The following is a 122,500-nucleotide window of genomic DNA, read 5'->3' on the forward strand; positions in this document are numbered from 1 at the left end:
CTTGGCACGATGTAAATGTTTGTAAACCGAAAAGGTCGCAATTAGAGGTGTTTGTAAATCGATGTTCCACTGTTTTGCTAAAAAGTGCCCGCGTAGGTCGGCGTCGACATATATGGTAAACCGTATTTGTTGACATTAAATTTAACAGCCAAAGGGGGGATTTTAAGTTTTTAAACCCACATTATTAACTTCCTCATTATCATTGGGTCAAGTAAAATGACAACAGTGACGTAACTACTGTCTTGTTTCAAAGCATTAAAATGTGCTCACAGTGACTTCCTGTTCATTGAAAAAGTAAGCTTGATAATTAAAGCATGGTACTATTAACTTGGATTCTACTACAGCAACTAACAAGATACGGCCATTGATTTAATTTTTTGGAGGGGCCGAAAAAAAGAGTTGCACTTTAATAAAATCTTTATTGTCTTTGTAGTCTGGACAACCACTTAGGTTGATGTGAGTCGACATAAGCGGGTTCTACTGTATCAATAAAAAAATAACAACACCCAACAGGAAAATGGCAATAACCTTTTAAAATCACAGGACCTTTTAAAATGCTGGGGCCACTGGCTCGTCCCTGTTGCTATGGTTATTATTATTATTATCACAAATAAACACTCGTAACATGTAGAACTTAACTGATTTTAGGAAAACAGAAGAAAACTCAAAGCACAAGTCCTTAAATGATGCAAACGTCAAAAACTAGCAAAAGGTGCATAATTCATGAGTAATTTCCTGAAACAGTCAGTGGCCTTGTGGTTAGAGTGTCCGCCCTGAGACTGGAAGGTCGTGAGTTCAAACCCCGGCCGAGTCATACCAAAGAATATAAAAATGGGACCCATTGCCTCCCTGCTTGGCACTCACCAAATGATTCCCGAGCGTGGCCACTGCTGCTGCTCACTGCTCCCCTCACCTCTCAGGGGGTGAACATGGGAATGGGTCAAATGCAGAGGACAAATTTCACCACACACAGTGTGTGTGTGACAATCATTGGAACTTTAACTTAATGCGACAAACTTGGCCTTAGCCGTTCCAACAGTATAAGCAAACCTCTATCACTAAAACTCACTGAACACGTAGCATTTACATATCTACAATTTCACATTTACAGTAAGATGATACCAAGATCATCCATGTAGACCTTGTACATGCAGAGAAAACTTTATTTATTTTGGATATGTCTTTTTTTTTCTCAAGCATAATGGCCCAGGGTTTAAGAGATTAAACCTACTAATGCACAGCATAGTGTAAATATACTGTACCTCTTGTCTTACATACTGTCTAGCTATAGGCTGCTTCAATGTAGGTGGTTGTTGTTTTAATCTTTCTCATGTGTTCCTGTTTCACTGCTTCTCATTTCTACACACATGGATTTGTTGATGGCAGTTAATGTGATTTTTTTTTTCTTTTGAATCCAGAAAATAAGCACGGTTTCTTTGTAAGCCTTTCCATGACTCCAAACATCACAAGATCTGTAAAATGTATTTTATAGCTTTTATCAAGAGTTGTTCAAATTCAAAGATATTAGTAGTTTATTTTCTGTTCTGTTGCAGCAGTAGGTAGCAGCCTTACAAACCATATTCAGTATGTTTGATGTATGTGATATACCTATCACATGTTGCGTAAATTAACATTATTTTTATGTTTCATTTGAATTACCAATCATATCTTAACACGCTTTTTCCAGACTTATATGTGTATGTTGGGGTCTTCATTCCTGTTCATTTACAGTACGTCACAAGAGAAAAAGAGAGGGAGCATTAGCCCTATATCCCTTCAATGAAGGACCATAGCAGTTTATGACCATTATTGCTTCCTTTTAATTTATTTTCTCTCTTTTTTTGTAAATGTAATTCATGCAGCAGATGCTACTGTCTCCGAGATTGATTTGTCTGTATAAATTGTCAAATAAACGCACTTATGTCAATAGATGGATTCATTGTACTTTTTTCAAAAAGTTACTCTGAGAAGTGGGTGTCCAAAAATGTATGTTTATTAAAAATCAACACTAGGGGTTTATGTTATAAATTTGAACAAACATTTAAAGGCCTACTGAAATGTGATTTTCTTATTTAAACGGGGATAGCAGGTCCATTCTATGTGTCATACTTGATCATTTCGCGATATTGCCATATTTTTGCTGAAAGGATTTAGTAGAGAACATCGACGATAAAGTTCGCAACTTTTGGTCACTGATAAAAAAGCCTTGCCTGTACCAGAAGTAGCAGACGATATGCACGTGACGTCACAGGTTGTGGAGCTCCTCACATCTGCACATTGTTTACTATCATGGCCACCAGCAGCGAGAGCGATTCGGACCGAGAAAGCGACGATTTCCCCATTAATTTGAGCGAGGATGAAAGATTTGTGGATGAGGAAAGTGAGAGTGAAGGACTAGAGGGCAGTGGGAGCGATGTAGATAAGGAAGATGCTGTGAGAGGCGGGTGGGACCTGATATTTAGCTGGGAATGACTAAAACAGTAAATAAACACAAGACATATATATACTCTATTAGCCAAAACACAACCAGGCTTATATTTAATATGCCACAAATTAATCCCGCATAACAAACACCTCCCCCCTCCCGTCCATATAACCCGCCAATACAACTGAAACACCTGCACAACACACTCAATCCCACAGCCCAATGTACCGTTCACCTCCCCAAAGTTCATACAGCACATATAACTCCCCAAAGTTACATACATGACATGCACATAGCGGCACGTACGTACGGGCAAGCGATCAAATGTTTGGAAGCGTACTCACGGTACCGCGTCTACGCATCCAACTCAAAGTCCTCCTGGTAAGAGTCTCTGTTGTCCCAGTTCTCCATGTTGTCCGAGTTCTCCACAGGCCAATGGTAAAGCTTGACTGTCATCTTCCGGGAATGTAAACAATGAAACACCGACTGTGTTTGTGTTGTTGCCGCAGCCGGCCGCAATACACCGCTTCCCACCTACAGCTTTCTTCTTTGCTGTCTCCATTGTTCATTGAACAAATTGCAAAAGATTCACCAACACAGATGTCCAGAATACTGTGGAATTTTGCGATGAAAACAGACGACTTAATAGCTGGCCACCATGCTGTCCCAAAATGTCCTCTACAATCCGTGACGTCACGCGCTGACGTCATTATACCGAAACGTTTTCAGCAGGATATTACGCGCGAAATTTAAAATTGCACTTTAGTAAACTAACCCGGATGTATTGGCATGTGTTGCAATGTTAAGATTTCATCATTTATATATAAACTATCAGACTGCGTGGTCGGTAGTAGTGGGTTTCAGTAGGCCTTTAAGTGGAGTTTAGTACTATAAGACATGGGTGTCCAAGCTGTTACGTCCTGCAGAAAAATCCCATGGGGATCGGGATTGTGTGGAGTTTGCGTATTACTTCTTATATGTTAAAACATTTACAAAAAAACAATAGAAGTCAACATTATGAATACAATCCAAACTAATCACAAGTTTACACTTGACCCAGTTAAACATACCCGTAAGGGAGTAGGAAGAAGCTAAGCATTTAGATTGCAACTAGAACAGTGTTTCTTAACTATAGAGCTGCGTCCCATTGTTGTGCCGTGAAAAATATTTGTTTCTCAGCTGTGGTACGTATGGGCCAAAAGCGGTACACAGTTGTAATACACTTTTCCACCACTTGGGGTAGTAACGACAATATCAAACAAACGGAAGAATTCTGAAACTAAAGTCATAAAGAAGTTTTTTAAAGGGAAAGTGCACCTTTATTTTTATTTATTTTGCCTACCGTTCACAATCATGAGAGACATGAAGATGAATGTTATTTTGTTTTTTTTTTGCATTCTAAATATTAAATAAATGCGATCAAATATCTGCTTACAATTGAACCTATGGGAGCCACGCAATTGCGCCTATAAAACCATTTAAAAAAATAAATGCACCTCCGTTGAGGTTTTATATACATGATGTAAGTATATGTGAAATGTAGTAACCAGCACATTTATAGTAACATTTAATATTTACGTATTTTGATCATTTTAAGCATACGCGCCGCATTCATTTAAAAAAACGCATCACAATGTTTTAGGTTTTTTTTCTTCATCACTGATTATTACTCACTGCAGACTTCATGAGAGACAACAAACATAATAGAACATCACTTACTGTGCAATGCCTGCTGTCAATAGGATGCTGACTGCTGGAATGTACATATATTTCTATTTAGATGAAGAATATCTCATAATCCTCACGAAGAAAAGGGGTTGGGAGGGACCAAAAACTTTTCGTTTCGTCCTCAACAGCTTGTCGGAATACCTACTCAGACTTCTTCTGTCCAGGTGAGATGCATGATCTATGGTCTAGAACAGGGATGTCAAACATGCGGAACACAGGCTGTATCAGGCCCGCGAATAGGTTCAATCCGGCCCGCGAGATGAGTTTGCTAAGTGTAAAATTGCGCTACATTTTTAAATTAAAGAAACTACTGTACTAAATATGTCCACTGGATGTCGCAATAGCAATTCTGTTAGGCAAGCAAAATACCGGAGCGAGCAAGTATACCAAGCAAAAGTTGCATGTTAAAGCGGTGCTGCGACTCCTACCGCTTGACCCAACGTAAAATAAACAATTGGTTACCCCACTTATAATGCTGCATTAGACACTTCACCTTGATGTAGTTCTGTGAAAATGATTGTCTTCTGTGCAAATGTAAAGAAAACAAACAGTGTGTGATTAACTGCAATATGGTCAGTCTTTTAAGTTTTTTATTTTTGGTTTGTTGAAATTGTTCACACATTGCACAGCTTTTATTTTTCTATCAATACACAGTGCTTGAATAGTTTCTATCTCAGTTTGTATGTTTTTTTTTATTTAGCACAGGATTAATATGTGGAAATGATAAATGAGGTAGTTGATACATAAAAGAGTTTTTATCAATGCTTTATTTATTTTTTGTTCAATCCGAGATAGGCTTTGACTTAAAGTTTAATTGCTTTGTAGATACACTAAGATTAACTCTAAATTCATTGTGGTCGTCATGGGGTTTCTGAAACTGCACCAATTTACTAACTCCATTATTACGAACACTGCTGAATACTACTCACTGCAGACTTCATGAAAGCCAACAAGCATAATAAAAAAATACTTACTGCACAAGGTGTGCTCTCACTAGAATGCCCACAGATAGGATGTTGTTATATTGCAGTTTAAATGAAGAATGACTCATAATCCTTGTGATGAAAGGAGAGGGGGTGAAACCACTAAATTGGATGCCAAAGTTACCAACTTGTCGGATTACGCCCTCATCCTTCTACTATCAAGGTGAGAGGCATGATTTATGATTTAGAATTAACTTTCACGAGCACCTAGGCGAGTAAGCAGCTCACCAGCCACAGATGTCAACATAGCCACATAAGTTAGTGATCACGGCGCTGCTATAGGTAGTTTGTCTGCGTTACCACTATAATACCAATACCACTAATACTTGGTTAATATTCAAGTTGTGAAATGTAAATGGAGTATTGTGGGCGGAATAGAGGACCTCCCATTAGCTCTATTGTAAGCTGACTTTTACTTACATTTATTTACGAGTTAGACTGCAGAAAAAAAAATACATCCGTCGTCATGTCTTTCATAATGAGTGTCAACAATAGGCTAAATTCCAATAAAAAGTGCAGTTCCCCTTTAAGCGCAAAAGGTAGAACTAAAGTTTCATTTTCATTTCATTTGTATTGATAGTTTATTAAAGAAACATATATAATATTAGTATTTATTAATAATGTCTTTCTTTTAGCTCTGGATCATTTTTAGCAAGTTTATTTTTCATCAGTTTTTTATGAGTCCCTTCTTCTGCAGTATACTTGGTTAGTACTTATATTTGTTATCAGCCTAACTTAAGTTTAGGCTGATTAAACTTAAACTTAAACTTGAGAATATTCTCTATGATTAACATGTGGTTTCAAATCATTTGACATGGTTTGTCCTGTTAAACTGTAAGTAGGTTAGATATTATTATTGACTATGATTAAAATCAAGAGTTAGAATACTAATTCAGTGTTAATATTTGATTGGACCCCAGTGCCCTCTATAGTAGAAAAGTTGGGCACCAAGGTAAAAAATGTTAAGAAAGCCTGCTGTTTTTAAGGAACATCTTGCTTCACAGACCCTTTCCCATTGTTGTCTCAAACCAAGTAAATGGTATCGCCAATACTTACACAGTACTGAAGCTTTTTAGCAGAAATGTTTCAAGAACATTAAAGGATTGGTGGTTTTGCCTTAAATTTGTTGATCATAATTACTAGGGAATGACAAAAAAACATATTCTTATTAACAAACTTATATGTGGACAATTGAATAACATACAGTATAAACACAACAATAGGAAATATTGTAATAATATCAACAAAATAATAGCTACAATATTTCTATTTTATTACCTAGAATTGTTGGAGCAAAATAAATATATATATTTTTTTCTGACTTTTGCGGCGCTATTTGGTGCTTTTTTGTGAACTTTTGGCTCGGCTTGTGGGGAATCCTTTTGGCCATGGTCATTTTTGCACCGAAGACCAGCTGCTGTCTCTCTGCCTCACCAGAGTCCATGTGGAGAGACCAGGGGAGATGTGGCGGAAGAGACGGGGCTGCATAGCCAGCGTTATGCATGGGGATGGACCAGCTTCACGGAGCCGTGGTTGAATGAGCATGTATCAGACACTTTGATCTCCCTGGACGGATTCTCGCTCATCCTCGCGGGCCGGACATTGGCCGAGAGCTAGTGGGCAGCCTAGCACAGAGTCAGAGCTTTGTTGGGTCTGTTCTTGACTCTGTCCGTGCGGCCCCGGACCCCATTCCTGCAGACGATGGTGTGGAGCACTGCAGATTATGTGGATGTTGTAATGGTGTTTGTTTTACAGCCGTATGTAGAAATGGCACCACTGAAGTGGCAACAAGTTGCATCAGCTCTGTACTCTTTTAATGCCTTCATGTCCTCTGATGTTCTCTTCTTGTTTTCATGTGCATTGTATGATATTTTTTGAATAGGCACTGCAACCACATCACCCAACTCTACATGTCTCCAAAGCTGACCAACACGCCGGATTGTAGTCACCTGGAGGCTTGTCTAAATGAAATTAAACAATTTTTGCAACTCAACGCTAAGAAAACGGAAATGCTGATTATCGGTCCTGCTATACACCGACATCTATTTAATAATACCACCTTAACATTTGACAACCAAACAACTACACAAGGCAACTCGGTAACGAATCTGGGTATTATGTTCGACCCAACTCTCTCGTTTGAGTCACACATTAAAGGTGTCCATAATATTGCTAAAATTCGTTCCATTTTGTCCACTAGCGACACTGAGATCATGATTCATACATTCGTTATTTCTCGTCTCAATTACTGTAACATATTATTTTTGGGCCTCCCTACGTCTAGCATTAAAAGATTACAGTTGGTACAAAATGCGGCTGCTAGACTTTTGAAAAGAACTAGAAAGTTTGATCATATTACGCCTATACTGGCTCACATGCCTGCGATGAGGTGGCGACTTGTCCAGGGTGTACGCCGCCTACCGCCCGAATGCAGCTGAGATAGGCTCCAGCGACCCCCCGCGACCCCAAAAAGGACAAGCGGTAGAAAATTAATGGATGGATGGCTCACATGCACTGGCTTCTTGATGCAACTTTAAGGTTTTACTACTTACGTATAAAACACAAAACGGTTTAGCTCCAACCTATCTTGCTGATTGTATTGTACCATATGTCCCGGCAAGAAATCTGCGTTCAAAGAACGCCGGCTTATTAGTGATTCCCAGAGCCAAAAAAAAAGTCTGCGGGCTATAGAGCATTTTCTATTCGGGCTCCAGTACTCTGGAATGCTCTACCAGTAACAGTTAGAGATGCTACCTCCGTAGTTGCATTTAAGTCCCATCTTAAAACTAATTCGTATTCATTAGCCTTTAAATAAACCCCCCTTTTAGACCAGTTGATCTGCCGTCTCTTTTCTGCTCTGCCCCCCTCTCCTGCGTGGAGAGGTTATTAGGTGACCACAGATGAAGCGCCAGCTGTTCAAAGTTGGAACCCAGGGTGGACCAATCATCTCTGCATCAGTTGTCCCCTCCAAGGTTTGTCATTGTATCCCATTGGGTTGTGTATTTTCTTGCCCTGATGTGGGATCTGAGCCGAGGATGTCGTTGTGGCTTGTGCAGCCCTTTGAGACACTAGTGATTTAGGGCTATATAAATAAACTTTGATTGATTGATTGATTGATTGATTGATTGATTGATTGATTGATTGATTGATTGATATCTGCTTTGTGGAATAAATAAAATCCATCCAATAAGATCGACATTCCTAAAATTAACAAACAAGAGACAAATCTATAAAAAAAATTTTTATTGCAAAAAAATATTTAAACCACCTTTCACTATTATTAAAACAAACCAAAAACAACCAATAATTTACCATGTTACTATGGACATATCACTACCCAACTTCACTCAGTATGTCAGCTGCCACACCAGAGGAAATAAGATCCTGGACCTGCTGTACGCAAACATCAAGGATGCGTATAGCTCCATACCACTACCAGAGCTGGGCCGGTCAGACCACAACCTTGTTTACCTCAACCCCTGTTATGTGCCTCTGGTCAAAAGACAGCCTGTGACCAAAAAAACAGTGAGAAGGTGGTCAGAAGGGGTACAAGAGACACTACAGGGCTGTTTTGAGGTAACTGGCTGGCAGGTGCTCATGGAGCCTCATGGAGAGGACATTGACGGGCTCACAGAGTGCATCACAGACTATAACAACTTCTGTGTTGACTCAAATGTCCCATCAAGGACGGTCACCTGCTACCCAAACAACAAGCCGTGGGTGACCAAGGACATCAAAGCCCTACTGAATGAGAAGAAGAGGGCATTCAATGCTGGTAACAGGGAGGAGGTGAAAAGAGTTCAGGGGCTGCTGAAGACCAAACTCAGGGAGGCCAAGGAGAACTACAGGAGGAAGCTGGAAGGGAAGCTGAAGGACAACAACATGAAGGCGGTTTGGAGAGGTATGCAGACCATCACCGGCCTCAAACTGTTGGGGGATAGGGGGGTGGACGGAGACAAAGAGAGGGCCAATGAGCTAAACCAGTTCTTTAACAGGTTTGACACAGTGGCTCCGACAAGCTCCTGCCCCCCCAAGCCGGCCCCCTGACAACTTCAGCGTACCAATCCATTCCCCCCCTCCCCTCCTCACAGCCCCCCAACTCCAATGACTACCTCCACCCACTTAACACCTCACCCTCAGCTTGATGACCCCCCCCCCCCCTCCCAACAACCTGAGAACCCCCCAGTGTGTCTGTCTGCAGAACAGGTGAATGCACAGCTAAATAAGTTACAAACAGGCAAGGCCGCGGGTCCTGACGGTGTGAGCCCCAGGGTGCTCAAAGCCTGCACCCCACAGCTGTGTGGTGTGCTCCAGCACATCTTCAACATGAGCCTTAGGCTGCAGAAAGTCCCCACACTGTGGAAAATCTCATGCGTGGTCCCCATCCTCAAGTGCACGCGACCCAGCACGTCGAAGGACTACAGGCCGGTGGCTCTAACCTCCCATATCATGAAGACCATGGAGAGGTTGGTCCTGGAACAACTCCGCCCTACAGTCAAGCCCCACCTGGACCCACTCCAATTCGCCTACCAGCACCGATTGGGAGTGGAGGACGCAGTCATCTACCTGCTGAACCGAGCCCACACCCACCTAGACAAGCCTGCGAGCAGTGTGAGGGTCATGTTTTTTGACTTCTCCAGTGCTTTCGATACCATACGGCCTGGGCTACTGGGTGTGAAGTTGGAGACGATGCAGGTGGAGGCCCCCTTGGTGTCCTGGGTTGTTGATTACCTGACTGACAGACCACAGTACGTGCGACTGCAAGACTGTGTGTCTGACAGGCTGGTCAGCAACACCGGGGCCCCTCTTCATTATCTACACCACCGATTTCCACTATCACTCAGAGTCCTGCCACCTTCAGAAGTTTTCTGATGACTTTGCGATAGTGGGTTGTATTGAGGATGGTGATGATGAGGAATACAGAGCATTGGTGGAGGACTTTGTCACATGGTGTGGAAAGAACCACCTCCAGCTCAATGTGACGAAGACCAAGGAGCTGGGTGTGGACCTGGGAAGGAGGAGGAGTACTCCGGCGACCCCTGTTTCCATCAGGGGGGTCGATGTGGACATGGTTGAGGATTATAAATACCTCGGTGTACACATCGACAACAAGCTGAATGGGTCAAAACACGCTGAGGCACTCTACAAGAAGGGACAGAGCCGCTTCTACTTCCTCAGGAGGCTAGGAACCTTCAACATATGTACAAAGATGTTGAAGATGTTCTACGAGTCAGTGGTGGCGGACGCCTTCTTGTACGCCGTGGCCTGCTGGGGCAGCGGGCTGAGAGCGAGGGACGCAAACAGACTGGACAAGCTGGTAAAGAAGGCCAGTAACGTGGTGGGAGTGGAGCTAGACTCTCTGGCGGTGGTGTCAGAGAGGAGAAGTCCAGAAAAACTCCTGGCCATTATGGACAACACCTCCCACCCACTACACTCGGACCTTGCGGTGAGAATGAGCACGTTCAGTGGAAGGCACAGACTCCCAAAATGCAAAACGGAACGACACAGGAGGTCCTTCATACCGACAGCCATCAGACTGTATAATGCATATGTTCCTTCTTGACTGCACTTAAATGTAGAATATATTTATATTATTCATATATTTTATATTATATATATAATATATATTATATTACTTATTATTATTATTATTGTCTATTGTGAGCGAACTGTGGTGCTGAATTTCCCCCAGGGATCAATAAAGTACTTTCTATTCTATTCTATTCTAAGCATACAATGCATTAGTAATTATTAAATCAATCTAAACTAGAAAAGGCAATTCCTGAAGGAATTGCGTGTGAATGCGCCAATGCTGAAGTTGAACTGAAAGGCTGACAGAATATAGTATGAATGTAAGAACAGTTTGAATGTTGGAATGGTTTGAATGTTGAAGAGTTTGAATTTCCAGGAAAACCGTAATTTGGTTTGGAACTTAGAAAAATGCCCCATTCATTTCAATGGGAATTTCATGGAAATGTGGGAATTTTGGGAAAAGAGGGATTTTTTTTTTAAAATGCTAAAAAATGTGAATTTATTAGTTGAAATGATTGCTGTTGGAATTTTTCAAATCGATTGAGAAATGTTGAAGAGTGACATGTTGAATTGAGAAATGGTATTACGGAATTCCTGGAATTTGGGGAAAACCGGGAATTTTTCCATTTCAAAAAACAACTTTGTTTTTTGTCTTAATTAAGAGGAATGTTTTTACTGTGGAACGGTTGAAATGCGATGAAAAATGTGGACGGAGTAGTCGCCAGAAAAAAGGTGGAAATAGGGCTTTGGAAAACCAGGAATTATGGGAAATCCTGGAATTGTTTTGAACTTGGAAAAAAAAGTAGTTTGAATTTCCAGAATGGTGGAATGTGTGATGGTTTGAATAGGTTGAAAAATAGGGAAATGGTGGAAGTTTGAAAAATGGCCAATTCATTTTGAATGGGAAAAATGTCCCGGAAAACCAGGAATTCTGGGAAATCTCTGAATTTTTGGAATTTGTCAAGGAAAAGCCCGCGATTTCCGAATAGGCTGAACAGTTTGAAGTTGGAACGGTTTGAATCGGGTGAAAATGTGGAAGGTATAGAGCGCCAAAATCTAAAAGTACTTTACTTTTAAATCTGGAGAATTTGATTGATTGATTGAAACTTTTATTAGTAGATTGCACAGTAGAGTACATATTCCGTAAATTGACCACTAAATGATAACACCCGAATACATGGTGTTTACGTGACGTCACACATCCGGGTTATCCCGGGTCATCCGCCATCTTGGGAGGCAAACAAAACACACCTGGCCTAGTTGACACGCTTCACGATTATTGACAATAGCTTCGAGCAAACACTGGTGAAAGGCGCATAATGGTTATTTCCTGTTGGGTGAATGGATGTACAAATCGACGGGATGGATCAGTGCAGCGAGGATTTTTCAGTATTCCTAAAATTAGACACAACGAAGGAGAACAGACAAGGAAAATCAGCGAGGAGAGACGACGCTTGTGGTTGGCAAGCATCAACAGGAAAGAGGAGCCATCTCAACATTCCAAAATATGTTCTGATCACTTTGTAACAGGTAGGATTACGTCTCAATCTGTTTATTAAACATTTTAGAACGATGTATTGTTTATTTTTTTGTCAATTTGCTATTCTCGAAGCCCTTTATGGGATGGACCACGAAAGCGAAAGCCCCCCCCCCCCCCTCAGGATATATAGCGCCCATCTCAGCCCAGGTTGCTTGTACACGAAATGAGTTGTAGATCTCAATGGATAAAATATTTAGGTATCAACCTTGTCATAAGTTAGATACATTAGAGATGCACTTTTGAGTCCGACGTGTCCTCGCTAAACACATGGTTTTAATGTACGTTATATATACATACCCTGCCCACTACAAGCACTTTCTCGTTTGCAGTCATGCTTTTAACGTCGCTGACCCATCCGTTAATAAACTGGTTGTACGCCTCCAGAGACTTGAATGCCCTCAATTCCTCCATTGTATAGGCACTGGTGTAATTGACGAGGTAGTTCAAAATGTCTATGTACGTTATGGCCGGGAGGCATTTGTGGTCATACGTGAAACTTTGTTTCGGCACTTCGTACGGGTCAACGCCTATGCATTGTGTCTTCTGGTTGTATCTTTCCAACGTCTGGTTGTCCAAGCCTTCTTTATACTTCTTTTTTGCTGGTTTCTCGGCCATTATGCATACGTTTGTGAACGGGTTCGTATATATGAATTTGCTGATGTTGTACCGGTGCGCTTGCCTTTCAAAATGGCGGATCGCGCGGAGCATCATGGGAAATCAGTCGGGCGTGAAAACTATGTATACCCTTTTCTACTTGTTTAAGTCGGGGTCCACGTAAATCAATTCATGGTAAGAATAAGAAGTTTAATAATAATAATAAATAGATTACTTTTGGCGTAGAAAACCATATGTGTGAATGCTTTGGAGCATTTACACAATTATACAAATATACAGAAGAAAAAAGGGAATTCCATGTCATGGCAGAGTGGTGGTTGTTGTGTTGTTGGACACTTCCTGCTTCTTCGTCTCGTAAAGTGACAGATGCGCAGCGCACTGCATTGTGGGGAAACAAATAAGAGCGCCGAAAGGCTACCTGACAGCACAAAGGAAACGCAACAGCAAAAGTGACTTTTAATATGATAAAGTGATAAGATGTAAGTGCGTGGCCAGCCTTGTCAGAGCTCCGAGTGTGCCTGGCTAACGCGGGGGATGTATGCTCGCCAGGATACGACGCTGTCTCGCCGAATAGCTTTGGCTCAGCGCAACTGTTTGCAGGCCCAGCAACTGGTAGCGACCTCGGTCTAAGAAGGTAAATATCTATCCTGTAGTTCGTGTGCCAGCGGCTGTCTTACGGTCCCTGCTTATATCCGACTACCGTGCCTGGCAGGCATTGTTGTCGGGTGTCGGTAGTCGTCGGATAGCCGGTAAAGTACCGGTAGCGTTCGGCTAATGCTAGCATCTCTCAGTCCGCTGAGGTAGTCATGGTTAAACACGGTCAAACCGGAAATTCAATCGAGACATACTTCAAAATTAAAGCTTTTGTTTTTAAATTTTATTTTAAGAAAAAGCAAGACTAAGACTAAGTCCAGGTCAAGACTATGTGTTCATTATTAAATATGGTTGATGACAATATACAACATCGTATTTGATAATAAAGCAACGTCAATATATATTATATATATATTTAAGTAATGAGCTCTCTTATTACTGTAATCACATGAGTGCATAAACAAAATGCATTACACATTATGGGAGGTATTTGAACATTTTGATGAGTCTTGCAAAAACATTATGTGATTCATAGCCAATAGTCATCAGAGTACAACATCTATATTAAGCTATATACACTCCACCAGCAGAGCAGAAAGGAGGAAATCATGTGATCAATCATCTCAACTATATATTTCACGTTGTTTTGTGTCCACAAACTATTCTTCTTCACATCTTGACTGAAAATAAACCGGAATAGCTGACCACACGATGTTTTTTATTTTGCCAGCCAAAACAGGAAAGTCTTGTGTTTAATCTCCACCTTGATTAGAACTTGACACTTAGCTGATGTTTGCTAAACTGTATTGTTGGCAATATATTCATTAATTAAGTTTATTTGGAACATGTATGTCTTCCTTGTCCTACGTTTTACATTAATTACGTTATCTTTCTGTTCACTAGTGTGAAGCAAAGAGGTGTTTTAACAATTGTGTGTGGCCATAGTTAAAACAGTGACATGGAATGAGCAGGTTGTAAACTGGACGTCGCCATTGCAAGCAATTGAGAGGTATAATGAAGACTGACTTTTGTTTTGTAATGTTGTTTCAGTGACCTGTGGTGGTTGTTGATCTAAAATGATATGTCAAGAAGCATCTACTACAGGTATACTAATGTGCTCTATTTTGTCAACAAATAGATGTGCAGATTAAAATATACTGTATGCACCACAATAGGAAAGTAGAACAGTGGTTCTTAACCTTGTTGGAGGTACCGAACCCCACCAGTTTTATATGCGCATTCACCGAACCCTACTTTTTGTCCAAATTCAAGACAAAGTTATTATATGTTTTTGGTAACACTTTAGTATGGGGAACATATTCTAAGTAACAAATACTTAATTTAGAGTTATTTGGTTAGGGTTTGAGGGTTAGGGCCAGGGTTAGAGGGTTAGGGTTATATTAAGGCCATGCAGAATAAGGCATTAATAAGTACTTAATAATGACTAGTTAGGAGCCAATATGTTACTAATTTGCATGTTAATAAGCAACTAATAAATGGTGACTATGTTCCCCATACTAAAATTTAACCATGTTTTTTTACTGGTGCATGAAATGAACCGTGCATGAACATCACCTTGTTCAAACAACAAAACCAGCACAGTGCATAAACTCACAACAAATTACACACCTGCAAATCAGTGTGACTTCTGCTGTTGCTGTTGCCGTATCCGTAATACGCCGATAGGAGAAGTTTTTATTTACACGATGAGTCGGGTGTGTTTTGACCTCTACCATGAATTGATTAACGTGGACCCCGGCTTAAACAAGTTGGAAAAACTTATTCGGGTGTTACCATTTAGTGGTCAATTGTACGGAATATGTACTGTACGGTGAGACTTTATTAGTAGATTTACTAATAAAGTCTCAATCAATCAATCAATCCGCCGAACCCCTGAGCCCGACTCACCGAACCCCTAGGGTTCGATCGAACCCAGGTTAAAGACCTACTGAAATGCGATTTTCTTATTTAAACAGGGATAGCAGGTCCATTCTATGTGTCATACTTGATCATTTCGCGATATTGCCATATTTTTGCTGAAAAGATTTAGTAGAGAACATCAACGATAAAGTTCGCAACTTTTAGTCGCTGATAAAAAAGCCTTGCCTGTACCGGAAGTAGCAGACAAGTAGCGTGACATCACAGGTTGTGGAGCTCCTCACATCCGCACATTGTTTACAATCATGGCCACCAGCAACGAGAGCGATTCGGACCGAGAAAGCGACGATTTCCCCATTAATTTGAGCGAGGATGAAAGATTTGTGGATGAGGAAAGTGAGAGTGAAGGACTAGAGGGCAGTGGGAGCGATTCAGGTAGGGAAGATGCTGTGAGAGGCAGGTGGGACCTGATATTCAGTTGGGAATGACTAAAACAGTAAATAAACACAAGACATATATATACTCTATTAGCCACAACACAACCAGGCTTATATTTAATATGCCACAAATTAATCCCGCATAACAAACACCTCCCCTCTCCCGTCCATATAACCCGCCAATATAACTCAAACACCTGCACAACACACTCAATCCCACAGCCCAAAGTACCGTTCACCTTCCCAAAGTTCATACATCACATATATTTCCCCAAAGTCCCCTGCATACGTACTCACGGTACAGTGTCTGCGTATCCAACGCAAAGTCCTCCTGGTAAGAGTCTCTGTTGTCCCAGTTCTCCACAGGCCAATGGTAAAGCTTGACTGTCATCTTTCGGGAATGTAAACAATGAAACACCGGCCGTGTTTGTGTTGCTGAAGTCGACCGCAATACACCGCTTCCCACCTACAGCTTTCTTCTTTGCTGTCTGCATTGTTCATTGAACAAATTGCAAAAGATTCACCAACACAGATGTCCAGAATATTGTGGAATTTTGCGATGAAAACAGACGACTTAATAGCTGGCCACCATGATGTCCCAAAATGTCCTCTACAATCCACGACGTCACGCGCTGACGTCATCATACCGAGACCTTTTCAGCAGGACATTTCGCGCAAAATTTAAAATTGCACTTGGCATGTGTTGCAATGTTAAGATTTCATCATTGATATATCAACTATCAGACTGTGTCGTCGGTAGTAGTGGGTTTCAGTAGGCCTTTAAAAACCACTGATCTAGAACATTGACTGAGGTTGTTTTATGCTCTTACAACTTTACCATAAACCGCACATTTAACAGCATTTCTTTCTTAATTTAAAATGATGGATTAGCACTATGATAGTATTTTCTATTCTTGTTTTCCGAGTCTATAATTCACTTTGCTTTTATTAGGCCATTGCAGTCCAGGAGTACTTTTTTTGAGTCTGTAATGCATGCTTTTCCCTGTGCGAGCCCCTTCACTCAAGGTTTTGTTTGATGGAAAATCTCATGGCTCTGAAAGTCCTCATGTCTCGCAGACAGCTGCTAAGCATCCTGTAGTTCACTGGCCTCCACATGAATCTGGCTTTCCTCACTGTACATCTGCTTTGATTGCAGTTACATAACTTGGCATTTTGTCCTCTGTGAGCCTTTCACCCTCTCCTTCTCCATTATCTTACTTTCAGTCCTTAATGTTCCTGTTTGACTGTCAACAATACACTGTTATCTCTGTGACCTTCTAAAGTTCCCACTAATTATTGCAGATTCCTTTGTAACATAATTACATCTTATTTAATTTTACAGTTTTTGTTTTTTGTTTGCGCAAACACCATTTTCACCAGTTAGTGTTTCTGATCTTATCACCTATAATCATTTCAAGTATTGTTTTAATCAACCTTTTGGTTATGTTAACATTCCTTTCTGTCATGTCAGTATAAGAAGAAGTGAACTACTGTATAATGCAACTTCAACACAACGGTTTTGAGTTCTCACCCTTAATTTTGATGACACAGGATGGCTTTGTAGCATATAAGGAGGGGCAGAGATAGGTTATTGATGGCCAGGTAACATGGGTTAGCGCAGTACTTTATCTTAGGGTATCTGGCCCTTAATTTCGATGACACAGGATGGCTTTGTAGCATATAAGGAGGGGCAGAGATAGGATTATTGATGGCCAGGTAACATGGGTTAGCGCAGTGCTTTATCTTAGGGTATCTGGGGGCGCCAACTATTGGCCTTTTGGAGGGTGAAACCTTTACATTTTGGCTCTCAAATGTGCTGTATTGACCCGCGTGTAAGAATACTTTTTCCTGAGAAAACAAACTGAAAAAATGGTTGTCCTATAATCATTGGTCTAGAGGTTTATAAATGAAAACCAGCAAGCCTACAGGACACACAATGGCTGACAGTGTGCACATGAACGGTGCATCTTGTCACACACAAACACACGCAGAAAGACAGAATTAGATTTTCAAAGACATGTTAAACATATCCATTACAAAAAGGAAATTGGTAATTAGTTCATTAAAAACAGCAAATTTAACATACTTAAAACATACATTTGCAAATCTTTCGGATACATCTCCGACCGGCGTTCGAAACATGACTGTTTGATAGAAAATGTCAAATGAAAATTTTACATTGACATTTGTTGGAATTTTTCTTTCCTCGAAATAGGGTCCCGCGGGGCCCTACACAGGGTGCGTGATCTGCGTATAGGGAGAGGCGGCCCTGCGCACCAGTCTGGGACCGTTTATAGGTACTTCCTTGATAATTCTCATATATTAGTCCCTAGCACCGAGTTACAGTTAATAAGTAATAATGCTACCTCAAAACTACAAAATGATGAAAAGGAAAACACACCGAAATCATAATGGAACTGTGGCCATGTGCGTTATGACTCCACTCACAGCACACCTCCTACAGAACAAGATGAAACAAAAAGGATCTGTGGTGCAAATTTAGCGACTTTGTTGCTATATTTAGCAAGTAAAGATATGCATTTTAAAAGTCAAAAAGAGGACTATGTCTGTTAGATCTGTCTACACAAGCCCACAGTGTGTGCATACAACTGCCATGCAAAGGCCCCAGAAGCAACCCAAGTTTTTTTACTACCATGAGTGCATAGAAATCAGCACTCAAATAGAGCTTAGAGACACGATTCTGTCATAAGTTGTCGTTTGGGGTACATTTCAGCTTTTCAAAGGGTACTTCAACACGCAAACAGTACACTATGTAATTTATTATCATCTATGTAACTCTCTTAAGGGTAATCCAATAATTTATGCAATATCAAAATATTACGTTGAATACTTTTTGGCAACCAAGAATACATTGATTTAATGAATACATCCAAACACACTATTAATATTTAATATGTGCATGAACAAATAACAGTTAATATTGTATGTAGCTTCTAAAGAAGAAATATGTTTCAGCACTTCAACATTGGATCAACAACAGTCCTTTTTAATCTCATTAGTTTTACTAACTCAGGTACTTTTGAGTCACTAACACGTAATCCCATTTAATAACACCAGCAAAAGAGGTAACAGTATTGATTCTACAATTTTGAAAACAATTTAAAAAAAAAGAACTTCACTTTGTCTTGATGAACTGCATCCTTTATTCAATTATATCCACAGTTGCAACAGTTAACGGCGTTGTATTAGTGAGTAAGTGTCACTGAATTAGGGCGGGGCGATATGGCCTTTTTTTAATATCACGATATATATCTCGATATTTTGCCTTAGTCTTGAATGAACACTTGATGCATATAATCACAGCAGTATGATGATTCTATGTGTCTACATTAAAACATTCTTGTTCATACTGCATTAATATATGCTCATTTTAAACTTTCATGCTGTTAGGGAAATCCCAACTAAGTCAATTGACCAAACTTGTGTTTATTAATTAAACAGTTATTAAGCAGTGGCACAAACATTCATGTCATTTCAAAACAGAAAGTGCAAGATTGTCAGAGACATTTTAAAACAAGCTATTAGTGCACTTTTGTGCATGATGTCACTAAGATGACAAATCAAAACTACACTAAATTAAAGTGCACGTTTTGTACAGAACGCCACTACAATAGTTTAAAACAAATAAAGTGCACTTTTGTGCATGATGTCACACAAGATATTTCAATAACTGTCAAATAAAAATGAGCTGCATAATAGGAAATCAAATAGTGTACGTCCTTCGCTATGTGGTAGGTTCCGGCGGACATTATCTCTTTATATTGTTTTTTTTTTTCATATGGTGTTTATGTGGAAATGGTTGCCTCGGCATTTTGTTGGTGTGGCACCGAACGGAGATGTTGACATGCGGAGCAGGTGACTTTTCAAATGATGCTACAAATTAACAGTAATGCTTGACAAATCTGCTTGTCTGTTGGACATATTCCCACTTGACGCCAAACCACCGCCAGACGATGGACCCCATGCTGTTTTTCTTGGGAATTAATTCTTCCTTCATTTGTTACCAGATTCGCACCTTCTTTCTCTCGTATTACCACTCGCACCACAGCTAACGTTACCCATGCTGCTACCTGTCTGCTCCGCGAGGACGTATACGTATGTGACGTATGTAAGAAGGTGCGCTTGTTTGTCTCTTTGAGAAGGAGAGACTAGAAAGAGTGAGAAGAGCCTGCAGTGTAATGCCTGCAGCTAAAAGCAACTGCGTGAGAACGTATACTCGAATATCACGATATAGTCATTTTCTATATCGCACAGAGACAAACCCGCAATATATCAATTATATCGATATATCGCCCAGCCCTACACTGAATCATCGTTCACTTTGTAGTTCTTTCACTCAGTTTCGGCAGGGCGCAGTCAAAAAATGTATACTGTACATACATTTAAAACAAATCTGTTATTAATTAGTATTAAAATTTGTTTTTAAATCATTTTGTCAAATGTTCAATTGTTGCTGCTTTTTGTACAATGTACTTGTTTTACAGACTTAATGACTTAAAACATTTTTTAAAACAACTCATAACACATCTATCATGTTCTTCTGGTGTTAATATAAAATGTACTCGACTTTAGAGACTCTACTTCTGTCCCTCAATGTCCCTGACAAAAGAGGCTAGCTGCAGCGAGCATGACATCACACTTGCTTGGCACTGTTACGCGATTCTTCTTAAAAGCCACCAATGTCCTCTTAATATTTGCACACTTTTGTAGATGGCTGTCCACGAGTATATCTGCAATATATATATAAAAATCACGTTCACATCGCAGACATGCTGACAACGCTCCAGACCATGGCGTGCATTTTATTTACATCCGGTAGCACAGTTTTTAGTGATCAAAGTCTTTTTTTCGGTACATCTCTTGTCAATAATGTGCAAATAATAGGCTATATATATATATATATATATATATATATATATATATATATATATTATTAAAAAAAAAATATATATATATATATTAAAATATATATATATATATATATTAAAATATATATATATATATACATATCTATTAGGGGTGTTACGGTACACAAAGATTTCGGTTCGGTACGTACCTCGGTTTAGAGGTCACGGTTCGGTTCATTTTCAGTACAGTAAGAAAGCAACAAAATATAATTTTTTTGGTTATTTATTTACCAAATTTGTAAACAATAGCTTTATCCTTTTAACATTGGGAATACTATAATAAGTCTGCCCACGTTAATCAACATTAAACTGCCTCAAGTTGTTTTTCAGATTAAATAAAATGACAAAACTTTTCTTCTACATATAAAAAGTGCAACATTAAACAGTTTCAAGTCAACTCATCATGCTTAATTTATTACAGCATTTGGGAAGTCTGTAGTTAATTTATTATGTAAAGTTATATTTTTATCAACATGTGTTAGCAGGGAACCTGCCATTCAAAACTAGGCTGCTGCATTACTAATGATCATACTTGCCAACCTTGAGACCTCCGATTTCGGGAGGGGGGGGGCGTGGTTGGAGGTGGGGCGGGGGCGTGGTTAAGAGGGGAGGAGTATATTTACAGCTAGAATTCACCAAGTCAAGTATTTCATATACATATATAAGAAATACTTGACTTTCAGTGAATTCTAGCAATATATATATATATATATATATATATATATATATATATATATGTATATATATATATATATATATATATATATATATATGTATATATGTATATATATATGTATATATATATATATATATATATATATATATATATATATATATATATATATATATATATGTATGTATATATATATAAATAAGAGAAATACTTGAATTTAAGTGTTCATTTATTTACCCATATACATACACATAACACTCATCTACTCATTGTTGAGTTAAGGGTTGAATTGTCCATCCTTGTTCTATTCTCTGTCACTATTTTTCTAACCATGCTGAACACCCTCTCTGATGATGCATTCTGCTTCGTCTCCTTGTTGTGTGCGCAGTTGTGCACTGCACTCTCTAAAAGCCCTAAATGTTATTGTCACATATGCATGTACAGTAGATGGCAGTATTGTCCTGTTTAAGAGTGTCACAACATTGCTGTTTACGGCAGACGAACTGCTTTACGGTAGACGAAAACGTGACTGCTGTTGTTGTGTGTTGTTGCCGCGCTGGGAGGACGTTAATGAAACTGCCTTACAATAAACCCATATAAGAAACCAAGAACTCGCCCTCGATCATTCTACAGCTATAACGTCATTGGGCAGGCACGCTGTTTATATTGTGGGAAAGCGGACGTGAAAACAGGCTGTCGACACGTCACTCAGGTCCGCCTGAATTTCGGGAGATTTTCGGGAGAAAATTTGTCCCGGGAGGTTTTCGGGCGAGGCGCTGAATTTCGGGAGTCTCCTGGAAAATCTGGGAGGGTTGGCAAGTATGCTAATGATTTATGTAACTATAGCTGAAAAAATGGTACAATAGCAATAGGAGAGACTATTCATCCCTGAACACCGTGGAGTTAATGTAGGCTTAATTATGCAGTTACTAGGGATGTCCCGATCCGATATTTGGATCGGATCGGCCGCCGATATTTGCCAAAAAATGCGCATCGGCAAGGCATAGGAAAATGCCGATACAGATCCAGTTTTAAAAAAAAATACTCCGGTCCGTGTTTTCTAACGCACCGATTTAAATAATACATTCCACTTTTCTGCTGCGCCCTCATTTCTGTTCCGCATTTTCCAGCACACCTTCAACACATCCACAGGTCTGTGGATTCTCACGCAGTTGCTTTTAGCTGCTGGCATTACACGACAGGCTCTTCTCACTCTTTCCTGTGTCTCCTTCTCACAGACAGCAAGCGCACCTTCTTACACACGTCACATACTGTCACGTCATACGTCACATACGTATACGTCCTCTCCCAGCAGAGAGGTAGCAGCATGGCTAATGTTAGCTGTGATGCTAGCGCAGCCGTGCGAGCAACGCTCCCTCTACGGTGTGCGCCTGTGCAATTGCGCACTGCTCAAGTGTCCTCTGCGCACAGCAAATCTATGCCACGCAAAAAATCAAATAAAAAAATAAGCGCATAACAATTTTCGACACACGGACACGACAGAGAAAACAGTTTTCGTCATCATTGTTCAAATATTGTAACGTCTGTCGAGACGCTTATCTCCATTCGGTGCCACACGCCCACACCATCAAAATGCAGATGCAAACTTTTCCAGATCAACACCGTATGAAAAAAATAGTGATTTTTTTTCGTTGTGATTTCCTTCTCTGCATGAACGTTTAAAAGTAGCATATATTAATGCAGAATGAAGAAGAATGTTTTAATGTAGACACATAGAATCGTCATACTGCTGTGATTATATGCATCAAGTGTTCATTCAAGGCTAAGGCAAAATATTGAGATATATATCGTGTATCGCAATATGGCCTTAAAATATCGCAATATTAAAAAAAGGCCATATCGCCCAGCCCTAGTTCAATGATGCCATTTCTGTTTGTCATGTATAATTTTGTCTATTTTGTGTTTATCCTTGAATAAACAGGTCAGTTTCTTGTTACCAACCATTGTGTATTATTCAAACTCTCCTAATTCAGCTGGCTAGTTGTTATCAAGAGTACTAAAACCCTTTTCAACATGATTCTGACAACTAAGTAGGCTAAATAACTTTAAACTTTAATACATGCTCGGATAGGCCAGTATCGGTCAGTATCGGTATCAGATCGGAAGTGCAAAAACAACATCGGTATCAGATCGGAAGTGCAAAAACCTGGATCGGGACATCCCTAGCAGTTACATTATTATATCAACTATCAGAGACAGAAACTCTTCATTTAACATAATGTCCTTTTTTTCTGCTTCAACACAGCTCAATCAACACAGAAAAAGGTAAAGAGAAATATCAGACAGACAGGGCTTTGCTGTCCGTAACACACACACACACACACACACACACACACGCGCGCACACACACCCCACAAAATGAGCTAATGATACGCTAAAAGCGAATTAGCCTTCACCTCAAGCCAGGACTGTGAGCGAGCTGAGCTGCCTTTTATATTTCTAGGAGGTCAACGGGCTCATAGTGATGTTACTAGTAGTTGACTGGGAGGTGTTTTATCATAATTTGGGGAGAGTCCGCTGCCTGATGCTTACCTGCTAAATGCTAAGCACTGACTACATGCGCTCTGAACCCGCACTACTGATCGGCTGTTACTGCTCTGAATACGCACTGCTGATTGGCTGTTACCGCTCTGTTTGTAACCAATCAGACGGTTGTGTGGGTGGGACAACTCTGGGTGTCGTGTAGAGTACTGATAGAAACAGAGGCAGAAGGAAGCGTAGGCGGCTACTTAATATGTTTGTGTGGAAACTCGTTTAGTACACCTCCGAACCGAACCGAAAGCCCCGTACCGAAACGGTTCAATACAAATACACGTACCTTTACACCCCTAATATATATATATATATATATATATATATATATATATTGGTTCATACTGTAACGACCAACTAATGTTAATGTTTTATGTTCCTGTGCTTTGGATTTGATGTCAGTTTTTCCCACGTTTGTAAACACACTGTCCATGCCTGAAAGGTGATTGGCGGAGAATGAGGAAGTGTTGTTGTTTGTCTGGGGAAGCGCGGACTCACGAGACGAAAGTGTTTGCACGGGAGGTAAACTTAATTGGAATTGTGCCGTTTGTTATCATAAGATTGGTAATAAAAGTTAAAATTAGCGTCGGACTTTGTGTGATTTCTTCTGGGGTCAACAATATATTGTATTATTTTAATTTTTTTCAAGTAAAAAAAACATTTTCAAGGTGTGGCGGCAATAAAAATGTTGTGGCGGCGCACCACATTCAATTCCATTTAAACGGAAACGCTGGTCAGTCATCATCTGTCTTTGTCTCTGTCTGTGTAGGCGAGTCCGCTCGCATACACACATGCACACAAGTTGAAGCTTGTAATGTAAACATAAGGTAGCATAGTACAAATGATCTGGATAAGCCTGCCCCCTCACCCATTGTTGCAAGTCTCGAGTTGTCCTAATATGTATATGTGCGTTGTTATGGAGTTTTTTTTCCTCCTCACTCCAGACTTGGCCCACCTCAATCGGAGCCCAGTCTGAAATCAACTTTTTTTTTTACTCATCCTCCCCCACCCACTCCCTTTTTCCAATATGTTACGGAACGCAGTAAGTGGCATCCAATCATCGTTCTTGTTTGCCTAATAATGAACGGGTTTGTGGTGAAAATGAAATGTTGTACTTGTACAATGACAATAAATAGCAAACCATATCAAAATGTAATTACCTGTTGTCCCATTTTGGACATTTCTTGAAAAGAAATGAAAATCCCCCCGTAACTTTTTGAGCTACCTGGACCGATAACACATTTTGCTTGACGATATATTGACCAATATATTAAATTATTGCCGATAAATGGTATTATTGCCAGTATTTTTATGGGTCAAAGTCGATAATACATAATGATAATACATAATGATAATACACGTATATCTTTTCAAATGCGATAAACGTTGTTGTGTATTTTAACATTGTAATTGGAATGAAAGTTAAATAAAACAAACAAATAACAATAAAATGTACTTTGTCTGTTAGCAAAATGTTGCACTTGAATAAAAATTACAACCAAAAGCAATAAAATATCTTAAGGAGGGGCTGGACAGGGGGGCTCAAATATACACAATCTTAACAATAAATACATTACATAAATAAGGTATTGACAAACAAAGATGCACTTCAATATTTAACATGCAGGCAGAGGTAGAGTTGTATATTACTTAACTGACAACCAAGTTAAGACATTTTTAAACAAAAGTGCAGAGTAACATAAACACTACAGCCAAAAGTTCTAAACCGATGTATTAACAGGTCATATGCAAAACAAAATTACGTTTGGCAGATTCCGAGTGAGGAACACCAACAGGACATGACAAGATGACAGCACTTAAAAAAAAATAAAAAATGCTAGTTTTATAACAGTATTAAATGGCATAATTTATTCAACCACACTTTCTGTGAGTGCACACCATTTTGCACTGTTTTGTGAACACTGACCTGGCTTGTTGTGGAGTGGTTGTGTTTCAAGTGGGCGTGCAGGCTTGTTGTAGTCGCGCACATTCAGCAAACTCGGTGTTGATAAGTTGATTCATCTTGTTCCAAAGGTTTTAACTAAAATATTCCCACACTGATGCGGTGGCATTTGGTTTGTGATAATTTTGTCCATGTGAGTTGCTACATGCTAACTAGTTGCACTGTGTGCTGCTAGCGTGTCAGCAGTCCCACGTCGCTGCACAAAGAGTCAAAACCACTTAATGAGGACAAGATAATTCACCCCCTTCTTTTCATTCCGCTATGGTGCTTAGCTGCTAAAAGCGGCAAAATGCGTGAATGCTCTTAAAGCATGCACATGGCGATTAATCAATGCTGGAAAACTTACCGGCTTTAATTTTCCTTTATTGTCGGTCAATTGACGTATCAAATATTGGCCCAGGCCTAACCTCAAGCGCAATGTAAGAAACAATGAAAGTGCACAAGCGTGCTTCTCTGTCTCTGCAAGGCTGCTAGCATACACACACACAAAGAAGTATAAACGCAAGTAAGCGTAGTACAAATGATCCCGATAAGACCCACAATTTAATCAGTTGTTCCATCCTTATTCAATTTGGGATATTTTTTAAAAGTTTCATAAAAATCCGCTAATACGTTTTTGAGGTAATTTGTTAACTAACTCACAAATCAACCGCAATATTTACATAACCTCCTGGCACAGGTTTAAACATTTAAAAAAAAAAAGGAATACTTTAAAATAACAATTAATAGTAAAGCGTAAATATGTCTTTAAAAGTGTTACGTCAGTGTTAATTTTTTGTAGTTTGGTCTTTTTCATGTAGTTTTTCCTATTTTTTTTGTCCGCCCATTGCCTCTCTAAATGTACAGTATTGTATTGAGCAGCCAGTCCAGCGATTTTTGGTTCTGTGGATTTTATCACACTTATCCCTTCAGTGGTGTCATCACGAACACACGCTCTCAGCATAAGGAAATAGTAAAACATGTGACATTGGTTTATTTTCATTCTGCTGCCTCGCAATATTTGCTGAGGTGTAATCATGTATGAGTGTGGCTCAACTCTAAATCCTATTTGTTGTTAAAGCAGAAGTTGTTTACTTACTTAAGTAAATATTGTTAGTTAATTCAACATCTTATGATTATGAAAAGTAGCTAAGAAAAGATAAAAACAGATAATGATGACAATTATGATCTCTCTTTATAAAAGTATGTTTTTTCCCCTTCTTTGTAGGGCACAATTTAGCCACATGGTCAGAGCCTGACTCTATCATGGGAGTCAAAACCTTCACCCATAACTCGACCTCCCACAGCCAGGAGATGCTTGAAAAGCTCAACGCTTTGCGCAACCAAGGTCACTTGTGTGATGTTACCATCAGGGTGCAAGACAAACATTTCCTGGCTCATAAAGTGGTCTTGGCTTGCTGCAGTGAATTTTTCCGTTCGAAACTGGTTGGTCGGCCAGAGGAGGAGGACAAGTTTGTGTTGGACCTTCACCATGTGACAGTGAGTGGCTTCGCTCCTCTGCTGGAATATGCCTACACGTCTACACTCTCCATTAGCACCGAGAATATTATTGATGTCCTTGCAGCTGCAAGTTATATGCAAATGTTCGCTGTGGCAAGTACGTGTTCAGAGTTCATGAAGTCCAGTATTCTGTGGAGCCCAAGTAACAATAGTAATGACACAATGGCAGCAGACAAACCCCGTGAATCAGCACCAGAGAGTGCCTCATCAAACTGTGTCCTTACGCCGCTAGACGGCAGCGTGTCACCTGTGTCGTCTGACTGTAGCATAATGGAGAGAAATGTTCCTGTTTGCCGCGAATCACGCCGGAAACGGAAAAGCTTTGTAACCATGGCGTCGCCTGAGAGTCCGCTCAAATGCGCCACACAGATGATCACAACCTCCCCCCAGGTCCCCAATCCATCCCCCTCCTTCTCAGACAACACAGCCCAGCCTGTGGAGTCCTCCCTGGCCTTCCCATGGACGTTCCCATTTGGCATTGACAGGAGATTCCACTCAGACAAATCAAAGCTCCAAGAAAGCCCACGTTGCCAAGAGCAGACAGCCGCAGTTACTTCTGAAGTGGTGGTTGGTCGTCGACTCAGTGACTTTCTAACGTGTGAAAGTTCCAAGGCGGTGTCACCACCTGTGCCAGCAGAGGAAGATGACGTGAGGGTAAAAGTGGAGCGCCTAAGTGACGAGGAGGTCCAAGATGCGTCCTCACACCCTGTCAACGCCCCACAAAGCTTGCTGAATGATCAACAGACGGTGCCAGGAAGTGACCAGGTTCAGGAAGACCTCCTCATCAGTCCACAGTCATCCTCCATAGGTTGGTTTATTTTGGCTACAAACTCAGTGGAATAGGTCAGGCTTACGTAGGCCACCCTGTTCGTCATGTCACTAAGAATTTCTGTTTATGTCGGCATACTGTACATGATCAACCACTCTAACCCAGGGATGTCCCAATTGATCTTTCACGATCAGTATCGGACAATTTTCTTGAAAAAGTACGTAACCGCAGTGGCCGATTAAAGTCTTTTAATGCAGATCACAAACGTCAATCTGACACTGGATGTATTTTCCGTTTCCCGGCTGACAAGCTGCTAGTGTTTCTATTAGGGATGTTACGATAAACGGTAATAATGATAACCACGATAAAACTCCCGACGGTTAGTAATACCTAATAAATTAAAATGATCGACAAACCGTGATTGATGATAAAATTATGTTACTTTGATAAAATTATGGGCCGAGTAGCATTAGCTTGCTAGTTTTCCTAAATGCTTACATGAAAACAGACGTTAACGTCGTTCCCCATTAAGAAACTTCATACCCCAATCTAAACTTGTAAAAAACATTACTCTCAAAACAACTAAGATGCAGTATTCATATTGAACATAAAGGCTGTGCTGTCTTAGCACAAAGTGATCGAGCTATAGTCGACGGTGTCGAAGACAACAGAAGGCGGTGTCTTCAACAGGAAGTGAACTTGCATGACATCACATAAACCGTAAGTGAAGCGAATTGATCACCCAATTTGCTTTTAATAAAAAAGACATTCTAAAATGTTTACAAATTAAAATGAATGAAGATAAACATTTACACACACAAATAAACTCAATATGGGTCCTATGAAGCCAGAACAATATTTAATGTTTCCTCTGCTAAAAAATTTAATTTTTTCTATTTATATTAGCTATTTTAAAAAAAGTACAACTTTGTTAAAAGAGTGTGTATTAGTACTTTTTAAACACATTCAACAGTACCGCAATATAAAATAAATGTGATAATTTCATTCACAATAACCATGATATGAAATGTTTATATTGTAACATGGTAAATGGTCTGTATTTATATATGATATCCAAAGCGCTTTCCATTATACATTGCATTCACACACTGATGGCGGAAGCTGCTATGCAAGGCGCTAACCATGACCCATCAGGAGTAAGGGTGAAGTGTCTTGCCCAAGGACACAGCAGCCAAGACTAGGATGGTGGAATCAAACATCCCCATACACAGTTTGGAGCCACTACCCTAATCTAATAATAATCATTTCAATTACGGCAAAATTAAATGCATTTCTTAATACCATTATCACTGGTGGATGGGGCTAAACATGCTACACACCAAGAGCAAGTCAGGAGCAGACCTGCTAACCTGTTAAGCTAGCTTTTAACAACAGCAAGAAATAAGTGTTTAGTAAACATTCAGAAATGTAGCTGGAACCGCATTGCAGCAGAAAGTAGACAACTATTAAAGGGAAATCAACAAGTAGATTAATGAAATAAAATGTCGGAATTGTCACAGCCAGTACACAACACATAAGGGAAGGGCAGATTGATCCATAAATTGGTGACGTCAGTACAAAGGTAGTATGATCGATTCCAGAGTGATTAGGTCAGTATTTGTATTTTCTCAAAATTATTGTTTTTGTTAATGTTTACAGTAGACCGAATAGTCCTAACCCTGGACACCGGAGGACTTTGGGGGAAGAAACTAAAGGATTTAAATGAGTAGCATAATGGTAGTTTCCCCATGTGTTTAGTTATTGTGTGACACGGATTTGGTTTCACTCAAACTATTGTATGTAATGAAAGCAAATAATACGAACTACTATTATTATTGTGTTGATATTTTAAAATCTCATTTGCATTTACCATAAATAAATTGACAAATGTTAAGTTAAAAGTTAAAGTACAACTAGGGGCGGCGAAATTATTCTCTGCATTTGACCCATCACCCTTGATCACCCCCTGGGAGGTGAGGGGAGCAGTGAGCAGCAGCGGTGGCCGCGCCCGGGAATCATTTTTGGTGATTTAACCCCCAATTCCATCCCTTGATGCTGAGTGCCAATGTATAGGCAATACATGTGATCGGCCGATCTCGATCACTAATATTTGGAATCTGCAGCATAAAACCCTGATCAGAGCATCCATACTCTTGTCAGCATAATTCGAGATCCAAAGGGTTCCTTTTTATGTTAATGCCGACGTGCTGTATTATCGTAAATTTAATTATTATCGCTAAGCAGTGTGAAATGACAACAGTTATGAGGACTGCGTAACACATTATTAAAACGTGTGGCTAAAAAAGTGACTTGCTGTTTGTTGCAAAGTAAGATTCAAAATAAGAACAAGGCAGTATCAGCTTTCCAGCCTGCAATCAACTACAGCAACTAACCAAACAAAGTTCACAATTTGTTTTAGTTTTATAGTTTTACATGTATGAGAGCTTTATTACAATTGTAGTCGAGACATGCAATGAAATTACCGCAACAGCTCTGTTCTTTAAGAGTATAAAATATCACATTAAACAGAAGACTCAAAATTAAAATATGACAAATGGAGGAATGCCTGGTCAAGGTTAAAAAACATTGTATTGCTCATTCTTCTATACATAATTTTTTATTCTTTCAGGATCCCTGGATGAAGGAGTGTCGGAGGGCTTGCCATCTCTGCAGGGTACATCTAATGCTGGAGGACATGCAGAGGATGATGAAAGGTATCATTTCAATTTGTTTAGACTTGCAGTAAAGGAAGTCACAAGCCGAACAGAACGTGAAACATGACGTAAAACCTGTAACTGCATGTAGAAAGCACACTCATTTCAACGTGCTGCTGAATTTGCAACAGCATGATTTATAGCAGTGGACCAAGGCAAGATCTACCTACTGATGCATTAAAAAAATATAATAATAATGCAATGATTATTGTTTAAATTTATTTCGAACATGCATACAATTACAACATGATACATCACAATTTCCAGTTTCTAATTTCAACATGTTTGAAAAGGAGTAGGAAGAAGCAGAGCGTATTTAATCTTACATTACATTGCAATTGCTAAAGCTTTTGTTCACTTCCTGTTCTCAATTTATTCACAATATACTCCATGAATTATAACATAAATAAATAGTATATAGTGAAGTAAATTGGATTTCATATAGTGAGATGAATAAGATTATCAGTAAGTTAAGAATGTTTATCTTGGTTCTTCTTTTTTGCACTTTGTTAACCGGAGTTTCAATAGTTTCTTAAATTGGATCATAGTAGTACATTGTTTGATTTCTTTTCTAATCCATTCCATAATTTAACTCCACATACTGATATACTAAATGTTTTAAGTGGTGTACATGCATACACATGTTGTATCTCTTTTAAAGACTTAACACAGTATGCAAAAAATCCTAACAAATTTCTAGAATATATTTTTTGATTTGGTTCTGGCTTGGTGGGCTGATCCAAGGGGGGTCTAGCTAATGGGGGTCCCTGGGCAGGTGTTGGGGTGTGGGTGGGGCTGGGGCAGCCTCCGTGGGGTCGGTGGTGGGCTCTCCCTCTGGCGTCGGGTCTCCTTGGGCTTCCTCCTTTCCCTGGGGCTGGGGGTTATTCTATTTTTTTTATTTGTCTATTCATTCATTTTGTTTTTTTAAATTTTTTATTGTATGTATATGCTTGTTTGGATGTACTGGAATGTGTGTATTAAGGTTTGGTCGGTAATACGATATCAATATATAATCGCGATAGACAATTGATATCAATATAAAATGCGTTCGATAAAATATTCGATCTATATTTGTATTTGTTTGGTCAGAAGAAACCAGAAATTATGAAGCAAAATTCCTTTCATGAAGTCAGTTTGGGAATACAGGAAACAGGAAGTGTCATTGAGCAATGGGAGGGACATGCTAACAGCCAATCACATAAGAGTATCAACTACACCTTTCGTGCTTTCAGCTTCTAGTTCAGATTATAGTCAACAAGCGCAGGGGAGACGTTCCCTCCAGGGTCGATGTTTTCATCGGTGGTAACACCCTTCACTTTACCCGACAATGGGTCTGCTCAGCTCTGCTTTCGAGTTGGAATGGCCGCCAATTCGTGGCAATTTGATCGCTTTATTCTTAATCCTGCAGGACACAACCGGACACATTTGCCAGTCGCCACTACTGCTGCACTTTTATGTTACCGCTTGCTTACTGACGTCACTCACGCAACACATTGCCATTCTTAAAGGAGCACACACACACATACGCTACTCTCATAACACTAGTGTGTTTGTGCCGTCTTTCTGTCTTGCTGTGGATTCACTGCATGGAGTGAGAATAGAAACTGTAAGATATCAACCCAATAACAGAAACTTGTCTTTAGTTTTGTTGGTTTTAATGCAGACAGTGCGACAACATCCTGACAATGTGTTGTTGGTTGAATTAGTTGCTTATCAAACTACTGTGTCGTGTTCAATAGCTTTTACACTACTGCTATCTACTGTCTCAAATCTGCAACTAACTTCAAATCTATTTTAATTGTTTTATTACCTGATCCGCGGTCGTCCTACTTGGCACCCAGACACTGTCCACTGATAAATAGCAGCCTTGGGAAGTTGGAAATTGTTTTACTGTATTTATTGGCAGGCTTGAATAAATCATAAAAAGTATTAATAATTATCGATATCGATCAATATAGAAAATGTATATTGTGATATAGTTTTCGGCCATATCGCCCAGCCCTAGTGTGCATATATGTATGTGTCTGTGCATGCGTGCGTTTATGTATGTATAGATATATGGTGAAATATGTGTGTATGTATATGTGTGTATGTATATATTCATATGTTTGTTTGTATATAATGATACATATATGTGTAAGCGTGTATTTATATATATATATATGGGTGTATATATGTATGTACCGTATTTTTCGGACCATAGGGCGCACCGGATTATAAGGCGCACAGCCAATGAGCGGGTCCATTCAGGTCTATTTTCATACAAAAGGTGCACCGGATTATAAGGCACATTAAAGGGGTCATATTATGATTTTTTCTGAATTTAAAACACTTCCTTGTGGTCTACATAACATGTAATGGTAGTTCTTTGGTCAAAGTGTTGCATAGACCTAGTGGTTAGAGTGTCCGCCCTGAGATCGATAGGTTGTGAGTTCAAACCCCGGCCGAGTCATACCAAAGACTATAAAAATGGGACCCATTACCTGCCTGCTTGGCACTCAGCATCAAGTGTTGTAATTGGGGGTTAAATCACCAAAAATGATTCCGGGGCGCGGCACCGCTGCTGCCCACTGCTCCCCTCACCTCCCAGGGGGTGAACAAGGGGATGGGTCAAATGCAGAGGACAAATTTCACCATACCTAGTGTGTGTGTGACAATCATTGGTACTTTAATAATAATTATGTTTATTATCACTTTCTGACCGTCGCTTCAGGATGTGCCGTTTTGTGGGCGGTTTTATTTAAGTTGCTCCACTTCGACAGCGTCTTCACCCCGTAATCTATAGCGTGCAAGGACGGTAGTCAAAGAAGTGTCAAAAGACGGAGCTAGTTTTTTTAATGACATTCAGACTTTACTAAATCAGTAATGGAGCAGCATCTCCTCATTCGTGGTTCACTGGTGCAACAAAAATGCATGAAATGTGTCCCTTGAAAAACTGTTCGACCGGAACTCTCTAATAACTAAAGTTCCATGGGTGCATTATGTAAACCCACTACACCGGTAGTTTTTAGCGCTTCCATAGTGAGTCTACTGACAGATATAATATGTACTTTATATTAGAAATGGCAACAGCGGAGAATGAATGCCCCCCAACAAGAAGATAGAGAAAAGGAAGAAGCTTATCGACTTCGGTGTCGGCACGGACTACAATGGCGGACTTGCGCAAATTTTCAGGACTTATGCAGATCCTAAATACACATCAGCAGGTACCAACAGGAAAGAAATGTTGGTTTTGCATAATTTTGCGAAAAATGGCAGGTAACAGCACAAACATAATTATTCTGTACATTAGGCACACCGGGGCAGTGAGTAGAATGGCTGGATGGAGTTGTTGTGTCCGGGATGGCCGCGGCTGTCATTGTTGTCACGTTTTGGGGTGTTCTTTTTTGGGTTTTTTAGTGGCTGTGGAATGAATGGGCAGTTGTTTTGGCTTTCAGTTTGAGAGCCGTCACGCAGGTTTCGCTTCCTGTTCCGGCCTCGCGCTGTGGTGTTTGTGTCGGGGGCTTGGTGCAGGCACAGCGCAGCCCTTTTGTTTGGTGTGGGTGCTGTGGCTCGGTTGTTTGGGCTGTGGTGTGTTTGTGGGTTGTACTGGGGAGTGAAGTTTTTGGTGGGTTGATGGTGTTTATGTCTCTTGTTTGCATTTGGACGGACTTGCGCTGGCTGGAGTCCATGGTCTTGTCAGCGTGTGGTTGTCAGTCGCGGTTTTTCGGTCGTTTTAATTTGATGAAGGGGTGCTGGTTGTGGGCGGTATTGCAACCGTTGTTTCTCCTGCCGTAGGTCTGTTGTGCGGGCGCCTGTGGCTGCTGGGTCTGGTGCGAGGGGGTGGCCCCTGTTGTGGGTTGTGGCAGCGCGTACGTGTGGTGATTGTCGGGGCTGGCTGACTTGCCGACATTGTTTTCAAACTTGCCGGGTTGGTTGGCTTGTCAGGTGTCGACCCAGGCCTGCCCTCGCATTCTTTCGCGATGTTTTTTGCACACTATGTCGTGCCGTCGTCTGGGTGCAGGCTTGTCGGGGGTTGTCTCTGGGACAGGGAGGCACACGGCCAAACGTCTGGGAGTGGGGGAATGGATCGGCTGTCGCTGCTTTGCTGGCTTAAATAGGGATTATTTTGTTTACCGTATTTTTCGGAGTATAAGCCGCACCGGAGTATAAGTCGCACCTGCCGAAAATGCATAATAAAGAAGGAAAAAAACATATATAAATCGCACTGTAGCCCGGCCAAACTATGAAAAAAACTGCGACTTATAGTCCGAAAAATACGGTATATAGTGTGTGTGTGTGTGTTTGTGTTTGTGTGTGTGTGTGTGTGTGTGTGTGTGTGTGTGTGTGTGTGTGTGTGTGTGTGTGTGTGTGTGTGTGTGTGTGTGTGTGTGTGTGTGTGTGAGATTATTATTATATCTGTGCGTGCGGGCAGATGTTTGGGGGTATGTTTTTTTTTTTATAAAATGTTTTTATTTTTATGGTGGCCGCTCTCGGACCCTGCTTGCCCCACAGGGTTCACCGTCTCGGGCTAGTGCAGCAAGGCAGCGTGTCTGGGGCCCCTGGGTCCTGCTGTCGACCCACTTCCTGTCTTGGTTGGGGCCTGCTTGGTCTAGTCCCTATGTTAATCGTGGGACCTCAGTGGGTTGCATGGTATTCTGCAGTGTTGCATGGCGGCCAGCTGCTGGGGTAGTGACCTTTGTGTGTCGGCGTCTCTGTGATCTCCTTTTTTTATTTTTTATTTTCCTCAGAGGGCTGATCCGCCAGGGCAGTTGCTGGGTGTTCCATCTCCATAGTTGGGGTGCCCGCAGGTGGTGCGGGTGGTTTCGGCCCTGCCGTGCTTTCGTGGGGGAGTTAGGTTCATGGGGCCCCGGTTGCTTGTGGGGCGGTGCGGTCTTTCCATCCGGCTGTGGGGAGTCTGTGGGCCCCTCGGGACAGGGCGGGGCGTCCCATCGGGACAGGGCGGGGCGTCCCATCTTTCTGCCTGCGAGGGGTATGGTCCCTCGCTTGCTTGGGGGATGGCTGGTCTCTCCCGTACCTTGTTTTCTGCTAGGCGCGTCTGTCTACGGCCTGCCGCTGGCCTGCCGGGCGGCACGGTGGGCCTAGTTCTGGGGGTCCTGTCACTGGCCGACATGACTGCGTGGGGAAAGTTGTCCCTTGTTCCCTGGGCACCACACCTGCTGTTTTTGGTTGAGCTCTCTGGGTGGCTGGGTCCGTACTTTGGCTCCCGCACATACTGGAAGACAAATATATTGTAAATACAAACGCACATACACACCATTATTCATACATATAGACATACATACGTGCATTCATTAATACATAGATACGCACATACATAGGTACATACGCTCCCACATACGTACACAAATACAGTATATACATACACACACACAGTACATACAAACCCCGTTTCCATATGAGTTGGGAAATTGTGTTAAATGTAAATATAAACGGAATACAATGATTTGCAAATCCTTTTCAACCCATATTCAATTGAATGCACTACAAAGACAAGATATATGATGTTCAAACTCATAAACTTTATTTTTTTTTGCAAATAATAATTAACTTAGAATTTCATGGCTGCAACGCGTGCCAAATTAGTAGGGAAAGGGCATGTTCACCACTGTGTTACATGGCCTTTCCTTTTAACAACACTCAGTAAACGTTTGGGAACTGAGGAGACACATTTTTTAAGCTTCTCCGGTGGAATTCTTTCCCATTCTTGCTTGATGTACAGCTTAAGTTGTTCAACAGTCCGGGGGTCTCCGTTGTGGTATTTTAGGCTTCATAATGTGCCACACATTTTCAATGGGAGACAGGTTTGGACTACAGGCAGGCCAGTCTAGTACCTGCACTCTTTTACTATGAAGCCACGTTGATGTAACACGTGGCTTGGCATTGTCTTGCTGAAATAAGCAGGGGCGTCCATGGTAGCGTTGCTTGGATGGCAACATATGTTGCTCCAAAACCTGTATGTACCTTTCAGCACTAATGGCGCCTTCACAGATGTGTAAGTTACCCATGTCTTGGGCACTAATACACCCCCATACCATCACAGATGCTGGCTTTTCAACTTTGCGCCTATAACAATCCGGATGGTTCTTTTCCTCTTTGGTCCGGAGGACACGACGTTCACAGTTTCCAAAAACAATTTGAAATGTGGACTCGTCAGACCACAGAACACTTTTCCACTTTGTATCAGTCCATCTTAGATGAGCTCAGGCCGTGATGGTACAACATTTAGCGCCCGCTACAACCAGCGTGCCGGCCCTGCCACACGTTGTATGGGGCTTCTACTTGCTCACGTAAGTGACAGCAAGGCATACTTGGTCAACAACCACACAGGTTACACTGACGGTGGCGGTATAAAAAACTTTAACACTCTTACTAATAATGCGCCACACTGTGAATCCACACCAAACAAGAATGACAAACACATTTAGGGAAAACATCTGCACCGTAACACAACATAAACACAACAGAAGAAATACCCAGCATCCCATGCAGCCCTAACTCTTCCGGGCTACATTATACACCCCTGCTACCAAACCCCGCCCACCTCAACGACACACAGAGGAGGGGGGGTTTGATGTGTGAGGGAGCAGGGTTGGGGTTGGGGCGGGGTTTGGTGGTAGCAGGGGTGTATAATGTAGCCCGGAAGAGTCAGGGCTGCATGGGATTCTGGGTATTTGTTCTGTTGTGTTAAGGTGCAGATGTTCTCCCGAAATGTGTTTGTCATTCTTGTTTGGTTTTGGTTCAAAGTGTGGCGCATTATTAGTAAGAGTGTTAAAGTTGTTTTATATGGCCACCGTCAGTGTAACCTGTGTGGCTGTTGACCAAGTATGCCTTGCTGTCACTTACGTGTGCAAGCAGAAGATGCATATAACAAGAGGCTGGGCTGGCACGCTGTTCATACAGATTGTAGAGGGTGCTAAATGCTGTACCATCATGGCACGCCCTTATTATTATTGTAAGAGTGAAAATCGGAGAATATTAATCCCGGGAGTTTTCTGCGAAAGGCACTGAAATCCGGAAGTCTCCCGAGACACTCTAACCACTAGGTCTATGCTTACATTTCATTGTGCAACATGAGGATGTTTACGGGGAACTAAATGTGATCTCTGAAAGGGGTGCAAATTATTTCCAAAGCAGGACCCCCACCCAGACATATTGTACAATACTAATCCATAGCTTATGAAAAACAAGATTTCTTTATTTTCATTACAAGTGGGCCAAATCACTAATATTACTAAATAATCTCATGAAAATGACTCCTCTCATTTGAGTGTTATTATAAAAGATTGGTTTGAGACAGGTGTGCTGCTGGTATTGCCACGTGTGATGTTGCTCACATGTGCTCCACTGAATGCTCAGGGAGTTTTTGTGTTTGCTCAGACACATGAACAATTAGAGGGAACATTGGTAGCAGCACTACTAATTTGTTCTTTCATTTAAAAAGTCACCCGCGAGAGAATGAAGAGTGCTTGAAACTCCGTAGTTAACATCTCTGGCCGGTGCCACACCCAAAAAAAACCTGCACTGACAAATGAGCCTGACGTCTTCCATTTACAGATCTACACCATATGAAAAACATAGTCACAAACACAAGGAGATAACGTTCGCAGTAACTTATTACATAGCGGAGGACATGGCCCCATAAACATCATCTATGCAACATTTTGACCAGAGAACCACCATTACATGTTATGTAGACCACAAGGAAGTGTTTTCAATTTAGAAAAATAATAATAATATGACTCCTTTAATGCGCCCTATTATATGCATCAAGTGTTCATTCAAGGCTAAGGCAAAATATCCAGATATATATCGTATATCGCGATATGGCCTAAGAATATCGAGATATTAATAAAAGCCAATATCGCCCAGCCCTAGATGGATGGATTTAATGAAGTCAAATACAAGCCAACAAGAGAAGTATCCCACACTTCTCTTTTGTAAAGTCCATCTGTACAGCAGATGCTGGCATCTACATCAACAATATCATTTGCCTGAGTGCTGGACAGGACAAAAACAAAAAAAAGTTATCAGTGCTATTTTGTTATGTTACCGGATTCATCGGTATTATGTCCTCATATCGGTCCAATAATTATCAATCTAATATCAATTAATCAAAGTGTACTTATATAGCCCTTAATCACAAATGTCTCAAAGGGCTGCACAAGCCACAATGACATCCTCGGCTCAGATCCCACATCAGGGCAAGAAAAAACTCAACCCAATGGCAACAACGAGAAACCATGGAAGGGACCGCAGATGTGGGACATGACCGGTGCAATGGATGCCGAGTGGATACGGTTAATAATGTGAGAGTCCATAGTGGGGCCAGCAGGGGATCCTCTTGTATGTAGACAAGTCGGGGTGCAGAGATGTCACTGACTAATGCATAAGGAGTGGTGCACCCCGGGGCACGACTTCATGTGAAAGTCCAGTCTATTGGGAGGCCAGCAGGAGATCATCTTGAATGGAGACAAGGCAGCGTGCGTTTATAAGTTATTAAACTATCAATCCATGCTTGATGGAAAACTTCAAGTTTAGTGGCACACCATTTGCGTTCCAGCTTTCTTCATGATAGTTTAAGAGCTCTGCTTTTTTCTGTAAACCAGGGGGTATGCCTTTTAGGTGCCTTTTTTAGCTTTAGTGCTGCTATACTATCAATGACGTTGCGCACGGCATTGTTAAAGTTGTTAGTGAGATTATTGATAGCGATCACATAATTTGGGAATGGTGCCATTGCCGAAGGCAGTAAGCCAGCAAGAGTCGTAGTTGTGGCAGCATTAAGTGGCTGCTGAAGCATTGGTTATTAGTAGATTGTTGACAATGAATCAGAACTTCAAGTTTGATAAGGTAATGATCGGACATTACTTTACTGTACGGGAGGACCATAAATTTGGAGGTTGTGACACCCCGGACAAGGACTAGGTCTATCGTATTACCGTTGCGATGCGTGGGTTAATTTATTATTTGTGTAAGACCACAGCTATCAATTAAAGTCTGGAGCGCCATGAACCGAGGTTCTGACGGGGTATTCATATAGATATTAAAATCCTTCCTTATAACTATATTATCTGCATGTGTCACTAGATCGGCGACAAACTCTGAAAATTCACTAATAAAGTCAGAATAGGGCCCAGGGGGCGATAGATAACAGCCAGATAGAGAGGTCGCGGTGTGACATACCTCATAGTAAGCACCTCAAATGATTTATATTTTTACTTAGGTCAGGGCTAAGGTTAAGGTTTTCATTGGATATTAGTGCGACTCGTCCACCCCTTTTAGGGGACGGGAAATATGTGCACTCGTATAGTTAAGAGGAGATGCCTCGTTAAGCGGGAAAATTAATCTGGTTTTAGCCAAGTTTCGCTGGGATCAATAACGTTAAAATGTTTGTCTATAATGACCTTTTTAACTAATTATGTTTTGTCATGCACCTCTATAAAACATAACTATAAAGCTTATAAACCTGCCTCATGCAAATTACTACAATTACAACTGTAAAGGAAGGAAAGAGAAAACATGATGAACTTGCATAATTAAAGTTTCAACATTTAATTGTTATCATATAAAATATTGATTAGCTGGCAGCCCTAAGCCTAGGAACGGGCAGGTGACGTGTCCCCCTTCCCGCCCCAATATTGAAGACTAACACATTAGTCCCATCCAAAAATTATATCGCAGAGGATAATTTTTTTAAATTTAAAAATATTTAACTCTTGCGCTTTTATTTTATATGTGCGTCAAGTCACTCCTTGCCCCTTTTTTTTCACCATCTCTGACAAGAGTGAGGGACAGCGTGTGATCTTTAAACTGGAGTGTTCGTAGCGTAACCATACATGTGGCTTGTTTATTACGTCTTGTCTTTAGTTTAAAATCTTATTTATTTAAACCATGTTTTTTGAGTGAAGTCATCTTGATTGTGGGCTGGTCACTCATCAATATTTAATTGATAATTTTGTCAGTGTTCCCAAATAATGTCAACACTAGCTAAAATGTTTTGCCGTCTCCTCAGCACAATACATTACCACAAAACAAATCTGAAACAGCAGCAGGACTAGGCTAACGTCAGTATGAGTAATGGTTACACAACACAAAGACAACACCTAATTTTACTCAACCATTTGTCAACATTATTGGTATTTATTATTATTTAAAAAATATATTATTGATTGTAATAGATCCGAAAAGGAGAATGTGGGGAATGATTTGTTACATTTTTAAAAATGTATTTTATTATTTCCACACTAAATCAGAATTTGGGTGCAGTTATGTTGTAGTTTTCTTTCAGGTTTCCGATGTGTCCCTACCCAATGTTAAACTCTTTCCTGCGCCGTTGCTGGAAACAACTACCGTATTTAAATAAATTAAATACAGTTCTGCCCTTATACTGGATCACTTTTTACAGTCTAAAACAAAACACTTCTCCATGAAGCTCACTCCGGCTGTGACAGAATGCTCCTTTGCTACGATTTGATTATTTTCATATGTGTAAAAGTTTTCACAGAGATAAGTCAATCCAAAGTAGGTAGTAATTTTAGTGCACTCTCTGTTTATAAATCCTCAAAAGTCACTGTGTCCTGATTTGGCTTTTAGTTCGATGTCATTTTGCACATAAATTATCTCAACGACAACACAAGTTTGTAAAGCAAGTATATGTTGGAGTTTGACTGTCAACTACAGTACATCAAATGAGCTGAAAAGTAAGACAAAGGAGGCGCTAAACTGGTGCGGTAACACTTGGTCTTTGTAAATTCTCCGAAATGCTTATGGTTGAGAAATGAACATTCAATTCATGAGCACAACAGCGCTGCGGGACATTCCTGCAGTCAGTATGTCGCCTTCCTTTACACTTGTGATATCTGTGGCAGTGCCCTGTGTGATAAAACTACATTTTATAGTAGCCCGCCTAACGCACACCTGTGCAATAGTCATGCTGTCTACTTAGCATCTTGATATGACACACCTGTTAGGTAGATGGATTATCTTGTCAAAAAAGAAGTGTTAAGTAACACAGATTATGACAGATTTTTAAACAATATTTCAGAGAAATGGGCATATTGTGTACATAGAAAAATACACTGTTTGAGCGCAACTAATTAAAAACGGGAGCTAAAACAAAGTGCCCATCCATCCTTTAACGCTTGTCCCTTTCGGGTTCGCGGGGGTGCTAAAGCCTATCCCAGCTGCACTCGGGCGGAAGGCGGGGTACATCCTGGACAAGTCACCACATCATCGCAGGGCCAACACAGATAGACAGACAACATTCACACTCACATTCACACACTAGGGCCAAATTAGTGTTGCCAATCAGCCTATTCCCAGGTGCATGTCTTTGGAGGTGGGAGGAAGCCAGAGTACCCGGAGGGAACCCATGCAGTCATGGGGAGAACATGCAAACTCCACAAAGAAAGATCGAACCCAGGACCTGCGTATTGTGAGGCACATGCTCTAACCCCTGCCCTACAACAAAGTGTTGCGCTTTTATTTTTTTCTTGAGTGGACTGGTTTTTCACACATGGTAGACCAGTGATCACCAACCTTTTCAAGCCCAAGATTCCTGGTCTCAGCCAAAATCCAAAGCAAGAACTACCAATGCGTCAAATATACATATATATATATATATGTATATTAGGGAAGTCGCATTATGAACATTTCTCATTACGGTTATTGCGACCAAAATTATCACGGTCATCGTTATTAACCCGGTATTTTTAAATGTGCTCAAAATGTTGAAAAAGTACTCGTTTAACTAAGTTTTAGTTAAAAAAACTAATAACACATTCAATATTATATACATTGTGGAAGAAACATTACTGTAGATAACTGTTAAATGTAGCTAAAGTAGAAATTAAATGTGCATATGAAAGCAACATGAGCATTATTAACAGAGTAATATTGCAAAAAACAAAATAACATACATTTTTAAAAAATAAATATCAAAATGTGCATGATGTCCATAAGATGTGCAAAACCCAAAACCAGTAAAGTTGGCACTTTGTGTAAATCGTTAATAAAAACAGAAAAAAATGATTTGCAAATCCTTTTCAACTTATATTAAATTTAATACACTGCCAAGAGCAAATATAAGCTCATTTGGAATTTAATGCCTGCAACATGTTTACAAAAAGCTGGCACAAGTGGCAAAAAAGACTGAGAAAGTTGAGGAATGCTCATCAAACACTTATTTGGAACATCCCACAGGTGAACAGTCTAGTTGGGAACAGGTGGGTGCCATGATTGGGTATAAAAACAGCTTCCATAAAAAGCTCAGTCATTCACAAACTAGAATGGGGCGAGGGTCACCACTTTGTGAACAAATGCATGAGCAAATTGTCCAACAGTTTAAGAACAGCATTTCTCAACAAGCTATTGCAAGGAATTTAGGGATTTCACCATCTACAGTCCGTAATATCAGATCCCTCAGGCGGTACTGCATCAAAAAGTGACATCAGTGTGTAAAGGATATCACCACATGGGCTCAGGAACACTTCAGAAAACCACTGTCAGTAACTACAGTTTGTCGCTACATCTGTAAGTGCAAGTTAAAACTCTACTATGTAAAGCGAAAGCCATTTATCAACAACACCCAGAAACGCCGCTGACTTCGCTGGGCCCGAGCTAATCTAAGATGGACTGATGCAAAGTGGAAAAGTGTTCTGTGGTCTGACGAGTCCACATTTCAAATTGTTTTTAGAAACGTGGGTAATTTACACATCTGTGAAGGCACCATTATTGCTGAAAGGTACATACAGGTTTTGGAGCAACATATGTTGCCATCCAAGTAATGTTATCATGGACGCCCCTGATTATTTCTGCAAGACAATGCCAAGCCACGTGTTACAACAGCATGACTTCATAGTAAAAGAGTGCAGGTACTAGACTGGCCTGCCTGTAGTCCAGACCTGTTTCCCATTGAAAATGCGTGGCGCAATATGAAGCCTAAAATACCACAACTGAGACCCCGGACTGTTGAACAACTTAAGCTGTACATCAAGCAAGAATGGGAAAGAATTCCACCTGAAAAGCTTCAAGAATTGGTCCTTTTCAGTTCACAAACGTTAACTGTGTGTGTGTGTGTGTGTGTGTGTGTGTGTGTGTGTGTGTGTGTGTGTGTGTGTGTGTGTGTGTGTGTGTGTGTGTGTGTGTGTGTGTGTGTGTGTGTGTGTGTGTGTGTGTGTGTGTGTGTGTGCATATCTATATATATACTATATTGCCAAAAGTATTTGGCCACCTGCCTTGACTCGCATATGTACTTGAAGTGCCATCCCATTCCTAACCCCTAAGGTTCAATATGATGTCTGTCCACCTTTTGCAGCTATTACAGCTTCAACTCCCTTGTAAGGCTGCCCACAAGGTTTCAGAGTGGGTTTATAGGAATTTTTGACCATTCTTCCGCACTGATGTTGGTCGAGATGGCCTGGCTCTCCGTCTCAGTTCTAATTCATCCCAAAGGTGTTCTATCGGGTTCAGGTCAGGACTCCGTGCAGGCCAGTCAAGTTCATCCACACCAGACTCTGTCATCTATGTCTTTATGGACCTTGCTTTGTGCACTGGTGCACAGTCATGTTGGAAGCGGAAAGGTCCCGCTCCAAACTGTTCCCACAAGTTTGGGCATGGAATTGTCCAAAATATTTTGGTATCCTATTCAAAGTTCCTTTCACTGGAACTAAAGGGCCAAAAACAACCCCACACCATAATTCTTCCTCCACCAAATTTCCCACTCGGCACAATGCAGTCCGAAATGTACCATTCTCCTGGCAACCTCCAAACCCAGACTTGTCACTCAGATTGCCAGATGGAAAAGTGTGATTCATCACTCCAGAGAACGCGTCTCCACTGCTCTAGAGTCCAGTGACGACGTGCTTTACACCCCTGCATTCGACGCTTTGCATTGGACTTGGTGATGTATGGCTTAGATTCAGCTGCTCGGCCATGGAAGCCCATTCCATGAAGCTCTCTGCGTACTGTACGTGGGCTAATTGGAAGGTCGCATGAAGTTTGGAGCTCTTTAGCAACTGACTTTGCAGAAAGTCGGCGACCTCTTTGCACTATGCGCTTCAGCATCCGCTGACCCCTCTCTGTCAGTTTACTTGGCCTACCACTTTGTGGCTGAGTTGCTGTTGTTCCCAAACTCTTCCATTTTCTTATAATAAAGCCAACAGTTGACTTTGGAATATTTAGGAGCGCGGAAATTTCACGACTGGATGTGTTGCACAGGTGACAGTTCCACGCTGGAAATCACTGAGCTCCTGAGAGCGGCCCATTCTTTCACAAATGTTTGTCGAAACAGTCTCCATGCCTAAGTGCTTGATTTTATACACCTGTGGCCGGGCCAAGTGATTAGAACACCTGGTGGCCAAATACTTTTGGCAATATAGTGTATGTGTGTCTTTATATGTATGTATATATATATGTATGTATATATATATATATATATATATATATATATATATATATATATATATATATACAGGTACATTAGGGCTGTCAAACGATTATAATGATAAATGATAAATGGGTTATACTTGTATAGCGCTTTTCTACCTTCAAGGTACTCAAAGCGCTTTGACAGTATTACCACATTCACCCATTCACACACTGATGGTGGGAGCTGCCATGCAAGGCGCTAACCAGCAGCCATCAGGAGCAAGGGGTGAAGTGTCTTGCCCAAGGACACAATGGACGTGACTAGGATGGTAGAAGGTGGGGATTGAACCCCAGTAACCAGCAACACTCCGATTGCTGGCACGGCCACTCTACCAACTTTGCCACGCCGTAAATTATTAAATCGCGATAATCGCAATGTTCCTAGTTAACTCAAAATTAAACGCAAATAGGTATAATTTTTCATCATTAATAAGTGTACCCGAGACAGATTTATATCCATTCATCCATTTTCTACCACTTCTACCGAAAAACCCTAAATGTGGTTAAACCGGATTTATAGCGTAGCGCTTTTATTTTTTTTTAAAAGTGTGTGATTGTTTTGAGAAAATGTGTTGACATGTTTTAATGTCGGATCGACTGTTTGCAATAAAAATAAAAGTCCCCTTTCGACATCCTGTCGACTGTCTTTCATTTCTGTTGAGCTTCTATGCCATCTTACTTACCAAATCAATCACAGTAACAATCAAATTGTTTTGTTATCACTGCACCTTAATCGTAATCTGAACACAGAAGTGAAGCACCACCCACCTCTAGAACGACACGCACAACAGGCGTTTGATGCAGGGATGTCGCGAAAAATAGTCCTTGTTGGGAGAACAACTTGCTATGGCTTTGTACCTGATATTTATAAAAGGTAAACTTTCCATTTCTGCGTGCTTGTAGCTTATCAGTTGCAAGTGAACTGCAGCCAGGTTGCCCCCGCTACGGCGCGGCCCGAGTGTCAAAAAGGAAGTGTTAAAAAAATTTGTACCGTTATTGAAATTTATCGCTTTAACTTTGACAGCCCTAACAGCGGGCGTGTTCAGAGGTTAAAATGCGTGCCTGTTTGCGGGTCTGTTATTCACTTTATGGGTGTGGGCGTCACTGATGTCATATTAATACATAAAATGTTTTCTAATATTTTCGTGAGGGTCCCAAAGATAGACTGGTTGACCACGATGGACGGGTTGGCGACCTCTGTGCTAGACTATCACAGAAATGTTCTAAAAGAAAGAATTTCATCAGGCAGCGACTTGCTGTTTTTTAAGTACCTTAACATTTACAACTTAGTTTTATTGCTATTGTGAAACTTTTGGAAACTAAATCTGTTTTTCTATTCTTTGCTCTTTCAGGCTAGAAGGCATTCAGTATCCATATCATCTTTATATCAGCCCATCAGCCCGGCCTGGAACCAATGGCCCTGACAGGCCCTTCCAGTGTCCAACCTGTGGAGTTCGATTCACACGCATTCAAAACCTGAAGCAGCACATGCTCATACACTCCGGTATGTAAACAAGTGAACACCATTTTTATAGATTCAAGAAAACGGTAGAAAGTGACATGTTATTCAGACAACGTCAAGACGAAGTGGGGTCACCTGAACTGGGCGCTTGTAAATTTGTAAAAAAAAAAAATAGTGGACATATTTACTTTGCTGCAGCAAATGTGTGCATTTTGTTAGTTGCTGTAATAGAATGCAGATTAATAGTGTCATGCTTTTATTTGAAGCTTACTTTGCACTGAACAGGAATTTACTGTGTGCGCATTTTAATGCTGTGTAACTGGACAGTAGTTATGTTGCTCTTGGCGTTTCACGCTGTTTTGTGATGATGATGATGAAGTTAATACTACAACACATGTAGGCAAATTTTGCTTAAAAATAACCCCTTTGCTTCTCAAAATTTATGTGAGCAGTGTAGCGTGTCTGTTGACCTTGACTAAAGCAGGGACTTCTTATTAGAACATGGTAGACTGATTAGCACCACCACTGTATTATACCGTATTTGGTTTTATCATTCGCTATAGTTTTAGACTTGAAAACAAATATGAATGATAGAGTATTATTGAAGTTGACAGAATATTGTATGTCCTTTCAGTGAAAATAAGATTGCAGTGTAATAGGAAGAAAAACAAATAGGCCATTATTTTGGACGTGGGAAACATTTGTTTAGAAAAACATTCAGCCATAATTCTTACAGTATCACTTTGGGCTGCACAATTAATCGAATTTGAATCACAATTATGGCTGCCACAATTAAAGGAGGGTGATTGTCTGCGATATTAACATTTAAAAAACAGGCTCCGTGCTTATCAAACCAAGCACTTCAAGAACCGCGGTGGCAGAGAAAAGCCCTGTGAAGTGCGCGCTCGTCCACACCAGAGGCCTTTGTGTATGAGCAGAAAACTCCATCACCATGCCAAATTGAAACATTAACATTATTAGCATTATTAACATTAATATTAACTAACTTTTACGGGGGTTGCTGCAGCTGATCGCTTTGTTTGACTTCAATTCACTCGCTTCACTTCCGTTGAGTCACAGCACGTTTGAGACCACACTGCTATTATATGGTGACAACCGTGGACAATATTTGAGACAGACGCATTTGTCCCACCCAAAAAGTATATCGCGGAGTAAAATGTTTGATTTTACTTTAATTTTGAAAGCGCAACACAGCGTCACTCCTTCACTTAACTGCTGTGACTGAGAGTGTCATGGACAGTAGAAAACATGCAGCAGGCGATCTGTAAAACCATGTGTAAGGAACGTTGCCACAAGTTGCTGGTTTAATGGGATGGTCCCTCATCCAATATTTAATTGCTAACTTTGTCAGTGTTTCCAATAACATCAACTCTAGCTAAAATGTTTTGTCATCTCATAGACTTGAATACAGGATGTAAAGTGACAGCACGCTGAGTTGTCAGTGAGGCATGAAGCTTGTGTACTAGATGTGAAAGGTATCACTCCTATTTGTTTGTGTTGGCCAAACTGATCCACATGGTGTTGTTAGGGAAGAACAAAGCTTGTTTATCAGACTTTAAACTGATTTGTGTTTTAAATTGATATTAAAAACTAAGCACCATTTTTTTGTACATTATTGGTGGAGGTGGGAATCTTTTTGTCGCCTCACGATTCGATTGGTTTCCAATTCTTTGGGTGATGATTCGATTCAAAATCTATTCTAGATTCAAAACCTTTCCAAAACAGGTTACAGGTTACAAAAGCTCCTCTTGGCTGCTGTTGTTTAAATTATTTTATACACGCAGTGTATAAAATAAAATAAAAACATTATTTTTTAATAAATGTTTTATATTTTTTGGTACAAAAATCACAGAATGTTAATCAATTTAATAAAAGAAAGTAGAGCAACCACAACTCTAACCCAATTCCAGCTTTACAATACTTGGGATTCAAATTTAAAAAGCAATTGAGAAAACATTCAAGCACAATACTAAATAAATGGAAAATTAAGAAAAGCAACACTTTCAATAATAATATTAATATCAATAATAGTTGTTTAATGCTTTTAATTTAAAAAATGATTCTTTAAAAAAAAATGTTTTTCTCTTGTTTTCAAAAATTATGAATTGACTTTGAATCGGAATTAAAAAAATCTTAATTTTGATGTGAATTAGGACTGCATGATTTTGAGAAGAAACCTAATTGCGATTTTTCTCTGCAAAATTGCAGTTGCGATTTGATTTGCGAGGTTTATATTGTACACAAAGTTTGAAAACCTCTGGTCTATATCATGCTCTTAAAATGAAGAAATAACCGTTTATAATGTAATGTAAATATTATATATATAATAGTGCAAGTAACCATTTAAAATTATATAAATGTTTATTTCTCATTACTGTAGAACTGTTTGGCATTGTACTGTAATTGGAAGGTACATTTTAGATATCCTAAAAAAATAAACAAAAAAATAAAATGGACTCTCATCTCTGTTAGCAAACATTTAACCTAAACAAATATTGAAATAAAAAACTACATCCGGTTGTTGTTTTTTTGTTATCACTTGATCACGACATTCTCACTCATTCGTCCATGTTGACACGCTCATATTGCCCATACGGGTTGAAACAGTCAGGACAGTTGACTTTGTAATCATATTTTCTCCTCCTAATTTGTGTTACTTTGCGAAGCGTCTCACTAGTGAGTTGCGAGTAGGTAGGCAATGTCCGTGTGCTTCCTGTGTGTGTAAGCAAGCAGTCTTGCTCTATGCCAGGGGTCCCCAAACTTTTTGACCCAGGGGCTGCATTTGGTTAAAAAAATGTGGCCAGGGGCCGGGCTATATATATATATATATATATATATATATATATATATATATATATATATACTGTATATATACACACACATATATATATATATATATATATGTGTGTGTGTGTATATATATATATATATATATATATATATATATATATATATAAAATCTAAACTGCTTTTTCCTTACACTGAACAAAAAAAAGTGGTCTCAGACACGCGGCCCGCACCTTAATATGAAAATTTAATGTTAGTGGGGCCCGCGAGTTTTATGTGAATGCCGCTTGACAGCATCACACTTGCCAACCCTCCCAATTTTTTCAGGAGACTCCCGAATTTCAGAGCAACTATTCTCTCGAATGTCTGCTGTTTTTCACCCAAACAACAATAATAAGGGCGTGCTATGATGGCACTGTCTTTAGCGCCCTCTACACATGTTATATGCGGCTTCTGCAGACACACATAAGTGACTGCAAGGCATACTTGTTCAACAGCCATACAGGTCACACTGAGGGTGCCCTCAACTTTAACACTCTTACTAATATGCGCCACACTGTGAACCCACACCAAACAAGAATGACAAACACATTTCGGGAGAAGATCCGCACCGTAACACAACATAAACGCAACAGAACAAATACCCAGAATCCCATGCATCCCCCCCCCCCCCTCCATGTGTCTGTTGAGGTGGGCGGGGTTGGGGGGGCGGGGTTTGGTGCCTGTTTCACACTCATATTAGTAAGAGTGTTAAAGTTGTTTATATCACAACCCTCAGTGTAACCTGTATGGCTGTTGACCAAGTTTGCCTTGCAGTCACTTACGTGTGCAGCAGAGGCCGCATACTACATGTGACTGAGCCGGCACGCAGATAGCATGGTGTAAAAGCGGACGCGACGACATGTTGTAGAGGATGTTAAAGGCAGTGCCATCACAGCACGCCCTCAATATTGTTGTCCGGGTGAAAATCGGAGAATGTTTGCCCCGGGAGATTGCTGGGAGAGGCACTGAAATCCGGAAACCTCCCGGAAAAAACGGGGGGGTCGGCAAGTATGCAGCTGAGCCGCATCAGAATGATCAAAGAGCCGCATGCGGCTCCGGAGCCGCGGGTTGCCGACCCCTGGCCTTGGAGACCCAATAACAAGCGGTAGAAAATGGATTGATGGATAGGCGAAAAAGGACAGATAAAAAAAAATAATAGTAATAAAATAAAAAAATAAAATAGTTATTCTTTGTTTTGTTTTTTACTCTGGACTATGCGCGGGCCGGATTATGGACGCTGGCGGGCCGTATCTGGCCCGCGGGCCGTAGTTTGGGGACCCCTGCTCTATGCCAACCAAGACAAAGATTGTGAATAACTAAAAAGAAGGCTCACTCAACTGAATACACGCAGGCCACCAATGGTGCCGAAAGAAAGCATTTAAAATTGAAATATGGAGCTAAAGAGAAAAGCCTGCCTGGTTGATTCAATTAACAAAAACACACATATTGTTTCTTTAAATTTATGGATAACGTTTATTTAGCCCTTTTACTAGACAGTCTCATTACAAATTATATGATGGCGTCGCAACACAACAAAGTTTTACCTAACATAATAAATAATCGTGATTATTATTTTGGACCATAATTGAGCAGCTGTAGTATTACCCACACACAAATATTAAACAAACCCAATGACACGAAAGCTAAGTGTTGTTTTTTATTTTTTTTATTCCACCAGGCATTAAGCCTTTCCAGTGTGACCGCTGTGGAAAAAAGTTCACACGAGCCTACTCCCTAAAGATGCATCGGCTGAAGCACGAAGGTAAACGCTGTTTCCGGTGCCAGATTTGTAGTGCCACATTCACGTCCTTCGGTGAATATAAGCACCACATGAGAGTCTCCCGACACATAATCCGCAAGCCGCGGATTTATGAGTGCAAAACGTGCGGCGCCATGTTCACCAACTCTGGCAATTTAATTGTACACCTGAGGAGTCTGAACCATGAGGCATCCGAACTAGCAAACTACTTCCAGAGCAGGTGAGGAGTCAAGGGGCGTTGACCCCATCATTCACTCAGATTGCACCGGGGGTCAGAAATCCCACATAGGTCATATGTCATAGATCAGAGGTTAGATCATATAGATTTGTATCTGTGTTGTTAATGTAATAATTCATTTTGCATAGCTTTACGTATAGAGAATTGTTTTGAATGTGTACACTTTAGTCAAAACAGCTATTATTTGGAATTATTTGGCTGTGTGTGTGTGATATATTCAATTTAAACATGAAATTAAATGCATCAGAGGTTGTTTTTTTTTACAAATGTCCATTAAATAATAACATGAAATTGGCAAAAGGGAGGTCACACAACAGAACCAAAACACCCAATATTTTGAACATAATCATATATTGAGTATTTGCTCCATTATTTAGCAGGTTGTTTTGGCATAAAGGAAGCACTTGGTCTGTTTTTGATATTTTTCAATTGTTGCTATCAATCATCCACCTCCTCTTCCTATTCCTTTTGAACATGTTGAACTTGAACTATTAAAGTTGTGATTATTATAATATGCTTGTAAATGTTTAAAATAGAGATGTCCGATAATATCGGCCGATAAATCAATCAATGTTTATTTATATAGCCCTAAATCACAAGTGTCTCAAAGGGCTGCACAAGCCACAACGACATCCTCGGTACAGAGCCCACATTTCAAAGCATTTCAAATGCTTTGAAATGTAATATCGGAAATTATCGGTATCGGTTTCAACCTCCCAATTTTCCCGGGGCAACCATTCTCCCGAATTTCTCCCGGGCAACATTATTGGGGGCGTGCCTTAAAGGCACTGCCTTTAGCGTCCTCTACAACCTGTCGTCACGTCAGCTTTTCCTCCATGCAAACAGCGTGCCGGCCCAGTCACATAATATATGCGGGTTGTACACACACATAAGTGAATGCAAGGCATACTTGATCAACAGCCATACAGGTCACACTGAGGGTGGCCGTATAAACAACTTTAACACTGTTACAAATATGCGCCACACTGTGAACCCACACCAAACAAGAATGACAAACACATTTCGGGAGAACATCCACATCGTAACACAACATAAACACAACAGAACAAATACCCAGAACCCCTTGCAGCACTGACTCTTCCGGAACGCTACAATATACAACCCCCGCTACCACCAACCCCCCCCCCCCCAAGCCATTATCGGACATCTCTAGTTTTAAATTATCATAATAAAATGGATTGATTGACCGAGAACAGGTGCATTTTAATACATTTTGAACATAGTGCAACAGTTACTTGATTTCTCGTTTTCAATTTATAGAGGCTCAGGATATTTTTGCAGTCCGACACCAGTAGTTTTGTGAGACACTTAATTTTAGTTTTGTTTTGTTTTTTTAGCTGTAAACTATTATCCTCAGAATTATCAACAAATTAGGAAATACAGGTAAAAGCCAGTAAATTAGAATATTTTGAAAAACTTGATTTATTTCAGTAATTGCATTCAAAAGGTGTAACTTGTACATTATATGTATTCATTGCACACAGACTGATGCATTCAAATGTTTATTTCATTTAATTTTGATGATTTGAAGTGGCAACAAATGAAAATCCAAAATTCCGTGTGTCACAAAATTAGAATATTACTTAAGGCTAATACAAAAAAGGGATTTTTAGAAATGTTGGCCAACTGAAAAGTATGAAAATGAAAAATATGAGCATGTACAATACTCAATACTTGGTTGGAGCTCCTTTTGCCTCAATTACTGCGTTAATGCGGCGTGGCATGGAGTCGATGAGTTTCTGGCACTGCTCAGGTGTTATGAGAGCCCAGGTTGCTCTGATAGTGGCCTTCAACTCTTCTGCGTTTTTGGGTCTGGCATTCTGCATCTTCCTTTTCACAATACCCCACAGATTTTCTATGGGGCTAAGGTCAGGGGAGTTGGCGGGCCAATTTAGAACAGAAATACAATGGTCCGTAAACCAAGCACGGGTAGATTTTGCGCTGTGTGCAGGCGCCAAGTCCTGTTGGAACTTGAAATCTCCATCTCCATAGAGCAGGTCAGCAGCAGGAAGCATGAAGTGCTCTAAAACTTGCTGGTAGACGGCTGCGTTGACCCTGGATCTCAGGAAACAGAGTGGACCGACACCAGCAGATGACATGGCACCCCAAACCATCACTGATGGTGGAAACTTTACACTAGACTTCAGGCAACGTGGATCCTGTGCCTCTCCTGTCTTCCTCCAGACTCTGGGACCTCGATTTCCAAAGGAAATGCAAAATTTGCATGGTTGGGTGATGGTTTGGGGTGCCATGTCATCTGCTGGTGTCGGTCCACTCTGTTTCCTGAGATCCAGGGTCAACGCAGCCGTCTACCAGCAAGTTTTAGAGCACTTCATGCTTCCTGCTGCTGACCTGCTCTATGGAGATGGAGATTTCAAGTTCCAACAGGACTTGGCGCCTGCACACAGCGCAAAATCTACCCGTGCCTGGTTTACGGACCATGGTATTTCTGTTCTAAATTGGCCCGCCAACTCCCCTGACCTTAGCTCCATAGAAAATCTGTGGGGTATTGTGAAAAGGAAGATGCAGAATGCCAGACCCAAAAACGCAGAAGAGTTGAAGGCCACTATCAGAGCAACCTGGGCTCTCATAAAACCTGAGCGGTGCCAGAAACTCATCGACTCCATGCCACGCCGCATTAACGCAGTAATTGAGGCAAAAGGAGCTCCAACCAAGTATTGAGTATTGTACATGCTCATATTTTTCATTTTCATACTTTCCAGTTGGCCGACATTTCTAAAAATCCCTTTTTTGTATTAGCCTTAAGTAATATTCTAATTTTGTGACACACGGAATTTTGGATTTTCATTTGTTGCCACTTCAAATCATCAAAATTAAATGAAATAAACATTTGAATGCATCAGTCTGTGTGCAATGAATAAATATAATGTACAAGTTACACCTTTTGAATGCAATTACTGAAATAAATCAAGTTTTTCAAAATATTCTAATTTACTGGCTTTTACCTGTATTTCACTCAATGTAGCAAATCTGTAGAATAAAAGTTACACTTTTTCAATTGAACTACTGAAAAAATACACTTTTTTAAATAAAAAAAAAAAGGTAATTGGAGAATGAATTAAATTGCCATGTCCGTGTATGTTAGTTCTGTTGCTTCCAAACAGGCTGCAAGAGGGTTCACTCTTTGCTGTTATATTGCGCAATGAAATGAATAGAGAAGCCCCTTGTCAGTCATCCACTGTCTTTGTCTCTGTGAGTGGAGGCGAGGCCGTTTTCATACAAACACAGAAGTTTAGCCACATAAACCTACAACAGGACAAGTGGTAAAAAAAAATGGATGGATAGAACTCCTTACTTGTTTTTCTGCGGTTGGTTTGCACACTGGAAGGGGCGTTGCAAGAGAGAGAGAGAGAGAAACAGGCTAATTGGGATGAGGAAGTCCCAATAATGAGACCACTGCACTGCTTAATTATCCCTTTATTTCATATGAACAGATTCTTTCACATGTTTAAGAATTCCATCTTTATCCCTGATGATGGTCATGGTATTTGAGTGGCTTGGACCAGGCATACAGCTGAAATTATTCAGCATTACTCCCTTTTCATATTGACATACTGTAATGAAAGGAACAAAGGTAACTAAAAATACTTAAAGTGGCGTTGTCCTTACAGTGTCGCACTAGTACGTATTCTTCTGCATATCTGTAGTTATTTTTTTATTTTTTACATCATTTATAATTTATTGGTGTATTCGTATTGCATGCGGAGGAGTAATCACATGAAGTGGATGTTCTGTAATTTGACTGTGGATTATTCTTGAGTGTTTCTAGTACTTTCTAAAATGGAAGGTGGTGTTTAGCAAATGTAACTGTGGGAGCGTTTGCAATACCACCGGCTCAGCTGCGCCCCTGCATGCGTGGGCTTGTTTGTTTCAGTTATTGTCACCCCAACCGCAAACGCACACACGCACATTTTTGAATCAATTTTAACTAAAGAGGAGTGACCTCATTACATTATGTGCTTGCATGTTTGCACGGCCACCTGCCTTCCCAAAATTGTAAACCTAAGGGAAACACTGTATTGTAGTTGCTTTCAATCAATTATGAAAATGTTGTATCATGAAAGCCATATTTATGATTCTTTTTTTTACTTTTTAAAAAGTAACTAATTCTATTTACCTATGCACTACTAGTCTGAACAGTACAAACTGAATGTGTAATATATACTTGACTGTGAACTGTGAACCCAATCTGTTTTGTTTTTTTGTTCTAATAGTGATTTCCTCGTGCCCGACTACCTGAGCCAGGTGCAGGAGGAGGAGGAGGCTCTGGGAGTCCAGTATGGTCTGGAAGAATCCCAACATCACTCTGTCTATGCAGGTGGAACCTCTACTGTCATTGCCACCTCGTCCTCCTCCTCAGTCCAGCTACCTGTCATATCCCAGGTCTCCTCTTCTACCCAGAATTGTGAGAGCTCAACTGGCCTCCTTTCACCTGATTCCCTCGATCCCCTTGAAAACCACTCCTTCAAGATGGATACCGGCCATACTGTAGCCCTGGCAGAGGAGACAAAGACGAACAACGGCGAAGAAGGGAGTTCACCAGAGGTGTTTGAACAAGAGCACCATCAGCGGCATAACGCCGAGCCCGTTGAGTTGGCTTCTATCACCATCGAATGATTCAGTTTATTTGATGACACCAAAAAGAAATGTATTTGTACATCGCTGACTGCATCAAGACAAGTTGTCCCCAAACTTGAGTTGGCCTGGTGAGGTTTTCCACTTTTAACAAGGTAAAGCATTACTTTTTATTGTTTTCCTGAACAAGTTGAAAAATAATTTAAATTTTTCCCATTTGATGTGAGTACTTTTTTGCTGGAGGTATGTGAAATTCAAGCCTTGTCCTTATGGAAAGTGCCTGAGAGTAACTGGTAACTTGTGATTGAAGAGCACCTGAGTTAGCCACCAATAACAAATCAAGTCCCTGCAAACTGGGTTTCAAAACACAAAATGTCCTTTACGGTGATAATGCCAATTTATTGGTTACAGTGTTATTATTTCAGGGCTGTCACTGTTGGCATACATATCAATGTCATTGCTGTCTATGTTGCAAGTTTCTAATGTACTTTGCTGTCTGAATGCAGTATATGTTGGCTAATGTAGAACAATGTGTGTATATGTATTTATCCAATAGAACTTTTACAGTACATTTTGTTTATGTTCACCGTTTTTAAGCAAAATACTACTGTCAAATATCCAAATTATTATTATCACTGACAAGTATTTAACTCTCAATCATACAGTTGTGGTCAGAAGTTGTGGATTGCTTCAGTTGTTATATAAAAATTGTTTAGAAAAACAGAAACTTTTTGGCATGAACAAGAAAACAGATTCTGAACCAGCAAGCCCTCTCTTAGGTCAACGATCGGTGACTTTTGACCTAATCCCGAATAAATACCTCTCTAGGATTTAAAGTGAAGGGAAGTGAATTATATTTATATAGCGCTTTTCTCTAGTGACTCAAAGCACTTTACACAGTGAAACCCATTGTCTAAGTTGCATTTAAACCAGTGTGAGTGGGCACTGGGAGCCGGTGGGTAAAGTGTCTTGCCCAAGGACACAACGGCAGTGACTAGGATGGCGGAAGCGGGGATCGAACCTGCAACCCTAAAGTTGCTGGCACAGCCGCTGTACCAACCGAGCCACGCCGCCCTAAGACACATTTAGGGTAAAGGAACAAAATGCAAAACATAAAACTTGGCTTTCGGCAGGCAATTCTGTAATAAATGAAATTCTCAAATACAAAATGAAATAGTGGTTTATATTCAGGCCGCATGGTGGCCTGGTGGTGATTATTTAGGCTGAAGACTCAAATTTGTCAATAGGTATGAATCTGAGTGAGAATGGTTGTTTGTCTATATGTGCCCTGTGATTGATTGGTGACCAGTCTGGAGTGTAGCCCGGCTCTCGCCCAAAGTCAGCAGGGATAGGCACCACCTTACTCGTAACCCGAGTGCAAATAAGCGGTGTAGAAAATGTACAGAAGTTTAGCCACATAAAGTAAATGTTAGGGAACATAGTAGAAATGCATTAAATTCTATTTGCATTCAGACAAATAGAAGAATGCGAGCTCCACTTTGATTCAGTGCATTAAATATTCCAAAAGGCTAAAAAGTAAAACATTCACCGTTGTCAGTCTGAATTATTATTTAATTTTTACACTCTTAGAAATAAAAGTGCTAAGTAGAACCATATAAGGTTCTTCGGCTCGTCCTCATAGGAGAACCCTTTTTGGCTCCAGGTAGAACCTTTTTATAAAGGTTCCACCTGGAACCCTTTTGGAGGGTTCTACCTAGAACCCAACATGAAGGGTTATACCTAGAACTGTGTGTGTAAGGTTCCACCCAGAACCCCCCATGAGAGGTTCTACAAAGAACCCACGCAGGGAGTTCCACTAAGAACCCTTTGATGTTTCAAGGGTTTCATCTAGAACCCACACAGGGAGTTCCACTAAGAACCCTTTTGTATTTCAAGAGTTTCATCTAGAACCCACGCAGGGAGTTCTACTAAGAACCTTTTCGTATTTCAAGGGTTTCATCTAGAACCCACACAGGGAGTTCCACTAAGAACCTTTTCGTTTGTCAAGGGTTTCATCTAGAACCCATACAGGGAGTTCCACTAAGAACCCTTTCATGTTTTAAGGGTTTCATCTAGAACCCACACAGGGAGTTCCACTAAGAACCATTTCGTTTGTCAAGGGTTTCATCTAGAACCCATGCAGGGAGTTCCAATAAGAACCCTTTCATGTTTCAAGGGTTTCATCTAGAACCCACACAGGGAGTTCCACTAAGAACTATTTCATGTTTCAAGGGTTTCATCTAGACCTGACACAGGGGGTTCTAAAAACATCCCTTTTCAAAGGTTTTCACCGATAACCGTCTTGTCTTCTGAGGGTTCTATAAAGAACCATATTGTATTCTACAGATCAGTTTAGTTCATAGTATGTTGTGGTCATTTATCATGTTGACATTGAACAAACATTCAAAACATTTTAATGAGAAAAACATTTATTTAAAGATAGTCCAACAAAACAGGAAAGGCTGTGTAGGTCCCAGGGGAGAACAGGTCAAAAGTCAGTATAGGTCCAGTGGAATCAGCAACATGACAGGCCAGACACATCATGCTGTCCTCAGTAGGTGAATTTGTGTAAATAAATCTCCAGCAATGGTGACATGGCAGAAAGAGACACAAAATAGTTTTAGTTCAATCAATCCAAGGTGCACTTACTGCCCTTATTGTAAGCTATCTACAAACAATAAAATAATGCATGGTCCAATGAAAAGAATCAGTGTACATACTGTATGTACTAATTGTGACAGTGGAACAGAATCATGAGAAAGTGAGGGAATCCCACAAAGTTTTCACATTGATTTAAATAATGTTGAAATACTTTTCAGTGTTATGTAACAAGTACTCAAAATGTTACGTATTGTAACAATGATGGAAATCTAGAGACGTCACTATGCCAAAATCAAACAAAATGTATTGGTCCAAAATATGTATTAAATAAGGGATATTTTTTTATCAATATGTACAAACAAAGGGCAGCAGCAGGAATTTGACCATTAACAAGAACATAAAGTATGAAATCCCATGCTGCAACACATCTACTCACTACTCCCCACTTCCGACAGTTGTATAGTCTCTTCACTGAAATGGGTACAACACTGTGGTCCTTGATCCCCAACACAAATCTTTCAATGAAAATAAGAGTTTTTCTCAGTTCCTTTGGGTACTGGACAGCAAAAACAATATAGAGTGACATTAATGCACTCATAGCATATGATTTGTCCATGCTGCTGTCCTCAGTCAAAACCTGTATACCATCCAGGTATAGGACTATCCTTTGTGCCTGCAAAGGGTTCCCCTCGTGTGTGTTATGGAGCATGATTGCTGGAGTAGGCACGCTTGGCTCCTATGCAATAAAAACAGATACATGTCAGTAAATAAAACCTGCTGTGAAAACAGCAAAATGACTCAATGTTGCCATAATATGGATAATGCCAATTCCTAAATCTTGACCTTAAATGCAGTATTTACCTCCAGTAGAGTGTATAGAAAGGATGAGTCCTCTCTGAAAATGGAAGGCAGCAGTAGAATTGCTGCATCCCTAATGAGTCCTGAGGAAATACAATTATTCTGTAATATTTTTAGTTTTCAGAAATACAGATTGTGGCTCCTATAGATACACATATAGGCCTAGATGCCTCGTCTTACTGAATCATCCAGGCAGGCATTGATTTGGCAGCAGTCCTTTAGGTCACACATAGATGCTCTTTGAACCATCTTCGTTGCCATTCGATCCAACTCTGTGACCATTAGCAATCAGCTTCTACAAGGAATTGCTCCTTCATCTCCCACAGAAGCTGTAAGGAGGGATAAAAAGTGTCATCTCAAAATACTTGATGATCATAAATGAAATAATACACATACAATTAAATATGGTCAATTCAATGCTTGAAGATACCAACTATTTTAGGAAGCCTCAGTGCGGGAAACTTTTCGATGATTTCCTCTGCCTTGGCAGTTGCCATGAAAGTCTTTCGGTATGCATAGGTTCGTCTCATTCTCTCCTTTAAAGAGTTCAGATCTGGGTGTACCTTAAGCATCTCTGTAGACATTTCATTGATATGAGCTTCAATGCTCCTTTCATCCTCTCTACATTCTTCACTCTCCTGAGCCTATATGCATTCAAGAAAAATGACAAGCAATATAGTAAGAGGTAACCATTAAGATGAGGTGTACATGTTTTTTAAAAAGTTATATAATATGGAAGAATCATCCTCTCTGTAACCTTCGTCTTGTGTTATCTTTCTGCTACCACTATGTTGGAGACCAAGCTCAAGCTCAGTCTCCCTGCTCCTCCTACCCGCACATTAGTGTGTGCTCAACATGGACGTATTAGATCCATGGTGCTCACCAGCCCATCCATCCCTCCAAAGACGAGCTAGATGGCGACCGCATTGCCGCTACCGACAATGTTAAAGCTCCTTCTAACATTGACAATTTATACTATAATGTTTCATTAAAATAACAACTACGATAACCTTTTTAGGATGATTTAAGATTAATTGTACAGATATATTGTAACCTATTTTGTTATGGCAGCTCTCAGCAGAGCTTTGTCAGGTATTGTATTGTTTGACCACAATACAATTTGTTTGTTTGTTTTCTACAAGAAAACAAACAAATAAGCAAACAAACAAAACATAACAAGAAACAAATGCTTAGTCCACCTTTTACCATAAAAGTCCTCAACTAGGGTCAAGCATGCTGAAATAAGATATTATATTTAGCTCACCTTGATTCTCGGAGGTTTCTTCTGTTCTCTCTCCTGTTCTTCTTTGTTCTGTTCTGTTCACAGTAATCACTATTGGTATGTCACACCTGGTTTGTAGGCAGGGAAGACCAGACCATGTGGTGCAATCCATGGGGCAACCAGCTCTTAACTCACACATGACAGCCACCATCATGCCAGCTCCCTGGCCCAACACACCAAACCTTGCCCTTTCCCCTGGGAGATCAGGGTTCAATTCCCAGCATCAACAAACCCTGATGTAGTAGCCTAAAAGTCAGCATTACGGTGTGTTTTTTGCATCAGTTAAGGCTTGGCCTCTGACATCAAAGACCGTCTATCAATGAACTTGTGTGCAGCGTCACAACTGGACTAAGCCAGTCAGCAGGGTACAGCAGCCATGGGATGAGGCCGATCATGGAAAAGTATGAGGAGGAGACAAATACATGAGTAAAATTGTCTGTAAAATAAGTGTTTAATATTTTTTAAATTGTCTGTCACTAATCCACACATCACCTCAGTATGCATTAACATGGTCACTCTGCATCAACCAGGCCTTGAACTCACAACTTCAAACTGTATCCCTAGATCACCTGACTTGTAACAAACTTTCAAAAGCCTTTGTCCAGTGAGTCGTATAGCTCACTTAGATGCCCCAGAAAGAGGGGTTATATCCTTGCCGCAGGGACCACCTTGCTAGTTCTTTGCTGTGTGTCATTTCCTCCTGAAGAAGGGAGTAGTGTAACTAAACTAAATAAACACAATAATAACTGCTGTGCAGTGATGGGTCGGGTCCGGGCGATTTTTGGCAAATTAAGGCAATTCTGAGCAACAAACAGGAGAACAGGAAGGCAAGACAGTTGAAATTATAAAGTTCCTTTTGCACCAGTTGAGGCTAAAATCCACAACAATAGAACCAAAGACTGTGGTCTATCATGCTGAGCTAATTGGCAAGTGACAATTCAACAGTGGCTTCACAAATTGATTAAGCCATTCACTGTTGTGCATGCAGATTTGAAACCACTGTAAATATATCAGTTATCAAGACAAAAATCTGAAAATACACATATTGCATCCAGACAGAATGGAGATATTGGTAATTTGATTTTTTAATTGATTCGATTTGCTCCATAAGTTAATAACTGATGTTTAATCTATCAAAACTCTAAAATGTATATGTTTGCTTCACAAAGACCATCTGGCATTTTCATGAGCTGTCATCACCACCTTTGTCAGGGCTTGAACCCAGGTTCTTTGGCACCAAGAACCAGCTCCTAAATCACTGAGCTATTTCTCAAACGGAATCACCAGCCAGACAGCAGTTGTCAAAAATGGTCCTCCCAGTCACAGCTAATCTTTGCCTGAGTCAACAAGATTTGCTGATGAAGATCTTGCTTTCTTATAATTAATGGTTGTGGAAATAAATTGGTAACAGAACACTGCCATTATTTGTATGTCTGATCAGAAGGTGTAAGGTAATAGACTAGTATGGTGGACCTGATGACTGAAGGCAGCCAGCTGGTTAGCTCAGTCACCATTGCCAGTGACTTTAGACTGGGTGGCAGGTGTTCAAATCCCAAGATGGGCAATTATGTTACAGTTTGATCAACAGGATCTGGGGTAGAAGAGTTTGCTTTAAAATAAACAAAAAAATTGTATATGAAAAGTATTTGTATCAGTAGTCACAAGGAAATGTATTTTGCACCATTATTGGCAAATGTTATCAGGAAGTATGTCCCTGGTGACACAGGATCTTACCCATGCTTTCAACAATCCCTGAAGAACTCTTTCTTCCAAAAACGGTTCTCTGGATCAAAATAGTTCTTACTGGAACCCTTAGTGTTAGTGAGAACCCTTTTTAAACCAATTATTCAGAAAAGGGGTTTTAAAGGGTTCTCTGGATCAAAATGGTTCTTACTGGAACCATTAGCGTTACCAAGAACCCTTGAAAAACCCTTTCTTCGGGAAAGGGTTTTTCAGAAGCAAATGGTTCCAGTTAGAACCTCAGCCCTTGTAGAAGAACCCTTTTGGAACCCTTATTTCTAAGAGTGTAGTATGAAGTTCCTTTGTATAAAATGCTGCTTAAAATGCAGCATTAATAGTTCCAGCTTCTGAACAATGGCGGCACACTGCTTTTCCTGTTAATAATTTACCCATATTCCTATTTCTCGGTTTACGTATTTCATGGGAAAGCCAAGTATTGAAGTCTCTTATCATGGAGACTTAAACGACCAAAGTGGTTCTTGAGTATTGCTAAACAAAGGCTGAGCTACACTTGGTTTATTCACAAAGTAGGCTAATGACACAAAGCACTCAGGTGTGCAAGGATTAGTCGACATTGTTGACAAATGTTAACAATAGAATTTGTCGCCGACAATTATATTTGTCGACAATAGTCGTGATGTCATAACTTGTGTTCCGTGACAAAGAAAATTAGTGCGGTCACATCTCTAATTTGCAAAGACAAACTCAAACATTTTCTTAACCAGACGAGTGGAAGCCATTGGAGCTGCAATTTTTTTTTTTTTTGAAAAGGAAATCTTTACAGAAGAGCATGTTCCCCCTAATTGTCCTAGACTGGCTATATCTGTTGACTTAAATGTCAGGTGCTCCAATTTCCTCCTACGTCCCAAAAACATGCATGTTAGGTTAATTATAGACTCCAAATTGTCCATTGGCGCGAATGATAGTGCTCAGTATCAATTGGATGGAAATGAAAAATCTAAACTTGAAATAATGGAATTTGCTGTTTTTGTTTTGTGAAATCAACACTAACTTGAAAAATTTTAGTTTTTTTTCTTGTAGAGATATATAATGGAGTCTGTGTTAACATCTGACCACAACTGTACAGAGCGTAGAAGGTGCCGCTGCCGTCTAAGTTGGATATGCAAGGTCTTCACACAATCTCAGTGCTCTGAAACAATCTGTAGCATTTCATGCAGGTTTGAATTAGGTCTGCTCTTTTCATTTTTCTGTGAACAGATAAGTGTGTTGTACAGTTGTATCCACTTAAGGTCCCGTTAATGTCAAAAACCCGCCAACCATCTCATCTTCTTATGTGCTGTACGTGGCTGACCTCTCGAGTCGACATGGACTTTCCGACCCAAGAGGGTTATTAATATTAAAAAACAGATCAGTTTATATTGGGGTATTGTTAACTTCATCATTATCGCTTGCATGTTTTTGCAAAAAAGAGATTTGTTATGTACAACAATAGGAAGAAAGATGGGGGCAACAGTAAAGGAACTGTAGTGAGCTTCTCAATTTTGGAATTGGTTGTTACTTCTTTTGCAGGAGATGTCTCAGCTGTTCTTGTATCCTCCTTTCTGCAACTAACAAAATTGACCTTTTACATTTTGCGCAGATGTAGGAAATTTACCAACAAACTGCCGTGGATTCAAAAATCCTTTATCGCCCATACTCCTTGTAGTTCTGGCAAAAGTCACATGTAAATATGCAAGCAATGGCTATTTTACTTAAGCCGACAACCGCTTATGTTGACACGAGTCAGCCAATCCGAGGGATGTTGACTGCTCGACTTTAACGGGTTTCACTGTTTGAATGCTGCATCACAGTTTGAGGAAACCCTATTTGAAGACATGCAAGATGTTAAAGCGTAACATGATTGATCAGAACTGTAGATGTTTGGTATTATGGGTCCTATTCTTACATGTGCTTAAGTGAAAAAAAGCTGCGCAGTTGCATGGATTCTCCCCCTGATGTGATGCCATCATCAAACTATCTGTTTCATCGAAAATACACATAATGTAGTGTCTATCAATTGATTCGATTGATTTTTTTGACAATATCAAACTGTCAGCTGTCAGGCCCCCTCACAAGCACACCCACTCAAACCGCTGTCTAAACAAAACTCTTAACATCAGGGTAGTTTAATAACGAGTAGCACAGTTTAATCTAAAAAGTTACATCCTGCCGAAAAAAGTATTTATGTTTTGCGTGTGCATACGCATAGGTCTGGACTATTATGGCAACAATAATAATCACGATTATTTTTGATTGATATTGAAATCACAATTAATAACAAAATCATTCTTTCATTTGAAAACATCAGTATTTATTGCACAACCAAAACTCAACTCTAAATAAAATGTAAAAGAGCAACAGATATAAATTAGTAATGAATAAACAAGAAAAGTAAAAATTACAATGATAGTAACAGTAATAAATTAAAATTACAGTAGGTATATAAAAACAATAACATTCAGAGAGGGACAAGCGGAAAAAATGAATGAATGGATGGATTGACCTGGATTTTAGGTCAAAGCATAATACTGGTAATTGTGTAAATGTGCCATAAGTGCTTTAAGTACATTATGCTTGTGTATGGTACTTTTCTGAAACCTTTATTTTGTTAGCACAATCAGACCGGATGTGGTGCACCGCGCTATTATTGTGATGGATGGTCTGCGCGGTTGTTCTCAGCTTGACGAGTACGACTTGAGGCTTTAATAAAACATTTTAAAAAAGAGCGCACCTCTCAAGTTGCGACTGCTCTCCTGTTTATACATTGATCTTAATTGGGGCGGTATAGCTCGGTTGGTAGAGCGGTCTTGCCAGCAACTTGAGGGTTGCAGGTTCGATCCCCGCTTCCGCCATCCTAGTCACTGCTGTTGTGTCCTTGGGAAAGACACTTTACCCACCTGCTCCCAGTGCCACCCACTCTGGTTTAAATGTAACTTAGATATTGGGTTTTACTATGTAAAGCGCTTTGAGTCACTAGAGAAAAGCGCTATATAAATATAATTCACTTCACTTCACATCTTCACAACAACACGAGTATATGAGATGTGGGTGTATGGATTTTTTTTTTTTGCTGTTTCAAGTGATTATATCAACATTGTTTAGTTTAGGACATGTTTCGGGGATGAATGAGCGGTACGGACACATTATTTTGCCAAACAAATGTTCCTTCTCCTCACAATGACAGCATTTCACTCACATTTATGTCAATTTCCGTGATACTCTGTTTATTAGCCTTTTATTAGCGTATTATTGCTTTATTGGCCAATTCTGTGACTCTGTCCGCGGTTACGCCAACACGGAAATCATATAGCCTTACTTTTTTGTTGAGTTTAGTGATTATTGATTAGACATACTAGCACATTGTCAAATAAAAAGTAGCAATCATTGTGAGTTCCTAAACTTCCAGTAGACGTGGTCGTCTTTGTAATCATACGCTGTTGTGCGGCCCATTAATCTTTTTTTTTTTTCAATGTTAGATTTTTATGATCGTGAGAAGCAATAATTGAAATAGAAATCAAAACTTGATTAATTGGCCTGCCCTAAATACACGCATTGCATCACTATGACGACACATGTTAAGCACGGTCTGGAGTGACACGGCCTTCTCAAATGTGAAGTGTTTTATTTTTCATGGATTTCAATGACATACACATATTAGATCGCCATGTTTCATGATTTTCACATAGCCAAAAAAGGCACTATGGCAAAGTCCGCCTCATTGGTAATGAGCCCGCCTTCATCCACGACATATAAGCACTTGGGTCTCACTTACGCAGAGTGGGCGTGTCCGTAGCCTGGATAGGAGAATTCAAGTAAGAGAAACCTGTGTAACTTCAAGCGCGTAAGAATAAACAAAAAACACACTTAAGCGAACGTTAGAATAGGGCTCTATGTGAGTAGATTATTTAATAGACTTAATTATACATTATACAAATCATCATTTGGTATAACAGTAAAACTGTTTTAAGTGATTTTGGGTCAAACCTGTGCAACTAAAAATCTAATCAATGACTTGAATGCTGATTGGCTAACTAATCAGTTGAAGTAGGAGGAAGTAAAAAGCCTTGTTTTAAGGGTTGATTGGACAGATGAATATTTTGTGTTAATGTCCTGATTTAATCAAATTCACTGAGCGCTGTCTTAAGAGTTTGTGTCACACAATGCCATCGTGTCAGCAAAGTCTTGTGTGCCATTTGTCCCACTGAAAATCAAGCCTTTCTTTTCCCCACAGGACCAAATGTTTTATATTTCATTGTGAGATTTGCCATGGCAATCAATACTTGCACATTTAAAAAAAGAAAAAGAAAAAAAAGATGGCGATAATCAGTATAAGTGGTCCATGGAAAGTAGCAAAGGGGTTTTCTATTTTGCCCCTAAAAACACTGTATGATGTTGTGCATCCAAGAGGCTAGCCTTAGTAAACGGACCTATTAACTCTAGTTGCACACTCAAAACTATTTTTTATTTCTCCATTTGTTATGCTTTACAATTGTTGTGTAGGTGTCTGTTTTCTAACAACCTTTTACATATTTATATATATATATATATATATATATATATACATATATATGTATATATATATATATGTTATGAAAATGCTGCTGTTTGCTGGAAAGTGCCCAAACTATTTTTGTGAACTATTTTGTGTGCAATAAATGGACAGGTGTTGTTCCCAATGTGAGAAGTCAGTTTTTTTGGAGAAATATATCCTGTGTACTCTACATAACAAAAGTCAGTGCACCGCTCGTATTTCTGGCAATATTTTAATATATATTTTTCATTGAACAACACTGAAGAAATGACACAATGATGTATCTCTTACAGACCCCACACTGGAAGATAGAACATCAGGCATCGAACAGTTTTACTCTTTGAGTGCAGTGTGTTACGATAATATCAACACCCAGCCAAATTCGAGTCAGCCAGGCCCGAAATCACGCGTGAACAAAGGTGAACTAACAAAATCGAAGAAGCAGAAACCTAGCAACCGCCATAGCAACACCCAGAAAAACAGGCAATATCAGAAGGGGAGAGGATGTTAGTGGTTTTGGGACTATTTTTGAAAGAAAAATCCCAAACCAAAAAAATTATGGAGACGGCATCAACTTAATCTTTATAATCTACTGAGCAAGCTGTTTTCGCTTCTTGAGTCGCTTCTTTCCGTGACACATCTCAATTCACGAAATAATGACTTGTGAGTTGTCTGGGTTTTTTTTTTCCCCTCCACAGACATGAAAAGTTTTGGTTGTTTTGGAAAGTCTGGAAAACCTTTTTATCAGGCATACCTGCTTTGTTGACATAAACAGTTGCAACATTACCTAAAGCACAGGAGTCACACTCAAGGCCACATCATTTTATTTTGCCCACAAAGGCCTAGAAATAATATGCATCAATAAAGTAATATATCTTTTCTTATTATATGTATTCGTTCATTCCGTTTTGATATAAAAAAAGACATGCACTGCATGCAAATGCATATAGTTTTATTCAATATTATCTAATAATGCAATAAATATTATATTATACATTACATTTTGTTCTCAAAATAAAAATAAGTACTCAAATATAAGCTAGACGTATGTATGGATCTGTAATAATAATGTTTACCTTAATAATGTAATGTCCGTTACATTTTTTATGAATTTAGTTTAGATAATAACGGGTGGTTATAATCTGTAATAATAATGAACGAGTTTACTGTTCCCTAATAATTTAAAAAATATTACATTTTCAGACATTACAAACTTTTTATTAAAATACAAATAAATATCTGATTTAATAATGATTTCAAAGCAAGTTATCCATTAAATTGTACAATTGAAAAATGGTAATAGATTTTACAGTAAAAAAAAACCCACTGTCAGCTCAGTCGCCAGAATTTAGTACGTATAAAATATATAATAATCAAATGCATAGGCATAACTACAACTATATAATGAGGTGAATCCTTATACATTCATATTAATTCATTACTCACTGTTGCAATCGGCCTTCTGAGGGCAGCCAGAACTGCAATGTGGCCCTCAGTGAAAATGAGTTTAACACTCCTGATGTAGGGACAGTGCAGCTTAGTCCGCTCTGAGTGCCTGACTGCTTGTTTCCCTGCCAAGTGCTTGAGCTGATACCGAGTCTGCAACCGGATGCGATGTCACATGCAACGAAGGTGTAAAAATATGCGACTGGTTGATTTTTCGTGAATCTGTAACCGTTTGTGGTGACAAAATTCAGTATGTACCTATAAAAGTACCGAATTGGGTCCCCATCCCGAGCTTGTCGTTCACTGGGAGCGTGTTATTGGAATCTTCTTCCACTCCTTCGTGAGTCTCATGACGACTGGGAGAGAAGATGGCTAATTGCAGTGTACTACCTTTTGTTGCCAGAAGGTTAGACCTTAATGGCTGTTTGCTGACTAATTTTGAGGGGACGGTGAATGTACATTGTTTTAAAAGCTGTACACAAACGACATAACTTAAATTATATCAAAGTGTCATTTCTGTAGTGTTGTCCAATAAAAAGAGATAATGAAATATTTTCAGAAATGTGATGGAAATACTCACTTTTGTAAAGTACTGTCGGACCAAAAGTAGGTATACTCTTAATTTTTTGTTTTTGATCACATTTGGACCTATTTATTAGAGTTACAACTTCATTACACCAACAGTTGGGTGCAACATTTTTAAAATGCATGGAGAGGTAGATAGGGCCAGTCATATTTTAAATGCAGCTGCTGTAATCTTGTAGAGTTAAAAAAAAAAAAAAAAATATATATATATATATATATATATATATATATATATATATACTGTATATATATATATATATATATATATATATATACTGATATATATAGCTCAAGAGGTTGCCTACAGCCGAAGCTGCTAATGGTTAATTGGAGAACCCTGCAGTTATTTGCTTTTGTAGACCCTGTAAATGCAAAAAAAAATGTAAAACCTGTTGGTGTATACCTACTTAAGGCGCCCACTGTATACACTACAGTACATATAATTTATACAAATAATTTGTCATGTATTTTTATTAATATGAACTGAAGAGGAACATAACCCATTTGATCTGTGAAACAAGAAGCCCGTGTGTTCATCTTTAAAGTTGCATGTTTGTGTCGTGCAAAGTGTAGAGCATGTCATTGATGTGTTGATCACACGGTGTAGCTTTAGATCTGTCGCTGGAGCATGACTTCTTTTCTTTTTCTGTACACTAGCCCTTTTATGTGCAATGGTTTTCAACAATATTCTTGTCATACATGATATGCCTTTTAAATGTACACTTGGTGTTGTCAAGAGAATTTTTTACCAACCTCTGCTTTATTTACAAGTATGGGAAACATATATATATATATATATATATATATATATATATATATATATATATATATATATATATATATATATAAATAAATAAATGATATAAATAAATAAATGATATAAACACACATATGGTCACTGTTTGATGGCATCATTCTTGTTAAATGTGAATGGAACAGTTTTTCATTGAAGAGTAGTTTTCACTCTGTGACTGTCTGCAGTATGTGTGTATAGTTCATATGAATACACAGTATATAAATACTGGTTTGCATATTCTTTATAATGTAGGCTACTTGATTACAACCTGCTTTCGGAAAGATTTATTTTTTGTCTTTGGTACTGTATTTAGCTTGGAGAAACAATATATGAGTTTGTAAAGGACTGCACATTTGTGTGTGTGTGAGTGAGTTTTACATTTTTGCTCTTAAAAACTGACAATACCACTCTGTATTTTAGGATTTGTGGTTGTACTAATTCTGAATTTGATAAGTGTTTTATGGCTTTGCAGTCCTGCTGTTATTTTGTAAATGCATAAAATGCAAATAAAAATACAACTAATGCCATGTGTGACGTTTTCTGTCACTGATGTTGCTCATTTGTCCTTTGCATCACAGCAGGGTGCCCAAAAGCAATGAACAGTGGTCCTTATTTTAACTGGCCCGCTTATGACGACCAAGTCATCAAGTCCTCGTCCTCCATCTTATTTTTATTGGTAAAACGTTCCCGCTTATAGAGTAAGTGCACTTTTTTGGTCATTTTGCCTATCATTCACAATCCTACACAAGACTACATGTTTTATTTTTGTATGCATTCTAATTCGTAAAGTACAGCAAGTACAAAGTGGCTAACAACGCAGTCCTATTGCGCCCATATAGACCTCTGAAAAACATCCGAAAACCGCCAACACTCCATTACTGTACATCTTATGACCTGTATTGACCACGTGTGACTATGACCATGTCAACAACCTGGTCCTGAACGTCGACAAGACCAAGGAGATCATCGTCGACTTCAGGAGGGACCAGTCCAGCCACGCTCCACTCTTCATCAACGGCACAGCAGTGGAGATCGTAAACAGCACCAAGTTCCTGGGGGTGCAGATAACTGACAATATGACCTGGTCCCCACACTTGTAAAAAGAGCTCAGCAGCGCATGCACTTATTGCATCGGATGAATAGAGCACAGTTCCCTCCCCCCATTCTCACCACATTCTACAGAGGCACTATAGAGAGCCTGTTGACCAACAGCATCTCTGTCTGGACTGGAGCCTGCAATGCCTCAGACTGGAAGTCTCTGCAGAGAGTGGTGAGGACAGCAGAAAAGATCATCAGGACTCCTCTTCCTCCTATCCAGGGAACCGCAAAAAGCCGCTGCCTGACCAGGGCCCAGAAAATCTGCAGAGAATCCTCCCATCCCCACCAAGGACTGTTTTCACTGCTGGGCTCTAGAAAGAGGTTCCGCAGCCTCCGTAGCAGAACCTCCAGGTTCTGTAACAGCTTCTTCCCTCAGGCCGTAAGACTCTTGAACGCATTATAATAATCCCCTCAATTCCCCCCAAAAACGGATTGACTCGCTGGAATATAAAGACAATATAACATACATCCATAAACGTGGATGCATATGCAAAAGTGCAATATATTTATCTGTACAGTAATCTATTTACAAACCCCGTTTCCATATGAGTTGGGAAATTGTGTTAGATGTAAATATAAACGGAATACAATGATTTGCAAATAATTTTCAACCCATATTCAGTTGAATATGCTACAAAGACAACATATTTGATGTTCAAACTGATAAACTTTAGAATTTGATGCCAGCGACACGTGACAAAGAAGTTGCGAAAAGGTGGCAATAAATACTGATAAAGTTGAGGAATGCTCATCAAACACTTATTTGGAACATCCCACAGGTGTGCAGGCTAATTGGGAACAGGTGGGTGCCATGAGTGGGTATAAAAACAGCTTCCCAAAAAATGCTCAGTTTTTCACAAGAAAGGAAGGGGCGAGGTACACCACTTTGTCCACTACTGCGTGAGCAAATAGTCAAAACAGTTTAAGAACAATGTTTCTCAAAGTGCAATTGCAAGAAATTTAGGGATTTCAACATCTACGGTCCATAATATCATCAAAAGGTTCAGAGAATCTGGAGAAATCACTCCACGTAAGCGGCATGGCCGGAAACCAACATTGAGTGACCGTGACCTTTGATCCCTCAGACGGCACTGTATCAAAAACCGACATCAATCTCTAAAGGATATCACCACATGGGCTCAAGAACACTTCAGAAAACCACTGTCACTAAATACAGTTTGTCGCTACAACTGTAAGTGCAAGTTCAAGCTCTACTATGCAAAGCGAAAGCCATTTATCAACATCTGTGAAGGCACCATTAATGCTGAAAGGTACATACAGGTTTTGGAACAACATATGCTGCCATCCAAGCGCCGTCTTTTTCATGGACGCCCCTGCTTATTTCAGCAAGACAATGCGAAGCCACATTCAGCACGTGTTACAACAGCGTGGCTTCGTAAAAAAAGAGTGTGGGTACTTTCCTGGCCTGCCTGCAGTCCAGACCTGTCTCTCATCGAAAATGTGTGGCGCATTATGAAGCGTAAAATACGACAGCGGAGACCCCGGACTGTTGAACGACTGAAGCTCTACATAAAACAAGAATGGGAAAGAATTCCACTTTCAAAGCTTCAACAATTAGTTTCCTCAGTTCCCAATCGTTTATTGAGTGTTGTTAAAAGAAAAGGTGATGTAACACAGTGGTGAACATGCCCTTTCCCAACTACTTTGGCACGATAAAAATAAAGTTTATGAGTTCGAACATCAAATATCTTGTCTTTGTAATGCATTCAATTGAATATGGGTTGAAAAGGATTTGCAAATCATTGTATTCCGTTTATATTTACATCTAACACAATTTCCCAACTCATACGGAAACGGGGTTTGTATTTATATCTGCACCTTATTGCTCTTTAATCCTGCACTACAACGAGCTAATACAACACAATTTTGTTGTTATCTGTACTGTAAAGTTCAAATTTGAATGACAATAAAAAGGAAGTCTAAGAAGTCTAAGTCTATTAGTGATATTTTTTATTATAAGCACTAAAGTTAAAGAACTACTTTTCGTGGTGCCCTGATCACAGAGAGCTAACTAGCTTATGCAGCTACTGTATTGACATACTGAGCTGCTGCATTGCTACTGAATTGGTGAAAAATAATTCTAGATTATAAATTATGTCTCATCTGTATAATCGAAGGATGTAGCCGTAAACGGTTGGTCAACTTTGACATCCACCTTAAACCTGGAGATGGCAAGAAAGGCCCCTCAAGGCAATTCATTTTTCATCTAAGTACGGTAAGGCAGTTGCCTTACCGTACCAACTTACTTAGTTAAGTAAGTTGGCATCCCAGTGGGAGCAGACCTTGTACAGTAAGTGATTGCTTTATTATGTTTGTATATCTTGTTTGTCACTTAGCAATATTGCTGCATGATGCTTCGTGTGTCACTAAAGCTGGATCTATTTCGGAAACAGCTTCTACAACTTGAAGCCCATCCTCAGTATATTCAGGCTTAAAAATTCAAGGTTGTGGACAGTATTGATAATAACTGCATTACAAACTGCATTATTTTTTTTCAGTAACGAGTAATCAAATTAATTACGGTTACGTCGTTGCAACACCGTTACTGAGAATGAAGAGTTGTGTAAATCGTAAATAAAAACAATACAATGATTTGCAAATCCTTTTCAACCTATATTTAATTGAATAAACTGCAAAAACAAGATACTTAATGTTCGAACTGAGAAACTTTATTTTGCAAAATATTAGCTCATTTGGAATTTGATGCTTGCAACATGTTTCAAAAAAGCTGGCATAAGTGGCAAAAAAGACTGAGAAAGTTCAGAAATGCTCATCAAACACTTTTTTGGAACATCCCACAGGTGAACAGGCTAATTGGGAACAGGTGGGTGCCATAATTGGATATAAAAGCAGCTTCCATGAAATCATTCATTCATTCACAAACAAGGATGGGGCGAGGGTCACCACTTTGTGAACAAATGCGTGAGCAAATTGTCGAACAATTTAAGAACAACATTTCTCAACAAGCTATTGCAAGGAATTTAGGGATTTCACCATCCACAGTCCATAATATCATCAAAGGGTTCAGAGAATCTGGAGAAATCACTGCACCTAAGCGCCAAGGCCGAATAATTCGATCCTTCAGGCGGTACTGCATTAAAAACCAACATCAGTGTGTAAAGGATATCACCACATGGGCTCAGGAACACTTCCGAAAACCACTGTCAGTAACTACAGTTTATCTGTAAGTGCAAGTTAAAACTGTACTATGCAAAGCGAAAACCATTTATCAACAACACCCAGAAACGCCGCCGGCTTCGCTGGGCCCGAGCTCATCTAAGATAGACTGATGCAAAGTGGAAAAGTGTTCTGTGTTCTGACGAGTCCACATTTCAAACTGTTTTTGGATACTGTGGACGTCGTGTCCTCCGGACCAAAGAGGAAAAGAACCATGCGGACTGTTATAGGCATAAAGTTCAAAAGCCAGCATCTGTGATGGTATGGGGGTGTATTAGTGCCCAAGGTTTGGGTAACTTACACATCTGCGAAGGCACCATTAATGCTGAAAGGTACATACAGGTTTTGGAGCAACATATGTTGCCATCCAAGCAATGTCTTTTTCATGGATGCCCCTGCTTATTTCAGCAAGACAATGCCAAGCCACATTTTGCACGTTTTACAACAGCAACTGGTAAAAGAGCGCGGGTACTTGACTGGCCTGCCTGTAGTCCAGACCTGTCTCTCATTGAAAATGTGTGGCGCATTATGAAGCCTAAAATACCACTACGGAGACCCCCGGACTGTTGAACAACTTAAGCTGTACATCAAGCAAGAATGGGAAAGAATTCCACCTGAGAAGCTTAAATAATGTGTCTCCTCAGTTCCCAAACGTTTACTGAGTGTTGTTAAAAGGAAAGGCCATGTAACACAGTGGTGAACCTTTCCCAACTACTTTGGCACGTGTTGCAGCTATGAAATTCTAAGTTAATTATTATTTGCAAAAAAATAAATAAAGTTTATGAGTTTGAACATCAAATATCTTGTCTTTGTAGTGCATTCAATTGAATATGGGTTGAAAAGGATTTGCAAATCATTGCATTCTGTTTATATTTACATCCAACACAATTTCCCAACTCATATGGAAACGGGGTTTGTATATGCATATATATATATATATACAGGTAAAAGCCAGTAAATTAGAATATTTTGAAAAACTTGATTTATTTCAGTAATTGCATTCAAAAGGTGTAACTTGTACATTATATTTATTCATTGCACACAGACTGATGCATTCAAATGTTTATTTCATTTAATTTTGATGATTTGAAGTGGCAACAAATGAAAATCCAAAATTCCGTGTGTCACAAAATTAGAATATTACTTAAGGCTAATACAAAAAAGGGATTTTTAGAAATGTTGGCCAACTGAAAAGTATGAAAATGAAAAATATGAGCATGTACAATACTCAATACTTGGTTGGAGCTCCTTTTGCCTCAATTACTGCGTTAATGCGGCGTGGCATGGAGTCGATGAGTTTCTGGCACTGCTCAGGTGTTATGAGAGCCCAGGTTGCTCTGATAGTGGCCTTCAACTCTTCTGCGTTTTTGGGTCTGGCATTCTGCATCTTCCTTTTCACAATACCCCACAGATTTTCTATGGGGCTAAGGTCAGGGGAGTTGGCGGGCCAATTTAGAACAGAAATACCATGGTCCGTAAACCAGGCACGGGTAGATTTTGCGCTGTGTGCAGGCGCCAAGTCCTGTTGGAACTTGAAATCTCCATCTCCATAGAGCAGGTCAGCAGCAGGAAGCATGAAGTGCTCTAAAACTTGCTGGTAGACGGCTGCGTTGACCCTGGATCTCAGGAAACAGAGTGGACCGACACCAGCAGATGACATGGCACCCCAAACCATCACCCAACCATGCAAATTTTGCATTTCCTTTGGAAATCGAGGTCCCAGAGTCTGGAGGAAGACAGGAGAGGCACAGGATCCACGTTGCCTGAAGTCTAGTGTAAAGTTTCCACCATCAGTGACAATGGTATTTCTGTTCTAAATTGGCCCGCCAACTCCCCTGACCTTAGCCCCATAGAAAATCTGTGGGGTATTGTGAAAAGGAAGATGCAGAATGCCAGACCCAAAAACGCAGAAGAGTTGAAGGCCACTATCAGAGCAACCTGGGCTCTCATAACACCTGAGCAGTGCCAGAAACTCATCGACTCCATGCAGAGCCGGCCCAAGGCATAAGCGTACTAAGCGCTTGCTTAGGGCCCCGCGGCCACCAGGGGGCCCCCAAAAGCAATTAACAAAAAAATCTTATTTTAAATTTTTTGCATGTACGAGTCTGACTGATGATTTCTAAATGATCAAAGATATATTATTGTACAAAAACACAATTTTAGGTCAACAGAGTGCTGCTGCTGATCTAGGCTTAGTGATTCTTCCTGCCTCTCTTTAAATGTAAAGCTGCCTCTGCTGCACCTGTGACGTTTGCCGCCTGCTATGGCGTCACATTAGTGCCAAAAATCCGAGCGCATAAAAACTGTTATCGCGCGCTGATTCTCCACTTCGTGCGCGCGCGCGACACCCTTTTGCGCGCGTGTGGTGCCTTTTTGCGCGCGCGCCGTCTCGGTCTGTGCGCTGGCATGTTTCGTTTTGGCACTTTGGGGGCGGGTATGCTTAGACGGCCCCTTCTTTCTGATTGGTCAGGCGAAACGCTCAGAGCCAATCAGAAGTATAGCAGGGCGGGTCATCGTCAATATGTGTCAAGATTGTTATAGGCGCAAAGTTTTCACTTCTTCTTGAACATTTGTTTTCTAATTTATGGAATTTCTTTTGATTCAGCCATAAAATTAATGAAATAATCTTTGAATTTTGTTTTTAAAATGTTAAAAATAGCCTTTTAATAATGTATTCTGAAACAGTTTAAAATCAGAGAACTGACTATCACTGACCCTACACAACTATGTTGCACAATTAAGTCATTTTTTTTTTATAGCGAAAGAGGTAATTTCAACAGGTGCAGCATCCTATGTCATATCTACATGTAATAAGATTTGTAACAAGGCAAACCGTTTGTAAATTGGTCGAAAATCGAGCAAGTTATGGTAATTTAATTGGTACATGTACTAATTAAATTACCATAACTTGCTTTGACATCAATGTAATGATTGAGGCTAGCTGTCCGAGGTAAGATGGCTACAACGTTGCTACGCTGGAGAATGATTGGTCATATGAAAAATGCTCAGAGCCAATCAGAAAGGAGGGGCTGTCTAAGCATACCTGCCCCCAAAGTGCCAAAAAAAAAATGACAGCGCGAGGAGAGATGCCAGGAGTACACAGAGAGCGCACAGACCGAGATGGCACGCGCGCAGAAAGGCACCGCGCGCGCGCAAAAAGACACCACGCGCGCGCAAAAAGACACCACGCGTGTGCAAAAGGGTGTCGCGCGCGCACAAAGTGGAGAATCAGCGCGCGATAACAGTTTTTATGCGCTTGGATTTTTGGCACTAATGTGATGCCATATCTTTCCTCTCAGATTCAGACAGGACTGAGCAGGTGATCAGAGGACCACTGTCTATTAAGGAGAACTTTTCATTCCCCAAACGGCATGATGGCCGAAGTTTTCATTATCATTATACCTACAGACAGCTAGTCAATGGGGAAAAAGTCAAGCGTAGCTGGCTGACTTATTCAAGAAGTAAAGATGCAGTCTATTGCTTTTGCTGCAAATTATTTTCCAAAAAGTCCTTAAAACTGGCAGCCGAGGGACAGTGGGATTGGGTCAACATAGGTGCACTGCTGAAACAGCATGAAAACAGTGAAGATCATTGTAGCAACATGGTGAAATGGAAGGAATTTCCCTTGCGTCTTTCAAAGGGGAAAACTATTGATGAATTTAACTTCAGTAGACTGCGCTCTCTTTGTACAAAGTAAACATTAAATATGAACAATTAACTAAAAATGTAAACTAGTAATTAAAGACTAATATGTACAAGACTGATGAGACAAGATGACACTTTTACTGTAAATACAAAGCTTTATCACTTGGACTGTTCAACCCCAGGCCACTCTTGTAGCTGAATGTTTTCTACATTTTAAGATTAGGAACCATATGTGGCACTCTGGACATCATTCGTTCATTCATTGGTATTATTTATGTTCTTAACTGGGCCACCCCCATATCTTTATAAATGACATGTCATTTGTAAAGACATGCCAGGCTGACAATAGGATAATGTAAACAACACTGCCAGAGCCGCAATGAGTTTATAGTAGGTGTGTGAATGATCAACAATCAATATTATTGGCAGAAATAGAGGGCCCCAAAATCAAATTTTGCTTAGGGCCCCATGGAGGCTTGGGCCGGCACTGACTCCATGCCACGCCGCATTAACGCAGTAATTGAGGCAAAAGGAGCTCCAACCAAGTATTGAGTATTGTACATGCTCATATTTTTCATTTTCATACTTTTCAGTTGGCCGACATTTCTAAAAATCCCTTTTTTGTATTAGCCTTAAGTAATATTCTAATTTTGTGACACACGGAATTTTGGATTTTCATTTGTTGCCACTTCAAATCATCAAAATTAAATGAAATAAACATTTGAATGCATCAGTCTGTGTGCAATGAATAAATATAATGTACAAGTTACACCTTTTGAATGCAATTACTGAAATAAATCAAGTTTTTCAAAATATTCTAATTTACTGGCTTTTACCTGTATATATGGGCAGCACGGTGACACAGGGGTTAGTGCATGTGCCTCACAATACGAAGGTCCTGAGTAGTCCTGAGTTCAATCCGTGGCTCGGGATCTTTCTGTGTGGAGTTTGCATGTTCTCCCCGTGACTGCGTGGGTTACCTCCGGGTACTCCGGCTTCCTCCCACACCCAAAGACATGCATCTGGGGATAGGTTGATTGGCAACACTAAAACAAAAATTGGCCCTTGTGTGTGAATGTGAGTGTGAATGTTGTCTGTCTATCTATGTTGGCCCTGTGATGAGGTAGCGACTTGTCCAGGGTGTACGCCGCCTTCCGCCCGAATGCAGCTGAGATAGGCTCCAGTGCCTCCCGCGGCCTCGAAAGGGACAAGCGGTATAAAAAGGATATATATATATATATATATATACATATATATATATATATATATATATATATATATATATATATATATACACCGTATTTTTCGGACTATAAGTCGCAGTTGTTTTCATAGTTTGGCCGGGCTCCAGTGCGACTTATATATGTACGGTATATGTATATATATATATATATATATATATATAGTACAGTAAACAGTAGTGAAAACACAGTTGTTCTACTAACTGTACTGTACTTGCTGCTTACTTTGAAAAAAAAAAAATAACACTTACCTTTCACTATTTGAGTAGCCTTTGTTCTGCCATTTAAGTACTGGCGAGCGATCTCTGAATCCGGGAACATATCCTTCACGGATTTGTTGAAAACATCCGCAAATGAGAACGGGATGTTTCTTGCAGCTATCAGCATAGCCATCTTTGTCTCGGCATAAATTACACCCTTGGGTCTCCATTTAGCAAGGTGCTGCCGCCTTTTGCTTCTCTGACCGTTCATGAGTGACTATATCCATTCGGCCACCGTGTTATGGGTTATAGATAAACCTATGGATAACGGAGACATATATAATAGTCTCCTTTTCAGGTGAGAGGGCGCTAAAGGCAGTGCCTTTAAGGCACGCCCCCAATATTGTTTGTCCGGCTGGAAATTTTTGAAATTACTACTTGCCGTAGTTTTGAAGCAATGATGGGAATCCGGATGTTGTGTGTCAGTGTATTAACGTGCCGGCTGGAATAAACACACGCTGAGAAATAGCTCCGTGCCTGCCTACTTTATGGGTCATAGATAAACCTATGGATAACGGAGACATATATAATCGTCTCCTTTTCAGGTGAGAGACAACGCTAAAGGCAGTGCCTTTAGCACGCCCCCAAAATTGTTGTCCGGCTGGAAATCGGGAGAAATTCGGGAGAATGGTTGTCCCGGGAGATTTTCGGGAGAGGCACTGAAATTCGGGAGTCTCCTGGAAAATTCGGGAGGGTTGGCAAGTATGGTCGTGACGCCCTGTAGTCAAGCGAGTACCTTTTGACCAATCATTGAGCTCGCCCGAAACCGAGTTGGCCATACTTACTTAAGACTCGACTGTGGAGTGAGATTGTCATTACTGCCACACATGGTGGAAAAGTGTATTACAACTTAGCACCACTGCGAGCCATACTGACCACAGCTGAGAAACAGATATTCTTTAGTGGCCCTCGAGGCGGTGCTCTTGGCCCAATTGGCCTTGGCCCAATGGTTAAAGGGGAACTGAGTTTTTTGGGAATTTTGCCTATCGTTCACAATCATTACGATGGATAGATTTTTTTTTAATGTAATCTAAATATTAAAAATAAATGTAAATACAAGTTTGCTTACAGCTGTGCCAATGGGAGCACCACTATTTCGCCCATAAAATCCAATCGATAACCATTCAAAAAACGCCAACAATACTCCATTTACATTTCATGACTTGAAAATTAACCAAGTATTAGTGATATTGTTATTATAAGCGCTAACGCAGACAAACTATTTATAGCAGCGCCGTGATCACTTTTGTGTGTCCCTATGTTTACATCATCAAGTGGTATGCGGATTTCTTGCTTCGTTGCTCCCATTAAGATTATTGTAGATCATAACATGTTTTCATTTTCCTGAGGGGACTCTCCTGAAGGAATCAATAAAGTACTAACTATCTATAAATCATGCCTCTCACCTGGACATGAGACGTCTGAGTAGGTAATCCGACAAGTTGGGACACTTTGACAGCCATTTAGGATCTGGAACTGGCAAGAAAGACACAAAAAGTGTTTGTGCATCCTTGCATTCTCCAATGTTTCAGTTTGAACACCGTGTATTTGAGCGTATGTATTAATGGAGACAAGATGTAGATTAGGTAATAATAATAATAATGGGTTATCCTCTCAGGTAAGTAATGATCCTGTGAGGACTGCAACAACAAGGTAGTCCTGAAATTAATAGTTGGATAAACCGCTTAAAAGATTTACGACTGGCTTTTCCTGTCAGCCTCTTTGAGACCACCTTCACCAAAGCTATCTATAAATTTGTCTTCCTTTGCTGGATTAAAGTTGTCATGACAAGGTCTGTTGGCCTCCTGCCTGTAATGGAACCTTTGCGATATAGTGTAAGGCTTTGTTAAAAAAAAAAAGAAGATATATTGCTGCTGCTTAAAGCCCACATTGACGTCATAAAGTACAATAAATTAAAAAATACAAAGGGCAAGATGTTCATAATCACATCATATCTTTTTATCTGACTATTGTCTATCAAATGATTGTCAGTACAATACTGCCAATATTGCCAATACGGATACTTGAAACTTCTTGACAATCATTCAATGATTTTGATATTTTGCCTTTATTTGACCACAATAAAAAGTACAATTACAGAAGGATTGGGATGTACGATTCAATGCAGGAATGATGTTTATCATCACATCATCTCTCTGTCTATCTGTTTATCTATTAATCTAGCAAATGTTAGTATACTTCCAATACCAGCACGCAGACCGATATTTTCTACTTGACATTTTTACAATTAAAGATTGTTGACTGATTTTGTGTTTTTGCCCTTCTTTTGTTGATCATGGTTAGAACTTATAAAACACAAGACAAAGATTTGAGGCAAAAACACAAAATATTTTTTGCAACATAAATATTTGTGAACCTTTTACAGCATACAAATACGATATAAGACAATATAACATTATCGACAAAATAATACAATTATTCCTTATTATTACTTTGTTTGGGCAAAATCAAGTCAATAGTGCAAAATAAGTAAGTTACTAAAATAAACAAAAACTATTATTTGCTCTCTTTCAAATATGTTAGATTTTTGTGTCCAATAACTTATTTCCTGAATTTCCACAACAAATGTGAACTAGACTACATTAAAAACACAAATATTTCTAATATCTTGTAAACAAATACAAAAAAACAAAGAAGAGAACAGGAAACTATCGATCTTATTATGTATCGATTGTATAGATCCGGCCTCCCCGACCGACTAGCTCGCTATCTATCTAACACTTCCTTGCGGTCTACAAAACATTTAAAGGTGGTTCTTTGGTCAACATGTTGAATAGATTATGTTTTACAGACCGTTTTCAAGCTGCTTTCTGATCGTCTCTTCAGGATGCGCCGTTTTGTGGGCGGCCTTATTTACGTGGCTCCACTTAGACAAAGGCTTCTCCTCGTCAGCTATGTTCTTGTTTTTAGCGCTTCCACATCGAGTCTACTGACAGATATAAGTTAGAACTATACGCTACTTTGTATTAGAAATTGCAAAACGGGGGCTGCATGTGCATGTACGAGCCAGTCTGCCCCACAACAAGATGATAGAGAAAAAAAGGATCTTATTGACTACAATGCGGACTCGTTTAAAGCACTTTTGGTAAATTCCCACCATTCCAAGTGGGAAAACGTCACTAATAGGGCAAATTCCAAACCGGCTAGTTTGGAGGATATTTGAACGAAGGCAAGATTGTTTTATACAAACCCCGTTTCCATATGAGTTGGGAAATTGTGTTAGATGTAAATATAAACGGAATACAATGATTTGCAAATCATTTTCAACCCATATTCAGTTGAATGTGCTACAAAGACAACATATTTGATGTTCAAACTGATAAACATTTTTTTTGTGCAAATAATCATTAACTTTAGAATTTGATGCCAGCAACACGTGACAAAGAAGTTGGGAAAGGTGGCAATAAATACTAATAAAGTTGAGGAATGCTCATCAAACACTTATTTGGAACATCCCACAGGTGAACAGGCAAATTGGGAACAGGTGGGTGCCATGGATGGGTATAAAAGTAGATTCCATGGAATGCTCAGTCATTCACAATCAAGGATGGGGCAAGGGTCACCGCTTTGTCCACAAATGCTCGAGCAAATTGTTGAACAGTTTAAGAAAAAACTTTCTCAACCAGCTATTGCAAGGAATTTAGGGATTTCACCATCTACGGTCCGTAATATCATCAAAGGGTTCAGAGAATCTGAAGAAATCACTGCACGTAAGCAGCTAAGCCCGTGACCTTTGATCCTTCAGGCTGTACTGCATCAACAAGCGACATCAATGTGTAAAGGATATCACCACATGGGCTCAGGAACCCTTCAGAAAACCACTGTCAGTATCTACAGTTGGTCGCTACATCTGTAAGTGCAAGTTAAAACTCTCCTATGCAAGGCGAAAACCATTTATCAACAACACCCAGAAACGCTGTCAGCTTTGCTGGGCCTGAGCTCATCTAAGATGGACTGATACAAAGTGGAAAAGTGTTCTGTGGTCTGACGAGTCCACATTTCAAATTGTTTTTGGAAACTGTGGACGTCGTGTCGTCCGGACCAAAGAGGAAAAAAAACATCCGGATTGTTATAGGCGCAAAGTTGAAAAGCCAGCATCTGTGATGGTATGTGGGTGTATTAGTGCCCAAGACATGGGTAACTTACACATCTGTGAAGGCGCCATTAATGCTGAAAGGTACATACAGGGTTTGGAGCAATATATGCTACCATCCAAGCAACGTTACCGTGGACGCCCCTGCTTATTTCAGCAAGACAATGCCAAGCCATAACGTGGCTTCATAGTAAGAGAGTGCGGGTACTAGACTGGCCTGCCTGTAGTCCAGACCTGTCTCCCATTGAAAATGTGTGGGCGCATTATGAAGCCTAAAATACCACAACAAAGACCCCCGGACTGTTGAACAACTTAAGCTGTACATCAAGCAAGAATGGGAAAGAATTTCACCTGAGAAGCTTAAAAAATGTGTCTCCTCAGTTCCCAAACGTTTACTGAGTGTTGTTAAAAGGAAAGGCCATGTAACACAGTGGTGAACATGCCCTTTCCCAACTACTTTGGCACGTGAAACAGCCATGAAATTCTAAGTTAATTATTATTTGCAAAAAAAAAATAAAGTTTATGAGTTTGAACATCAAATATCTTGTCTTTGTAGTGCATTCAATTGAATATGGGTTGAAAAGGATTTGCAAATCATTGTATTCCGTTTATATTTAGATCTAACACAATTTCCCAACTCATATGGAAACGGGGTTTGTAAATATCTCCGCAATACCTCCATGGTTTGATTATACATTTTCGGGATTTCATGCAGATAATACACAATACACAAAATACAGGTAGCATTAGCTAAGAAAGGTTGTAATTAGATTAATCACACTTTTGAATGTGGATTAATTACAGATTATTACTCGCTTGCATAATGAAAATTTTACTTTAAAAAAAGACCCCAGTGTTTCAACAAAAAATGTTATTGTCAAAATGTCACACAAAAACATTTTTTAATTCTTTATTTGCTCCAAACTTGTTTACAGTTTTATCTATAAACAACCTGCTTTTGCCTTTCAGGTAACCAAACGTCCACGGTTATGGTAAAGGATCATTTGTGGTCAAAATAATTCAGGTGTTTTATCTGGATACATACATGAATAATGCGATATTATTTTTGTGATTACTTATATGAGTTAACTCTGGGGGTTTTGACAGTCCTACAAAAACTATAACAACACCATTGGCTAGTTTATGGTACCAGTAGTGGTTTAACAAAACATAAATATTTTTATCAAATGTCTATATGTTTCACAACTACAAATTTTATTGTGTAAAATTGCTTGTTGTCCTGAGGAATTTGTTTGGCGTTCAGGCTTGTCACTCACCACTGTCTGGTACACTCGTACAGTCAAGAAGCACGTGCGCACACACACAAGCAGTGAAGTGAAGCAACTAACAATTTGCAATCTGTTACAATAGAAAATATACTGTGTTCCATTTGTACTGGGAGGTCGGATTTTCCGAGTTCCTAGCCAGAAGGTTAAACTGGAACGACCCCTGAGGTCTGTTTTATTACTCAGAAAGTTGGAGAGTCTCCACCACAGCCAAGTTGTCTTCATAAATGGCTGCTTTGAGTGTAAACAATGATAAAAGCTTCTGTAATGTCCGTTATTAGCACTTCTGACCTTTTTTTTTGCATTAAATCAGCCGAATACGTCCAACAATTTTTATTGTTGGACATTGTAGGGTTGTACGGTATACCGGTATTAGTATAGTACCGCGATATTAATGAATCATATTAGGTACTATACCACCTCTATAAAGTACCGTTTTTTAATTTATTTATTGTATTATGTTTATAAACTCAGGAAATACATCCCAGGACATATGAGGAATTTTGAATATGACCAATGTATGATCCTGTAACTACTTGGTATCGGATTTGTGGTATTATCCAAAACTAATGTAAAGTATCCAAACAACAGAAGAATTAGTGATTATTAGATTTTAACAGAAGTGTAGATAGAACATGTTAAAAGAGAAAGTAAGCAGATATTAACAGTAAATAAACAAGTAGATTCAAAATTAATCTTCTACCACGAGTCCTTAATAATTTTGACAAAATAATAGAATGAAAAATGACACAATATGTTACTGCATATGTCAGCAGACTAATTGGGAGCCTTTGTTTGTTTACTTACTACTAAGTACAAGTTGTCTTGTATGTTCACTATTTCATTTAAGGACAACCTTGCATTAAATAACATATGTTTAATGTACCAAAAGATTTTTTGTTAAAGCCAATATTGCAATTTTTTGTGGTACCCTTTATTTGTAAAAAAAAGTATCAAAAAGTACCGAAAATTCTTAAAATATATTTTGGTACCGGTACAAAATATTGTTATCGGGACAACACTACTGCAGTGTAAATCACATTTTTCATGTGTTTCCTCCTCATCCACCGTGTTTGAAGGTTGCAGAAGGAGTCCATATTTTTCCATAATTTGTTTATATTCGGATAAGGCAAGCGCAAGAATGTGGCCATTTTGATTTCTGACCTCGTAACTGGAAAGTGTCATAACTCAGCTGTAACGTCATTCCCAGCGCCGACTTCCAACTTCCGAGATTACCGAAACGAAGCGTTACATTCAATGATAGCTAACATTAGCTAGCCAAAGCGCTATCGTTAGCTAACACAAAACACAAAGCTAATGCATGTTTGTGTGTTACGTATGGGCGTATTTTACATCATTACATCAAAAATCCGGAAGATGATGATAAAATACAACACTTTGGAAAGTTAGCTCTTTAGGCAGCCCCTTTAAAGTCAACTTTTTAGTTGCACCCTAATCCTAATACTTAAGGCAAACAAAAGACAGGTGTGTGAATACAAGGCACTTATTTTTACCCAACTCCATTTTAACCCTGTTGTGTAACACTTGGCTCATCCCTGGCTCGTTGTAAACCTTTTTCCCCTGTCGTAGGTGTTTGCAGATTTGTTTACGACTGGTTTACATTGCAGGCTATATGTGGACGTGCGCGGCCAGGAGGCGGGTTGGTTTGATCAAATGGACACGACAGTTAGTGAGCAGACTGATAATGCGACGGTGAGTCTCTAAGCCAGGAAAAATAAAACAGCCTGCATGACTAATGCGCATGTCATGCATTCCCAATCAATGGAAAGGTTGGACTCAATGGAATATTCCACAAAGCAAAGCGTTGCCAAATTTGTTAGCTTTTTTTTTTTTTTTTTGCATCCACAGAAAATAACAAATTCTGCATTCCAAGAGGTGATTCCAGGACCTGGGTAATGTTACACAGTCATTACTGCAGTAATGCAAAAAAACATTTATTCCATTAACAATACACACACAGCATTGACTTGTCATCTGAAAAATATTAGGCACCCTGATTTCTCCCCACCCAGCAGTAGCTCTAATCTTCCAACTACTTGCTGACAGGAGCAAGAAGAAAAAAATTTGACGGTGATGTGTCAATTTCCCCCCTTTCCCCTTCCCCACCCCCAACACAGCCTGCCAATCTACTATTGGAATCTTAGCCAGACGAAACATTGAGTTTTCATTCCAACGTAAATTCTTTTGAAGAGTCATGTGATGCAGCGCAGTGCCTTGGCACGTAGCACCGCGGCTATCATCCCGTGCTGTACTAGCCTGCATTTGTCCGGGTGGACAAGTACGACATTGTAGTGACCTACAACACCACTTGAGACCCCAGAATCCTCTCCCTATTGATTCGTATTAACATTTCACAATAAGAGTTCAAAATAACGCAGCTGTTGGGGTCCATAAAATACAGATCGCGTTATGCTCGAGATTTTGTTATATAGAAATCCTTTTTTTTTTTTACCCTTTTCTTTTCGAAATACATTAAAAAGATCCCCAAACCAGTCGTGACGTGAATGCTGGACATCACATCACTGGGTTGATAGTTTATTTTTTATTTAGTAACATTTTTTATTTGCTTCCAATTTCTTCCGACAAAGAAAGAAAAAACATTCGTCATTGCTGGTGTGGCTGTGCTTCTTCATCCTTCGTCAACAAGATAAGTGCGATCTTCCTATTTTGTGCGCTTCTAATTATTCTTCAGCCCTTCTCCAACACATTATGCCAATATTCAACATATGAAAAAGTGAGACTTGGCACTGAAAATATCCTTAAAAACGTATAAGCTACAAACAGATATACAAGTTTTTAAAGGACTAAGAAGTAAAGTGGTTATAGTCTTTTTACTTCATGCAGATGTTTGCTGATTCTCGAGAAAATAGTTCACTCATTTGGAAACATATCAAAAAATTAACCAATCGCAAATCTACGTCAGGATATTGTATATTCAAACTTACTGTTAATTGAATGGTTCATAATGACAAATTGCAAATGAAATAAATTCATATTTTGTTAACTCTGTTTACAATTTATTCCATAACCGCTACCATGTAATGATACGTAAGATTCCCCCTAATCTTTTGATAGTATAACACTGGCTAAACAAAACAAGATACATGACATTATTAGCCATCTGAAAAATTCAAAAGCAAATATTTCTTTAATATAGACACCTCTTTAATCAAAAAGCATGCTACAACAATATCAAAACCCATATAATTCTTCTCACAAAACTGTTGTGACACCAATGTTTAAAGGAGCCATATGTAATAATCTGGTCAGTAAGGGTACTGCAATCACGGTCAAAATTCTGTAGTCCCCCTCCTCCTCTCTCTGACTGATGTTGCCAGATATGCAGCCGAATCCAGCTCGATCGACTGGGCTACTCCAAGGAACTTCAAAATTCCACTGCCTCTTACTAGGGGTTGAGATGCTGGGACCATAACAGCTGAATAGACAAGCGTATTGTCAATAACAAATCTCTAACCAACACATTTTACACAGAAATTAGGCTATTTTCAGGAAGTAGTACGTCATGCCTGCGTACAATATCACAAAAAATGGCAATAATATGGTTATTGTCAGTACTATCAGAAAACAAAGACTAAAACAAACTGCAACCAATGCTAGCAATGGTCATACTGGTGAAAATAAGTAGAGCATGCTTAGCAGCCTAATGTACGCCCAAAACTAAAGAGGAGACATTTTACCAAGGTATGCCTATAGGCTACTATTTCAAACGTTTCAGATTGCCATACAACTTGGTACATGTAGTCCACAATATGCAAACGCGAATGAGGAATTATTTTATCATGTGATTTGGCTGTCTCCATATGTTTCACATTGCCTCGATGACAGCCGTGCTAATGTTGGAACACATTTCCTCAGCGTACCAGCATAAATTGAAATGGAAACATTTATTTTTTACACCCAAAGTTTGATTTAACGCATTATATCAAACTTCAAGTGTAAAAACTCTATTTTTAAAAAGACATTTTTAAGCCATCTCCATGCAGCCATAATGAGATGTATTAACCTGTAACCTGTTTTGGAAAACTCAGGGGATAAGTCTCAAAATACAGGAAGGCTGTAAACACAAATGATTCAAATGGGAGCAAATAGTAGTTTTTGCTTTTGTTTAGTTATTGTGCACTAGCCACTTTATGTTGTCGATAAATAAAATGCATATATGTATATGTAGTAGTGGTGTCCCTATACCAATATTTTAGTACCGGTACTGGTACCAAATTATTTCGATACTTTTCTGTACTTTTTGGTACTTTTCTAAGTAAAGGGCACCACAAAAAATTGCATTATTGGCTTTATTTTAACAAAAAATCTTACGGTACATTAAACATATGTTTATTATTGAAAGTTTGTTCTTAAATGAAATAGTGAACATACAAGACAACTTGTCTTTTATTAGTAAGTAAGCAAACAAAGGCTCCTAATTTAGTCTGCTGACGTATGCAGTAACATATTGTGTCATTTTCCATTCTATTATTTTGTCAACATTATTAAGGACAAGTGGTAGAAAATTAATTATTAATTTACTTGTTCATTTACTGTTAATATCTGCTTACTTTCTCTTTTGCCATGTTCTCCTTACACTTCTGTTCAAATGTAATAATCACTTATTCTTCTGTTGTTTGGATGCTTTACATTAGTTTTGGATGATACCACAAAGTAGTTACAGGATCATACATTGGTCATATTCAAAGTCCTCATGTGTCCAGGGACATATTTACTGAGTTTAGAAACATAATATAAATGTTAAAAAAAACGAAAGAAGATGTTGTGAAGCCAAAAAATATTGTTGTAATCATAGTAGTATCGACTAGATACACTATTGTACTTGGTATCATTACAGTGGATGTTAGGTGTGGATCCACCAATGGCGTTTGTTTACATTGTGATGCCGGTGAGCTACGATGTGTAGTGAAGCATGTTTAGCAGTTCCACGTCCTGCAGGGATGATACTTGTAAGAAACTCACTTTATTTGTCGCCATGGAGGCGAGGATTAGTGATTTAGAAGTAGCTAAAACACTGCCGACGGCGGATGGACGTTAGCCGCTAGCTAGCTAGCCATGTCTTAAAGCACCTCTTCCTGAGGGCGTTTCAGTGTTATAACTTCACCTTTATCTTTAGTTTTTAAGCCAAAATGCATCCGTTCTCCCTTTTCTGTCTACACACTGTGTCTGTTTGTAAGTACTCCGTGATTGTGCGCTACCGAACATGATCCTCTGCTCGTAAAACCAGCAATGACATGACGTGATGACGACAAGGGTGCGGGGGGTGCGGGACTAGTACTTTTCAGAGGCGGTATAGTACCGAATATGATTCATTAGTATCGCGGTACTATACTAATACCGGTATACCGTACAACCCTAATATGTAGCATTCAATACCATGCATAATACATCATCAGATTTACAACAATACTAGCAAATTCCAAATGTAATAAGATACGCTTTATAAAAAATGTCTTTACATTATTTAATAGCTATGAACATTTTTAGTTCTATAATCTATTCAGTCAAAAAATCGGATTGGATCTGAGGCCAAAAAATGTTTATCAGGACATCCCTTGTATAAAAATATGTGAAACAAATTGTTCAATCATTTTCATTTTATATACCAAATCTTTTGTTTTTTGAAGATTGTATGATTTAGTTTAATGTTTGCCTTGCCTGCACTGGTTAAGGATCAAACCAATATCGTCTGCAACAAAAAGAAAAGTTCTATATCAACAACATAGCCACCTTCAAGTAGAACAGTGTTCTGATTATTTTCTTTCTTCTATTTGCTCATGATTCATTTTGTTGTTTGGATGCCAACTCTTCTGTCCAACTGCCTGTCGGCGCATCTGACCGCTGATTGGTCAGCCTCAGCCTGTTGTCCATCCTTGCGGTGCTGCGTCACCTTAGTAGGAAACATCAGCGCCACAGAGCCAATCAAGGAGCTTGTGGGCGGTCTAAAGGAAAACAGGCCTTGAGCGGCCTTTTTCCACATTATTTCCAGACAGTAAAAAGTGAAAACTGACTTTTGAAAAAGTGCAGGACATGTCCTTTCTGTCCACACCCAAATGACCTCTCTGCGGAGAGACAGGGTATCAGATTAATACTAGTATGATGAGTTTGATATTTTTAAGTTATTTTCTAAGTTTGTTTTTAACAAATATTTGTGTTTCGTTGTTGTGTTGTTTATATTGTTACATTGTCGATATTCCTATATTTACGTATTGTTATATTGTTCACAAACTTCCTGGTCACATGATAACATTTGAATAAAAGCCACTAGTTTTACTTTTGTTAGTTATTTTGCACTATTGTCTTGTTTTGCTCAAACAATAGTATTTAACCTGAGAGAATCATTATCTTATTTTCTTTATATATTCGATTGTTTCCCCAACTTCAGTAGTAGAAGGCTGCCAATCATGCAAAATTCCATAAGAATGATTGTTGTTTACACAAGCATATTTTCCTTTTTTCAAGCCAATCAATGAATGCATGAAATTGTAGTTTACTGCTTTTCTCTTTGTTTTTGTCTTTGTTGGGCAATACTGTAAACTGTGATATCCATCCGAGCCATCATCTGGGCCATCATCGCCACAAGCAATACTGATACTTTTTACTTTAAACACAACTGAAGGTTTTTATCAGTTTAGTCTTTAATTTGTTACATATACTGTATACATGTATATACAGTATATATATATATATATATATATATATATATATATATATATATATATATATATATATATATATATATATATATATATATATATACATGTGTGTGTGTATGTATATATATTATATACCGTATTTTCGGACTATAAGTCGCAGTTTTTTTCATAGTTTGGCCGGGGGTGCGACTTATACTCAGGAGCAACTTATGTGTGAAATTATTAACACATTACCGTAAAATATCAAATAATATTATTTAGCTCATTCACGTAAGAGACTAGACGTATAAGATTTCATGGAATGTAGCGATTAGGAGTGACAGATTGTTTGGTAAACGTATAGCATGTTCTATATGTTATAATTATTCGAATGACTCTTATCATAATATGTTACGTTAACATACCAGGCACGTTCTCAGTTGGTTATTTATGCGTCATATAACGTACACTTATTCAGCCTGTTGTTCACTATTCTTTATTTATTTTAAATTGCCTTTCAAATGTCTATTCTTGGTGTTGGGTTATATCAAATAAATTTCCCCCAAAAATGTGACTTATACTCCAGTGCGACTTATATATGTTTTTTTCCTTCTTTATTATGCATTTTCGGCAGGTGCGACTTGTACTCCGGTGCGACTTATACTCCGAAAAATACGGTAAGTGGTGGGCCGTCAGGCAGGGGCGCCGCTAGGGATTTTGGGCCCCATGAAAAGAATCTTTACAGGGCCCCCAACACAGTGTCATTATTTTTTCTGTATTATAATTTCATCATCATTAGGGGCCTCTCTGGGCCCCCCTCCATCATGGGCCCCTAGAATCCGTCTCCTTTACCCCCCCCTTTTCGGCGCCCCTGCCGTCAGGACCAGCAAGGCTTTCTCTGCTGTTCTAACATAACCAAAAATCATGATCAAAATTAAAGATACAAGTCATTTTTTATTTACGTTCCCTAAATATCTAAACATATTCATATTCTCTTCATGTCATATCATGCTCCTTTCAATGCTGTTGTTTTTAGGTTAGAGTTTGTATCCAATCAGAATTCAGCTGGCTTATGTTGCCATGGTGTACGAAATCTGCCCGGAGCCTTCAGAATCAACAATGCAGGCGTCTGTGCACTGTAAGTCCACGGCCCGGCCACGGCCCCCTGACACTCCTTCTCAACTGTCTATGCGACGTCAAGGCTTGGTTAGCCCAGAATTTTTTAATAATGAATGAGGGAAAAACGGAAATTTTAGTGTTTGGTCCGGCCCTCACTGACTTGGGACCATTGCAAAATTATGTGCGTCCCAAAGTCACCAGCCTTGGCGTCACTATAGACAGCGATTTTAAACTTGACAAACAAGTCAATGGCGTTTTAAAATCGTGTTTTTATCATCTTCGTCTTTTAGCAAAGGTAAAACCGTTTTTATCTTTTAACCTTTTTGAACAAGTCGTGCATGCTTTTATTTCAAGTCGCCTGGACTATTGCAATGCACTTTATGCTGGCATTATCCAAAAAGCTCTCTCCCGGTTGCAGTTAGTCCAGAATGCGGCAGCACGACTTTTAACAGGGGCCAGGAGACGCCAGCATATAACCCCAATCCTTGAGAGTTTGCACTGGCTCCCTGTTCATTTTAGAATTGATTTTAAAACCTTGCTGTTTGTTTTTAAAGCTTTACATGGACTGGCACCTCAGTATATCTCGGACCTCATCCAAACTTACAATCCTGCGCGCGCTCTGAGGTCCGAGAGCCAGCTCCAGCTCGTGGTGTCCAAGACGAGACTTAAAACCAGGGGAGACAGGGCCTTCTCTGTGGTCGGCCCTAAGCTCTGGAACACTCTGCCCCTCCATGTTCGAACTGCTCCCACAGTGGAGTGTTTTAAGTCTCGTCTTAAGACCCACTTTTATTCTCTGGCTTTTAACACTACGTGAGTTGTGTGGTCCTCTGTTGTCCTCTGTGTTTTTAAAATTTTGCTTTTTGCTTTCTATTTACTGTTTTAATTGGTTTTACCCTTTGAAATTGTTTTTAATCACATTTATTTTATATTGTTTTTAATTGTGTTTAATATTGTTGTGCAGCACTTTGGAAACATTTTGTTGTTTAAATGTGCTATATAAATAAAGTGGATTGGATTGGATTGGACACATGGAGTTGATAGACAGTTGCCAATCAGATCACGAGTTGTTATCAGTAAGGACTTTTAGCTGGCCTTATGCTGTGATTGGATACTCAATTGGGAGTCCCAAGTGAGTATCCAATCACAAGTTGCGAAAACAGGAAGTGGCACCGGAACTACACGAGCCATAGAAAGCCACAGAAAAGTCACCGGTACAAAAATCATGAAGATAAAGTATTTGTCTTACACCTAGTAATCCACTGTGGACGGATGAAGCCAAGCAATGCAGGTTTAGTGAGCGGTGCGCGCTCCCGCGAAGGAAATACATTTTTGGCCGGCAATCAAATTTTGGCACAACACCGGCGGTGATATGGGGAAATGCCCGCCACTTTCACACGAATCAACCGACTACGACGGTACCACTGGCTTATCGGCGTCGGGTGGGTGCTATAAATTGTGAGTTCAAATATTTAAAAATGATTTTTTTCATGTTTCATTGTGTTATACAATTCTTTTCAATTTGACAGTAACACGCAGGATATGTTTTAATTGCTGAAGAGGGTTTATTGAATGTTAAATGCGCCGAAAAATAGACCCTTTTGTACACTGTTGAGGGGGTTAAATGCCCAGTAGCGTGCAAGTGTGGTACTGTATAGTATCTCCAGCCATGTCCATGTGGTGACATAAATTACGGTATTTTGAGACGTGAAGTCGGACTAAGTAGGACATCATCATCACTGAGAAACTCACGGCAAGCCACTGATTTATACTGTTTAGATTCAAGCCACTATAATCCGATACTTGTTTTTTTTGCTGATATATCCGATATCAGTATGGGAATGAGGCACTCCTAATTATGAGACATTTTTAAAACATTGAACAAATCAATATCTAGTGAAAATAACGAATTAATTCTTCCATTTTCTATGTTGCTTATACTGATTAGGGGCCTGATGCTGGAGCCTTTGTCCTGGGCATGATGTTAAAGTGCATCCGGCAGTGGAGGCTCCTTGGGGCACTAGGAGGTTAACCCCTTTACTACTGTTACCCCAGGTGGCCTTTGGCACAGGCCTAGTACCTCACTGCCCCCTAGCCAGGGATACGGTGAAGACCTCAACGGCGGAGCAGGCGGAAGACGGTAGATTTAAGAACTACCACAACGGCTGCGATGGCCGAAGAAGGCTGCAGCAGAAAAGGGTCCCCAGTCGTCTTGGACTCCATGCCACTGGACCCTGACCCGATGTCTGTCAAGGATCGTGTGGTGACTGTCTGTGCACCAGTGTCCCCACGTAAAACAAAGTCACGCACAGGCATCCTCCATAAAGGGATACACTCCTACCAGGAGGATCGTCATACTTGTTCTAGTGACCGCTGATGAATGACAGCTGACTTAGGGACCAGTGTCCCTATAGTCAGTCACAGAGCACATATAGACAACTACTCAAACTCACATGTATACCTTATTGGTTATGAGGGTTTGATTTAGAATTAGGGATAAGGTAGGGTTGATGTTGAAGTTAGAGTTAGAGTTAGGTTAGTAGTTTCCAGAATGTGTGATTTTTCCCCAGCTCTCGATTCAACCTAAAGGCCAATGGTAGACAACAAATGAAGTATATGCAGTATTTAGTCTTGGATTCGTGTATAGTCATGAATTTCATGGCCTAAAATGAAGTTACATAAGCAACAGTGGAAAAGCTGTAGTCAATGACAGAGTGTGCTTTCAAACAATCATCTCATTATAGGCCAGTCCCATATAAGTGTGCGGGCCACCCAAACTTTTCCACGGACAATACATCAAAATACGCACCGCTGCACTATGAATCGTGGCTGCAGATGAAAACGTAACGCCTCACACCCATTTATTTTTAGATAAAAAAAACACACTTTATATCATAGCACATTTTGATTGTTTTTCAGACTAAATGGAGGGAAAAGATTGGCCCAGAACCCATCAGACTGTTGTGAGAATTATTTTTATAACTCTTGTAACATGTCTAAGCAGAGGTGCAACATGCATTCAGCAAGGCAGCCACATGTTTGGGGCTAACCAACTTTGAATCACAAAAAAGAACAGCTGCGATGTGAAGAGTTGGCATCCACAGAACTCCCTAAAGCAGTGATATTTCAACTAAATAGTTTTGAGGGGCCACGTTTCCAGAAAGCTAAGGACCGGTAGGCTGGACATCTGCCTTCATTATCAGTCTTATGTCGTATCTTCCAGAGAACCAGAACAGTAGATGTTCGATTCTGCAAAACATCTAGTCAAACATCATCGCAATGACAGCACTTTTTAGAAATTTGCAACACAACCGTGAGTCTCTTACAATTTTTGAACTGAACTCAGACCACCAGTTGAATAGCCAAATTATGAAAAATAGAGGACCTAAAATGAAAGCTGGAGGAACACCGCTCGTATATAAGAAGTCGAACAAAAGACTGCATCTGAAGTAAACAACAACACCTTAGTTACATTAATCACATTACGAAAAAAATTTGTAACTGCTAAAAATTATAAGGGACTTAAAGAGGAACACCTTAGTTATGTGAATCATAAGTTTGGACCCCAGTTTTCTATGTTTGCTTGCAAGGTTAAAATGTCATTGCAAGGAACTGCCAATGTGTTTACAGTGGACCAAATTCTTCTCCACAACAGGAGCACTCTAGTGTTTTTAGGAATTTGCTGCAAAAATGTGTGTCTCCCAAGTTCTGAACTGAATTTGGGCAGTCTGATGTCAATCAGGTTTGGCGCCTGGGTCGCCAGTTCAATAGGAACCTCACATCTTGTCCATTTTAAGAGGGTCATGTTATGCAAAACCCACTTTTCTTGCCTGTTAGCATCTTTTTGTATATTTGGGTTCCCCCACGTTCCGAAAATTTGAATTCAAACTCGGGAGGCGTTGAGAAGATATTCATAAAAACAAGTTTGGCTTGTTCCAAAGGAGGGATGTGAGCTTTGCTCCAACTTATGACGCATGCCAACTTGTTATGTCAGCGGACATCTCCATAGCCTACAGCCCTGCATGGTAAATGTTTTCTGGCTGATGCCTGCGTGGGTGCAGCATTTTTTTTTCATAGCGTGTTTTTAGTTCAAACACAAATATGTGTACGGTGAGACCCATGAGCTGAAATGCTCTGTATTGCTTGTGTTAACCAGCACATGTCACTACACCAAGCTCCAGCCTAATGTGAAGTAAGAAGTGTTTAACGTTTGTGATGGGTGACAATGTACAGTACCTACTCAGATGCGGGGCTCAGCGAGAGATGCAGCTGCACATGAAGCATGAGGTCCAGCTTCGAGCCCTGCATCTTTCCGAGGACAATATACAGAAGGATTTACCCAAAACTTAGATATTTTAATCACAAAGACAGTTTTTACTATGGCTGGAATCTTTGGGCATCACACGACTCAATTCGATTCGATTCTTGGGGGTGACTACTCGATTAAGAATTGGTTCTCGACTAAAAGCAATTCTCGATTCAAAATCAATACTTTTTTTAACATTGGGTGCCAGTTCTATGATTAAAGTTAAAGTTAAAGTACCAATGATTGTCACACACACACTAGGTGTGGTGAAATTTGTCCTCTGCATTTGACCCATCCCCTTGTTCCACCCCCTGGGAGGGGAGGGGAGCAGTGGGCAGCAGCAGTGGCCGCGCCCGGGAATCATTTTTGGTGATTTAACCCCCAATTCCAACCCTTGATGCTGAGTGCCAAGCAGGGAGGTAATGGGTCCCATTTTTATAGTCTTTGATATGACTCGGCCGGGGTTTGAACTCACAACCTACCAATCTCAGGGTGGACACTCTAACCACAAGGCCACTGTAACTACATTCCTCCATTATATAGATAAACAGCTCTGATACATTTTTATATAATTGGTTTTGTTTAATAAAATTCTACCTAAACATTTAATAATATCAAATACAAAGAAAGGCAACAAGAGATGTATCCAACACTTCTCTTTTTTGAAGTGGGCATCTATATCGACAATATTATTTGCTTGAGTGGCTGGACAGGACAGATTTAAAATATTTATATGTATATATACTGTACATATTTCCGCTTATCCGAGGTCGGTCGCGGGGGCAGCAGCCTAAACAGGGAACCCCAGACTTTCCTCTCCACAGCCACTTCATCCAGCTCCTCCCGGGGGATCCAGAGGTGTTCCTAGGCCAGCCAGGAGACAGAGTCTCCCCAATGTGTCCTGAATCTTCCCCGTGGCCTCATACCAATCGGACGTGCTCTAAACACCTCCTTAGGGAGGAGGGCATCCTGAAAAGATGCCCGAATCTCCTCATCTGGCTCCTTTCGATGTAGAGGAGCAGCGGCTTTACTTTGAGCTCCCCCCGGATGACAGAGCTTCTCACCCTATCTCTAAGGGAGAGCCCCGCCACCCGGCGGAGGAAACTCATTTCGGCCGCTTGTACCCGTGATCTTGTCTTTTCGGTCATAACCCAAAGCTCATGACCATAGGTGAGGATGGGAACGTAGATCGACCGGTAAATTGAGAGCTTTGCCTTCCGGCTCAGCTCCTTCTTCACCACAACGGATCGATACAGCGTCCACATTACTGAAGACGCCGCACCAATCCGCCTATCGATCTCATGATCCACTCTTCCCTCATTCGTGAACAAGACTCCGAGGTACTTGAACTCCTCCACTTGGGGCTGGGTCTCCTCCACAACCCGGAGATGGCACTCCACCCTTTTCCGGGCGAGAACCATGGACTCGGACTTGGAGGTGCTGATTCTCATCCCACCTCCAAGATGGTGGGATGAGAATCAGCACTGATTAAATGTTTTTAGTTGAGATTTATGAACTTCTAGGTCGGTGATGACGCACAACTCAGAAGAGAGTGAGTTCCATAACTTGGGTGTAGAAGCGGCAAAATAACAATTACCCCGATTTCAGTCTTGGCTACTTCCAAATATGTGTTTAAAGATGAGTGGGTGGGTGGCGAACAGTTAAAATATCAGCCAAGTATAAGCTGGGGCCAAACCATTAATGGCTTTAAAAACAAAAAGCAGGATTTTATAATGTATTCAAAAACATACTGGGAGCCAAAGGAGATAAAAGAGAACCCGTGTAATATGGGCATGTTTATGGACTGAAAGGTATTGAAAGAGAAAGCTAATAATAAACCTTATAAAAGATCTTCAAAGTTCTGATGTTTCTTCTTTGGTTTCCTCTCGCTGGATGCAACAATCCTCCGCTGTTCCCGTTTGTTCTAAAAAGCCACATATAGTTCTGACATATTTGTCAAAGAGCCCACAAAATGACTCATACAAAGTCCTTGAAAAAGAGGCTAGAAGATGGCCTGTAAATCAAAATATATGCAAATTTGGGACCAAAGCCCCACCATTACAGATTATGTAGACCGCAAGGACGTATAGATTAAAAAAACAGAACAATACGAAGGTCCTGAGTTCAATGCCGGCGTCGGGATCTTTCTGTGTGGAGTTTGCATGTTCTCCCCGTGACTGCGTGGGTTCCCTCCGGGTAGTCCGGCTTCCTCCCACCTCCAAAGACATGCACCTGGGGATAGGTTGATTGGCAACACTAAATTGGCCCTAGTGTGTGAATGTGAGTGTGAATGTTGTCTGTCTATCTGTGTTGGCCCTGCGATGAGATGGCGACTTGTCCAGGGTGTACCCCGCCTACCACCCGAGTGCAGCTGGGATAGTCTCCAGCACCCCCCGCGACCCCGAAAGGGACAAGCGGTAGAAAATGGATGGATGGAACTTGACCTTTTGAACAAATAATTCTTCTGGCTAACCATTAAAAGGCTTGGACCAAGGCCAAATATAGTTTGTTTTTTTTTAACCCAGAACAGCATACACACAAATGAAAGAATGCAGCGTTCACTTTGATACATTTTGTGCATTAAAGATACTAAATTTAATCCAAAGTATGTCAAAATAGGTCAAGCTCTGAACAAATTATTCACATTTTTACTTTGTGTTACTTAACAACCCAGTGTATTATCCGTTGGCATCGTTAGGCCTATATTCTTAAACCCCGCTAAATAATTTGTTGGGATTACATTTTTTTTTACAAAAAATTGCAGAAGAATTCAGCATACATATGCAGGAATATGAGTTTAAATAAATAATAACATAACCTGTTATTATTCATTATGATTATAAATCATTTGAAAACCCTTTGTCAGCGCTTATTATCCAATCCAATCCGTTCCATCAGTACCGCCTGCATTACTATACTGTTCTTTGTTACCTTAGCAAGGTCGAGCCAGCAGCAGCATTCAGGCAACTTCAGTGTGTTCACAACACTGCAGGATAGAATGTCTAATTCAGGATTTTTTTTTTGTCAAATCTGATCTTTTTATGTAGTCGTTCACATTACAAAAAAATTTGTCCAGACTCAAATGTGAATGAAAACTGAGCCAAATACAAACATGACGTCGCACGTCCTGCGGTGTTTACGGAAATAAACTCGGAAGTAAACATGCTTCAATTGTAGTCGTCTCAGTACCGGTGCATTTGTGGCGATTTCAAGTTGTCTGTACAATAAAAGTCAACATTTTTTGAACCGTGGAGAAGATTATGAAAGAAAATGTCTCCTGCAGTTTCGGGGAGAACAGCGATCAGTGGTGGAACATTGATTGGCGTGAGTTCCTAAAACATTATTTTCGCCTGTTTCTGCTAATATGTCAACTATTTATTTTGTATTGATCTATTTTGGTGAATAATAATGAGCCTCATCATTGTTCGCTATTATGCGACCAGAGCACAGGAGGAGAGTTCACACATAACACTATCTGATTGATTTCTAATATAAAACTCATAATAAACTCAAAAAAGATTGCTGACAGAAAAATAACTCCCGAGCACACTACTACAGCTTTGCAGTATAGGTGTGCCCCTTAAACCTAATTGATGTAGTTTAATAGCCTTAGTGTTATTTTATAGTGTGTGTGTGACAATCATTGGTACTTTAACTTTAACTTAATGGGAAGTGAAAACCTTTTCAATAATATAAGTGTTTAGCCTTTTTCTAGAGCTTTTTTTAACATAGTTCTCTCATCAAATTATTATCACCAGCTTTATTCTGGTGATGTGTAAAGAATAAAGTTATTGAGTTTATGTCAAGTCGAATTTGTGCCTCATTATTTTGTTGCTGCTTTACTGACATCAAACAATGGTCTCAATTTCCAAATAATTTTCCCAACAATCCCAGAGGTACCGTACTGGAAGTTTAAGCAGCCCAGGTTTATACGGCAAAGTGAGTGTCTGCTTTTTCACTCTGTTGATTCATTAGCTGTGAGCCATTCAGCCTATTCCCATGTGTGCTAAAAGAAGGCCCTAACGAGGACAAATTTGTGACATAAGGCGCATGCTGCTCATATTGAAGGCATCACTTTTTCCCCTCGTTAACCAGCAGTCCTCGTCTACTACGGCTAAGACAAGTTTCAATTTCTAGACAAACAGCATTAATATTTGGATCACATGATGGATTTCTTTGAACAATTAAGTCAATTCCAACTCACCAATTAACCATCAAAAAAGGCTCTGGAGGTAGGTTTTTTTTTTCCATTATTTCATTGCAAAGTCTTTTCCATTGCTTGACTGGGAAGTCATGGAAAAGCCGAACTGACAACTGTGACAGGAAAGCACACACACCTGTGACATTTTCCAGTAGTCCTGGTGTCAGGTCAGCACAAGTGGTCCATTTGTGAACTCAATTGAAGGCCAGAACCTGCATAGGCTACGACTTTCATAGAACATGACAGGACTTTTTTCACTATTATATCGTATGCAACGAGGGTTTTACAACCACTGGACTAGAATGCTGTCACAGAGTTAATCTTTCACTAGCTTTTTTGCAGAAGGTCCTTAAAAACAACAGAGCACTCCTTTACTTTGACAAAATAATAGACCAAAATCAAATGGCGATAAACCAGTATTGTTTCATTAAAATCGCAATTGCCGATTAATGCCTTTTATTGGCGATCACAAACGCTGATCCCCTCTGGCTAATATTGTATATAATATAATATATTATTTTTGGGGCCCCGGTTGACCAGCTGGTAGCTAATTATATATATATATATATATATATGCACATTAGGGTTGTACGGTATACCGGTATTAGTATAGCACCGCGATACTAATGAATCATATTCGGTACTATACCGCCTCTGAAAAGTACCGGTCCATAAAAAATATTAAAAAGTATGTCTCTGGACACATGAGGACTTTGAATAAGACCAATGTATGATCCTGTAACTACTTGGTATTGGATTGATACCCACATTTGTGGTATCATCCAAAATTAATGTAAAGTATCAAACAGAAGAATAAGTGATTATTACATTTTAACAGAAGTGTAGATAGAACATGCTAAAAGAGAAAGTAAGCAGATAATAACAGTAAATGAACAAGTAGATTAATAATTAATTTTCTACCACTTGTCCTTAATAATTTTGACAAAATAATTTAATGGAAAATTATACAGTATGTTACTGCATATGTCAGCAGACTAAATTAGGAGCCTGTGTTTGCTTACTTACTATTAAAAGACAAGTTGTCTAGTATGTTCACTATTTTATTTAAGGACAAACATGCAATAATAAACATATGTTTAATGTACCCTAAGATTTTTTGTTAAAATAAAGCCAATAATGCATTTTTTTGTGGTCCCCTTTATTTAGAAAAGTACCGAAAAGTATCAAAATAATTTTGGTACTGGTACCGAAATATTGGTATCGGGACAATTTTAATATATATATATATATATATTTCCATCCATCACATCAACTTTACAATATCATCTTAAAGCTAAAGATATACTCAGGGATGGTGCCAATGTTGCCAATCCTCTTGGTGACTTTTTTTGTAAACAGCTACTAGCGACAAATCTCGCGACTTTTCCCGGTGATACTGGAGACATTTTTGTGTCTTGGAGACTCTGAGGTGAAAGCAAGCAGCAGTCACCGTCCTCAGCGAGCAGTGACTGCTGCTCTGCTCGCGCCCATAGCTACATCCACAACCAGCAGAGGAGAACGCTACGCTGCCAAAGTTTACTAATGTTGTCAACAATAGTACCACAGCCTCCACACTTAGGACATCTAATATCTGTGAAGACAAAGTCCTGCTGGAAGATGTCATTCATATCACCACAGCTGATCCTTCGAACAATACCTTGGAAAGGCACAATTACAGCAAGGATAAACCAACTATACTACACAAACAAGAGCATCAATTTGCAACTCCGGACCGAATGTGAATTTATTTTGCTTCCTGAAGAACGTTGGACATCTGTAAGTAACCGCAACGAGCTGGGGTCGCACATTCTACCACAAAAAAAGAGATCAGCATTGTCATCTGAAAAAGGTAAATAATAATAATAATGAATTTGATTTTTATACACTAGACACTAGACTAGGGGTGTCAAACTCAAATACAGAGTGGGCCAAAATTTAAAACTGAACAAAGCCGCGGGCCAAAGTTGAACAAATTAACCTTTTAATAGGGACCCAAACAAGTTTTGCATTGAATATTGAACAAGCAAGGCTTATATAACTTTATGGTGACATGCAAAATCGAGTTTGAAATAATAATAATAATTCAAAAATATCAAGGGCATATCAAATAAAATGTAAATAAAAATTGAATGCCTCTTTTCTATTTGCAGCCTTCTGAGGTAAATATCAAAATAAACTTTTTCCACAGGCTAATAATAAATTTGAAAATAAAATAACAATAATGAATGAATCAAACATTCGAGCCTTGAAGTAGCAAGAGAAAGTGCATGAATAAAACGTTAATTATTGCTCAGTTTGCTCCACTGATTTGCTTTAACACTTTTGATTTGCTTTAAGAATATGGAACAAGCAACGCTTGTATAACTCAATAGTGCAAAATCAACTTTCAAAAAACAAACGAAAAAACATCAATGGTATATTAAATAACATTTAATAAAAAATGTAATGCCTCTTTTCTATTTGCAGCCTTCTGAGGTAAATATCAACATTAAGTTTTTCCACAGGCTAATACATTTGAAAATAAAATAACAATGAATAAATCAACCATTCAGGCCTTTTTACTGCTCAGTTTGCGACACACTGATCTAATCTGATGTGCCCAAGCCAGATACCTGCCATCTTTTCTGGGATGCTAGTTCATTAATGTTGGGGCTCAGGTGGGCAGGGTTTGGGGGGTGGTAGCGGGGGGTGTATATTGTAGTGTCCCGGAAGAGTTAGTGCTGCAAGGGGTTCTGGGTATTTGTTCTGTTGTGTTTATGTTGTGTTACGGTGCGGGTGTTCTCCCGAAATGTGTTTGTCATTCTTGTTTGGTGTTGGTTCACAGTGTGGCGTTTATTTGTAACAGTGTTAAAGTTGTTTATACGGCCACCCTCAGTGTGACCTGTATGGCTATGGATCAAGTATGCTTTGCATTCACTTATGTGTGTGTAGAAGCCGCATATATCATGTGACAGTGGCCGGCATGCTGTTTGTATGGAGGAAAAGCAGACGTGACGACAGGTTGTAGAGGACGCTACAGGCAGTGCCTTTAAGGCACGCCCCCAATTTTGTTGTCCGGGTGGAAATAGGGAGAAATTCGGGAGAATGGTTGCCCCGGTAGACTTTCGAGAGGGGCACTGAAAATCTGGAGGGTTGGAAAGTATGAGTATTAGCGGTGAATGCGGTGTTACAGCGGCACCGCCGCTGTATAATACCGGCGGGCCAGCTCTAATGTTAATTTGATATTGCCTCAAGGGCCAAATGAAATTACACGGCGCGCCAATTTTGGCCCGCGGGCCAGAGTTTGACACCCATGCACTAGACACTCAAAATGCGCACAAAAAAATTAGAACCCATGGGGTACACTGACGTAAGCGTGGCTGCCAGTTTGCGCCTACGGCCCCTCTGACCACCATCAGACATTCATACAGCGGTGTGAGCGGCACTGGGAGCAAGGGTGAAGTGTCTTGCCCAGAGACACAACGGCAGTGACTTGGATGGCAGAGGCAGGGATCTAACCTGGAACCCTCAAGTTGCATGGCCGCTATAACCACCGCGCCAACTGTTTGCTTCAACAACTGTTTAAACTAAAGAAGAGTAAATTGCAATCAATGTTTTTGAGTGCGTTTACTACGTTATCGATTAGTAACTGTACATTGATTGCAAGATTATTGCGAACTGCAGACCTTTAAAATGTGCACTTAATTATTACTATAGTTACTGTCACAAAGTTTTGAGCAAATCAATGACTTGCAGTCCAATAAAACATTTAAAAAATGTTCCTGTATGACATTCTGACTACCAAATTGCATTTGTACCCAAATATTGGGATATTTTCTTCAGCAAATTTTATTTATACAAGCCAAATCCTGTGATTGTTCATGATTAATCACAGGTTTAGAGTGTGATTAATCTGATTTAAAAACTGAATCACTTGACAGCCCTAAAACGCGTTAACTATTACTAATTTTTTAAGCGCACGATTAACGCACACACATTCTTTTTGACCTCCGGGCCATTCCGTAGCTGGGGAAATGTTTTTTCAATGTATACACATTATGAGTAGACACGTGGTTTACGATACGATTTGTGAACAATAGTTTTTTAAAACATTACGATTTGATGCAGATTGAAGGTTTGGAATTTAAAAAAAAAAATGTATGGCTCTTGAATCATGTCAGAACAATGTCCTGTGTTTATTTTTTTAAATATACACAGACAAAACAGGCGGTTCCTGTATTAATTATGAGCGAATATTAGAACAATCAACTTCTAGGCATTGCAATCAATCAACTTTACGAAAAGAAGATGTAAACAAAAGCAACCAGGTATTTACTGTTGTTTGCTCAGGTAGCAACAATAAAATACAGAGAAAAGCAAGCTGTGCATCAAGCAGAGGTGTTATAACACCCTAGTAACACAAGTGCAAGATACAATTGGGTGCCACTCTGTAAACTGAACAGCAGTTTTAGTGTAGAAGCTTAAATCCTTTTTTTAGTACCATTCTGCTGGTTACTGTGCAGCTAGGTCTTTATCTTTAGCACAATGAACAGTGTAGCTGTTACCTCGCAAAGTTGTGGCTAAGAAGTCTTTCAAATCCGTGTCCTTGTCTTGCCAGTTGGTAGCGCAGCTTTCATTAGCTTCCCTAGGTCTCTCATTGGGTGTCTTCATGCCGTGGTCAGATTAGTCATGCTGCCGCTATGGCTACTTTCCAAACATTACAAATAGCCATACTTTTGTCCAACTGACTATTCTTTAAAAAAATTAAAAAAATCCAAATGTTTACCACACTTTAGATTTAATATTCGGGGGTGCATTGTTTGTAAACTCTTTCGGTGCTGTCTGCCATGTTGCGTTGTTGCTGTCAGTCGCGAACGAGAACGTTTACAACATCACAGAAATCTCGCAAGATTAGAGCGGACATATTTTGTAGCAAAGCCAGAGGCTTGCCAATCGATGTATTCATATCTATGAATTAAAATCATTTTTTGATTAGTACCAAAAGAGAGAGACAGAGCTATAGAGGCCATGTTGCGTCCACCGATGCAGTAGGTTGTGGTATGCACCTTTCAAGTCATGGCTGTAACCCGCCAGTATGCTAAAAGAAGAAGGCAGACGCCAGATTTTTTTTCTGTCTTCGCCTTCCTGCATGTGCCTGCTGCAATACTTTCAATTTAATGTTCGCTAATTTTGGCTTCCATTTCTTTACTCCGAGCTACTGTAAGCACATGCTTTAGTTTACCTGTATAGTGTCTTTGTCCTGGCATGGATTATTGTTGTGGCTTTATCCATTTGTTTAGTACTTTACAGCATCTTATCCTCTCTAAAACACCTTTTGGCTGTCGTTATCTTTCGTTGGCACTTGACGAACTCAAGCCATGATTGTCGTGCGCCTATTTATGTCTTCTTGGCTGTCTCTACTTTGGAGACCAACATGTTGGCGTACCCGCTTCGCAATAGAGAACTTATTGATTGATTTGTATTTGATTGATAGTAATAAATATTTAATTGTCTACCAACCATCAAACTTTCTGACCACCACAGACCAGTCCTGTGCCCATGAAACACACAAAAAGTATCCATCCATCCATTTTCTACCGGTTATTCCCTTCGGGGTCGCGGGGGGCGCTGGAGCCTATCTCAGCTACAATCGGGCGGAAGGCGGGGTACACCCTGGACAAGTCGCCACCTCATCGCAGGGCCAACACAGATAGACAGACAACATTCACACTCACATTCACACACTAGGGCCAATTTAGTGTTGCCAATCAACCTATCCCCAGGTGCATGTCTTTGGAGGTGGTAGGAAGCCGGAGTACCCGGAGGGAACCCACGCAGTCACGGGGAGAACATACAAACTCCACACAGAAAGATCCCGAGTCTGGGATTGAACCCAGGACTACTCAGGACCTTCGTATTGTGAGGCAGACTTACTAACCCCTCTGCCACTGTGCTACACAAAAAGTAATGTCCCTCAAAAAAGTGCTTCTTGTCTCAACTCCAGCTATCTTGAATACATTAAATCGAATTGAAATGAATGATTAGACTAGTTATGTATTTTCCATTCAAACCTCTCCACCACCACAGGCAAGACCAAAGAGCCGCAAAAGCACCTCAGGGACTGTATTGTAGACCGGTGCAAGACTTGAATGAGCTAGAAGAATTATTCACATTTTGGTTAAATGAGACTAAAATCAACTCCACTGGACGTGTTTGGATATTGCTGAATAAATACCTCTCTGACAGTGTTTATCCAACCTGAGCAACGGTGAAACAGGGGTTAGTGAGTGTGCCTCACAATAAGAAGGTCCTGGGTTCGATCCCCAGACTTGGGGTCTTTCTGTGTGGAGTTTGCATGTTCTCCCCGTGACTGTGTGGGTTACCTCAGGACACTCCGGCTTCCTTCCACCTCCAAAGACATGCAACATGGCAACACTCAATTGGCCCTCGTGTGTGAATGTGAGTATGAATGTTGTCTGCCTATCTGTGTTGGCCATGCGATGAGGTGGCGACTTATCCAGGGTGTACCCCACCTTCCGCTTGAATGCAGCTGGGATAGGCTGCAACACCCCCTGCGACCCTGAGGGGGACAAGCGATAGAAAATGGATGACTGTATGGATATGATATGTAAACAAAGCACGTATTCCATAATCCATCCATCTATCCATTTTCTACCGCTTGTCCCTTTCGGGGTCGCGGGGAGTGCTGGAGCCTATCTCAGCTGCATTCGGGCGGAAGGCGGGGTTCACCCTGGACCAGAGATGTCCGATAATATCGGCCTGCCGATATTAGCGGCCGATAACTGCGTTAAAATGTAATATCGGAAATTATTGGTATCTTTTTTTTTTATTATCGGTATCAGTTTTTTTGTTTGTTTGTTTGTTTTTTGTTTGTTTTTTATTAAATCAACATAAAAAACACAAGATACACTTACAATTAGTGCACCAACCCAAAAAACCTTCCTCCCCCATTTACACTCATTCACAGTCATTCACACAAAAGGGTTGTTTCTTTCTGTTATTAATATTCTGGTTCCTACATTATATATCAATATATATCAATACAGTCTGCAAGGGATACAGTCTGTAAGCACACATGATTGTGCGTGCTGCTGGTCCACTAATAGTACTAACCATTAACAGTTCATTTTACTCATTTTCATTAATTACTAGTTTCTGTCACGACTTGGTCCGGGGTGTTTGCTTTTCCAGGATGCAACGGAAAATTGGCACGGGCGAGACGGGAATTAAGGTACATATTTTTATTGAAACACTAGAACTAACTATAAATACAAAAAAAAAGGATCAAACAAAAAGCGCGCACAGTGGCGGAGAATAAACTATGAACACTTAAACAAAAACATTAACTGTGGCTTGATAAACAAAAACTTACTGTGACAAGGGACATGAAGCAGGATCATAGAGGAGTGTGCAGAAGCATATATGGGGTGCGGTATGGGGTGCGAGGTCGTCAGAAAAACAAACTGAAAAACACTGAACTTAAATACTACGGACATGATTAACGAAAACAGGTGCGTGACTCAAGACGTGAAACAGGTGCGTGACGTGACAGGTGAAAACTAATGGTTGCTATGGTGACCAGACAAGGGAGTGAAAAGACAGAAACTAAACAAAACATGACTTAAAACAAAACATGATAATACAGACATGACAGTTTCTATGTAACTGTTTTTATATTGTTTTACTTTCTTTTTTATTCAAGAAAATGTTTTTAACTTATTTTATTTTATTAATTTTTTTTAAAAGTACCTTTATATCCTCACCATACCTGGTGGTCCAAATTAGGCATAATAATGTGTTAATTCCACGACTGTATATATCGGTTGATATCGGTATCGGTTGATATCGGTATTGGTAATTATAGAGTTGGACAATATCGGAATATCGGATATCGGCAAAAAGCCATTATCGGACATCCCTACCCTGGACCATTATATATTATGGAAAAAAACAGAGCGTTCAGCAGAGTGTTCTGTCCACTTCACATAGCTTTTTTCAAAATGATCAAAATTAATTGTAAAAATGAAATACACAAATTTGTAGGCTCTCATTACCTTAAACATGGTGGCGGTGTTCCACAATTCAGCAGATTGGTTGCCCCTAAAATAATCCTGGTCATTTAGAAAGTCCCTAATTATTACCAGGTACATTTAGAGTGACAGTTTAGTGGAAACAAAGCAAGATTTTTCAACATTCCTGGTAATTCAGAACATATTGGCTTCAAATACTTCACCTGAAACTGGCTTGCCTGAAACTATGCAGCGTTAAAATTAGCTTAATACTTTATTTTGTGCTAATTTGGCCACTGGAACCATTTTTAAAAGGGTAAAATGACTGCTATCTTGTTAAATTAACTTGTGAAGAAAATCCCCTCCTGTATGTCAACATACTTACAGCCAGCTTAGTTTGTTCCAGTGAACTTAGTACTGTAGCAGCACAGAAACAATAATGGTGGCGGACAGGACAGGCCGCTGTTCTCCCTTATGTCTCTCTTGAAGTCGCTGCCATTTAATCGAAACGGACCAAAATTACATTCTTAGGGACAAAAAGTAAGTTGATCGCAAATAGGAATAAATTTAAAGGGAAATAAGATTAACATCAAGAGGATCGAAATTGGTTTTGGAAGAAACAGCATGTGTCCATAGTTCGGCACCCTGGCCGTCTGTGGCGAGGGTCCTCGATTTGGCCCGCAAGTCATGTCTTAATATTCCATATATTAATCTTGAAATGAATGATTGGACTAGTTATGTCTATGTTTCCACATAGGAACCAAAGTGAATCGAATCAGTCAATCAAATGTTATTTATACATATAATAATCACAAATGCCTCAAAGGGCTTCACAAACTACGACATCCCACTGTGAAAGTGGTTTGTTTCCGGGCAAGGAAAAACTAAAAAAAAAAAACGGATTGGGAAAAATAAGAAATCTTGAGAAGGGACTGCAGATATAGGGACCCCCCTTCCAGGTATACTCCCCAGGCAAGAGAGGGGGTACACAGCAGAAAAGCGGAAAATGAACTGGTCTAGAAAAGGGGTCTGTTTAAAAGCTAGAGCATATAAATTAGTTTTAAAGGGGGGGGGGGCTTGAATACTCCTACGGAGGTAGCATCTTTAACTGTTGCTGGTAGGGCATTCCAGAATACTGGACCCCGAATTAAAAATGCTCTAGAGCAGGGGTGCTCACACTTTTTATGCAGGCGAGCTACTTTTCACTTGATCAAGTCGTGGGGATCTACCTCATTCATATATATAATTTATATTTAATTATTTATGAAATATATGTTTTTGTTAACAAGTTAAAGGTGTTTAATGATAATACAAGCATGTTTAACACATAGTTAATATTTTTAATAAATTAAAGGTGTTTAATGATAATACAAGAATGTTTAATACATATAGTTAATATTGTTAACAACTTAAAGGTGTTTAAAGATAATACAAGCATGTTTAACACATATAGTTAATATTGTTAACAAGGTAAGGTGTTTAAAGATAATACAAGCATGTTAACACATATAGTTAATATTGTTAATAAGTTAAAGGTGTTTAAAGATAATACAAGCATGTTTAACACATATAGATTCCTTTCTTTCATGAAGACAAGAATATAAGTTGGTGTATTACCTGATTCTGATGACTTGCATAGATAGGAATCAGACAGTGGTGCTGATAACGTCCACATTTTCGAATGGAGGAGAAAAAAAGTCCTCCTTTCTGTCCAATACCACATGAAAGTGGTTGGTTTTTGGCATCTTATTTGTCCAGCTTCCGTACTCCTTTGTTTACACTTTACAAGAAATACATTGTCGGCAAACTCCGCAGCTTGCTAGCTTGTGCACGCCAGCTTTCTGAGACTCTTATTTTGTTAGCGCAACTGTGCAACTGTGCAGTCGGTCTTTGGAGTTTTGACGACAGGTACAGCGCCAGAGTCTGTTGAAAGAAAGTGTTTCTCGCCTTCCAGTCGGTAATTTTAATGAGCTGGCAGCAGCCAGCGTCATTTCAGAAGACCCTCGGGTGCCGTGAATGTCAATCAAGTGACGAAAGTGACGTCATAGTGAAGATTTATGATCGCTCATTTTTAGGACTATTTTTTTAATGCCTGGCTGGTGATCGGTAGCTTGGATCGACGTAATGAGCACCCCTGCTCTAGAGCCTGCAGACTTTTTAGAGCTTTGGGGGTCACTAAAAAGCCAGCATTTTTGGAACATGGATGGACGGAACATAGGGTACAAAACAATCAACAAGATAAGACGGCGCTAAACCGTTTTGAATTTTTTTTTACGTTTGTAACAAAATCTTAAAATGGCACCCTAAGTGTACCGGGAGCCAATGTGGAGCTCATTCCAGTGTGGAATATGATCCCGCTTTCTTGTCCTGGTCAAAAGTCTAGCAGACACATTTTCTATCAGTTGGGGAGACAAGAACATAATAAGTTACAGTAATCAAGACAAGACGTAACAAACTCATGTATAATCATTGGTGGACAAAATGGGACGGATTTTAGTGATATTACATTCTTAATCTGCAGCTCAAAAGGGGGAAATAGGTCAACAATAATGCCAAAAATCGCTTTGGGCAATTGTTTTGTTGTCGACATTAAACGTGGTGTGCCTGAACAAGTACTTGTGTCTAGCAGGATCGATAATCAACGTCATTTTCTTGGCATTAAGATGCAAAAAGTCAAAGGCGGTCATTTATACATTTCATCAAGACATGCCTCCAGCTGGGGCAGCACGGTGACACAGGGGTTAGTGCATGTGCCTCGCAATACGAAGGTTCTGGGTTCTTTCTGTGTGGAGTTTGCATGTTCTCCCCGTGACTGCGTGGGTTCCCTCCGGGGACTGCGGCTTCGCCCCACCTCCAAAGACATGCACCTGGGGATAGATTTTTTGGCAACACTAAATTGGCCCTAGTGTGTGAATGTGAGTGTTGGCCCTGCAATGAGGTGGGGAATTGTACCCCGCCTACCGCCCGAATACAGCTGTGATAGGCTCCAGCACCCCCAGCAACCCCGGAAGGGACAAATGGTAGAAAATGGATGCATGGATGGATGGATGCCTCTACAAAGTGTAAAGTTGGGTGTCATCAGCATAACAATGAAAGCTAACACCATATTTGCGTATGATGAAGATGACGATGATAACAAACTCTTGTGGGACTCCGCATGTTACCAACTTTTTTTTTTTACCTGTCTGTGTGTATTTGGGATCTGCATAAGTCCCGAAAATGTTGAAATCAAACCGTGGGCGCATTGCAGAGATATTCATAAAACAATTTTGCCTTCTTTCCTAGCTCCTCCAAACAGTCCGTTTGGAATTTTGTTCAAGTGTGACGTTTTGTTTAAGTCTGACGTCAGCGGATTATCAATATATGGTATATACCGTAACCAAACATCCTTCTGTGAGCCAGCCAATTTAAATTTAGGATAACCGGCTGTGCTACAACATCATCTCCACGATGAAACCCAAAAAAGGAAAATGCTCTGTTGTTTGTTTGCTTTTAAACCAGCACGTCACTACACTAACTCATCTAAATTAAGAAACCTTTATCATTTCTAGCAATGCAGCTTAAACTCGTAGGAAGTCTCTCTTCATGTGTGCAATGCACTTCGAATCAAAATTTTAATCAATCAAAGTTTACTTATATAGCCGTTATTTACAAATGTCTCAAAGGGCTGCACAAGCCACATCAACATCCTCTGCTCAGATACCACATCAGGGCAAGAAAAAACTCAACGCAATGGGAACAACGAGAAACCTTGGAAGGGACCGCAAATGTGGGGACCCCCGAGTGACCGGTGCAATGGATGCCGAGTGGATACAGTTAATATTGTGAGAGTCCAGTCTATAGTGGGGCCAGCAGGGGATCCTCTTGCGCGTCCTACGTGGAGGGTGATCCGTGGTCATCTGATAACCTCTCAATGCAGGAGAGTGGGGCAGACCAGAAAAGAGTGACGGCAGATCAACTGGTCTAAAAAGGGGTCTATTTTGAGGCTAGAGTAGACAAATGAGTTTTAAGCTTTTACTGAGGTAGCATCTCTAACTGTTACCGGTAGGGCATTCCAGACAACTGGAGCCCAAATAGAAAATGCTCTAAAGCCCGCAGACTTTTTTGGGGCTCTGGAAATCACTAATAAGCCGGAGGTCTTTGAACGCAGATTTCTTTGAACGCAGATTTCTTGCCGGGACATATGGTACAATACAATTAGCAAGATAGGATGGAGCTAGACCGTGTAGTATTTTATACGTAAGTAGTAAAACCTTAAAGTCACATTTTAAGTGCACAGGAAGCCACTGCATGTGAGCCAGTATAGGCGTAATATGATCAAACTTTCTTGTCTAGAAGCAGCATTTTGTACCAACTGTAATCTTTTGATACTAGACATCGAGACACCCGAAAATAATACATTACAGTAATCGAGGTGAGACGTAACGAACGCATGAATAATGATCTCAGCGTCAGTGGTGGACAAAATGGGACACATTTTTGTGATATTACGGAGATGAAAGACGGCTGTTTTAGTAACACTCTTAATGTGTGACTCAAATGAGAGAGTTGGGTCGAAGATAATACCCAGATTCTTTACGGAGTCCCTTTGTGTAGTTGCTGAAACTGGACTGAAAGGGTTCACAGAGATTGTTAGACGCTAAGTGTTCATTTCGCTGCTGTGCAACAATTTTTTCGAGGATTTTCATGATAAAGGGAAGATGGGAGATGGCCGGTAGTTTATCATGAGGTCAGAATCGAGGTTAGGTCTTTTGATCAGAGGATGAATAACCGCTTTTTTTAATGCTAGCGGAACAGTAACTGAGGTAAGTGATAAGTCAAAAATAGTAGGCGCTGATGGTCCTAATATTACAAACAGCTCCATGGTAGTTTCCCAGAAAGTAGGTCAAGTAAACATGTTGTTTGTTTTATCCCATTTACAAGTCGCAGGAGTTCCTCTTATGTGACTTCTTCAAAAAGAGAGAGATTATTTTGGAGGGAAATATCTGTCATACATACATTCGTATCTGTGTTAATAGAACCCAGTTGGAGCTGGGATGCTTTATCTTTAATCTCCTTTCTAATTAGTTAAATTTTCTTATTAAAGAATTTCATAAAGTCATCAGCCGAGTGGGTGGAGCTACTGGGAGGAGTCCCTTGTTGGGTTAGCGATGCTACTGTACTGAACAAATGTTTAGGATCGTTTTTATTGAGGCGGATGAAATTGGAGTAGTAATTAGTTTTAGCTAAGGTAAGCAGGTGTTTATAAGTTATAAAACTATCACTCCATGCTTGATGGAAAACCTCAAGTTTAGTCGGACACCATTTGCGTTCCAGCTTTCTTTATGATAGTTTAAGAGCTCTGGTTTCTTATTCTTTTGGTGCCTTTTTTACCTTTAGCGGTGCTATACTGTCAATGGCGTGTGGCTGTTTTAAAGGGAGCAAGAAATGGTTTGAAAACATGTCTGTAAAACAAAATCAATGCAATTTTTTCACCAAAGAACCACCATTACATGTTAATGTAGACCACAAGGAAATGTTTTAAATGTAGAAAAAAAATCATGATATGACCCCTTTAACATACTCCAAGATCACATTGTTATGGGATATACAGTGTATCCTTTCAGCGAGATATGAGCTAAACCAAGAAAGTGCCAAGTCTAACATACTGATACGGGATTTGAGGCGATTTAAAAGAATATTATGATCAACAGTATCGAAAGCAGCACAGAGATCAATCAGCAGCAACTAAGATGAAGCATCGCTATCCATAGTTAGTAAGAAACATTTAGTCACTCTTTCAAATGCCGTCTCAGTAGATGTGATTCGCCCTGAAACCCGAGTTTCAGGGCGAATCACGTCAAACAAAAGATTGTTTGACGCTAAAGGGCTAATTTACTAAAAGTGTGCGTGTATAAAAACACGTGCTAATTTGACAGCACAAGCAAAGCTGTTTTTCTAAACGTGTGCAAAGTCAAATGCTTCTGTAAGTGAGCAGAATAAGGCGTGCAAATTAATTTTGCGTCTCTCAATATTCAAAATATATGCTGATCATCAAAACGCCTACATTACTGGGAGGTAGGAGATGCAACTATAATTATTTAGCTTGTGCAATGCGATTCATCAACACTCATTAGCGTTTGGCGAGAACATTTTGGTGTTTTATTTAGCACATGTCAGAAGGACGCGCAAACTGAGAGTTCACACGTGGCTGCAGGATCAGTGCTCACCCTGCAAAAAGAGACGATGGGCAGACGAAAATCCTTAGTCCTATGTGTGTGTTTTGGACGATACAAATGAAAACTATTAGATGTATCGTCTATTCAGCAACATAATTTTATTAATTTATAGCTGCTAGAGGATTGAAGGCGATGATTAAAACAAATTTAACCGATGCGTTTTGGTGTCATTCAGTATTTTTAAATGACGTTTGTTTTTTTCACATAGAATACATATTATTAAAATAGTCCTTATATGAAAAATATGTTTGAGCGGAGAAAGTGCAGCCTCTTACTCAGCGGTTAAGAAAAAACGAAAAAACATTGGTGCACTGCTCGACTGCTTCTAAAATGCCCATAAAAGGTTATACTGTATGTCTACTGCTTGTTTGAAAACATACTGTAGCAAAAGGTTGTGGGGATGCCCATATATTACACACAAACCCTTATTTAAATAAGGCGGTTTGCACCATTTTTCAATTGCACACGTGGCGTTAGTAGATCGCACGCAACGCGCCCACTAATGGTACCCACAATTTTATTGTTTGCACAAACTGGTTACAACGTGGTGTTTGGATCTTAGTAAATCAGGCCCAAAGTGTTCAATTAGGTGCTGTGCGACAATTTTTGGGTGGATTTTAGAAATAAACAGGAGGTGCGAGTCTGCCCTGTAGTTCAGCAGGAGACAGAAGGTCAGAGACAAGGTTAGGGCTTTTAAGAAGGGGATGAATAACTATTGTTTTGAATGCTAGGTGAACAGTACCAAAGAAGAGTGATAAGTTAATCATATTTTGCACTGATGGTCCTAATATGACAAATAGCTCCTTATTGAGTTTCCCAGGAAGTGGGTTAAGTAGACATGGTGTCTGTTTTGCAGTGACGTGCAGTCACTGCACGTCACATGCCATCATGGAAAGAAAAAAAATGTAAAAAGAAAAAAATAATAATTAAATTGTTATATGTATCCAGTGATTATACTGTAAAGTTATTTTCCATTTAACCTCACCAGTTTTAGATTATTTTTATTCAAAATCGCTGAATTTTCACATTTGCCGTTCAAATACTGAGAAGAGACTTGCGGTGAGTCACCAGCCAGTTGAGCCTCGCCATGGATTGCGCAATGACTCGGCTAACTGCTGGCCTGCTGTGCAGTGAGACCGTATTGCTATATGAATTATATTATACATTTCCATTGTTTAGTTAGCTGAGGTATATAATGTACAGTGTATTTTGTCAACAACTGTATGTGTGTAACGTATTTCTTGTGCTGAGCAATCATAAAACTGCTGCGAAGACGCACTGGGTGAGGCTCGCAGTAATCCCGCCTCCTGGTGGTAGAGGGCGGTAGTGATCCCAGAGATCATTCTTGCGACTACTCGGCTGCAGAATAAGTGACAACAAGCAGCAACATTTAGCAGCGATCGTTTATTTTTTCCTTTCGCCTGAACTTTTAACATAAAATAAAATAAAATAAAACAGTTTTTGTTTTGCCCGTTTAATTGTGGACTATAACTGACACCTTGTGGCGATGGGAAAATGCTGCGCGTCATCAGTTTGGGCACTTCTGGTTTACGATGTTAGTTCAGTTCATGAGACAATAAGAAGTAGACAAGTTGTGTTACCTCTTACAAGCCTTGGAAAAGATAAGTCTGTAAGTAAACTGTTTAACTTGTTTATGTGGCTCAATATGAAGGTGGAAAGTGGCTAAATTTGATAGTAAGATGTGTATTGAAAAACGATTTTTGTGCACTAATTTAATGGATGTTTGAGGACTTAAAATGGCTGCCGGTCGTGTATTTCCACCATAGAAATAGTTTCAACACTCAGCAGTGTTTGTTTGATGGTGGTGCTGTGTATTTGTGTGGAGCTGATGTCAGTGTGTTGATTGAATCATATAGCTTATACATTGTCATTGAGTGTATTTCAGTTTTACAAAAAAATAATAATAATAGTCCAGTGCAAGACAAAGCAAGATCAACAACAATAAAGAGCCTAAATGGATTCATCTGCTTTGGAACTTTATTAGAACGTCCTGGATTGGTTGTTGGCTGTCTGCCAAGCTGTATAACCTCAACACATATAGTGAGGGCAGAACAGTTTTCTAAACTGGACTTTCAATCGAAGCAAGACGCAATAATTAAAGGAAGATCTCCATCGAGACAGAGAGACTTTTAAAACTGAAGAAAGATAAGACTTCTATAAACAAGTTATCGATGCTTTTGTTCAGAAGGAGCGGCGCATGGACTTCATTTATAAGTAAAGGTAAGACCATAATAAAGTTTTTTTTTTATTAAATGTGCTTTTTTGTGTGCTACAGTTTGTATGTGTAAAGTTAAAGTTAAGTTAAAGTACCAATGATTGTCACACACACTAGTTGTGGTGAAATTTGTCTTCTGCATTTGACCCATCCCCTTGATCACCCCCTGGGAGGTGAGGGGAGCAGTAGGCAGCAGCGGCGCCGCGCCCGGGAATCATTTTTGGTGATTTAACCCCCAATTCCAACCCTTGATGCTGAGTGCCAAGCAGGGAAGAATGCTGGTATGAGCTTTTAAACATAACCCGTTAACTGCTGCCAATCAAATGGTGAATAAGATACTCTTTAGGGTTCATATGTTTGTAAATCTGACTGTGATGAAGTCAGTGCCTCACCAGCCATGAACCTCACCGCACGTCACTGATGTTTTGTCTCATTGTCACAAGAGTAATTCTGGGGTTACCGCCTCAAAATGAGAGAAATTACTTTTGGAGAATATTTGCCTTCATGCCTACATTCGTATCTTCCTTGATAGAGATCCGTTTAAGTCGGTATGTGGAGTCTTTAATCTGCTTTCCAATGAGCTCAATTTTCTTAGTAAAGAAGTGCAAAAGTTATCAGGCAAGTGGGTGGAGCTACAAAGGGAAGTCCCTTATTGGGTTATCGATGCTGTGTTAAACAAATATTTTGGATCATTTTTAACAAATGAGATTGGAGTAATAATTAGTTTTAGCTCAGGCAAGAGCATGTTTGTAAGTTATTAAACTATCACTTACTTAACAGAAAATCTCGTTTGTTCGCACGCCATTGGTGTTCTAGCTTTATAGATGCTCAGGTTTCTGAACCGGGAGTACGCCGTTTAGGGGCTTTTTTTAGTTCTAACAACATCAACGTAAGGTCGATAGAGCCCACATGTTTGGGGTATGGCACCATTACTGTAGCCAGTAGGCCAAAGAGACTTAAAATGTAATGAGGTAATCATCGGACATTAGTTTGGTATATGGAAGTACCACGACTGTAAATGTGGCAATACCCCAGACTAAAACTAGATCTAAAGTGTTACCGCTGCGATGCGTGGGTTCATTTATTATTTGTGCAAGACCAAAACTTTCGATTATACGCTGAAGCGCCACGCTTGAAGGATCTAACGCAGGGTAGTGATGGGATCGGCAGTTCTTTTGACTGTACTGAATCACTAGAATCAGTTCCTTAAATTGAGTCGTTCAAAAAATGTGTTCACCAAATCACCCCCTTCCCCCCCAAAAAAAAAAAATAGGAGGGGGTGGGGCGTAGTACAGTACAGTGCAGACATTCGCAGGAGAAGCAGCAAATAGGGTGAACATGAGTCCCTACACAGCTCTGTGCATGCAGTACACCAGGCAGTGAGTGACTGACACAGCGCCACAGTCAGCACAGTTCAGTACGTGAACCTGAATCACTTCTGCAGCAGCAGTTCTGTGTGCAGGTCGGCGAATCATGAGTCAGTCAGTAACAGCTTCCCCAGCGGCTCAGTTCGCGAACGACACAAGCCCTCAGCACCCAATGAACGAGGCGCACAGTGACTGAACGAGAGCCTCAATGTGACGTCCTCCTCCGCGACACAGTCAGTTCTCTGTGTCAGTAGGTTCGCGAGTCCTGATTCTGTCGTTCACTGAGTGATTCGTGTCGTTAATCCGCGGTGAACGAATCGTTCGCTCAGTCCCTCCCCCTGCCCCCATGATGAGTAGCTGGCTGCGTCGTTTGCCGACGTCGAGGGTTCAGTGAGTCACAGAATGCGCCAGTTCCACTCATACCGGCGTGGTCGCGGCTGAGCTCAACTGAACTGAGAAAGGAACGAATCCGTTCATGAAGTGATTCGGTTCAGTACGTTCACTCAAAAGATTTGTTCGTTCGAACGAATCGTTCGCGAACGACACAACATTAACGCAGGGGTCAGCAACCCTAAATGTTAAAAGAGCCATATTGGACCATAAATAAAAAATACAAATCTGTCTGGAGCCACAAAAAATTAAAAGCCTTATATGAGTCCTATAATAAAGGCAACATGTTAGCTATATTGCTAACGTGTCACAGGCTAACGCAAATCTTCATTGACTGAAATGTTAAAATTGCAATATTTTTACAACATTGGAAAACATTAGTAAAACAGAGGCTTCTCAGAGGGTGAGATAACTCCTGGAAATGACTGGTTTAGAATGGCCAAAGGCATAGATGTGTGTGTTCAAGTTAAAAGGGGGGGGTCCCTTCCAAGGTTTCTCATTGTTCCCATTGGGTTGATTTTTTTCTTGCCCTCGTGTGGGATCTGATGTCGTTGTGGCTTTGATTGATTGACTTACTGATCGATAGTACTGGCTTCTACCATGAATTGATTTACGTGGACCCCAACTTAAACAAGTTGAAAAACTTATTCGGGTGTTACCATTTAGTGGTCAATTGCACGGAATATGTACTGTACTGGGCAATCTACTAATAAAAGTTTCAATCAATCAATGGCCTGGTCTTAATTGTATCAAAACGGTACCAACATTTGTATCGAGCCCAGTGTTTATACATTCCTTAAATATGCATGGATGAATTGCAATCCACCACAGGATCATTTTTGACAATCTACTGGAAAAAACAACTGACTTTCCACTTACTGAAACTGTTGACCTGGCTGATAGGAGCTTGTGAGAGCATGCGAGGGGTGCAGTGGAATGAGTCTACGTCTGGATCATTCCTCATTTCAGGAATGTTCGCAGGTTCACTTTCCAGCATTGCTGACGTCAGGAGCGGCCTTGGATTGAAAACAGTCTGCTTAGAACAAAAATGACATGAAGTTGGCTTTCATGATTACATGTGTTACTGTAAATAGAACTCTCAGTCTATTCTCTCAATTGAGAGTTGTTTCATATCCACAAATCAATGACATTCTCAAATTACAGAATTTTAAAATGTTTTCCAGTGAATCAGTGACAAGGACATTTCTGTAAAATGTGAGCAAGATTAGTTAAAAAAAAAAACCATGGCTGCCCATCCATCCATCCATTTTCTACCGCTTATTCCCTTTTTTTGGGGTCGCGGGGGGTGCTGGAGCCTATCTCAGCTACAATCGGGCGGAAGGCGGGGTACACCCTGGACAAGTCGCCACCTCATCGCAGGGCCAACACAGATAGACAGACATTCACACTCACATTCACACACTAGGACCAATTTAGTGTTGCCAATCAACCTATCCCCAGGTGCATGTCTTTGGAGGTGGGAGGAAGCCGGAGTACCCGGAGGGAACCCACGCAGTCACGGGGAGAACATGCAAACTCCACACAGAAAGATCCCGAGCCCGGGATTGAACCCAAGACTACTCAGGACCTTCGTATTGTGAGGCAGATGCACTAACCCCTCTGCCACCGTGAAGCCCATGGCTGCCATCTACCAAAATTTCCCTTAAACCATTGACTATTTGTCTAACAAGTATGGGAGAAGACTGTGATGAGGTGGCGACTTGTCCAGGATGTACCCCGCCTTCCGCCCGAATGCAACTGCGATAGGCTCCAGCACCCCCCGCGACCCAGAGGGGTACAAGCAATAGAAAATGGGTGGATGGATGGATAGGAGAAGGTTCTGAGTCTACATATTGCTCCGTTTTGAAGAGAACTGGAAATTTCTGTGTGGAGTTTGCATGTTCTCCCCGTGACTGCGTGGGTTCCCACCGGGTACTCCGGCTTCCTCCCACTTCCAAAAACATGCAGCTGGGGATAAGTTGATTGGCAACACTTAAAAATTGGCCCTAGTGTGTGAATGTGAGTGTGAATGTTGTCTGTCTATCTGTGTTGGCCCTGTGATGAGGTGGCGACTTGTCCAGGGTGTACGCCGCCTTCTGCCCGATTGTAGCTGAGATAGGCTCCAGCGCCCCCCGCGACCCCGAAGGGAATAAGCGGTAGAAAATGGATGGATGGATGGATGGATGGAAAAGCACTCAAGGCCCTACATCCCCATAGTAAAAAAGTTCTGGATCCAGATCAGATCCGGATCAGTCCCTAAATCTAATGACTTGTTCCATATATTACACTTTTTGAGAAATCTACAGTGGAATGAAAGAAACAGAGTAAACGCTCTTGTCAGTTATCCACTGTCTCTGTCTCTCTACACCCGTTCTTCTCAAATAGTGAGGCACGTGTGACATGCTTTATCAGTATCATGCTTCTAACACCGTGCACTACAAAACATGATCAATGTAGCCATTAATCCTGACTTCCTCGTTTTGATTGAAGAAAAAATAATAATCAGCACAAATTGTTTTATTCATTTTTGTTTTTTCTGTAAAGTGTTTTATATATTGTGCTCCTGAGTTAATGTTGCTGATCAACTTGATTTATGTTTTATTATTAATTGAGTTTATTTAATTTTATTTTTCGGAATCAAATGGTTCAAGTTGGTCACAAATGTTTATAGTTTAAATAAGTATTAAAACATGTTTTAAATTTCGAGCAAATTAATGCACTTTAAATATTTTCTGTTACAGACTAAAAAAACTAGTTAATAAAGTTATCCTTTGTTGTAAGTTGATTTATATTTCTTAATTTTTTTCATTTTTTGTTACGTTTTGTTGTGCAATAAGGATACAATGTTATGCAGAGGTGTACTTATAAACAATTTAATAGAAAAATTCTACAATTTGCAGTGGCAGAAAGTGGGGGCGGGGACAAAATGTTTTTTTCTTACTCGGGGTGCGTGAGAGAAAATAATTGAGACGCACATGCTCTACACACAGACACAGACACGCACACACACACGCACACAAAAACCCACACACACACGCACACGCACCCACACACACACACACACACACACACACACACACACACACACACACACACACACACACACACACACAC

General features: G+C 39.9%; 1 protein-coding gene across 7 annotated transcripts; it reads left to right on the top strand.

Annotated features, from left to right (window-relative positions):
• The first annotated feature begins 12,951 nt into the window (after positions 1 to 12,951).
• zbtb44 (zinc finger and BTB domain containing 44) lies at positions 12,952 to 67,794 on the top strand. 7 transcript variants are annotated; one of them, XR_009810559.1, is made up of 8 exons: positions 13,154 to 13,457; positions 14,468 to 14,521; positions 27,057 to 28,157; positions 30,748 to 30,832; positions 46,612 to 46,763; positions 51,250 to 51,550; positions 55,825 to 56,340; positions 61,006 to 67,794. XR_009810559.1 is itself a non-coding variant. In XM_061925494.2 (7 exons), the coding sequence occupies exons 2-7, from the start codon at positions 14,494 to 14,496 to the stop codon at positions 56,225 to 56,227; spliced, it is 2,070 nt and encodes a 689-aa protein (XP_061781478.1). In that variant the 5' UTR covers positions 12,952 to 12,997; positions 14,468 to 14,493; the 3' UTR covers positions 56,228 to 57,965. The 7 variants fall into 7 exon arrangements, 6 of the variants coding, with proteins under 6 accessions (XP_061781478.1, XP_061781480.1, XP_061781477.1 ...); XM_061925494.2 differs by lacking the exons at positions 13,154 to 13,457; positions 61,006 to 67,794 and adding an exon at positions 12,952 to 12,997 and having other exon boundaries at positions 55,825 to 57,965; XM_061925493.2 differs by lacking the exon at positions 61,006 to 67,794 and having other exon boundaries at positions 55,825 to 57,965.
• Positions 67,795 to 122,500: the final 54,706 nt, after the last annotated feature.

The sequence above is a fragment of the Nerophis lumbriciformis genome, linkage group LG30 (genome assembly GCF_033978685.3).
Source record: "Nerophis lumbriciformis linkage group LG30, RoL_Nlum_v2.1, whole genome shotgun sequence".
NCBI classification, from domain to species: domain Eukaryota; kingdom Metazoa; phylum Chordata; class Actinopteri; order Syngnathiformes; family Syngnathidae; genus Nerophis; species Nerophis lumbriciformis.

What these genes read in the sequence shown, in the direction of transcription:
- zbtb44 (XM_061925494.2), top strand. Translation starts at nt 14,494, where the DNA reads ATGATATGTCAAGAAGCATCTACTACAG. An exon ending in TCAAGAAGCATCTACTACAG is followed by an intron (nt 14,522 to 27,056) that starts GTATACTAATGT and finishes CCTTCTTTGTAG; the next exon opens with GGCACAATTTAGCCACATGG. An exon ending in GCAAACTACTTCCAGAGCAG is followed by an intron (nt 51,551 to 55,824) that starts GTGAGGAGTCAA and finishes TTGTTCTAATAG; the next exon opens with TGATTTCCTCGTGCCCGACT.